Genomic DNA, 144179 nt, shown 5'->3' on the forward strand with positions numbered 1-144179 from the left:
GCTTCAATATAAAAAACAATAGTGCAAATTATGCAATCAACATGTGTTATTAAAGGAGCTTGTGCTCTCTCAAAAACACAGAAACAAAAGCTATGTAATATTTGGCAGTCATCCACCAATACATAAAAAAAATACAGCTGTCAGCAGTGGCATTTAAACTACCGATCTACTTTCATGTAAATTCCTAAAATGCATTTTCAACAGCTCTAAATCATCAATGCACGGATTCTGCAGGTCATCTACAGCACATATACAGTATATCACAAAAGTGACTATGCTGCCCAAATTACTGTAATTTTTTTATTATATCTTTTCATTGGACAACACAGAAGATTAAAAGGTAAAGAAGTCAATGTATAGCTTGTATAACAGTGTAAATTTGATGTTCCCTCTAAATAACCCAACACACAGGCATTAATGTCTAAACCGCTGGAAACAAAATTGAGTACACTCATAAGTTAAATTGGCCAAATTCTGCCCATTGTGTCAATATTTTGTGTGGCCACCAATATTATCAAGCCCTGACTTTACTTTTTTGGGCATCGCATTAACTAGAGCTTCACAGGAAGCACTGGAGTCTTCTTCCACTCCTCCATGATGACATCAAGGAGACGGTGGATGTTAGAGACTTCTATTTGAGGATGTACCACAGATGCCTATGTGGCGCCCCTGTGGTTAGGCGCTACAGGGGAATACAGCACCTTAACATCAAGGTGCAGTGCCCTTTGGTCACAGGTGAAAGAGAGAGGAAATGTAGAGTCTTATATTAGATTGAGTAACATTAACTCAGCAGCCCCTACCTTCATATTCCTGGGACTGTTTATATAGTAGGTCCATAGGGAGTGGGGAGTGGAGCCTAGCTGAGCGAGAGATGCGATGTGATTGACAGGACAACTGGGTGACAGTTAGTCAGTTAGCAGTTAGTCAGTAAGGAGCGACAAGAAGAGACGAGAGTAAATTGATGAAAGAAAGAAGGGCTAGAAATAACATAGGCCCGATGTCCTGAGCGAGGGTAACAGAAAAGAAAGACACAGGAAAAGGGGTAACCCAGATGGAAAGGGGACGCTTCAGGTCTGGCAAGAGCTGGCTGAAGAGTTCAGGTCGACACCGGTATAACGGAACTGATGAGGTTTGTCAGGTTTATCCCTAAACCATTGACCGTTAACCTGGGATCCTAAATAAGAGGAGTCCCGGTACCGATCAAGAGTCTGACTACTAACCCCAAGCCCAGTGGGTTAAAGAGGGAGTCACAGAGCCCTCAGAGCAGGCACCGAGAAAGAGACAAAGAAAGGTTACCTCAGAGAGAGACTCTGTCATTAAATCTGCTCCAAAACTTGTGACCATTGGCCTTCTGGTAACTGAATTGTTTCTGCTGTGTACTGTGTGAAACAAATCAGATACTAGTAAAAAGGACTTGTTTGAGCTGATGTGGACTTGGTGTGTCGTCTCTCCACCGTTTGACAGGACCCTGCAACATCAGAGAAGAAGGCAGCCATCACCGCTTGGTCGCTTCCCTCCTGGTCAGTGACCCGCCGCCCTGAGGTGAAATAGCTCAACCTGTGGAAAGCTGAGAGGTTTTAGGCTGCCGTCACCATCACCTCAGAGGCCAGCCGCGGGCAGCGCTGGTATATCCCGCTTACCAGACACCATAGGTGGCGTCACGTATATCCCCAAAATCCTCCCTATACCCCATTCCCCAGCTGCAAAGTGAGCGCCCAAGGCATGAAGCCGGGACTGACCACCTGTGATAACGCCATTGAGAGTAAAGTAGCCATAGTCCCAGCGCCAGAGTACCCCTGACCGAAAACCCTGATGGTTGACTCACTTAATAGGGTTTTTGTCTAGGGACATGCTTGGCCAGTCCCTCTCCTTAACCTTCAGGCTCTTTTGCAAGGTAGTGGTCATCTTTGAGGTGAGTTTGAGGTTGTTATCATGTTGGAATACTGCCCTGCTGCCCAGTTTGCGAAGGGTGGGGACACGCTCTGCTTCAGCATGTTCAGTATATGTTAGTATTAATGGTTCCCCTTTGAACTGTAGCCCTCCACAGCTGGCAGCACTCATGAAGCCCAAGACCATGAAACTCCCACCACAATACTTGATTTTAGGTAAGACACACTTGTTTTGACACTCTTAACTTGGTTGCACGCTTGACACCATCTGAATAAAATAGGCTTATTTTGGTCTCATCAGACCACAGGACATGCTTCCAGTCATCCCTGTTCCTTCTTTGCTTGTCTTCAGCAATCTGGCCTTCTTTTGTTTCATCTTTAGAAGATGCTTCCATTTGGCATGATAGTAATCCAGACCAATTTATGCACTATGCGAAGTATGATCTGAGCACTGACACGCTAACCCCAACTCCTTTAACTTCTGCAGCAATGTTGGCCGCACTCATACATTTTGAAAAGACCACTCTACATATGATACTGAGCCCATGCACTCAACTTCTTGGAGAGTCATTTTCTAAGTGGAACTTGTCTTGTTAAACCTTCTCTTCGCCACCATGATGCAGAGCAGTTTCAAGGTGTTAGCAATCTCCTCAAATGTTACACAAATTTGCATTCTAAAGCCTGCTTTACATGTTGCAATTTCGCATACGATATCGTATGCGATTTGCAACGCCCCCATCGTATGTGCAGCATGTTCAATTTGTTCAACATGCCACACATACGATTAACTCCCGTCACACATACTTACCTACCATACGACCTCAATGTGGGCGGCGAACGTCCACTTCCTGGAGTGGGAGGGACGTTTGGCGTCACATTGACGTCACGCGGCAGCTGGCCAATAGAAGCGGAGGGGCGGACCTGAGCGGGACGTAAACATCCCACCCACGTCCTTCCTTCCGCATTGTGGGCCGGGAGCCGCAGGAGGCAGGTGAGATCTGTTCATCGTTCCCGGGGTGTCAGACACTGCGATCTGCGCTACCCCGGGTACGATGAACAACCTGATGTTCAATTCGTCAGGAATGAACGACGTGCATGCGATGAACGGTTTTTCGTTTAATCGCAATTTCACGTCGCTGTCACATGCTACAACATACCTTACGATGCCGGATATGCGTCACTTACGATGTGAACCCGCCGACACATCGTAAGATATCTTGTAGTTTGTAAAGCGGGCTTTAATAACACAGATTGTTTTCAATGTCCTCAATGTGAATTTAGGAAAATAGTGTTCACATAGATGTCATTTTGCTGCACTAGAGAGACCAGGCAAAAGGTTTTGTTTTTAAATATTACTAAGCTCCCAGCTCACCTGTCCTGCAGCCGCTGCAGCCTGCCATCTGGTTCTCTATGCCATTTTTTTCAGTCTGCTTCACTCACATGGCAAACAAGGATGTAAGAGGCCTATTTGGATTGAAGCTGTGACCCTGAGTGAAGCAGGCCAAAGAGGATGTAAATGATAGAGCAAGGCCAAAAGAACAGGGGCAGAGTACATTGACTTGTGCAGGCAGTGGCACAAGTGAGTGGGTAGGTGAATATTCTGAAGAAACTTCGGAATTATAAGAACAATTAAATTTGCATTGCATAACTTTTGTGTGAATAATATTTCCCTGAGAAATTTGTGTAATTTCCAAAAATAGAATCTGTGTTGATTCTATTGCCATCATTTAGTCAAGTAAGCATGGAACACACGCAGAGGAATCGACTTAATAGAAAACATTGTTCTTCAGATCAAGGTACCTATGTCTGTTGCTGGATGTTCCAATTGTGAGGCTTAACTTCACATTGTTCTTTTAATGCTGACTTTGGATAGTACTAAAACCCTGCATCTAAACAGCTGCAGTTACTATACACAGCTACGTATGCAAGTATACATAAATCCACACTTTCTTACTAGATATTCTTTGACTGTAAGGCTGAAATAAGCACTTCAAATATATTTACCCCTTCACCCTCGGCCGATTTTCTGTTTTTCATTTTTTTTTCCTCCCCTTCTTCTGAGAGCCATAACTTTTTATTTTTCTATCAATCCTCCATATGAGGGCTTATTTTTTGAAGGACAAGTTGTACTTTTAAAATAAACCATAATTTTTACCCTATAGTGTATTGTAAAAGAGCAAAAATATTCCAAGTGAGGACAAATTGCAAAAAAAAAGTGTGATTGCATGACTGTTTTTTTGAATATTTTACTCACTATGTTCACTATATGGTAAACCGATGTGTTACTGTGATGCCTTAGGTTGGGATGAGTTCGTAGACACCAAATATGTATAGGTTTACTTTTATCTAAGGGGTTAAAAAAAATTCACAATTTTCTCCAAAGAAAGTGGAGCACTTTTTGCGCCATTTCCCATAACCCATAGCATTCTCATTTTTTGGGATCTATGACTTAGTAATGGCTTATTTTTTGCATCTCAAGCCGTTTTTAATGGTGCCATTTTGGCACAGATGCAATGTTTTTGCCTGCTATTGCATTTTGCGCAAAATTTGTGTTGACCAAAAAATGCATTTTTGGGGTTTGGAATTTTTGTGCCGCTATGCCGTTTACCGAGCAGATTAATTGATTTTATATTTTGATAGATCGAACATTTCTGAACGCGGCAATACCAAATGTGTGTATATATATATTTTTTTTAACTCTTTAATTTTCAATGGGGCGAAAGGGGGGGTGACTTGAACTATTAGGTTTTCTATTTTAAACTGTTTTACATTTTTTTTATTTTGCTAGTGCCCCTAGGGGTCTATAAGAATTAGTAGTCTGATCACTCATTTATTTCTGTTGATCACACAAGTGAGATACCAAAAATGCTCATGTCTTGTAACAGGCAGCACTCAGCCGGCTGTTACAGAAAATGAGTCATGTGAGCTATAGGAGTCATCACTTGATCCTGTGCTACCATGGCAACCATCGGCTCCCAGTGATCACGTCAAGGCACCACCGATGGAGCTGGGTAAGTGCACTTTTACCGCAGTGGGCATTTAAATCACACTGCCACATTTTGACAGCACAATTTAAGGGGTTAACAGGAACAGGTAGATTGCAGATCCACCTGTGCTTGTGAGGCACACATGTCTGCTGTTTAAACATGTACGGACATCACCACTGGCTGCCCGCAGAAGCTGTAGGTGATTACACCTTGATGGCTTAGGACGTACCAGTATGGCCCGCAGTTGTTAAGGGGTTAATCGAGCTGTAGTGGGTAAGTTTTTTCATGTATAACTTATTTTTTAATACATGAAATAATATTTAAAAATCATAGTTTAGGTGAGAAAAATAACTTACTGTTCTATTTTAAGTTTCTTGATACACAGGCTGACAAAGACAGACACACAGAAAGATAGATAGATAGATAGATAGATAGATAGATAGATTAATAGTAAATAGATAGATATACATATAGATAGATATTAGATAGACAGAAAATAAATAGATAAATAGATGGATGGATAAACAAATAGACAAACATATAGCTAGATATTAGCTAGATTAGATAGATAGATATTGCATATAGATATATATTAGATTAGATAGACAATGAATAGATAGATGACAGATAGATAGACAAAAAAATAGACATAGATAGATATTAGATAAGTAGATAATAGAAATATATTAGATAGATTAAATAGATAAATAGTAAATAGATAGATGATAGATAAACATATAGCTAGATATTAAATGTATAAATAGTAGATAGATAGACAGACAGATAGATAAATAGATAGATAGATAATTCAGTATCTGTCAAACCAGAGTCAAAGTTCAGCTCTAAAAGAGACATCTATGCAATATTTCATGTTCTTTTTTTAATCAGTTTCCTTATGAACATTTTGTCACTTTCAAATCCCTGTTGGTCATCTTTCTTAAGGTAGGAAAATTAGCATTTAATGTGCACAGAACTTACAAGATAATGTGGATAGTGCTTTTAAACATTACACTGTACCCTTATATTTCAGCATAATTCTTAGTTAAAAATACCATATATCCTCAAAGTATAATCAAATGTATCTTGCTGTCTATTCATTCATTTATAATTATGAGACCTTGAAATGAAACAGTGGAAGATATTCTTCCAGCTGTGGCAACTGACAGACCCACAGGCAAATTCTTAAATGAGCTCTGTGGGCAGTTGTACTGACATATCTCAAATAGCCTCTGGGTTTGTCACATGGCTGGGTTGCTGACTAGTTGTCTTATCTGTTCTAGCACAATGTTCTTATGATTGCATAAACTCTTATTTTTACATATTCTCTATTTTAAAAAAGAATGAAAAGATATGTAATTCCAGATGTTTGGTCATTTTTCCTTTTAAATAGAAGATATAATATATAAAAGTTTTGTGTAAAATACAGAAGTCTCGTATTTAAATTTTTACTATGAATTATAATTAGTGCTTTGACTAGTTCAGAATTGTATCTTAAAAATAAAGTTCTAAAATGCCACTTATGCCAACCATGAACTTAATTGTTTATTTAAAACACTGTTAACTCCCATAAAAATAAAAAAAATTCTAAAAATGAATGGACAAAAAAAGGTTGTTTTATTTTTGTTTTTCAGGATATCCAGCAGAGTATTGTCTAAAATGTTCACAATTATCATTTTATATTTTTAAATACAACAATAACAGCTATATAAATATTTTTATCAGAACTCTTTGGTCGAAACTATGGAATTTTGAAATATTGCAAAAACATACTAACTCTGTAAGGAGGAGCAAGGTTTTTGAGGGTTTCCTGTTGTGTGAAAAAAAGTTTAAAACTGCAGCACTGCAGTAATTAAAAATAAAAAGCCTGGGTTCCACCCTATTTTTGTTAACCAGGGAAAGTAAAGTGGACAGCTGGGGGACGATATTATCAGCCTGGGAAGGACCATGTTATTTGGCCCCTTTTACACTAATAAAAACAGCCTACAGCTGCCTCAGAATTGGCACATTCCTTAGATGCACCAATCTGGAACTTTGCCCAGCAATTCCTGATTGCACTGATGCAGTGGCAATCAGGTTAAAACGTTTGGGTTCATGTAAGCTGGGGTTAGTAATGGATAGGTGTCTATCTTATACCCCCTTTATGAACTTGTTCAGTGTAAAGTTTAAAATAACAGAGAAAAATAGTTTATTTGAATAAACACTTCTCAACACTCCCTCATTCACTAAATTATTAATTCAAAAGAAATCCTGGAAGTTCCAAGTATTCCAATGGAATAAAGTCCCACAAAACCCAAGGATTACCACGGAGCTGCACTCTCAGAACTAGCCTGCATAGGTCACTTGTGGTTAGGTACAGCCTGGAATTTTTTCACTCTCATGAGAAATTCCATTCCTACCACTGACCGGGAGTGACCTATGCAGCCCCATTCTGATTAACTTCTCAGAGCAAGACTCCATAGGTTACTAATGGTGAGCGGCAGCCCGGAATTGTTAATGGCGTGGGATGCCGTCTATTTTTGATAACCAGGCTAGGAAAAGCTGAATACTGAGGATTGTAGACAACAGTTGTTTGCTTTACCTGTGTAGGTTATCCAAAATAGGCAAGAGCCCACGTTTTTTTAAAAAAAAAAAAATATCTATACAAATTTGTTTGCACTGCAATTGCCCTCATTTTGCTTCCTTTTGCAGCCCTCTAGCACTTACCCCAACCCATAACTCCTCACCTCACTCTGATTACCACGGGCTCTGGCGGCGAGCCTACTTTAATTCCCGCACATGTCTGCTGATCTGATCAGGAGATATGGGTGACTAACAGGCGCAGGTGGATCAGAGATCCATCCGTGCCTGTTAACCCCTTAGATTGCGCTGTCAAACACTAAGAGCGTAAATAAAATGGCCGCGGCGAGGATCGGGCCATTTCCCGCCACCATCAGCGGCCTCGTGATGTGATCACGGGACACCAATGTGTTGTTATGATAGCGCAAGGTCAGCTAATGACCCCTGATACTGCTATGATTCACTTCCTGTGAGAGCCGACAGCGTGACGGCACTCACGGGAGAACAGCATTCCTGCTGATCAGAGGATGTTGCTCTGAGCAGCATAAATGCATAGGACATCAGAATATGCAGATAAAAAGTCCCTTAGGGAACTAGTAAAATAAATAAAAAAATGTAAAAAAAGTTTCAAATTTATGAAAAACTAAAGGGCACTTTACGCGCTGCGATCTCGCTAGTGAGATCACTAGCGAGCGTACCCACCCCCGTCGGTTGTGCGACACGGGCAAATCGCTGCCCGTGGTGCACAACATCGCTTACACCCGTCACACGGACTTACCTTCCTGGCGACGTCGCTCTGGCTGGCGAATCGCCTCCTTCGCCACACTGCTTCTCCTGCACCTGTGACTGTTCCACATTAGTGGGGGTTTAGCTGTATCCTGGTAGAGCATTAGCTTTTGGCCTGGGCGATGTACACACTGCAGCCCAACTTGCTGTGAGTAATACTTAATTTTTGAAGGACATTGTCCTCTTTTTATTGCTTTTCTATATTTAGTGTAGGGACCTACAAACATGAGGTCCCGTGACGAGGGTGTAGGCTTACATTTTATGGCCATAAATACCAACAAAAACCTCATATTTTTTTGTTTGTACAGGATACAGCCAGGCCCCTTTCTGTTGGGCCTTGCATTGTAGAGTGTCTGTCCGTGCATGATACACAGTGGGGTACGGCTTGGCAGCCCGCCTGATCTAATAGAAGGGCATCACCTAATAGGCTGCGGGTTTGTGACTGTGCCATCTGCATGTGAACAGTGCTCTATGCAAGTCACTAGTGTGCAGTTTTATCATCTAGCAATCGCCCTCCTCCATTCCATGGAGGTGTGTGTGTGATCTGCTTCTCCTGCACCTGTGACGCTTCCACATTAGTGGGGGTTTAGCTGTATCCTGGTAAAGCATTAGCTTTTGGCCTGGGCGATGTACACACTGCAGCCCAACTTGCTGTGAGCATCACTTAGATAAGAGCAAAAGTATACATATTTGGCATTTATAAGCATTTATAAACGCGTGATGCTGGACCATCAATTTTACCATATAGTGAAAATGGTGAACACCCCCGAGCCTGTTTTCACCATCCTGACCAAGCCAAGATTTACAATTTGGACCAGTGTTAATTTCTAAGGTAATGACTTTGTAATGCTTCAATATTTTCCCTGTGACTCTGAAAATCATTTTTTCAAGACACATTCTATTTCATATTATTGGTATATTTTAATCAATTTGATTTACATTTATTTATAAAACATTGAAAATTTGACAAAAATGAGAAAATTAAGCAATTTTAAGCTTCAATTTTTATGTCCTTAAACCTGATACTTATATCACACAAAATCATTAATAAATAACATTTGCAACATGTCTAATTTACATAAGCACCATTTTTGAACCATCATTTTTTGTTAGGAAGGATTAAAAGATTATCAGCAATTTCTCGTTATTCCAAACAAATTTTTTTAGGGTCCACATAACATTTGAAGTGACATTGTGTGGCCTATTTGACACAAAATACCCCAAAGTAACCCCATTTTAAAAACTGCACCCATAAAAGGGTTCATTACTACAATCATAAAGTTTATTAACCCTTTAAGTGTGTCACAGGAACTAAAAGCAATGCAGAAGTAAAAAATGAAACTTTTACCTTTTCCCACAAAAATATTGCTTTAGCACTAAATGTTTCACCATTCACCATGTAATTTTTTGTGCAATTTCGACTGAGTACAGGGATACTCCAAATGTGGTGGAAAATTATTGTTTGGGCACATGGGAGGTCTTGGAAGGAAAGGAGAGATATTTCAATTTTCAAGGGCAAAATTCACCTGGAATAGATGGTGGATGCCATGTCATGTTAGCAAAGCCCTTGATGTAGCTAAACAGTAGAAACACCGCATTTTGGAAAATAGACTCATCAAGGAATTTAACTGAAAACTCTGTTTAAAAAGGTGCTTCACAGAATATTATAGTATTGAAGTGTGAAAAAAAAAAATATCCACAAAAATTTAGCTTTATTCCCACATTTTTTTAATTTTTCATGGGTATCTTAGAAAATGTATCATACAATTTATTGTGCAATTTCTCTTGAGTAGTGGTGAGTGAACCCATATATGTTTTAGTTTGCTAAACCTGCATGGACAAAAAAAAAATCAGGTTCAGCAGCTGAACTTGACCCCAAACAATGAGACCTATACAAGTCAATAGAGATGAGAAGTTCTTGGCTGTAAAATGGCCATAGTAAGGACTATGAGGCTTCAAATGGAAGATAAATTGTAATAAGAGCCAGACAGTTATAAATACCATGTTTCCCAGAGGATCCAACTGCAGTCAGACTCTCTTCCGGGCCCGCTAATTAAAGTTTATAAATATTTCCTGCTTCATCCTCTGTGCCATTGTTTGTGATTAGCTGCAGACTGCTATACATGCCCCCCATGACGTGTCTACATCTGTGATTGGTTGCAGTCAATAAGCTGTGTGGTAGAGTAAAAATAAATAAATAATTTTAAAAAATGGCATAGACTCCCATCAAATTTTGATAGGCTGCAAAAGTAAAACAACAACTACAGACTTCGGCGCCCACCTTTGAGCTTTACCATTTCTAGGTAGCAGAATAGAGGGTAAAAAGGTGTAGGGCCCTCCCATGTTTGATATACAGCCAGAGTAAAGCAGACAGGTGGTGGCTGGCATTACTGCAGATCCGACATAATCCATACGAAGCCCCATGACGATCCTCCGCTCTGCTACATCTGGAGCCTGCAGAGAAGAAAAACATGTCTATTCTTTAAAGGTTCCAGGAATCACTGACAGCCAATGGGGGGCCCGGCTATGAGCAGGTGACATTACTCAGTGTGGGTCACATCTTGGCCTTGCCCCTCAGTAAAAGCTGGATTGTCAGATTGCTGTCGAAATTGTTTGGGGTTGCCATGTCACATTGGCAGAGACCCTGATGTTCAAAAAAAAATAAAACCCCTATAAGTGACCCCATTTTACAAATTACACCCCTCAGTTAATTTATCTAAGGATGCAGTAAGCATATTGAAAGCCTAGGATGTGCCAGAGAATTTTATACCATACATTTGGGTGGTGAAGAAATAATAATTATATTTTTTACTCAGAAATGTTGTTTTAGCCCCATGTTTTTAATTTTTATGAAGGCTAATAAAAAAAATGTCCACAACATTTGTTGTGTAATTTTTCCTGAGTTCGCCAATACCCTTCATATAATCGGGAACTGCTTTTAAAGTACAGTGTAAAGCTCAGAAGGGAAAGAGCACCAAATTGGATTTAAGTATTGGCTTGAATGGTTTGTGAGTGCCTTGTCACATTGGAAGAATCCCTGAAGTGCTATAACAGCAGAAACCCCCAAAATGTGACCCCATTTGTCAAACTGCATGACTCAATAAATTGAGTGCAGTGAGTTTATTGGCACCACCAACTTTTACACTATTTTTTGGTGAAGAACTAATAATTGCATTTTTATCACTAAAATACTGTTTTAGCCCCATATTTGTTATTTTCATAAAGAGAAATAGCTTAAAAAGACCATATCATTTATTGTACAAATTTTGACAAATGTGGCACTAACCTGTATAAGGTTGAACATTACTGGCCAGATTTTTCCAGAATAGTTTACGTACTCCATTTTCAGAGCCCGTTATGTGCCTAAACAGTAAAAAGCCCCCTCATTTGACGCCTTATTAGAATTTACACCCCCCTGGGAATTCGCTTTTGAGTGTCGTCACTATTTTTATGCTGTAGGCATTATACAGAAACAAAGACGCAGTGGAAGTTGCAGAGCAAAAATGGCAACTATCCAATTGTAGTACTCAGTACATTGAAGCACCCAATAAAATGTGCCCAGCTCATGCTTTTGAAGCCACATACCTGAAAAATTAGTGAGCTCTGCTCACTAAGTTAATTTCAAACATGTAGATGCTAGCTACAGTTTAGACACATTGTGGTGATCAGAAAGGAGGGTGCATTTGGATTTAGGAGCACAGATATTGCTACACTTAATTTGGTGGGTGCCATGTCCCTTTTGAGAGCCTTTTTTCTACCAGTAACTTGAACAACCATATATTTCTGTTAAAAGCTGAAAGACCTGAGTGGGGACTTGTTTTTTGTGGGTTGAAATAAAGCTTTTGTTTGATGGCATTTTGAGTTAGAGAACATTTTGGATCAGTTCAAATGTATACAGTGCTCTACGCTGAGCACTTACATTGGGGTCTCCATCAAAGTAACTGAAAAACATGATTCAGGTGAAACCCCCGATGGATTCATTTACTAAAGAGGCAGCAGAGTTTCGCAGGACTACACTTGGTCTCTGTTTAGTGCTGTCCGGTTTCTTAGAGGTGCACAAAACTCTTGACCTCAGTTTTTTGCACGCCTTGAAAGACGCGTTTAAGATAGACAGCACTGTATAACAAACAGGAGGTTAAAGTGAATCCCTCTGCCTCATTACAGTGAATTTTCCTTTGGGAATTTTGTCTGAATCGTTTTGCAGAGATACACACTTAATTTCCATGGCTGATAGCTATTTTATGCATGCCTAAAAAGAGGAGCACCACTAAATCATAGGCCAGATAGCATTCACAGTGTATCCATCTGCCTCATTATAGGGATTCTTCCTTTGATGGCATTGTCTGAATCATGCATTACAGAGATTTACTCAAAACCCCAAAGTAAGCGCTCAGCACAGAGTGCAGGATAAATGTGAGCAGAGCCTTACTATGAGTGTTGGTAGGCATAATAAATAAATCAACAGCAAGTCAAGAATTGGTTTTATTTCTATTTTTTACACCATTTCTCATGCAGTAGAAGTGATTAGACAACTTTATTCTGTGGGTCTGTGCTATTACAGCAATACCAGATTTATATCATTTTTTTATGCTTGCCTACTATCACACACTAAGAAATGCTTTCTTTGTTACAAAAAAAGTTTTTTCATTGCCATATTTTGATAATTTTTTCTGTATTTTTCCTGCAAAAGTCATGTATGAGCTTATTTTTTGTCAGACAAGTTGAATTGCTTATTAACACCATTTTCGTGCACATAATGTTTTTTGATCACTTTCTATTCCAATTTACAGTAAACAGACTGAAGAAATTTTTTTTTGGGTGGGAGTTGGTAGGGGTTATGTTGCTCTTTGTGTGGATGAAAAAGTGATAATTTAGCTTCATTCTTTGGGTTAGTAGGATTACGACGATTCCACATTTATATAGCTTTTTATATTTTGCTAGTCTTACCTATTAAAACTATGACATAGAAAAAAATAGTTTTTGAATATCTATATTCTGACACTACAACTTTTTATTTTTCTGTTGATGGAGCTGCTTGGTGTCTTGTTTTTTTGCGGGACAAGATGAGATTTCCAGCTGCACCAAATGTGTACTTTTTTCGTTTATTTTTCTTTTCACATAAATATACTTATTTATTGGTATACTATTTTTTCAATTTTTTTTCATTTTGTTATTTTTTTAATATTAAAAAACAAAAACTTTTTTACTTTTTTTTATATAGTCCTTCTATTGAACTTTAGCTTTTTATTACTCTGCTGATATAATGCATTACAATTATTGCAATACATAATACCTGGCAGTGCTGCACTGACAGAAGCATCTTAGACCATGCTACTGGTATTGCCTAAAAGACTTGCTGTAGATGGCCAACCTGGAGGTCATCATGATAACCTAGTGGTGCCATGGCAATGATCAGTCCGTTGCGATAACGTCGCTTTGCACCGATCGGATGGTTGATGTACCCTTCCCCTTTCAAACAAATGTTTTGCCACCCTACCTGTTAGACACATGGCACAAAAGATAAATTATTTACTTCCTGCCTGAGTTGGCAATATTGTGAAGGCACTAAAAAGTACCAATAACTTGAAATGGGATTCACTGTGTAATTTGGAGCAAACGCGGAAAAGTGCCAAGACCTTTCTAGCTAGTTCACTAGCACATTTAGAGAAGGTAGTACTAACTACCAATACCTAAAAATGTGATTGACTGCGTAATTTTGAGCAGACATTGAAAACTGCCATTACCTTTTTACCTAGTTCACTAGGAAATTTACAGCAGGCAGTACTAACAATATCTAGAAATGTTATTGACCGCCTAATTTGAAGGAGGCCATAATACATAGCAATACCTAGAAATATGTTTCCCTGCCTAATTTAGAGCAGACGGTAATACGTAGCAATACCTAGAAATGTGTTTTACTGCCTAATTTGGAGCAGGCTGTAATAGGTAGCAATTACAGATGAGCGATCAGTAAAATGATCGGGTGCTCTATGCCGAGCATTTTGAAATGCTTGGGTGCTCGACCCGAGCACCAAGCCCAATGTTATCCTATGGGATGCCTGTCCCTTTTTCCTGCGGCACCCCTGGCCATCTGGAAAAAGCTCAAAAATGTCACAAGTGTAGAACAACAGTGCTCAAATGACATGGGAGCAGCATGGGGAAGACCCTTGTAGTCTCCTAGGTCACTGGTGTGAGCAATGCTGTCTTTGTATTAGAGGGAGGAAGAATCCTGTGTTCCTCCTCCCGTGTGACATGCACTTTCGCTTAGTAGCATATGTGCAGAAGGGGGGGCCAGAAAGGTTGGGACAACCTGCGCTAAGGATTCCAATTCCCAGCTGCCTAGTTGTACCTGGCTGGACACAAAAATTGGGCGAAGCTCACATTGGTTTTTTTTTAATTATTTCATTTAATTTATGAAATTCATGAAATAATTAAAAAAAAGGACTTCACTATATTTTTGGATCCCAGCTGGGTACAAATAGGCAGCTGGGGTCGGGGTTACATGTGGTACCTGGCTGGCATACAATAATATGGCAAAGCCATGTCGATTTTTTTTTTAAAACCATTAAAAAATAAAAGAAAAAACCCAAGCACTAAAAAAAAATGCATGGGCTACCGCTGCATTTTCTATTGCGAGCTAAGGGTAACCCAAGCAGCTACTGGCTGTTAACCCCCACTGCTTGGTGTTGTCTTCACTGGCAATGGAAAATCCATGGAAGCCCTTTTTTTAATTTTTTTCCAGAAAACTAAAAAAAAAAAGATGTGAGCTTTGCCATATTTTTGTATGCTAGATAGGTGCAGCAGGCAGGAACAGGCTACCCCCAACCCCCAGCTGCCTATTTTTACCCAGCTGGGAACCAAAAATATAGGGAAGCCCTTTATTAATGAATTAATGAATTTTGTGAAATAATTAAAGAAAAATGATGTGGGTTTAGCCCAATTTTTGTATCCAGCCAATGGACAATGGTCAAGTGCACCCTTATTCCCACCCAATATTTGCCATGGCTTAGAGTCATATCACCAAAACAGTGTCTCTATTGCAATTCCTGAGCCCCTTATTTACCTCGTTGATCTCAAATTGCCATAGTTACATTGGCATTGCATATGGTACAAGTAGTGTTTAAGAATAAAATAGCTTTGAGGTCTTTGCCTTAACACTAGAAGTCCCAGAAATTTCGAGCTCCTCCCTGAAGTCCCGAAAGAGGGTCAAATACCCTTAGTCCAAACTGAATAGAACTAACTAGAAACTACATGGCTAAACTCAATGGAAAACAACAACCTCCTGTGGTGCAACAGTAATGACCTTAATTACAGAACAAAAGACGGTGATTATAGAATGTTAGCTAAAATCCTTCAGGTCATTTGACCCGTCTCTAGGTTCCAAAGGTAGAAATGTTAAATGACCCCTCTCTGGGGCTTCTAGTGTTAAACTTATGCTCTACATCCATGAACTCATTCTTAAGGACTTTTCCCCTATGTTTAACTTTTTATTGGTGACAATATGCATCATAACTGCTGGATCCTCCTAAGCCCCTTTTGTAATCTGTTACCCCAATTGGTGATGGGTTGCATTCAAGTAAGCAGGAAGACAGCACAATACTCAACAATCCTAGTTACTGTGACAGATTACCTTCATTGTTCTCCCTAATAACTGAAATTACCACTGCAAGTACCTGAGTGGCCTGCCCTGCGTTCTAATTATTCCAGTGTTTATTGGAGCATTCCCTTATTTTCAGAGGACATGTCTTGCTACAGCAATACTATCCTTGTCCTAACATCCCCTCATCTAGGATTTTATCAAAACTTGTTGGGGACTCTCAGCTAAGGATTACCCTCCCTGACACTCACCTCTCTACCCACCTCATTATCTTGTTATTACATACTATGATCCTCCTACTTCACATCTACACTGAGCAGCAAATTCCTTTTCATATTATTAATAAATCTCAGTATTGCATGGTTCATTTAGATCCAGCATCTAAAATTCCAAATATTAAATGTGCACACATCTTGCACAGTGGTATGCTACCTCAAACAACAGTACAAGGACTAAAAAGATGTGACAAGATGCACAATCAATAGCATTGTAAAAAAAAAAATACAACACTGCCTTCTGAAGTGATTGATTTTAAAGTCCTAGAATCTCATCACAAGTCACACACCTAAGAAAAACTACACTTTAAAGGGCACTTTACAAACAGCGACATCGCTAGCGATGTCGCTGGTGAAAGCACCTGCCTCCGTCGGTTATGCGTCACAGGCAAATCGCTGCCCGTGGTCCACAACATCGCTAGGAATGGTCACACGTACTTACCTGCCTAGTGACGTCGCTGTGGCTGTTGAACTGCCTCCTTCCTAAGGGGCGGTTCGTGCGGCGTTACAGCGACGTCACTAATCGGCCGCCCAATAGAAGCGGAGGAGCGGAGACGAGCAGGCAGAACATCCCACCCACCTTCTTCCTTCCTCATTGCCGGCGGCTAAAGGTACAATGTTGTTCCTCGTTCCTGGGGTGTCACACATAGCGATGTGTGCTGCCGCAGGAATGAAGAACAACCTGCGTCCTGCAACAGCAACGATAACTGGAATTTGAACGACGTTTCAACGATCAACGATAAGGTAAGTAATTTTGATCGTTAACGGTCATTCATGCGTTTCACAATGACGTCGCTAATGAGGCCAGATGTGCGTCACGGATTCCGTGACCCCAACGACATCTCGTTAGCAATGTCGTTGCGTGTAATGTGGCCTTAACACTTTAAACTAACCATTTACAAGTCTGTTCACTTGCTTATGAGGCACTTTTAAGATACCTTTCCCTTAGCTGCAAAAAAGATTACAAGTCACTGTAATGTTTTGCCACATAAAATTGAGAAACCAGTGTTATAATTAGAGATGAGCGAACTGGCTGTGGTTCGGCTCGAGTTCGGTTCGTCAAACGGAGGTCTCGTTCGAGTTCAGTTCGGCGAACGTTCGACGAACCGAACTCGAACCGCATAGGAAACAATGGCAGGCAATCACAAACACATAAAAACACCTAGAAAACACCCTCAAAGGTGTCCAAAAGGTGAAAAACAACTCACAACACAACACAAACACATGGGAAAGTGACAAGGACATATACTTATGTGAAAACAAAAGAGCAGGACAAGGAAAAAGAGGAGGAGACACAGATATGAGTATATGCAAGGGAACGTCGATGCCATTACTGTGCAACTTGAGCCCTGCTCATTTTAGGCTTCCAATATGGATAAATTGCCTGAGCTCACCACGTACGCCTTGGGGATCTTGTTGTGTCCCGCAGCCAGCGTTTTCTCGGAACGTGTCCTCAGTGCTGCTGGGGTGTGCTGACAGCTAAGCACACGCATCTGTCCACTGACAATGTGGACAGACTAACGTTCACCAAGATGAACAAGTCATGCCTCTCAGAGGACTTTTGTTCCCCTGGCTCAGCCAGGGGAGGTGAAAGGCATGCGTATTTTTGAGAGTGCTTCATGCAAAGCGTCTTTTTCATCTTGAAAATGGGGTCAACTGATGTCAGTCAAGTGGGGTGTGTGTGGCCCAATTAGTGGAAACGAGGGAGACTGTGGTTGGAGTCCCCTCGCTTTTGAAAAAAGAACCAAGATGAACAAGTCATGGCTCTCAGAGGACTTTTCTTCCCCTGGCTCAGCCAGGGGAGGTGAAAGGCACGCGTATTTTTGAGAGTGCTTCATGCAAAGCATCTTTTTCATCTTGAAAATGGGGTCAACTGAGGCCAGTCAAGTGGGGTGTGTGTGGCCCAATTAGTGGAAATGAGGGAGACTGTGGTTGGAGTCCCCTCGCTTTTGAAAAAAGAACCAAGATGAACAAGTCATGGCTCTCAGAGGACTTTTCGTCTCCTCGCTCAGCCAGGGGAGTTGAAAGGCACGCGTATTTTTGAGAGTGCATCATGCAAAGCATCTGTTTCATTTTGAAAAGAGGCATCAACTGATGCCAGTCAAGTGGGGTGTGTGTGGCCCAATTAGTGGCAACGAGGGAGACTGTGGTTGGAGTCCCCTCGCTGTGTTTTACATGCTTTTCGAAGGGCATGACATGCCTAAGAGGTTGAGTTTCAGCATCTGCAACTTGTTGGCTACAGAAAGGCTGCCTTTACACCCTTTTGAGACCGAGGATTTTCGAGACCTTATGCCCATTGCAGTGCCCCAAGAGCCGATGGCCATTCGCCACTCCTTCTCCAAGAAAGGCGTGCCCGCTCTACCACAGCAGGTCGCACACAACATCACTGATTCCTCGAGAAACTCTGTGTGTGACAGGGTGCATTTCACCACAGATACTTGGACCAGTAAGCATGGACAGGGGAGTTACATGTTGCTGACTGGGCACTGGGTAACTATGGTGAGATATGGAGAAGGGTCTGCTGTACAAGTCTTTCCATCCCCACGAGTTGTGTGCTTTAATCCTTCCTCTGTATGTACAAGTTCCTCCCCTGCTTCTGCCTCATCAACCTCGTGTTGTTCCTGCACCTCAGCCCAAACCCTTTGTGGTCAGGCCACCCTTCTTTGTAACTGCACCCAAGGAACCCCACACACCTCCTTACTATGCTGGCAGCAGAGCTCAAGGCCATCAGGCGGTCAAATGTTTACTTTGAAATGTAGGGGAAATGTGAGTCACACCGCTGAGAAGTTGTGGACGGTTAGCTCTGGAGACCAAGTTTCATCAATGGTTGTCTCCACTCAACCAGCAGACAGGGAAGGCCGGGTGGGACAATGATGCAAACATGGGTGCGGCCCTTCGCCGTGACAATGTGACACACGTGCCTTGTGTGGCTCACGTGTTGAATCTAATTCTCCAGCAATTTCTAAAACACCATCCCGGCCTACATGGCCTTGTGCAGCGTCCACGCTCCCTACGTGCTCACTTCCATCGTTCGCACACAGCAGCTGAACAACTTTCGTCGCTCCAGAAGTCTTTAGGTCTGGTGGTTAAACGCCTGAAATGCGATGTGCCAACACGCAGGAATTTGAATCTCAACATGTTGCAGCATTTGTGGCAGCACCGCCGAACCCTGCTGCAATACATTATGACATATAGCCTGGCCTAACTTGATCCAGAGGTGGTGTAGATCACGCTGCTGGAGTGGTGTCAGATCAAGGACCTATGCACCCTTCTACACAGTTTACAAATGTCGACGAAGATGTTTAGCACTGGCAATGCCATTCTCAGCGTGACAATTCTGGTCATCTACATGATGGAGCACACTGTAAGCATTATTCGGAGTCAGGTCTTGGGACAAGAGGAAGGGGAGGAGTACAGGAGGAGTCATATGCGGAAGGGATAACAAGATCTACGAGGTCCAGATGGTCAGCGGCACCTAGGCGGCAGTCATGGTGGGGGAGAGGGATTAACAAGGGCGCATAGTATCAGCAAAAAGTGTTGAGGAAGGTGCAGGAGCCCATGAAGAAATGGAGGACGAACTGGCGATGGGCATGGAAGACTCAGCAGATGAGTTAGAGCTTGCTCACATTTGGGTTGTGCGAGGTTGGGGGGAGAGGGCAGAGGAAGGAGGCACGATTCTCACCTCTCTGCCACCAACACACCAAGGACTTGGTCCTCCTGGATGCACAAGACACATGAGCACCTTCTTGCTGCACTACCTACAACATGACCCTCGGATTGTACGAATTCGAAGTAATGCTAACTACTGGGTTGCCACACTGTTAGATCCCCGGTACAAGACAAAATTTGGCGAAATAATTCCTGCCATAAAAAGGGACGCACGTATACAGGAGTATCTGCAGGAGGTGGTACGCAATCTTAGATCTGCTTTTCCACTAAACACCAGTGCTGCACAGAGTGAATCTCAACACTTTGTCATGGATAGGAGGAAATGGTCTTTTACTTGTCCACATCTGAGGGACCGAGGGCTGGCTTCTGTGCTGAGATGTCATTGAGTACGGTGTCCCTGCAGAGTTGCACTTTTGGTCATATACAAAATGAGTTGAAAAAGGACATACAGTTAGGTCCAGAAATATTTGGACAGTGACACAATTTTCGCGAGTTGGGCTCTGCATGCCACCACATTGGATTTGAAATGAAATCTCTACAACAGAATTCAAGTGCAGATTGTAACGTTTAATTTGAAGGTTTGAACAAAAATATCTGATAGAAATTGTAGGAATTGTACACATTTCTTTACAAACACTCCACATTTTAGGAGGTCAAAAGTAATTGGACAAATAAACCAAACCCAAACAAAATATTTTTATTTTCAATATTTTGTTACGAATCCTTTGGAGGCAATCACTGCCTTAAGTCTGGAACCCATGGACATCACCAAACGCTGGGTTTCCTCCTTCTTAATGCTTTGCCAGGCCTTTACAGCTGCAGCCTTCAGGTCTTGCTTGTTGTGGGTCTTTCCGTCTTAAGTCTGGATTTGAGCAAGTGAAATGCATACTCAATTGGGTTAAGATCTGGTGATTGACTTGGCCATTGCAGAATGTTCCACTTTTTTGCACTCATGAACTCCTGGGTAGCTTTGGCTGTATGCTTGGGGTCATTGTCCATCTGTATTATGAAGCGCCGTCCGATCAACTTTGCGGCATTTGGCTGAATCTGGGCTGAAAGTATATCCCGGTACACTTCAGAATTCATCCGGCTACTCTTGTCTGCTGTTATGTCATCAATAAACACAAGTGACCCAGTGCCATTGAAAGCCATGCATGCCCATGCCATCACGTTGCCTCCACCATGTTTTACAGAGGATGTGGTGTGCCTTGGATCATGTGCCGTTCCCTTTCTTCTCCAAACTTTTTTCTTCCCATCATTCTGGTACAGGTTGATCTTTGTCTCATCTGTCCATAGAATACTTTTCCAGAACTGAGCTGGCTTCATGAGGTGTTTTTCAGCAAATTTAACTCTGGCCTGTCTATTTTTGGAATTGATGAATGGTTTTCATCTAGATGTGAACCCTTTGTATTTACTTTCATGGAGTCTTCTCTTTACTGTTGACTTAGAGACAGATACACCTACTTCACTGAGAGTGTTCTGGACTTCAGTTGATGTTGTGAACGGGTTCTTCTTCACCAAAGAAAGTATGCGGTGATCATCCACCACTGTTGTCATCCGTGGACGCCCAGGCCTTTTTGAGTTCCCAAGCTCACCAGTCAATTCCTTTTTTCTCAGAATGTACCCGACTGTTGATTTTGCTACTCCAAGCATGTTTGTTATCTCTCTGATGGATTTTTTCTTTTTTTTCAGCCTCAGGATGTTCTGCTTCACCTCAATTGAGAGTTCCTTAGACCGCATGTTGTCTGGTCACAGCAACAGCTTCCAAATGCAAAACCAGACACCTGTAATCAACCCCAGACCTTTTAACTACTTCATTGATTACAGGTTAACGAGGGAGACGCCTTCAGAGTTAATTGCAGCCCTTAAAGTCCCTTGTCCAATTACTTTTGGTCCCTTGAAAAAGAGGAGGCTATGCATTACAGAGCTATGATTCCTAAACCCTTTCTCCGATTTGGATGTGAAAACTCTCATAATGCAGCTGGGAGTGTGCACTTTCAGCCCATATTATATATATAATTGTATTTCTGAACATGTTTTTGTAAACAGCTAAAATAACAAAACTTGTGTCACTGTCCAAATATTTCTGGCCCTGACTGTATGCTGGTGGAAAGGGGAACAGGTGTGTTGGAAAGGGGAAAAAAGTTTTTGTCCGTGGGTTTGGTGGTTAAGCAAAAGTAACATTTGCTGAAGAAACACCATCTGTTACGGTGGGACTGGCAGATCTGGATAAGGTGGTATATACTATGTTACCGCCATATAATGAAAATTAATAGGAAAAGAAAGAGAAAGGTATATATCCCCATCAGCAGTCAGTGTCCACCGTGCTCCCAGATGGAAAAGGAGAGGTTGGCAACTGGAAGGTTAGGAGGAGGATACAGAGCTGTGTGGCTATGAAACTAATAGTAGCCTGAACCGAGTTAGACGCCACTCGGATCTGGACACTGGGAGCCCTGTTACCGTCACAGGGTCCACACGCCCACCCAGCCCAGGAACTCCCTGTTAACATCACAGGGGCCATTGAGTACGCTGACCGTGTGCATTGGGGCCACACCTGTGGACAGCAGGCGCATCAGCAGCAGCAGGCCTGTTAATGCCACTGGGCTGCACAAGTAGGATTGGTAGGACAGGAGCTGGTCTTAACCGTTCTGCGTTACCAACTGTGGTGGCGGCTTGCATCGACGCCCTATCCCTGCCTACCTCTGGCCTAAAGCTGCAATGGGTTCAACACATGGAGGTGTGCTCTTTCGGAGCATAATAGAAGACTGCGCACCTCCTTGTTGGCTCCAACCCTTTTTATAACCTGGGTCCGCCCCAAACCAGGGTGGACCACAATGCACCTCCTGGAGACAAAAGCAGAGTGACACGTCATGAGTGGCATAATTAGCGTCCTATTTATAACCGCAACTTCAATAATGACCTCATGGCTGCCACGACACAAACACCTCACCAGTCATCGTCTGACCATCAATAATGAGGTGACAAGTCATAGGGGCGGGCCTCTGCAAGCCATTTGGGAGTGGCCTGACCACATCGTCAGGACACCTGATGCCCTGTGGTGTATATGGGCCCCCCACATCAGGGGCAGGGCCAAAGAGTTCATTACCGGGCCTAGTCTCTGATGCAGTAAGTGCCTGAGCATGCTCAGTAGCATGAAATACAGTCTCTGAAAAAAGACTATCAGCTTTAGCATGGTGTCTAGGCAAGGAGTCTTGCGAGGATAATTTGCATATTCCCAGTGCCTTCTGGGATAAGTGAAGAGTCACCGCGAGCTCAAGGAGAACCGGGTTTTGGCCGTTACAGCCGGAAGGAAGACTTCTGAATTTTAGCCTGTCTTCTTCATTGTGAGCGTGAGTGAGCAAAGTGTGAGCAAAAGTAAGTGTGAATAGAATTGTTTGTATTTAGTTGTTTAATTACTTAACATTTGTTTAGTGCTATCCCCATTAGAAAATGTGCTCCACTATTGCTAATGCGATCCAGTGTACATCTTGTCTCATGTATGCAGTCCTTGAAAAGCCGTTCGAGGGTGCATACTGTTGTTCGAGATGTGCGCAAGTTGCACGTTGGAAGCCCAGATACTGGATCTAAATGAGCAGCTGGCAACTCTGAGATGCATTAGCAATATGGAAAGGAGTGTGCTGCTCACTGAGCAGCAGCTTGCTGGGTCAGATGTGGGGGAGGATCGTAGTAGGGAGCGGCAGGACGGTGAGGTAGGTAGCTGGGTGACAGTTAGAAAGGGGGGTAAAGGGAAAAGTGCTAGGGAGGCTAGTCCTGAACTGACACACCCCAATAGGTTTGCAAACTTGGCAGATGAGGGGGATGTCATTACAGGGGTAGCATTGCTGCAGCAAGGCATGACCTCTGAACGCCAGAGGAGTGTCTGCTCCAGTAAGGGGGGGAATAGGAGTGCAGGGCAGGCAAGACAGGTACTGGTAGTGGGGGACTCAATTATTAGGGGGACAGATAGGGCAATCTGTCACAAAGACAGGGATCGCCGAACAGTGTGTTGTCTTCCTGGCGCTCGAGTTCGGCACATCGCTGATCGGGTTGACAGATTACTGGGAGGGGCTGGGGAGGACCCAGCGGTCATTGTACATATTGGCACAAATGACAAAGTTAGAGGTAGGTGGAAGGTCCTTAAAGATGATTTCAGGGAATTAGGTTGTAAGCTTAAAGCATGGACCTCAAAGGTGGTATTTTCGGAAATACTACCTGTGCCACGAGCCACACCAGAGAGGCAAAGAGAGATCAGGGAGGTTAACAGGTGGCTCAAGAATTGGTGTAGGAAAGAGGGTTTTGGGTTCCTGGAGAATTGGGCCGACTTTTCAGTTGGCTACAGATTCTATGCTAGGGATGGGCTGCATCTTAATGGGGAGGGTGCAGCTCTGCTGGGGCAGAAAATGGCTAGAAGGTTGGAGGAGTGTTTAAACTAGGAATGGGGGGCGAGGGTATTCACTTTATAGAAGGGGAATGTAGTGCAGATAGTGACCAGGGCACAAGTAATGAAATTGGGGGTGGTACGGGGGGAAGGGTTAGGACAGTCAATACAGTAAGCAGGAATATAGGTACAGAGTCATACGTAACGTGCATGTACACTAATGCCCGAAGCCTCACAAATAAGGTGGAGGAATTAGAATTAATATTGTTGGAAGAAAATTATGATATAGTGGGGATATCAGAGACATGGCTGGATGAGAGCTATGACTGGGCTGTTAATTTACAGGGTTATAGCCTATTCAGGAATGACCGTACAAATAAGCGAGGGGGAGGTGTGTGTCTATATGTAAAATCATCCTTAAAACCCATCCTGCGTGACAACATATGTGAGGGTACTGAGAATGTAGAGTCCCTATGGGTGGAGATAAGGGGGGGGAGAATGAATAATAAAATACTGATAGGGGTGTGTTATAAGACGCCGAATATTATGGAAGAGGTAGAGAATCTCCTCATAAAGCAAATTGATAAAGCAGCGAGTCTTGGAGAGGTAATTATTATGGGGGACTTTAACTATCCTGATATAAATTGGGGAACAGAAACTTGCAGTTCCAGCAAAGGAAATAGATTTTTGATAACAATGAAAGATAATTACCTTTCACAAATGGTACAGGACCCCACAAGAGGGGGAGCACTACTAGACCTTGTACTAACCAATAGGCCAGACCGCATATCAAATATACAAGTTGGGGGTTACTTGGGGAATAGTGATCACAAAATAATAAGTTTTCATGTATTCTTTAGTAAGATGTATAGTAGAGGGGCTACAAGGACACTAAACTTCAGGAAAGCAAATTTTAAACGGTTGAGAGATGATCTTAGTGCAATAAACTGGGATGATGTACTAAGTAATAAAAGTACACAAAGCAAATGGGAGACTTTTATGAGCATCCTGAATAGGGCTTGTGCAGAAAATATACCCTATGGGAACAAACATGCTAGAAATAGGAGGAAACCCCTATGGCTAAATAGAGCTGTAAGGGAAGCAATAAAAGAAAAACAGAAAGCCTTAAAAGAATTAAAGAGGGTAGGTAGTGATGAGGCATTATATAATTATAGAAAATTAAATAAAATATGTAAAAAGCAAATTAAGTTAGCTAAGTTTGAGACAGAGAGACTCATTGCGAGAGAAAGTAAAAATAATCCTAAAATATTCTTTAACTACATAAACAGTAAAAAACTGAAAAGCGATAGTGTTGGCCCCCTTAAAAATAGTCTTGGTGAAATGGTGGAAGGGGATGAGGGTAAAGCCAACCTGCTGAATGACTTTTTTTCTACGGTTTTTATACAAGAAAATGCCATGGCAGATGACATGACCAGTGATGCCATAAATTCACCCTTGAATATTACCTGCTTAACCCAGCAGGAAGTACGCCGCCGCCTCGAAATCACTAAGGTTGACAAATCTCCGGGCCCGGATGGCATACACCCCAGAGTACTACAGGAATTGAGTTCTGTGATAGATAGACCATTATTTTTAATCTTCTCAGATTCCTTAATAACAGGGTCGGTACCGCAGGACTGGCGCATAGCAAATGTGGTGCCAATATTCAAAAAGGGGACAAAAACTGAGCCGGGAAATTATAGGCCGGTAAGTTTAACCTCTACGGTTGGTAAAATCCTTGAGGGTTTCTTGAGAGATGCTATACTGGAGTATCTCAAGAAAAATAACCTTATGACAGAGTATCAACATGGGTTTATGAGGGATCGATCCTGTCAAACTAATTTGATCAGCTTCTATGAAGAGGTAAGTTCAAGCCTGGACCAGGGAAATGCAGTGGATGTTGTGTATATGGACTTTTCAAAAGCTTTTGATACGGTGCCACACAAAAGGTTGGTACATAAAATGAGAATAATGGGGATAGGGGAAAATATGTGTAACTGGGTTAAAAACTGGCTCAGTGATAGGAAACAAAGGGTGGTTATTAATGGTACGTACTCGGACTGGGTCTCAGTTCATAGTGGGGTACCACAGGGGTCAGTATTGGGCCCGCTTCTTTTCAACATATTTATAAATGACCTTGTTGGGGGCATGCGGAGTAGAATTTCAATATTTGCAGATGATACTAAACTCTGCAGGGTAATCAATACAGAGGAGGATAATTTTATATTACAGGGAGATTTATGTAAATTGGAGGATTGGGCTGAGAAGTGGCAATTGAAGTTTAATGTAGATAAATGTAAGGTCATGCACTTGGGTAGAGGAAATAACATTTATGATTATGTACTTAATTGTAGAACACTGGGTAAAACAGACACAGAAAAAGACTTGGGTGTATGGGTGGATGGTAAACTTCACTTTAGTGGACAGTGTCAGGCAGCTGCTGCCAGGGCTAATAAAATAATGGGATGTATTAAAAGAGGTATAAGTGTTCATGAAAAAAATATAGTTCTACCTCTGTACAAGTCACTAGTGCGACCGCACGTAGAATACTGTGTACAATTCTGGTCACCGATATATAAGAAGGACATAGCTGAACTGGAGAGGGTGCAAAGAAGAGCGACCAAGATTATTAGAGGAATGGGGGGGCTGCAATACGAAGACAGGTTATTAAACTTGGGGTTATTTAGTCTGGAAAAACGAAGGCTTAGGGGAGATCTAATCACAATGTATAAATATATGAGGGGACAGTACAGAGACCTTTCCAAAGATCTATTTACACCTAGGCCTGCGACTGGAACACGGGGGCATCCGCTACGTCTTGAGGAAAGAAGGTTTAATCATAATCACAGACGAGGATTCTTTACTGTACGAGCAGTGAGACTATGGAATTCTCTGCCGCATGATGTTGTAATGAGTGATTCACTACTAACATTTAAGCAGAGCCTGGATGCCTTTCTTGAAAAATTTAATATAACCAGTTATGTATATTAGATTTTATGACAGGGTATTGATCCAGGGAACTAGTCTGATTGCCGGATGTGGAGTCAGGAATGAAATTTTTTCCCCATTGGAACTTGTTTGCCACATTGGGGTTTTTTGCCTTCCTCTGGATCAACATGTTAGGCTACGGGTTGAACTAGATGGACTTAGAGTCTCCCTTCAACCTTAAAACTATGATACTATGATGATGAAAACAGGACTTAGACCCGGCACGGAATGCAAGTACCTGTGCAAAGAGGCTTTTTGCACTAAGTGTGGGAGCATGCGCTGTATCCCGAAATGAAGACTTAGCCTCAGCAATGGCACAGTCAGGCTGAGCATACTCACTAGGCGAAACACTGTAGTTAGGTTGCGGCTGGGGTAAATCGGCACACGCATGCACACTAGCTGCCTCTCCACACTTAGACGTGGAGGAGAAATTGCTCTTCGGGTGTGGACTTGGAGATGATGTCTATGAACAGAAGGAAAAGCTAAAGGTGTGTGTTACAGCAAGGAGCCACCGCAGAAACACTTCGTTCAATTGTGAGGTGAGTCATTTTGGAGTTTGGTGAGGAGTACCATAACGCCAGTGAGCAGCATCCTGTGCCACAGACCAACATTCTTATGGTGCTGTCTATACTGCTTACCGTGAGAGGAGCGTAAAGTCTGTATTTCTGGCAACTGGACATCACAGTACCCGGGTACGGTAGGCTGTGCCCAGACAATAATGTGGGCACGCAACACTTTGTTTTATTAGCAAAACACATATCTGTTCTGGGTAGGCCGACTATTTATAGACAATAAGACTTGCTGCCTCTAAACTGTCAATTTGTCATGTACAGTTTAAATCATAGAGGGTCAGCGACACATGTTTGCATTGACTGTTGATTTTCAAGATTTCCATGACTGTGTTGCAGAGCTGTGTGGTTTGCATTCACACTGTTATCATCTGCCTTATCTGTGAGGCTTCAGCTAACAAGGGTATTCAAGGGGGGTAATGTGTTTTGTCTATGTTTACTTAGATAACTGGGAAGCGCCACTGGTAAGTCGTGTTCGCACACACACACACACACACACACGCACAAACACACAATTACTGCTACGCAGAGGGATTAGCAGGTAGTAGGCAAACAAATAGATTGTTCAATTATTTAAATTGTATGCATGGTTCTTATTGTTTGTTTTGGTAAAGTTAAACAATCATTTATCAACCCAACTGACTAGAGTCCTTTTCCTGTTGCCTGGTTTTGCTGCATACTGGGGAGCCCACCCTGTACACGACTTAAAATGAAGCATAAGTCGCAATGTGAATTTCACTGTGCTACAATGCGGCCTAACGTGCCTGTGCAACCACCGCCTGCCCCATCAAGTGCATCTGCGTGATCTTCATCTTCTGTGACTGTGGGGACAGCAGTCTCACATGGTTTTTCACACTGAACTTCCACCCCTTTACACGCAACAGGAAGTGTGATTGGCAGGTCATCACTTGTTTTGGAAGTGGAAACAGATGGTATTGTTGAGCTGTCACACATCGAGAAAACCAACTTTGGATGCAGGCTACATTATATCCACACCTGCACCTTCATCACAGATTGGCTGGACTACCTGCATTTAATAATTGCATTCCAGAAATGGAAAGGAGTGTAGAATGCACATGTGTTGTACCTTGCTTGGCAGCAAAGGAACTCTAGCTTAGTATTACAGACAATTTTAGGAAGGCAGAAGAAGTGTCAGCTCTTTGGGCAAATTAAATAGCGTGGCAAAAGTGGACAGGTGGGTACAGTGGCCGTGTTCTGTGGGTACCAGGACAGTAAAGGAAGCCTCACTTTCTATCCCTCCTAATGATCAAATGCAGCAAGGAATTCCCTGAGTTTGCTATAAAATTAGCGTAGCAAAATGTGCATGAGGGTGTCATGCAGAGGTGCTGCACATAGATTTGCACCAGTGGGGCACTAATGGAGTACAACAGCCAGTTCTTGTATCATAGTTTCATAGTTTTTAAGGTTGAAGGGAGACTCTAAGGGGCACTTTGCACACTGCGACATCGCAGGTGCGATGTCGGTGGGGTCAAATTGAAAATGACGCACTTCCGGCATCGCATGCGACATCGCAGTGTGTAAAGGCTGGATGATACGATTAACGAGCGCAAAAGCGTCGTAATCGTATCATCGGTGCATCGTCGGCGTAATCCATGATTACGCTGACGCGACGGTCCGATGTTGTTCCTCGCTCCTGCGGCAGCACACATCGCTGTGTGTGAAGTCGCAGGAGCGAGGAACGTCTCCTACCGGCCTCACTGCGGCTTCCGTAGGATATGCGGAAGGAAGGAGGTGGGCAGGATGTTTACATACTGCTCATCTCCGCCCCTCCGCTCTGATTGGCCGTGTGACGTCGCAGTGACGCCGCACGACCCGCCCCCTTAACAAGGAGGCGGGTCGCCGGCCACAGGGACGTCGCACGGCAGGTGAGTGTGTGTGTGAAGCTGGCGTAGCGATAACTTTCGCTACGCCAGCTATCACCACATATCGCTGCTGCGACGGGGGCGGGCACTATCGCACTCGGCATCGCAGCATCGGGCTGCGATGTCGTAGTGTGCAAAGCCCGCCTAAGTCCATCTAGTTCAACCCGTAGCCTAACATGTTGATCCAGAGGAAGGCAAAAAAAAACCCCAATGTGTCAAATAAGCTCCAATGGGGAAAAAAATTCCTTCCTGACTCCACATCCGGCAATCAGACTAGTTTCCTGGATCAACACCCTGTCATAAAATCTAATATACATAACTGGTAATATTATATTTTTCAAGAAGAGCGTCCAGGCTCTGCTTAAATGTTAGTAGTGAATTACTCATTACAACATCATGTGGCAGAGAGCTCCATAGTCTCACTGCTCGTACAGTAAAGAATCCTCGTGTGTGATTATGATTAAACCTTCTTTCCTCAAGACGTAGCGGATGCTTCCGTGTTCCAGTCGTAGGCCTAGGTGTAGAGAGATTTTTGGAAAGGTCTCTGTACTGTCCCCTCATATGTTTATACATTGTGATTAGATCCCCCCTAAGCCTTTGTTTTTCCAAACTAAATAACCCCAAGTTTAATAACCAGTCTTGGTATTGCAGCCCACCCATTCCTCTAATAATCTTGGTCGCTCTTCTATCTACCTGTAAGATTATGCTATTTATAACCTTCTATACTTTTGCTATCAAGAAAAACATCCATTCCTCTCTTAAATTCATTCAGTGAGTTGGCCATCACCACTTCCTCAGGAAGAGAGTTCCAGAGCCTCACTGCTCTTACCGTGAAGAACCCTCTTCTATGCTGATGTAGGAATTTTCTTTCCTCCAATCGAAGAGAATGCCCCCTTGTTCTTGTCATAGTCCGTGGTACAAACAGATCATGGAAGAGATCTCTATATGGCCCTCTGATATATTTGTACATATTTATTAGGTCTCCCCTAAGTCTTCTCTTTTCTAGAGTAAATAGACCTAATTTTGATAACCTTTCTGTGTATTGTAATGCACCCACTCTTATTATTTTAGTAGCCCGCCTCTGAACCCTTTCAAGTTCAGTAATGTCTTTCTTGAGCACCGGCGCCCAAAACTGCACACAATACTCCAAGTGTGGTCTGACGAGTGATTTGTACAGAGGGAGAATGATGTTTTCATCTCGTGCGCCCAGACCTCTTCTAATGCATCCCATCACCCTATTTGCTTTGGTGGCTGCTGCCTGACACTGGGCACTCCAATTTAGATTCTTATTGACTAAGATGCCTAAGTCTTTTTCCATGTCTGGTTTCCCATTTAGTTAGTAATCGTAGCATCTGTTCCTCCTTCCCACGTGCATAACCTTACACTTATCTGTGTTAAACCTCATTTGGCATTTTTCAGCCCAATTCTCCAATTTACTCAAATCCATCTGTAGTTGCAAACTGTCCTCCTTTGTGTTAACTACCTTACATAGTTTTGTATCATCTGCAAATACTGATATTTTACTCTGTAAACCATCCACCAGATCATTAATAAATATATTAAATAGTAGGGGGCCAAATACAGACCCCTGTGGCACCACACTAGTAACCCTGGCCCAATCTGAGTATGCGCCATTAATAACCACTCTTTGTTTTCTACCACTAAGCCAGCTACCTACCCATCTACACACATTTTCCCCGAGCCCAAGCTTTCTCATTTTACTTAGCAGTCTTTTATGTGGGACAGTGTCAAATGCTTTACCGAAGTCGAGATAAATGACATCCAATGATTCTCCTCGGTCCATGTGAGAGCTTACATCTTCATAGAAGCTGATCAGGTTAGTTTGACAGGAGTGATCCTTCATAAATCCATGTTGATATGGAGCTAAACAATTATTAACATTGAGACATTCCATAATAGTATCCCTTAAAAACCCTTCAAACATTTTACCCACAACAGATGTTAAGCTTACCGGCCTATAGTTTCCAGGTTCCCTTTTACACCCCTTTTTAAATATTGGTACCACATTTGCTAGCCGCCAATCCAGTGGAACAGACTCAGTTTCTATAGAGTCTTTAAATATAAGGAACAGAGGCCTGTCTATCACACTACTTAACTCCCTTAATACCCGAGGGTGAATGCCATCAGGGCCTGGTGATTTGTCAACTTTAATGTTACTAAGTCGGTTCTGCACTTCTTCCTGGGTTAGGCAGGTCATACTTAATGAAGCGTTTACATGTTCACTCTGCATTTCCCGTGGCATATGCTTTTCCTGTGTGAACACAGATGAGAAAAAAGTATTTAAAACATTTGCTTTTCCCTCATCGCTTTCTATGATTTTACCCTCATTATTCTTTAAAGGGCCAACACCATCAATTTTAATCTTTTTTCTGTTGATATAATTAAAGAATAGTTTGGGATTTGTTTTGCTTTCCGTAGCAATGAGTCTCTCAGTTTCTACTTTCGCTAAATGTATTTGTTTTTTACACATTTTATTTTTTTCTCTATATATTTTTAATGCTTCTTCGCTGCCTTCTTGTTTTAGCTTTTTAAATGCCTTTTTCTTATTATTCATTGCCCCTTTTACATCCTTATTTTGCCACATTGGTTTTCTCCTGTTCCTAGCCCTTTTATTTCCATATGGTATGGCTCGCTCGCAGTGGGTGTTTAATACCGATTTAAAAATTTCCCACTTATTTTCTGTGCTCCCATTTTTGAGGACATTGGTCCCAATCAATTTGGCGAAGGTCTTCTCTAAGCTGATCAAACTTTGCTTTCCTGAAATTCAGCATTTTTGTAACCCCCCTCCAAGGCACCTTACTGAAAGACAAGTGGAATTGTTTTATATTGTGGTCACTATTCTCTAGGTGCCCATCCACTTGTATGTCTGTTATTCTATCTGGCCTGTTGCTTAAAATTAAGTCGAGAAGGGCTGCCCCTCTAGTTGGGCCCGGCACAAGTTGGGACAGATAATTATCCTTAGTTACTGACAGAAGCCGGTTTCCTTTCTGAGATACGCAGGTTTCAGTTTCCCAGTCTATATCGGGGTAGTTGAAGTCCCCCATGATAATCACCTCATTGTGATTTGCTGCTTTGTCTATTTGTTTCAATAATACATTTTCAGTAGTTTCTGTTATATTTGGTGGCTTATAACAAACCCCTATGAGGATTTTATTAGTTTTCCCTCCTTGTATCTCCACCCATAGAGACTCCACCTCTTCATTTCCCTCTTGAATATCTTCTCTTAGTCTGGGCTTTAAACTGGACTTTATATATAGACAGACTCCACCCCCTTTCCTTTTTTTATGATCCCTCCTAAACAATTCATATCCTTGCAGGTTAGCCGCCCAGTCATAACTGTCATCTAACCATGTCTCAGTTATTCCTACTATGTCATATTTTTCCTCATTCATTATCAGCTCCAGTTCTTCCATCTTATTGGTCAGGCTTCTTGCATTGGTCAGCATGCAGGAAAGAAGTTTTGCTCCCCTTTTCTTAGCTTCCTTCTTAGTACCATGTCTTGGGTCCTCTTTACGGCATCTAGTATCCTTGATTAGTTTGTCCTTCTGCTGCATGTTCTTGTCTGCTGTTTTTTCTCCCATCCCCTCTTCTTCTAGTTTAAAGCCCTACTGATGAGTGTGGCAAGCCTTCTGGCGAACGTGTGTTTCCCAGGTTTCGTGAGATGTATCCCGTCTCTTGCGAGAAGTCCATCGTAGAGGTAATTCACTCCATGGTCCAAGAATCCAAATCCTTGCTTCCTGCACCATCGTCGTAGCCAGTTGTTCAAATCTAATATCCTATTCCATCTTCTGACACCATGCCCATCGACTGGGAGGATTGATGAGAAAACAACCTGTACGTTCCGTTCCTTTATTTTCTTCCCCAGAATTTCAAAGTCTTCACAAATAGTTGGTAGATCATTTCTTGCCGTGTCGTTTGTTCCTACATGTATCAATAGGAATGGGTATTCGTCCTTGGATCCTAGGATAGTTGGTATCCTGTTGGCCACATCCTTGATCTTTGCTCCCGGGAGGCAGCATACTTCTCGTGCGGTTATGTCCGGCCTGCAGATAGTTGCCTCCGTGCCTCTTAGTAGTGAGTCGCCCATAACTACCACTCTTCTTTTCTTTCTGGACGCACTGCTTGTTGCTCCTGAGTGCTTTTGTGTGTCTTTTGTTTCTGCTTTTGTTGACAAAGTAACTTCTTTTGATGATACTGTGTCTTCTCATGTAGATATGGCATCATCCTGAGCTGTGCCATTTTCGTTCTCCAGCATAAGGGCTTCATATTGGTTGCCAAGCTGTGTGGGTGGTGACGACCACTTGATACGCTGGCTTCTTTTGGTTACATGTGTCCACTTTTCAGCCTCTGTATGTGTTCTGAAGCTTTTCTCACTTTCCATATCCTGAATGGTTGCTTCTACCTCGTCCAAGAAGTCCTCATGTTCTTTAATTAGCTTCAAAGTTGCTATTCTTTCTTCCAGTCCCTGCACCTTTTCCTCTAAAAGGGCAACAAGTTTGCACTTTTGACAGGTGAAGTTGGATTTATTGTGCGGCAGATCCGTAAACATGTAGCATGTGTTGCAGGTGACCATGTGGATTTTCTTCTCTTCCATATTGCTGATGTAGCATATGACAGGAGAAAGTCTTTGCGATGTCCTCAAACAGCGAGACCCGGCAAGTCCCAGCAATCGATCAGCTTATGGCGACTCTTCTCCTCTTCCCAGAATTCACTGGAAATATGCAAATGAGCTTCCTGCTTCTCCAATCCCTGGTATGCCACTAAATGGCAGCATTTTTTGCTATCATTATAGCTTATTAAAAACAAAGCAGGGGGGTGTCATGCAGAGGTGCTAGAAATAGCTTGGCACCAGTGGGACAATAATGGAATACAACAGCCAGTTCTTGTATGCCACTAAATGGCAGCATTTTTTGCTATCATTATAGCTTATTAAAAACAGAGCAGGAGAGTGTCATGCAGAGGTGCTGCACATAGATTTGCACCAGTGGGGCACTAATGGAGTACAACAGCCAGTTCTTGTATGCCACTAAATGGCAGCATTTTTTGCTATCATTATAGCTTATTAAAAACAGAGCAGGAGGGTGTCATGCAGAGGTGCTGCACATAGATTTGCACCAGTGGGGCACTAATGGAGTACAACAGTCACTTTTAGGATGCCACTAAGTTTACTCAGTGTTTGCTAGTATAATGGTTTAGTAACAATGAGTTTTAGTGTGCAATGCAGACAGACGTGCTGCAAATATCTTTGCACTAGTGGGACAATACAGAAGTCCAACAGCCACGTTTAGGATGCCACTAAGTTTACTCAGTGTTTGCTAGTAAAATGGCTTAGTAACAATGAGTTTGAGTGTGCAAAGGGCAGGAGGGTACAGTGCCAGGGTTGTGGGTCTGGGTACAGGAAAGGAAGCCTCCCTTTCTATCCCTCCTAATTGGGAAATGCAGCGAGGAAATCCCTGACCTTAGCTACACAGACGCTGTCATCTCGTGTAGCTGTTAAAATCTGTTTTCACTGCCCTGACTGTCACCTATGGCTCTGACCCTGCAGGTATTAGGCCTTAGAAGGGCTGAAAGAAACTTCTATCCCTATTCTGTATAGCGCTGTGTATAGCGCGTACACAGCAATATCGGAGACAGGAGCTACGCCGGCGGTGACTGATACCCAGACGCAGAAGAGATAATGGTGTCCGGACGGGCAGATACTCGTTTTTATAATGCAGGGACATGTGACATGGACATCCTATCACACATGCCGTTGCTTCTCTGGCTAAAAGTCCACTTAGCTGTGTGTGTGTCTGGGATTGGCTGACATGCTGGCCCGCCTCACTACACGCGCCCGCTTAGGGAAGGAAGACAAGGTAAAAAAAAAAATGGCGATCGCCATTATACAAACAGCAGTGATCTGAATGCTCTGTTCCCACACACTATACACTGAAATTTCATAATAGTGTGAGTCACAGAGTGACTTACACTATTACAGCTGAAAGCCAGCTAGTAATTAGCTTGTCTTTTTGCTGCTAGAACCGTTATCGAACGTATCTAGAACTGTCGAGCTTTAGCAAAAAGCTCGAGTTCTAGTTCGATCTAGAACAGCCCCCAAAATCACTCGAGCCGTGAACTGGAGAACCTCGAACCGCGCTCAACTCTAGTTATAATATGTATCAGTCTGAGGAAAAATAACCAAAAGTCAAAAATGCAGCATGTTATTATTTGCACGTCAACCTAACAATAAGCTGATTACCACAATTAATTTTTAGATACCCCAAGACATTAGTTCATTGATGGAAGCTGAAACCTGTCTGCACCATGGGAGGAATAGGAGAAAGTGTTAAGAAAGTCTGAAGACCACACTGACTGGAGTCACAAATTGATGTCTTTTCCTAAAATAGGAAAAATTCTAATGACATGATCGTTCAAGTGTCCTTTATGTTCAGGGAAGTCCTCCTCTTGGAGGGGACACAAAGAATGACATTGAATAATGCATTACGTAAAGTTATATTATACTTTTTCAAAGTGAATAAAGTAGATCAAATATGTATTAAGCTAAGTTAAAAGGTAACTATACAGTCAAGTAACTTCACATAAAGCGGTCTTAGTGTACTTGAGAAATAGCACATCATCTGGCAATTATAAAGTGGCATCCTGCATTTTCACAAATTGCACTCACTAATTCTTAATTGCCAATTGAGAATGGACTGGTGAGTGGAGACTAATTGCTCTGATCTCTCACATAGAAACATGGATTAGTGATGTTGCATTTTTTTAGACACACAGACACACGCAGTAGCAGCAAGAAAGTACGTACACAGCAATAGTGATCAGTGTAGATATGAATCCAGCACCAGGAAGAAATAAAGACTTGATAAAGAACTCAGTCCTATCTTTTAATGACTTCCTCCAGGTCCTTTCTCATTCTGCTTTTCTCTCCTCCTCCCCCTTCCCTTCTCTAAAGAATACCCAGGATGATTGTGTGTAAGGAATCAGTAGGTCACAGCATCATGACTTCACAATGTGCATCATAATCTTGTGTACGGATGTACAGAACCTTTCCGAGTCTCATAAAAGCTGGAACTCCAACCTGAGTGGACCAGAAGGGGCGTGAGAGAGTTGGGGAGAGGCCCATGTATTTCAGTGTGAGTGGCAGTGATCAGATAATGCAGTGAGGGCCAAAAGGTGACACTGAGTAGAGGAAGGGCCAAAGAGGTGAATAGTAAGGTGACTCTTTATGGCTTAAAAAAATACTTGCCAGCATCTATCATTTTGCTGAATACATGGGAAAGTGAATCACCAAAAAACCCTGCATTTTAGTGAATGCATATTTTTGAAAACTTTTTGTAAAATGCAGTGCCACACTAATTTATTCAATTATCTCTACTCATCACTATAAGTAAAAGTTCTCACCTTTTAAATATATGGTGGCCTCTTTAAGCATCTGCTCAATGGGAGTACTCATAAATGTAGCAATTTGATAATATATTGATGACCTCTAAATTTAAAGGAGCTAAATATTTTTTTATAGTTTGAAACTCAATTTTTAGGAGATGAATGGAAATATTTCAATGGTCAAATTAAAGGGCCTTACATTCAATACTTAAATTTAAGCATTCACATATCAGTTGCAATGATATAAAGAGGTTAAAGAAATCATATTTTGTTTGCCTATTTTATTGCAGAAATGTAAAAGCAATGATAATTATGATGTGCATTCATAATTTCATGCCAATGTCATAAAATGTCAAAGCAAAAAAAATCTAAATGTTTTTCTATAGCTATAATGTATCTAATAATCCCCTATAAGTGTGTATCTAATTAATCCTTGTAATTTAATTGTTACCTGTATTGATTGAATGTTTGGCACACAATACAGTTAGGTCCAGAAATATTTGGATAGTGACACAATTTTCGCGAGTTGGGCTCTGCATGCAACCACATTGGATTTGAAATGAAACCTCTACAACAGAATTCAAGTGCAGATTGTAACGTTTAATTTGAAGGTTTGAACAAAAATATCTGATAGAAATTGTAGGAATTGTACACATTTCTTTACAAACACTCCACATTTTAGGAGGTCAAAAGTAATTGGACAAATAAACCAAACCCCCAAAAAAATGTTTAGTTTCAATATTTTGTTGCGAATCCTTTGGAGGTAATCACTGCCTTAAGTCTGGAACCCATGGGCATCACCAAACGCTGGGTTTCCTCCTTCTTAATGCTTTGCCAGGCCTTTACAGCCGCAGCCTTCAGGTCTTGCTTGTTTGTGGGTCTTTCTGTCTTAAGTCTGGATTTGAGCAAGTGAAATGCATGCTCAATTGGGTTAAGATCTGGTGATTGACTTGGCCATTGCAGAATGTTCCACTTTTTTGCACTCATGATCTCCTGGGTAGCTTTGGCTGTATGCTTGGGGTCATTGTCCATCTGCACTATGAAGCGCCGTCTGATCAACTTTGCGGCATTTGGCTTTATCTGGGCTGAAAGTATATCCCGGTACACTTCAGAATTCATCCGGCTACTCTTGTCTGCTGTTATGTCATCAATAAACACAAGGGACCCAGTGCCATTGAAAGCCATGCATGCCCATGCCATCACGTTGCCTCCACCATGTTTTACAGAGGATGTGGTGTGCCTTGGATCATGTGCCGTTCCCTTTCTTCTCCAAACTTTTTTCTTCCCGTCATTCTGGTACAGGTTGATCTTGGTCTCATCTGTCCATAGAATACTTTTCCAGAACTGAGCTGGCTTCATGAGGTGTTTTTCAGCAAATTTAACTCTGGCCTGTCTATTTTTGTAATTGATGAATGGTTTGCATCTAGATGTGAACCCTTTGTATTTACTTTCATGGAGTCTTCTCTTTACTGTTGACTTAGAGACAGATACACCTACTTCACTGAGAGTGTTCTGGACTTCAGTTGATGTTGTGAACGGGTTCTTCTTCACCAAAGAAAGTATGCGGCGATCATCCACCACTGTTGTCATCCGTGGACGCCCAGGCCTTTTTGAGTTCCCAAGCTCACCAGTCAATTCCTTTTTTCTCAGAATGTACCCGACTGTTGATTTTGCTACTCCAAGCATGTCTGCTATCTCTCTGATGGATTTTTTCTTTTTTTTCAGCCTCAGGATGTTCTGCTTCACCTCATTTGAGAGTTCCTTAGACCGCATGTTGTCTGGTCACAGCAACAGCTTCCAAATGCAAAACCACACACCTGTAATCAACCCCAGACCTTTTAACTACTTCATTGATTACAGGTTAACGAGGGAGACGCCTTCAGAGTTAATTGCAGCCCTTAGAGTCCCTTGTCCAATTACTTTTGGTCCCTTGAAAAAGAGGAGGCTATGCATTACAGAGCTATGATTCCTAAACCCTTTCTCCGATTTGGATGTGAAAACTCTCATATTGCAGCAGGGAGTGTGCACTTTCAGCCCATATTATATATATAATTGTATTTCTGAACATGTTTTTGTAAACAGATAAAATAACAAAACTTGTGTCACTGTCCAAATATTTCTGGACCTAACTGTATATTATTAAGTGCATTTATTTCAATAGCTTGTGAATGGGTGGGGAGGTCTTTCCCTTTTTAGTTTTGAGACATTAAACTACTTAAGATTCTACAAAGCAATGCAATGAAAAATGCTAAGAAGAAGCTAGATTAGACTTCATGAGGCAAATATTAACAAAAAATACATAGCTTATTAATTTTTTAGCCGTTACCTTCACAAAATATGTCATTCTTTACAGTTTCTCCTCGTTCTGCATGTCCAGATGAGTGAGATTTTCAACTTCACAAGAAGAAATTGACAAGATAATTTATTCTAAGAAAAAATTAAAATTGAATAGCTGTAAAATTAGAAATATTCATAAATTCTTTAATTGCTTATTTAAGTAGTTCAGTGCTGAGTCATTTCAATCATACAGGAGAAGGCACATTTTTGCTATTTTCATATATGTATATTTAATGACTAAAACTTTTTTATTTGCATATTTAATTATTTTTGCATTTTTACTATACATCTGGCTTTATTTTTAAGTAATTTTTATATTGCTTTTTTCCTACTGATAGAGATTGAGAGAAAATATAAAGAAAAATAGGAAATCCTTGTCTATTTGTCTATTTTTTTCCTTTTTTTTGGCCACTTAGAACTAGAGATGAGCGAAACCACCGAAGTTTGGTTTGGCAGGTTCAGCCGGACTCTATAAAAGTTCAGTTCTGGACTCTGACTTGACCTGAACCCCAATGGAAGTCACTAATTGAGCAGTTCGGGTCTCCGCCCACATGCAGCCAGCCATAAAAATATCACTTCTGGGGGCGAGTGGGCAGGGATTTTTCTTTTTTTTGGTGTACACTACATCCAATCATGTTGTTAAGCAAATCAAACACTGTAAGCGGCTCATACTGAGCTGAGCAACAAGCATACCCAAGCACTATGATACTCGCATGAGTGATTTGCATACATAAAGCACTAAAGCACCCGAGCTCTGTTTTTATTGTAAAGTCTATGTTCGGTAAAAACACCGAATACTTCAAGTTTGCTCATCTATACTTAAGAGTACCAAAAGAAAAACATTCTAAATTGCATTTTCCATTCCATAGAATTATTTTTTTTTATCAGGGGTGGAGCAAGAATTAGCATTCGGACTGATAGTGTGCCATTTTTTGTTTTGTGTTTTTAAATATTTTTTCTTGATTTTATTTGGGCCACACATTGTACCCACAATAAGCTTATATAAGACTTTTGGGGGCCAATTATCATATTATTGTATTCTTTTCATTGCTGAATTCTGCCTCTTTGCTGTATTGGAGAGCTGACTGGGTTTTTTTTTAGAATGCAGCAACTCCTACTGATAAATTAGTAAAAAAAAATAAATACATGCTAATAATTTATTTATCAGACCTCTATGTATTAGGAGGATACTAACAGCCTATATTCAGCATGAACAACTGAAGGTTAGCACCATGCACACGTATACTTGATTACTCATACAGCATAAAACAGGTTTAAAAAAGACATAGTGCAGGGCTGTTCCCTCATTTGACTAATTTACTTCCAAAATTATTATTTTCTGCATCTTTTTGGTAGAGCTTTTTGCATTAGTGTACTTAATCTTTATGTATTTCTCTGTATCTCCTATCCCCCACTCTGCAGTAACTGGCCTCAACCCCATTCCATCGCTACTTTTCTTACTTAGACCCAGCTACTATCTACCGTGCCTTGCGATAGTATTCGGCCCCCTTAAATTTTTCAACATTTTCACACATTTCAGGCTTCAAACATAATGATACAATTTTAATGTTTTGGTGAAGAATCAACAACAAGTGGGATACAATTGGGAAGTTGAACGAAATTGAATTGCTTATTTTAAACTGATGTAAAAAAGAATAAACTGAAAATTGGGGCGTGCAATAATATTCGGCCTCTTTACTTTCAGTGCAGCAAACTCACTCCAGAAGTTCATTGAGGGTCTCTGAATGATCCAATGTTGTCCTAAATGACTGATGATGATAAATATAAGCCACCTGTGTGTAATCAAGTCTCCGTATAAATGCACCTGCTCTGTGATAGTCTCAGTGCTCTGTTTAAAGCACAGAGAGCATCATTAAGACCAAGGAACACAACAGGCAGGTTGTGATACTGTTGTGGAGAAGTTTAAAGCTGGATTTGATTACAAAAAGATTTCCACAACTTTAAACATCCAAAGAAGCACTGTGCAAGCGATTATATTGAAATGGATGGAGTATCATACCACTGCAAATCTACCAAGAACAGGCCGTCCATCCAAACTTTCATTTCAAACAAGGAGAAGACTTATCAGAGATGCAGCCAAGAGGCCCATGATCACTCTGGATGAACTGCAGAGATCTACAGCTGAGGTGGGAGAGTCTGTCCATAGGACAACAATCAGTTGTACACTGCACAAATCTGGTCTTTATAGAAGAGTGGCAAGAAGAAAGCCATTTCTCAAAGATATCTATAAAAAGTGTTTTTTAAAGTTTGCCACAAGCCACCTGGGAGACACACCAAACATATGGAAGAAGGTGCTCTGGTCAGATGAAACCAAAATCGAACTTTTTGGGCACAACGCCAAACGATATGTTTGGCGTAAAAGCAACACAGCTCATCACCTTAAACACACCATCCCCACTGTCAAACATGGTGGTGGCAGCATCATGTTTTGGGGCTGCTTTTCTTCAGCAGGGAGAGGGAAGATGGTTAAAATTGATGGGAAGATGGATGGAGCCAAATACAGGACCTTGTTGGAGTTTGCAAAAGACCTGAGACTGGGACTGAGATTTGTCTTTCAACAAGACAATAATCCAAATTATAAAGCAATATCTACAATAGAATGGTTCACAAATAAACGTATCCAGGTGTTAGAATGGCCAAGTCAAAGTCCAGACCTGAATCCAATCGAGAATCTGTGGAAAGAGCTGAAAACTGCTGTTCACAAACGCTCTCCATCCCACCTCACTCAGCTCGAGCTATTTGCAAAGGAAGAATTGGCAAGAATTTCAGTCTCTCGATGTGCAAAACTGATAGAAACATACCCCCAGCAACTTGCAGCTGTAATCGGAGCAAAAGGTGGCGCTACAAAGTATTAACCTAAAGGGGCCGAATAATATTGCACGCCCCAATTTTCAGTTTTTTATTTTTTTAAAAGTTTAAAATAAGCAAAAAATTTCGTTCAACTTTACAATTCTGTCCGAATTGTTGTTGATTCTTCACCATAACATTAACATTTTTATCTTTATGTTTTAAGCCTGAAATGTGGGAAAAGGTTGATAAATTCAAAGGGGCCGAAAACGTTCGCAAGGCACTGTATAATATCTTCCCTTCCTGTAAAATATTTGTTTTCAGCAATCCTAAGTTTATACACTTTTTAAACTTTTGAGCCATTTTCCCCTCCTAAACCAATGCATCCTACACAGTGATGTGTATCCCATGTCTAGCATATAACCTGTAGCAAACAGAAATCAGCCCAGTTCTTCAAGAAGCCCAAGTTCTCAATCCTACACAAATTAATTAGCCACTTCTTTACCTCCCTAATCTGCTGCCTTATTCATGTGGCAGGTACTACAGGTAGCATTTCAAAGAATGCCATCCTTGTTGTAAGCTTATATCATGCATCGGAAATAATTTCTATGGACCGTCTACCATCCTCTAATCTTGTCATTGGTACTAATATGCACCATAACTATTTGGTCCTTACCAGCATGTCCAATTAAATAATTAACTTGATACACAATGTGTTGAACTCAAACTCCAGAAAGACCACAAACTATTTGAGGATTTCGGTCTTTGTGACATATTGTTCTGTCTATTCCCCTAATAATGGCCTTGCACTCCTTTCCCCTTCCCTCCAAACTAAACAGTCTCAGTTCTTTAAGAAGACAAGTCTTGCTGCCCCACTGCTACTGACATTCCCTTATCTAGCAATTTAGCAAGCTTGTTGGCATTTTCCAGATCAGGACTAGCCTCCTTGATACTTTTTTCTACTTCCAACTTCCATCTTCCAACTGTCAATAGCTGCCTCACTGTCCTGCACCTTAATGCTATGATTTTCTTCACATTAATTACATTGAGTGTATTCTCTGTGAGCAACAGACTCCTTTCCACATTGTAAATAGATATAGTTTTGCAAGTTGTTAATTTAGATCCAATATCTGAGCTTACAAAGGTTCAACATGCACATATTTTGCACAACCCAATGCACCCTCAAACAATGTTCAAGGAGTGCCTACATGTTAAAAGATGTACACTGGATGGATTTGTAAGTATTGGAGCAAATATTAGAATGTAAATCATATAAACATAAATAAATATAGAAATACATGCAATAAGTGAATTAACATAGGTCCCTCTTTCTTGAAGCCCCTGAATCCAAAGTCACAAAATCTCAGGTCAAACACTTAAAGAGGTTGGTTACTAGTTATTTTTCCAAGGCAAATGAATATTATGTAAAGAAACAAGGTTTCTCTGGAATACCTTGTGTTGCCAATAGTGCCTGTTTGTGGCGCTATTGCATCCACTCATCCCCTTCTTGTGACCCCTGGGCTCTGTTATCTCTGATGTCCAGTGATGTCACGTCAATTTCCTGTTCTTGAGTGACTGGGCTGTGGGCAGTGTTTCACTGCTTGTGACAGCCCAGCATCCTACTTGCGGCTCTCTGCAGTGAAGGAGAGAGCAGGGAGATGCTACGCTGTGATCTGGGCTGGGATAAGCATTGAAACTCTGCCCACAGCCCAGTCACTCACGGAGACTGGAGCCGACAGCCGTGATGTCAGGTTAACTGGAAGTTGACGTAAAATCACCTGACATCAAAGGTCATGGAGCCCGGGGGTCACAAAAAGGGATGAGTGGACGGCAATAACGCCGATCACAAGCAGTATTGGCAACACAGGGTATTTGAGAGAAATCTTATTTCTCAACATAATATCGATGTGCCTTGGAAAAATAACTAGTGAACGACCCCTTTAAGAAAAATTACTACACTGAGAGCAAGCTACTAGCAAATTCATTAACTATCTTTTTCAAATTCTTTTAAAGATACTTTGCCCAGACATAATACAACCTGCATCTTGCCAGAATGTTTGCAAAAGTGTCTAACGTATTTGCATTCAAACATGATATTTTAATCATAACAAGACATCAAATAGCTAAATAAATATAAACATAAAAAATGTTGTGACTAATTAAAAATTAGAAAAAAAATATTTTTTGTGGTTGATTTGAATGTTGAATGAAAAAACTTGTCATTTCATTAATTATGTAGGGTTATTATATACTGTAATCACATTTCAATTAAATAAAGTGACACCTATACAAGCATATACAAATATACTTTGCTTTAAAACATTTAACACATTTATTGAGTCTTAATTTCATGATATGACATTTATAATTAAATCTTTTTACAAAATTTCAATTTGTAGTATCATTATGTTCGTATTTACTCTTACAGGTATAAAATAATCTGTTGCCATATAAAAAGTTTAAAGATTTAAATACCTGTTAGGAAAAGTTTAATAACATCCAATATTTTGCAGCAACTAAACTAATTAAACCAACTTGGCGCATTTTGTAAGTCTGCTTAGGTGTTTGAGTTTTCCATCTGTTCAGCTACAGCATAAATTCCCACCTAATCTATTTTACTTCTTTGATTTACTGTAACTTGAACATGCACACAGTGCAGCTGCTAACTCTTAACAATACAGAAAAGCCAGTAATAGAACTTTTAGAAAAAGTAAGATAAACTCCTACTTTCATAAAAAAAAAAAAAAAAAAAGAAGTGCTCATACCGGAAAGTGCAAGTGATATTTTCTTGTTTTCTGGATAATTGACAGACATCTGCTTGAACTATATTATACAGTTCAATATAAATGAAGCAACATCATTTTAATTTAAGTAAAAGGAAGAATGATAATTGATCTGTAGATTCTGTAGTTAGAGTCTTTAGTAATTGATGCTTTTGCTGGGAAAAAATAATTGGTCTAAATGCCTACGTTTCTGCTTCCTAGACACAATGTGAATGTGACAGACTAGAGAAGTTAAGGCTAGACTAGAGCAAATTGTAGTCTAATTTATCTACATATATAAAATAAACAGAAATAATAAAAAAAATACAGGCCAAGACATAAAAATAAATCACATTATTCCACCATAAAAAGTCAAATAACATGTAAGTATACAGTGCCTTGCAAAAGTATTCAGCCCCTTTGAATTTTTCAACCTTTTCCCACATTTCAGGTTTCAAACATAAAGATAAAAATTTTAATGTTATCATGAAGAATCAACAACAAGTGGGACACAATTGTGAAGTTGAACAAAATGTATTGCTTATTTTAAACTTTTAAGAAAAATAATAACCTGAAAAGTGGGGAGTGCAATACTATTTGGTCGCTTTAAGTTAATACTTTGTAGCGCCACCTTTTGCTGCGATTACAGCTGCAAGTTGCTTGGCGTATGTGTCTATCAGTTTTGCACATCGAGAGACTGAAATTCTTGCCCATTCTTCCTTTGCAAATAGCTCGAGCTGAGTGAGGTTGGATGGAGAGCTTTTGGGAACAACAGTTTTCAGCTCTTTCCACAGATTCTCGATTGGTTTCAGGTCTGGACTTTGATATGGCCATTCTAACACCTGGATATGTTTATTTGTGAACCATTCTATTGTAGATATTGCTTTATGTTTTGGATTATTGTCTTGTTGAAAGACAAATCTCGGTCCCAGTCTTTTGCAAACTCCAACAGGTTTTCTTCAAGAATGGTCCTGTATTTGGCTCCATCCATCTTCCCATCAATTTTAACCATCTTCCCTGTCCCTGCTAAAGAAAAGCAGGCCCAAACCATGATGCGACCACCATCATGTTTAACAGCGGGAATGGTGTGTTAAGGGTGATGAGCTGTGTTGCTTTTACACCAAATATACAGTTTGGCATTGTGCCCAAAAAGTTCGATTTTGATTTCATCTGACCAGAGCACCTTCTTCCACATGTTTGGTGTGTCTCCCAGGTGGCTTGTGGCAAACTTTAAACAACACTTTTTATGGATATCTTTGAGAAATGGCTTTCTTCTTGACACTCTTCCATAAAGGCCAGATTTGTGCAGTGTATGACAGATTGTTGTTCTATGGACAGACTCTTCTCAGCTGTAAATCCCTGCAGTTCATCTAGAGTGATCATGGGCCTCTTGGCTGAATCTCTGATCAGTCTTCTCCTTGTTTGAGATAAAAGTTTGGATGGCTGGCTGGATCTTGGTAGATTGGCAGTGGTATGATACTCTTTCAATTTTAATATGATCACTTGCACAGTGCTTCTAGGGATGGTTAAAGTTGTGGAAATCTTTTTGTAACCAAATCCAGCTTTAAACCTTTCCACAACAGTATCACGACCTACCTGTTGTGTTCCTTGGTCTTCATGATGCTCTCTGTGCTTTAAACAGAGCACTGAGACTTTCACAGAGCAGGTGCATATTTATATTAGACTTGATTACACACACGTGGATTATATTTATCATCATCAGTTATTTAATACAACATTGCAACATTCAGATATCCTCAATAAACTTCTGGAGTGAGTTTGCTGAAAGTAAAGGGGCAGAATAATATTGCACACCCCACTTTTCAGTTTATTCTTTTTTATAAAAGTTTACAATAAGCAATATATTTTGTTTAACTTCACAATTGTGTCCCACTTGTTGTTGATTCTTCACCATAACATTAAAATTTTTATCTTTATGTTTAAAGCCAGAAATGTGGGAAAAGGTTGAAAAATTCAAGGTGGCCGAATACTTTCACAAGGCACTGTAAATACTAAGACAACACAGAGGAGCCTAAAAGCGAGGACACCTGGAAAATGTGATGAAAAAATAATCTGACTCATAACATATGTAACTAGATTACCTGAATATCTAATGCATGTAGTCAAGTAGTTAAAAGCACAAAAAAAACCCTTTAACCCCTTAACGATCATGGGTGGTAATATTACGTACTAGCGGTCATAGTGTTAATCCCCGTGAGCTACTGTTAACAGCCTGCAGCAATCAACGCACGTCAGCTGATATGTACAGCTGACATAACAAGTGGAGTTGCATTCCACTCTTGCCTTTTAACCCTTTAAATGATGCTGTCAAATTGTAACAGCGCCATTATAATTCTGATCGCGCTTAAACTTTACTTACGGAACGATACTTAAAATCATGTGATGTGATAATGTGGTTCCGATGGTTGTCATGGTAGCATAGGGTCATGTGATGATTCCAGTAGCTCACATGACTCATGTCTTGTAATAAATGGTCGAGTACTGGCTGTTCTAACAGATGTTCATTTCTCCCGGTCTGAGCGGTGCTGCTCTGATCGGGAGAAATGAGTGAGCGATCAGACAGCTGATACTTATAGCCCCCTAGGGGTACTAGTAAAATGAAAAAAAGTTTAAAAAAAGTTTTTATAAATTTAAAAATAATAAAAAATACGAGAAGTTCCAATCCCCCCATTTCGCCCTATTGAAAATTAAGGGGGTTAAAAAATAAAAAATATACACACATTTGGTATCGCCACTTTCAAAAATGCCTGATCTATCAAAATATAAGATCAATTAATCTGATCAGTAAATGGCGTAGCGACAAAAAAATTCCAGACGCCAAAATTACATTTTTTTATTGCCACAAAATTTGTGCAATATGCAATAACAGGCGATCAAAACATAGCATCTGCGCAAAAATGGTAGCATTAAAAACATTCAGCTGGAGACACAAAAGATACATAATCACTGAGCCATAGATACCAAAAAATGAAAATGCTATGGGTCGTAGAATATGACGCAAAACGTACACCACTTTTTTCTGACAAACTTCTGATTTTTTTTTAACCCCTTAGATATAAGTAAACCTATTAATGTTTGGTTTCTACAAACTTGCACCGACCTCAGGCATCACATTGATTGACATTAGTTTTACAAAATAATGAACACAGTGAATAAAATATCTCAAAAACAATAGTGCAAATTTTTTGCAAATTTTTACACATTTGGATTTGTTTTCCATTTTTCAGTACACTATATGGTAAAACACATTGTTTCATTTAAAAGCTCAGGTCGTTTCACAAAAAACGAGCCCACACATGACCATATTGACTGAAAAATAAAACGGTTATGTCTCTCAGAAGAAGAATAACAAAAAAAAACGGAAAGCGCAAAAAAGGACAGTCATGAAGGGGTTAAACATACTCTGACAAGCAAAGGGGAAACAATGTTTGGAATGTATGACTTTCAGGCTCCATATCTCACCATCCACTACAGCTTCGAATATGAGACTACCTTCATTTTATAGACAATCATCTTGGCTATCTGATATATAAGATTGACTTGCAACTATTTAACATATGATTATTTTGCAGATTCTTGTCATGTCACTGCATTGTTATTGTTTGCTCCTAAAAACCTCCTTTTTTTAGTATTTTGTTAGTATTTTGTAAATTTACCTTTGAATTCAACACTGCCTAAATCCTTCTGGTATCATAAAATTTCTTACAGAAAAAACCCAAGCCTATGCACAGCAAAAAATTAAATAATAGCCATAAAATGCAAATCAATAATAGCCATGCATGTGGGGGTTTAAAAAGAACCAATAAGACTATTCAGGATTAAATATTAAACCAAAAAAGAGAAAGCTGAACAAAAAGGTCAAAATATATCTTTGTTGAATTTACAGTATATAAAGATTTGTAAACAACACAACCATGGAATGAAAAAGGGTGTCACAATTAGAAATAACCTGCATCATGCATACATAGTAGATGGGTACAATTTACAAGAATAAATCTAAATATAAATAAATAGCTAAATACAAAACAATTGCATAAAGTACCAATATTGATAAAAAGCTATGACAATAGTGCCACATGCCAAAATATAGTATCAAAGATTGTAAACAATATATGTACAAAATATAATTGCTGCCATAGTATGTGGCAAAACTGAAACCACAAGGTAGTGGTAAAAGGCCCTGGTACCCTATGCACCAACAATTACTGACCACATATAGCTGTAAGAAGTAGAATCATATGCCAGCTACATGTGGTTGCAGGTATATAGCATAATGAAAGTCGCCTCCACTAGTCAAAGGGCACAGATAATGGCCAAAAGCCATACAAAGCGGGTAGACAAAGATAAACAGCAGGTATTTACCAGGATGTAACAGGAGCACCAAGCCAAGGATGTGACGTCCACCCCGACGCACATATGTTTTGGTGCAGTCTTCTTCATGGGGAGAGTGATTGGAATTCATATAATCTTCCTGATTATATGAATCCCAATCACTCCTCCAGAGGGCGGTTCCTTTTGGTGTGAGGAAATTGGGGCGTTGTCCAACCATAAGGCATGGTGGTATAGTTGTTGCAAGGGAACTCTATGTGCCTCACATACTATATTGGTCCAATTGAGCTTGGTGGCAGCATTTGTGGTAGTTTTTTTTAAATTTCACGTTTTTACTCAGTGATCCTTCATCACTTATTAATGAGCACCTTTTAAAGGTTAAGTTATAGTTCTTGTCTAGTTAATAAGAATATTTATAAGTGAAACCCCCTTTTTTCCTAGTATTCTGGCTATGGAACAATTCCATAACATCAAGCTTCTTCCACGAAATTTGACAGTTTCGTCAATTTCTAGATCCGTTACACACTTTTTCCTTTGTTTCTTCCAGACCCATTTTCACACAAAACAGCCTAGACTATTGACTTTAGTCTCATCTCTCCAAGTCACCCACACATTGCATACTTTTTTTGCAAACTATAGCTGATGCTTCTTTTGATGATATTGAAGTTGAGGCTTCTTCACCTTTTTTCGGGTCACAATTCCAGAATTGTGTAATGGGCATTATACAGTGCTTGCATGGGCATTTATGTTCTCATTATTATGAAGCATATTAGCCACCTCCACTGTTATATTTTTGCTTCAGAACCAATAGACCTTGTGATGAGCCAACTTGTTGACCCTAAGATTTGGTCGGGATATCCAGCTCCTGGCTTTTGAATGTATTGATAAACTTACTTTTGTATTCCTCCAACTGTCATAGCACTCACATAATGAGGTTTAGCAATTTGCTTGGCCGAGACAATACTATCAATGTGCTGAATGATGTTGTTTCTCTTTTCTTGGAAAATCATCTTCATTGCTACTCCTTGAGTCGAACAAGTGATGTTTTGTTGGGTATCAACCTAATAAAATACTGAACAATTAGGGAATATGAGAACAGGTTGTAATTTTTAGAATATAAAAAGATTTTTTTTCAAAACACTAGGAGCAAAGCAGTAACAATGCAGTGACATGACAAGAATCTGCATAACTAATCATATGCTAAATAATTGAAGTCAAATGTATGTAAGATGTAGTCAAGATTATTGTCTATAAAATAAATTTAGCCTCATGCTCAAAGATGTAGTGAATGGTGAGATATTGAGCTTGAAGTTCAAAAATTCAAAACATTGTTACACTTTTTCTTGTCACAGTACAGTCATGACCAAAAGTGTTGGCACCCTTGAAATTGTTCCACAAATTGAAATTTTTCTCCCAGAAAATTATTTCAATCACACGTTTTGTCATACTCACATTTATTTACTTTGTGTGTATTGGAAAAACACAAAATAAACAAAGAAAAAAGGCAAATTGGACATAATTTCACATCCTACCCCAAAAATCGGCTGTACAAAATTGTTGCCAACCTCAACTTAACTGCCACAATTAATATTTGGTTACATACCTTTTGGAATAAATAACTGCAAAAAATCCCTTCCTATAACCAACAACATTCTTCTCACCACTCTCAACTGGAATTTTGGACCATTCTTAATTTGCAAACTGCTCCAAGTCTTTCATATTTGTAGGGTATGTTCCACAACAGCAATTTTTAGATCTCTCCACAAGTGTTCAATAGGATTTAGATCCAGACTCATTGCTGGCCTGTTCAGATCTCTCCATTGTTTTGTTTCCATCCGTTTCTGGATGCTTCTTAAAGTACGCTTGGGGACACTCTCTTGCTGGAAGAGCTATGACCTAGGATACAATCCCAGCTTTCTAACACAAGACTCTACATTGTAACTAGAGATGAGCGAATTTGAGGTTCAATGTTTGGTGTTCAAGTTCGGAAACTGACAACCGAAAAAAAAAAATCAGGGTCGAAGTTCAAGTGAGTTATGAATGCAAATCACTCAAGGAAGAAGTGCTGTACCGCTTACAGTGTTTGAACAGCTCGCACTTGGAGTAAAATTAGCCTAGTCTGATGTAGTGTGCACACACAAAAAAAATTGGGGTGAAAAACCCCATCCACCCTCCCTATAAAGTGTTCTGCTTATAGCTGGCAGCATGTGGGTGGAGCAACAAATTGTCCAATTACAGACTTCCATTGAGGTTTGGATCAAGTTGAGATCACAAACTAAACTATTTTAAGGTTTGACTGTACATGCCGGACTGAACTTCCATAGATTTAATCATCTCTAATTGTGACCCAAAACATCTGCTAATTTTAAGGTTTCATGATATTTTGCACACAATGAAGGCACTCAGTCTCAGAGGCAACCCCAAAACATCTTTGAACCTAAATGATATTTGACTATAGTTCCTGTGTTCTTTTCTTTGTGGGCTTCTTTCTGTTGTCAGGAAATATTAGAAGGATGTGCTCTATCAAAAATCTCAATCTTTGTGTTATCTGTCCATAAGATATTTTCTCAGAAGGATATCTGCTTCCTCATGAATATTTTGTCAAATTACAGTTTAGCTTTTTTATGTCTGTGTCAGCAGTGGGGTCTTCCTGGTCTCCTACTATAGCATTTAATTTAATTTAATTATGGAAGGATGTTGACACTGATTCTCTCTGAGTATGCTGGACAACTGGAATTTCTTTAGAACTTGATTTGGGCTACTTATTCACCATCCAGACTATCCAGTGTTGCAACGTTTCATCAATTTTTCTCTACCATTCACAACCAGGTAGATTACCTTCAATAGCCAGGGTTAATAATTTCACAGGTGTCGTATTCGGTTTGGTTGATCCTGTATTTATACATAATACACCAAACTTTCCATTTAACTTAATACTTATTTGTTATATGACTTTTTATTTCTGAATAAAGTGAAATCTTTTTATTTATTGGCTTGTATTTTTTTTTTACTTTGTTGTTTTTTTTAATGATACATATGAGTTTTATTACATGGTGTCACGCTCCCGGTGTCCCAGCAGTGCTCCTTACCCACTGATCTGGTCGCACCATCCCGACACCGCTCCGTACCCACTGATCCAGTCTCACCGTCGCTGCACCGCTCTGTACCCACTGGTGTCTGGTCTCGCCGTCACGGCACCGCTCCTTAACCACTGATCCAGCCCACATGTCCACTAGTCATGGCTGCCGCTTCCACTCGTGCTCTCCTGCGTCCTGCTCCTGGTCTCATGAGTCTGACTCTGAGTCTTAGACCCATGCCTCTGTATAGGACCGGGCCGCGCCCACTCTCCTGGTCTAGCGTTACAGGATCTGCAGTCCAATACTGGGTTAATTATTAGAGAAGCTGATAAGGGGGGGTTGTAATTTTGGATTCGTCACTTCAAAATAAATCATGCCATATTATCTGATAATAACACCTATTTACATCTCCAAGGGGATCCCACCAGTTTTTACAAAAAAAAGATTGATAAAATACTTCAGGATGGTTTTGAGGGGGGCATTTTTTCACAAAAAATATATGATCATCTTAAAGTGGACCATCCCATCATTCCTATTTACCATGCCCTCCCAAAACTACACAAAAATATTTTTCCACCGCATTTCAGGCACATTATATCGGGCATTGGCTCCCTAGGAGAAAAACTGGGTGCTTGGATAGACCATTTTTTGCAACTCCTTGTCAGGGATTTACCTGGTTTTCTGAGAGACACTAAATCTTTAATAAATAAACTTAATTCTATTTCGTGGCGCAATGGCTACATGTGGTTAACCTGTGACATCGTTAGCTTGTATCCGTCTATACCACATCATGTGGCCATTGATTGCCTACAAGTGTTCCTCAGAAAACATAGCTCTTATCCCTTACACATTCAAAATTTCATTATTACGGCCATACATTTTTTGTTGACTCACAATTATTTTTCTTTTGATGGAAACATTTTTTTACAAAAATGCGGCGTTAGCATGGGAGGGAAATTCTCTCCCTCCCTTGCTAACATTGTGGTTGCCATTTTTGAGGAGCTTTATATTTTTGATGATAATAATTTTTCTGAAAATATTATTTTTTATACACGTTCAATAGATGATTTATTGTTTATTTGGAAAGGAGATGTAAATACAGCACACTCCTTTATTAATCATCTCAATCAAAATTCCTTCAATCTTAAATTTACTTTTCACATACATCCGGTTTTCATTAATTATCTAGATGTAACGTTGATTGGCAACCATAATAAAATTGACATTCTCACTTATCACAAGGAAACTGATTCCAAGTCAATACTATTAGCCAGTTCTTGCCATCCTCCACATACAGTAATAAATATTCCTGTTGGGGAGTTGATAAGACTGAAGCGGAATTGCTTCAGATCTGATCTCCTCCCACATGAAACTAACAAAGCTTTAGCCAAGTTAAAAGATAGGGGATACCCTGACTGGAGTTTAAACAGAGCCCACAAAATAGTAAATCAAATTGACAGATCTTATCTTTTTATAAATCACCACAAAAATAAATACAAAACCAACCATCAGGTGACCTTCACTACTAGTTTCTCCCCACAATTTCGTGATATTGTAAAAATAATACAAAAACATCTTCCCATTCTTTCACAAGATGATTTACTAAATCATATCCTTGAAAAAAAATAAAATTAATTTTGTGGCCAAGAGAGCGCCCAGTTTAGCCAACATTTTGTCACCTAGTCTTGTAATTAGTAACAATGGTTCAGGTAATTCAAAAAATTGGTTATCTTGTACCGGGTTTTATAGATGTGGACACAATTTCTGCATTTCCTGCAAACATGTCAGGAGGTGCAGATCTTTCACTTCCACACACAGGGGTATATCTTGCAGCATTAGGGATTATATTAATTGTAATACCCCTAATGTTGTATATTTAGTTGAATGTACCCTGTGTTTAATTCAATATGTGGGTTGCACGAGTTGTCCTTTAAAACAACGGATACGCAGACATATGTCTGACACATTAAATCCTTCTGCAGGGAATGTTTCAGCAGTCTCCAGGCACTTTATTACGGCCCACAATATGTGCCTGGATTCTCTCACATTCGCTGGCATTGAACGGTCTATAAACCTGTCAGGAGAGGGGACCATCGCAGAAAGGTTCTCAACAGAGAGTCTTTTTGGATATATAAATTAGGTACTAGAATACCGCATGGTATGAACAAGAGGAGAGATTTGATCATGCAGTATTCATAGCGCTCTCTCTCCCCATTACCAATCTTGAGTTTTTCCTGTTTCCTATCAATGGAGGGTTTCTGAAGCTATCAACTCTTTAGTGGGAACCCTCCATTACTATGCACTGAGAAAGTCTGCATAATTTTTTTTTTTTATATATATATATATAAATCAGGCACTAGAATACTGCATAGTATGAACAAGAGGAGAGATTTGAACATGCAGTATTCACAGCGATCTCTCTCCCCATTACCATGCTAATCTTAATAGCTCCCCCTGACTCCAGGTGCTTGAAAAAAGAAAAAAAAATAATAATTTTTTTTTTATATATAAATTAGGCACTAGAATACCGCATGGTATGAACAAGAGGAGAGATTTGAACATGCAGCATTCATCTCTCTCCCCATTACCATGTTAATTTTAAGAGCTCCCCCTGACTCCAGGTGTTTGAAAAGGTATTTTTTTTCCCTGCGTTAATTTTATATCACAGATGCGATTTTCACTGTTTGTATACATTAATATGACAACATATAATATTTTTTCATGTCTTGCGCTAATATATTATTGCCTTCTTTAGCACCAAGAGTTTGTTTTTAACTGTATTGCATGTTTTTTCTTATTATTCTTATTATTTGTTTTGATCTGTTTGTACTTACACACAGGGGGAGAGAACTATTTCTCTTCTTGTGGTCTCTGTATTTTCAAAAAAAATCTTTTCCTTTTTTCCTTGTTTTTCTTGTATTGTTTTAAATCTAATGCTGCTCATACCAAATGTGGTGGGTGTGTTCTATGTAATTGAACCATCTGTTTTTCGATGTGCATTGCATTTAAATATTTGCTTAGAGACCTTTTTACTAGAGATGAGCGAACCGGTCCCGGTTCGGCTCGAGGTCGGTTCGCCGAACAGAGGTCCCGTTCGAGTTCGGCTCGTCGAACGTTCGACGAACCGAACTCGAACTGCATAGAAAACAATGGCAGGCAATCACAAACACATAAAAACACCTAGAAAACACCCTCAAAGGTGTCCAAAAGGTGACAAACAACTCACAACACAACACAAACACATGGGAAAGTGACAAGGACATATACTCATGCGAAAACAAAACAGCTGGACAAGGAAAAAGAGGAGGACACACAGATATAGGCATGGCACGCCCTTCTAAAATCATGTAAAACACCGCAAGGTGACTCCAAGCATAGTCTCCCTTTTTTTTCCAAAAATTGGGCCCCACACACACCCACCCATTCAGTGGCAGCACTTGTGCCCTAGGTGTACACTTCACAGCTAGATTTGCATCAAGCACATTCAAAAATACGCCATACTTAACCGTCCCCAGGATGACTCCGGGGTAGGTAGCAAAGTCTTTGCTGAACCATGACTTGTTCATCTTGGCTCCTTTTAAAAAACACAGCAAGCAAGGGTTACTCCAAGCGGAGTCTCCCTTTTTTTCCAAAAATTGTGCCCCACACACACCCACCCATTCAGTGGCAGCACTTGTGCCCTAGTTGTGCACTTCACAGCTAGATTTGCATCAAGCACATTCAAAAATACGGCCTAATTAACCGTCCCCAGGATGACACCAGGGTAGGTAGCAAAGTCTTTCCTGATCTCAGCTCTTTTCATCTTGGCTTCTTTTAAAAACACAGCAAGCAAGGGTTACTCCAAGCGGAGTCTCACTTTTTTCCAAAAATTGGGCCACACAGACACCCCATCAGTGGCAGCACTTGTGACCTAGTTGCAAACATGATGTTTTGATTTGCATCAAGCACATTCAAAAATACGGCCTAATTAACCGTCCCCAGGATGACACCAGGGTAGGTAGCAAAGTCTTTCCTGATCCCAGCTCTGTTCATCTTGGCTTCTTTTAAAAACACAGCAAGCAAGGGTTACTCCAAGCGGAGTCTCCCTTTTTTCCAAAAATTGGGCCACACAGACACCCCATCAGTGGCAGCAGTTGTGCCCTAGTTGCAAACATGATGTTTTGATTTGCATCAAGCACATTCAAAAATACGGCCTAATTAACCGTCCCCAGGATGACACCAGGGTAGGTAGCAAAGTCTTTCCTGATCCCAGCTCTGTTCATCTTGGCTTCTTTTAAAAACACAGCAAGCAAGGGTTACTCCAAGCGGAGTCTCCCTTTTTTCCAAAAATTGGGCCACACAGACACCCCATCAGTGGCAGCACTTGTGCCCTAGTTGCAAACATGATGTTTTGATTTGCATCAAGCACATTCAAAAATACGGCCTAATTAACCGTCCCAAGGATGACACCAGGTTAGGTAGCAAAGTCTTTCCTGATCCCAGCTCTGTTCATCTTGGCTTCTTTTAAAAACACAGCAAGCAAGGGTTACTCCAAGCGGAGTCTCCCTTTTTTCCAAAAATTGGGCCACACAGACACCCCATCAGTGGCAGCAGTTGTGCCCTAGTTGCAAACATGATGTTTTGATTTGCATCAAGCACATTCAAAAATACGGCCTAATTAACCGTCCCCAGGATGACACCAGGGTAGGTAGCAAAGTCTTTCCTGATCCCAGCTCTGTTCATCTTGGCTTCTTTTAAAAACACAGCAAGCAAGGGTTACTCCAAGCGGAGTCTCCCTTTTTTCCAAAAATTGGGCCACACAGACACCCCATCAGTGGCAGCACTTGTGACCTAGTTGCAAACATGATGTTTTGATTTGCATCAAGCACATTCAAAAATACGGCCTAATTAACCGTCCCCAGGATGACACCAGGGTAGGTAGCAAAGTCTTTCCTGATCCCAGCTCTGTTCATCTTGGCTTCTTTTAAAAACACAGCAAGCAAGGGTTACTCCAAGCGGAGTCTCCCTTTTTTCCAAAAATTGGGCCACACAGACACCCCATCAGTGGCAGCACTTGTGCCCTAGTTGCAAACATGATGTTTTGATTTGCATCAAGCACATTCAAAAATACGCCATTCTTATCCGTCCCCAGGATGACACCGGGGTAGGTAGCAAAGTCTTTCCTGACCCCAGCTCTGTTCATCTTGGATCATTTTTAAAAAACACAGCAAGCAAGGGTTACTCCAAGCGGAGTCTCCCTTTTTTCCAAAAATTGGGCCCCACACACACCCACCCCTTCAGTGGCAGCAGTTGTGCCCCAGTTGTACACTTCACAGCTAGATTTGCATCAAGCACATTCAAAAATACGCCATTCTTATCCGTCCCCAGGATGACACCGGGGTAGGTTGCAAAGTCTTTCCTGACCCCAGCTCTGTTCATCTTGGATCATTTTTAAAAAACAAAGCAAGCAAGGGTTACTCCAAGCGGAGTCTCCCTTTTTTCCAAAAAATGGGCCCCACACACACCCACCCCTTCAGTGGCAGCAGTTGTGCCCCAGTTGTACACTTCACAGCTAGATTTGCATCAAGCACATTCAAAAATACGCCATTCTTATCCGTCCCCAGGATGACACCGGGGTAGGTAGCAAAGTCTTTCCTGATCCCAGCTCTGTTCATCTTGGCTTCTTTTAAAAACAATGTAAGCAAGGGTTACTCCAAGCGGAGTCTCCCTTTTTTCCAAAAATTGGGCCACACAGACACCCCATCAGTGGCAGCACTACTGCCCTAGTTGCAAACATGATGTTTTGATTTGCATCAAGCACATTCAAAAATACGCCATTCTTATCCGTCCCCAGTTTGACACCGGGGTAGGTATCAAAGTCTTTCCTGACCCCAGCTCTGTTCATCTTGGATCATTTTTAAAAAACACAGCAAGCAAGGGTTACTCCAAGCGGAGTCTCCCTTTTTTCCAAAAATTGGGCCCCACACACACCCACCCCTTCAGTGGCAGCAGTTGTGCCCCAGTTGTACACTTCACAGCTAGATTTGCATCAAGCACATTAAAAAATACGCCATTCTTATCCGTCCCCAGGATGACACCGGGGTAGGTTGCAAAGTCTTTCCTGACCCCAGCTCTGTTCATCTTGGATCATTTTTAAAAACACAGCAAGCAAGGGTTACTCCAAGCGGAGTCTCCCTTTTTTCCAAAAAATGGGCCCCACACACACCAACCCCTTCAGTGGCAGCACTTGTGCCCCAGTTGTACACTTCACAGCTAGATTTGCATCAAGCACATTCAAAAATACACCATTCTTATCCGTCCCCAGGATGACACCGGGGTAGGTAGCAAAGTCTTTCCTGATCCCAGCTCTGTTCATCTTGGCTTCTTTTAAAAACAATGTAAGCAAGGGTTACTCCAAGCAGAGTCTCCCTTTTTTCCAAAAATTGGGCCACACAGACACCCCATCAGTGGCAGCACTTGTGCCCTAGTTGCAAACATGATGTTTTGATTTGCATCAAGCACATTCAAAAATACGGCCTAATTAACCGTCCCCAGGATGACACCAGGGTAGGTAGCAAAGTATTTCCTGATCCCAGCTCTGTTCATCTTGGCTTCTTTTAAAAACACAGCAAGCAAGGGTTACTCCAAGCGGAGTCTCCCTTTTTTCCAAAAATTGGGCCACACAGACACCCCATCAGTGGCAGCACTTGTGCCCTAGTTGCAAACATGATGTTTTGATTTGCATCAAGCACATTCAAAAATACGGCCTAATTAACCGTCCCCAGGATGACACCAGGGTAGGTAGCAAAGTATTTCCTGATCCCAGCTCTGTTCATCTTGGCTTCTTTTAAAAACACAGCAAGCAAGGGTTACTCCAAGCGGAGTCTCCCTTTTTTCCAAAAATTGGGCCACACAGACACCCCATCAGTGGCAGCACTTGTGCCCTAGTTGCAAACATGATGTTTTGATTTGCATCAAGCACATTCAAAAATACGCCATTCTTATCCATCCCCAGGATGACACCGGGGTAGGTAGCAAAGTCTTTCCTGACCCCAGCTCTGTTCATCTTGGATCATTTTTAAAAAACACAGCAAGCAAGGGTTACTCCAAGCGGAGTCTCCCTTTTTTCCAAAAATTGGGCCCCACACACACCCACCCCTTAAGTGGCAGCAGTTGTGCCCCAGTTGTACACTTCACAGCTAGATTTGCATCAAGCACATTCAAAAATACGCCATTCTTATCCGTCCCCAGGATGACACCGGGGTAGGTAGCAAAGTCTTTCCTGATCCCAGCTCTGTTCATCTTGGCTTCTTTTAAAAACACAGCAAGCAAGGGTTACTCCAAGCGGAGTCTCCCTTTTTTTTTCAAAAATTGGGCCCCACACACACCCACCCCTTCAGTGGTAGCAGTTGTGCCCCAGTTGTACAATTCACAGCTAGATTTGCATCAAGTACATTCAAAAATACGCCATAATTAACCGTCCCCAGGATGACACCAGGGTAGGTAGCAAAGTCTTTCCTGATCCCAGCTCTGTTCATCTTGGCTTCTTTTAAAAACAATGTAAGCAAGGGTTACTCCAAGCGGAGTCTCCCTTTTTTCCAAAAATTGGGCCACACAGACACCCCATCAGTGGCAGCACTTGTGCCCTAGTTGCAAACATGATGTTTTGATTTGCATCAAGCACATTCAAAAATACGGCCTAATTAACCGTCCCCAGGATGACACCAGGGTAGGTAGCAAAGTCTTTCCTGATCCCAGCTCTGTTCATCTTGGCTTCTTTTAAAAACACAGCAAGCAAGGGTTACTCCAAGCGGAGTCTCCCTTTTTTTCCAAAAATTGGGCCACACAGACACCCCATCAGTGGCAGCACTTGTGCCCTAGTTGCAAACATGATGTTTTGATTTGCATCAAGCACATTCAAAAATACGCCATTCTTATCCGTCCCCAGGATGACACCAGGGTAGGTAGCAAAGTCTTTCCTGACCCCAGCTCTGTTCATCTTGGATCATTTTTAAAAAACACAGCAAGCAAGGGTTACTCCAAGCGGAGTCTCCCTTTTTTCCAAAAATTGGGCCCCACACACACCCACCCCTTCAGTGGCAGCAGTTGTGCCCCAGTTGTACACTTCACAGCTAGATTTGCATCAACCACATTCAAAAATACGCCATTCTTATCCGTCCCCAGGATGACACCGGGGTAGGTAGCAAAGTCTTTCCTGACCCCAGCTCTGTTCATCTTGGATCATTTTTAAAAAACACAGCAAGCAAGGGTTACTCCAAGCGGAGTCTCCCTTTTTTCCAAAAATTGTGCCCCACACACACCCACCCATTCAGTGGCAGCACTTGTGCCCTAGTTGTACACTTCACAGCTAGATTTGCATCAAGCACATTCCAAATCCACAAGCATTTACTCTCCCCAGGATGACACAGGGGTAGTAAATTCCTTCTTGATCCATGACTTGTTCATTTTGATGAACGTCAGTCTGTCCACATTGTCACTGGACAGACGCGTGCGCTTATCTGTCAGCACACACCCAGCAGCACTGAAGACACGTTCAGAGACAACGCTGGCAGCTGGACACGACAAAATCTCCAAGGCGTAACTGGATAGCTCTGGCCATTTTTCTAGATTTGAAGCCCAAAAGGAACAAAGCTCCATTTGCAAAGTCATGGCATCAATGTTCATTTGGAGATACTCCTGTATCATCCTCTCCAGCCGTTTACTATGTGTCAGACTTGATGTCTCTGGTGGCCTTGCAAAGGAGGGTCTAAAAAAATTATGAAAAGATTCCATAAAATTGCTGTTACCAGCACCAGATACGGTCCTACTGGTACGGGTAGACTGTTGAAGATGACAAGACCGTCCCATGTTTGTCAAGTTACAACTGGAAGATTCACTCCCTGCACCTGCACGGTTGTTTGGTGGAAAAGCCGATCTAAGATCGAGTAACAGCTTCTGCTGATACTCCTGCATACGTGCGTCCCTTTCTATGGCTGGAATTATGTCACAAAATTTGGACTTGTACCGGGGATCTAATAGTGTGGCAAGCCAGTAGTCATCATCACTTCTAATTTTGACAATACGAGGGTCATGTTGGAGGTAGTGCAACAAGAAGGCACTCATGTGTCCTGCGCAGCCATGCGGACCAAGTCCACGCTGTGTTTGTGGCATAGAGGTGCTAACCGTTCTTTCTTCCTCTGACATCTCCCCCCAACCTCTTTCAACTGAAATTTGACCAAGGTCTTCCTCATCTGCTGAGTCTTCCATGTCCATGGACAGTTCGTCTTCCATTTCTTCATGTTCTCCTGCACCTTCCTCAACATCTCGCCTGCTACCATGCGCCCTTGTTGATCCCTGTCCCCCATGGCCCCATGCCTGGCGCCTTGGTGATGATGAACGTCTGGACCTTGGTGATGTTGTTGTCCCTTGCGCATATGAATCCTCCTGTAGTTCCTCCCCTTCATGTTGTCCCACCCCCTGACTCCGAATAGTGTTTAGCGTGTGCTCCAGCATGTAAATGACTGGAATCGTCATGCTGATAATGGCATTGTCAGCGCTAAACATATTCGTCGCCATGTCGAAACTGTGCAGAAGGGTGCATAGGTCCTTGATCTGAGACCACTCCATCATGGTGATCTGCCCCACCTCTGCATCTCGTTGGCCCAGGCTATACGTCATGACGTATTGCACCAGGGCTCGGCGGTGCTGCCACAGCCTCTGTAACATGTGGAGAGTTGAATTTCAGCGTGTCGCCACATCGCATTTTAGGCAATGAACCGGCAGGCCGAAAGACTTCTGGAGCGATGCAAGTCGCTCAGCTGCGGCGCTTGAACGGCGGAAGTGAGCAGACAGTTTTCGTGCCCTGTTCAGAAGGCCATCTAGGCCGGGTTAGTGTGTTAAAAATTGCTGGACGACAAGGTTCAACACGTGAGCCATACAAGGTACGTGTGTCACCTTGCCCAGGCGAAGGGCCGCACCCAGGTTTGCAGCATTGTCACACACGGCCTTACCAGGCTGCAGGTTGAGTGGAGACAACCATTTATTAAACTCGGACCGCAGAGCTGACCACAACTCCTCAGCTGTGTGACTCTTATTCCCAAGACATGTCAAGCTAAAGACCGCCTGATGCCGTTGTGCTCTGCTGCCAGCATAGTAATGAGGGGTGCGTGATTCCTTCTGCGCAGTGAGAACGCTGGTGGCCTGACCAGGCAGGCTTGGGGCGGAGGTGGAGGAGCCAGATGAGGTGGAGGATGCAGAAGCAGTGGCGGAACTTGGACAGACAGAGGATTGACACACAAGTCGTGGGGACGGCAAGACTTGTGCAGCAGACCCTTCACCATCTATCACCATAGTTACCCAGTGCCCAGTCAGCGACATGTAACGTCCCTGTCCATGCTTACTGGTCCAATTATCGGTGGTGAAATGCACCCGTTCACACACAGAGTTTCTCAAGGAAGCGGTGATGTTGTGTGCGACATGCTGGTGTAGCGTGGGCACACCTTTCTTAGAGAAGTAGTGGCGACTAGGCATCTGGTACTGGGGCACAGCGACAGACATAAGGTCTCTAAAATCCTGTGTGTCCACTAGGCGGAAAGGCAGCATTTTGGTAGCCAACAGCTTACAGAGGGATAGAGTCAACCTCTTAGCTTTGTCATGGGTCGCAGGAAGTGGCCTTTTATTTGACCACATCTGAGGGACAGAGATCTGGCTGCTGTGTGTAGACGGTAGATAGATAGCAAAGTCCAATAGCCACGTTTAGGATGCCACTAGGTACACTGAGTGTTTGCTAGTATAATGGCTTAGTTATAATGAGTTGGAGTGTGCAATGCAGGTAGAGGTGCTGCAAATGTCTTTGCACTAGTGTGACTAGACAAAAGTCCAATAGCCACGTTTAGGATGCCACTAGGTACACTGAGTGTTTGCTAGTATAATGGCTTAGTTATAATGAGTTGGAGTGTGCAATGCAGGCAGAGGTGCTTCAAACGTCTTTGCACTAGTGGGACTATAGCAAAGTCCAATAGCCACGTTTAGGATGCCACTAGGTACACTGAGTGTTTGCTAGTATAATGGCTTAGTTATAATGAGTTGGAGTGTGCAATGCAGGTAGAGGTGCTGCAAATGTCTTTGCACTAGTGGGACTATAGCAAAGTCCAATAGCCACGTTTAGGATGCCACTAGGTACACTGAGTGTTTGCTAGTATAATGGCTTAGTTATAATGAGTTGGAGTGTGCAATGCAGGTAGAGGTGCTGCAAATGTCTTTGCACTAGTGTGACTAGACAAAAGTCTAATAGCCACGTTTAGGATGCCACTAGGTACACTGAGTGTTTGCTAGTATAATGGCTTAGTTATAATGAGTTCGAGTGTGCAATGCAGGCAGAGGTTCTGCAAATGTCTTTGCACTAGTGGGACTATAGCAAAGTCCAATAGCCACGTTTAGGATGCCACTAGGTACACTGAGTGTTTGCTAGTATAATAGCTTAGTTATAATGAGTTGGAGTGTGCAATGCAGGTAGAGGTGCTGCAAATGTCTTTGCACTAGTGTGCTTAGACAAAAGTCCAATAGCCACGTTTAGGATGCCACTAGGTACACTGAGTGTTTGCTAGTATAATGGCTTAGTTATAATGAGTTGGAATGTGCAATGCAGGTAGAGGTGCTGGAAATGTCTTTGCACTAGTGGGACTATAGCAAAGTCCAATAGCCACGTTTAGGATGCCACTAGGTACACTGAGTGTTTGCTAGTATAATGGCTTAGTTATAATGAGTTGGAGTGTGCAATGCAGGTAGAGGTGCTGCAAATGTCTTTGCACTAGTGGGACTATAGCAAAGTCCAATAGCCACGTTTAGGATGCCACTAGGTACACTGAGTGTTTGCTAGTATAATGGCTTAGTTATAATGAGTTGGAGTGTGCAATGCAGGCAGACGTGCTGCAAATATCTTTCCACTAGTGTGACTACACAAAAGTCCAATAGCCACGTTTAGGATGCCACTAGGTACACTGACTGTTTGCTAGTATAATGGCTTAGTTATAATGAGTTGGAGTGTGCAATGCAGGCAGAGGTGCTGCAAATGTCTTTGCACTAGTGGGACTATAGCAAAGTCCAATAGCCACGTTTAGGATGCCACTAGGTACACTGACTGTTTGCTAGTATAATGGCTTAGTTTAAAAGAGTTTGAGTGTGCAATGCAGGCAGACGTGCTGCAAATATCTTTGCACTAGTGTGACTAGACAAAAGTCCAATAGCCACAGATAGGATGCCACTAGGTACACTGAGTGTTTGCTAGTATAATGGATTAGTTATAATGAGTTGGAGTGTGCAGAGGACAGGAGGGTACAGTGCCAGGATTGTGGGGCTCTGTGTAGAGGAAAGGAAGCCTGCCTTTCTATTCCCTCCTAATGGGGAAATGCAGCGACGAAATCCCTGACCTTAGCTACACAGACGTTGTCGCTGTTTTCAGGACCTGTCACCTATGGCTCTGACCCTGCCGGTACGAGCCCTTAAAAGGACTGATGGAAAGTGCTATCCCTATGCTGTCCAGCGCTGTGTATGGAGCGCATACAGCTGTATCAGCGATAGGACTCAGGACGGAGCTGCGCCAGTGATGTCTGACACCAAGGACGCAGAAGAGATAATGGCGTCCTGGAGGAAAATGTCCGGTTTTATAATGTAGGGACATGTGACATGGACATCCTATCACACATGCCGTTGTTTCTCTGGCTAAAAGTCCACTTAGCTGTGTGTGTGTCTGGGATTGGCTGACATGCTGGCCCGCCCCACAAGACGCGCGCGCTTAGGGAAGGAAGACAAGGAAAAAAAAAAAAATGGCGATCGCCATTATACAAACAGCAGTGATCTGAAGGCGCTGTTCACGCCCACTATACACTGAAATGTCATAATAGTGTGAGTCACAGAGTGACTTACACTATTACAGCGGAAAGCCAGCTAGGAATTAGCTGTTTTTTTGCTGCTAGAACCGTTCTCGAACGTTTCTAGAACTATCGAGCTTTTGCAAAAAGCTCGAGTTCTAGTTCGATCTAGAACAGGCCCCAAAATCACTTGAGCCTAGAACTGGAGAACCTCGAACCGCGAACCGCGCTCAACTCTACTTTTTACGCATTCCATGATTAAGCCCTCTACAGGGTGAAACGTGTAGGAAAGAGCTCCTCTGTCCTCATGTCTCCATGTACTATTTTATTTGATGGTAAGAAGATTTTTATATGAATAAAGAATTGTCATTTTATCTTCTGGAAGACGCTGGAATTTTTTTCTATTTGCCTTTGTGATTACACACCCAGGCCAGGGTGTTTCCGTGCGTCGGGGGTGAGATCTGGGAGTGAAGAAGGGTGAGCTGAAAATCCTTGTTTTCTGCATGCCTCTGTATAGGACCGGGCCGCGCCCACTCTCCTGGTCTTATGGGCCCAGCACACCTGAAGCAGGATATGACATATGGCTGTGCTGGGTAAATAAGACCGGCCTTTCCATGTGGGCGGGGCCTGATCAACGTGTCTTGAAGCTTAGTCTTGTGAGCTAGGTGCTCAGGTCCCTTTGTGCCGTGTTCCGTTACCAGTACCATTGCCTGACATTCCTACCCGACACGTGTACCGGAATCCTGTACTGTCTCCGTTTTCAGGAACTCTGAGGCCCCAGTGAATTTGTCCTACCCATTCCCGGTGGGACGCTGTCACTGCCCTGTTAGTGCTTCGGCTACCGTGCATCCAGGCCTCCGGTGGGGTGCACGGTCGAGTGGATCCACCTCCTTGACCTAACACATGGATTGTGGCTGTAGGAGTATATACAGTAAATAGCACATACATTGAAACTATGTTTATTATACTTTGGACAGGTTTTTAAGAATTAGATGTCCAATTGAAAAATATATATTTATAACCATATGATAAATATAATTTTGAAATATCATAGGATCCTTTTTGTTCTGGCTTATGATCGACACAGAAGAAAGTTTCCTGTGTCAGCATACTATCAGTGTGGGAAAGGGGACTGACTGGCTGCTTAATTTTCATAGCTAAGCTTGTATATTCTCTGTTACGACCAATGCGTAGGGAAATACCTAATAAGATAGAATCACCCAGTCTTCTCCATACACAGCGCCGATTAAATGGTGACACAGGAATTTTTTTCTGTATACAACTAAATACAAAAGAAAAATGAAAGAATCACGAATTTATTGCATTGGGACACCTCTTCACCACACAATTGGCCGTCATAGCCCATATGGCACACCAATGGTATGGACAAAAAATGAACACTAAGCCTAAAATTAAGAAATATTTAAAATTTGAGCAGGAGTTTAGAACAGATTACATATTATGGTAAGTCTTCCTCTCCAAATATTATAATATACAATATAACAGTACAATACATATATATATATATATATATATATATATATATATGCAAAAGATGAGGATGTCCAACTCTTCAGGCAAAAAAATCACGTCTTTATTTTATCATGCAGACACAAAGAATGACATGACCAGCACAACGCGTTTCAGGTGAAAGCACTCACCCTTAACCCCTTCACGACCGCGGGCCGTAAAATTACGTCCTATTTTAACGTGACTTAACGACCAGGGACGTAATTTTACGGCCTAAACTTCATTTGATTGCCGTGGCCATAGCAACGGCTTTCAAATGATGTCCCCTGCTGTTTCTTACAGCAGGGGACTTTTGCTTGACCCCAGGGGGGTGGCATCGCCACCCCCTATCGACGATCGATGTGATTGGCTGTTCAAATCTGAACCGCCAACCACATCGATCGCACTAATTTCGGCAAAAATAATGCCCGAATTAGTGCGATCCTGTGAGATCCAGCTATGAGATGCCGCAGCTGCTGCAGCATATCATAGGTGGACCTCAAACATGCCGCCCCCAGACCCTGCAGCACTGATTGGAGCGATCGTGCTATGACGCGCAATCGCTCCAATCAGTGTGCAGTGGGGCGGTCTGATCTGCCGGTGGCCGCCCTCCCCAGGCCTGTGCTGGCCTGCGAGCCCTCCCCCAACATGGCTGCAGCGTGGAGTGGCTGGTACTTTTGGTACCACGCCACCGCTGCTGCTGCCGCCGCCGCCTCTGATGTCTCCGCCGCTGCAGCTCTAATGGTAAGTATTCCGCTCCCTGCGCGCTCCCGTGAAGGCCCCTGCGCGCTCCCGTGAAGGCCCCTGCGCGCTCCCGTGAAGGCCCCTGCCCGTGCCCCCCCCCGATCTGCCCCCCTACGCCCCGATCTGCCCCCCTACGCCCCGATCTGCCCCCCCGGCATCCCGATCTGCTACCACCGCTGCTGCTGCAAAGTGAGCACTGTGCTCACTTTGCAGCCCGTGCGCGCTCCCGTGGTGCCCCTGCGCGCTGCCGTGATAGCCCCTGCCGTGCCCCCCCCGCGATCTGCTCCCCCCAACCACCCCCCCCCCGACATCCCGATCCGCTCCCCCTGCGATCTGACTGCCTCCCCCATTATTTCTATTCTGCTTCTGCAGCTCCCTCTCCGGTCTCCCCCTCTGCTCTCCCCCCCCTCTCCCTCTGCTCTCCCCCCCCTCCCCCTCTGCTCTCCCCCTCTGCTCTCCCCCCTCCCCCTCTGCTCTCACCCCCCCCTCTCCCCCTCTGCTCTCCCCCGACGTCCTCTTACCTGTCTTCACCGGCCTGATCACATCTGCGTCCATCGCTGGGTCCTTCCTGGGCATTCTGCTGATCTGCCTGCTGCTCCTGTAAAGCTGTCCATCTCTCTGCCATCTGTTCCTCTGCAGCTCTTCTGGTCAGTGATCCTCCTGCTAGTCCTCTGGGTACTGTGAGTATAACTTTTTTTTTTTTTTCCGTATCCCCTGTCCATTTTTACACCTCATCCGTCCGTGCGTCCCGCCAAGCGCTGATCAGGGATGCAGATAACGGATCGGCATCCCTGCTCAATTTTTGGCGTGACTTTTTTTTCCGTATCCCCGACGCTTTTTGTATCGCATCCGTCCGTGCGTCCCGCCAAGCGCTGATCAGGGATGCAGATAACGGATCGGCATCCATGGTCAATTTTTGGCGTGACTTTTTTTTCCGTATTCACGACGCTTTTTGTATCGCATCCGTCCGTGCGTCCCGCCGAGCGCTGATCAGGGATGCAGATAACGGATCGGCATCCCTGCTCAATTTTTGGCGTGACTTTTTTCCGTATTCGCGACGCTTTTTGTATCGCATCCGTCCGTGCGTCCCGCCGAGCGCTGATTAGGGATGCAGATAACGGATCGGCATCCCTGCTCAATTTTTGGCGTGACTTTTTTCCGTATTCGCGACGCTTTTTGTATCGCATCCGTCCGTGCGTCCCGCCGAGCGCAGATCAGGGATGCAGATAACGGATCGGCATCCCTGCTCAATTTTTGGCGTGACTTTTTTTTCCGTATCCCCGACGCTTTTTGTATCGCATCCGTCCGTGCGTCCCGCCGAGCGCTGATTAGGGATGCAGATAACGGATCGGCATCCCTGCTCAATTTTTGGCGTGACTTTTTTCCGTATTTGCGACGCTTTTTGTATCGCATCCGTCCGTGCGTCCCGCCAAGCGCTGATCAGGGATGCACATAACGTATCTGCATCCATGGTCAATTTTTGGCGTGACTTTTTTTTTTTACGTATCCCCGACGCTTTTTTTTATCGCATCCGACCGTGCGTCCTGCAGCGGCCGATCAGTGCACTGCGTTTGAAAAGTCAAATGGCGCTCCTTCTCTTCTGAGCCCTGCCATGCGCTCAAACAATTACTTTCCACCACATATGAGGTATCTGCGTACTCAGGAGAAAATGCACAATACATTTTATGGTGCATTTTTTCCTGTTACCCTTGTGAAAAAAAAAGCTACCTAGTTGAAGCAACCATTTTGTGGTAAAAAAAAAAAAAAATTCTTTTCACGGCTCAACGCTATAAACTTCTGTGAAGCCCCCAGGTGTTCAAAGTGCTCACCAAACATCTAGAAAAAATATTTGAGGGCTCTAGTTTCCAAAATGGTGTCACTTGTGGGGGAGCTCCACTGTTTAGGCACCATAGGGGGTCTCCAAACGTGACATGGCGTCCGCTAATGATTCCAACCAATTTTGCTGTCAAATGGCGCTCCTTCTCTTCTTAGCCCCGCCATGCGCCCAAACAATTACTTTCCACCACATATGAGGTATCTGCGTACTCAGGAGAAAATGCACAATACATTTTATGGTGCATTTTTTCCTGATAGCCTTGTGAAAAAAAAAGCTACCTAGTTGAAGCAACCGTTTTGTGGTAAAAAATTTTTTTTTTCTTTTCACGGCTCAACGCTATAAACTTCTGTGAAGCCCCCAGGTGTTCAAAGTGCTCACCAAACATCTAGAAAAATTATTTGAGGGCTCTAGTTTCCAAAATGGTGTCACTTGTGGGGGAGCTCCACTGTTTAGGCACCATAGGGGGTCTCCAAACGTGACATGGTGTCCGCTAATGATTCCAACCAATTTTGCTGTCAAATGGCGCTCCTTCTCTTCTGAGCCCCGCCATGCGCCCAAACAATTACTTTCCACCACATATGAGGTATCTGCGTACTCAGGAGAAAATGCACAATACATTTTATGGTGCATTTTTTCCTGTTACCCTTGTGAAAAAAAAAGCTACCTAGTTGAAGCAACCGTTTTGTGGTAAAAAAAATTTTTTTTCTTTTCACAGCTCAACGCTATAAACTTTTGTGAAGCCCCCAGGGGTTCAAAGTGCTCACCAAACATCTAGAAAAATTATTTGAGGCCTCTAGTTTCCAAAATGGGGTCACTTGTGGGGGAGCTCCATTGTTTAGGCACCTCAGGGGGTCTTCAAACCCGACATGGCGTCCGCTAACAGGTGCAGCTAATTTTGCACTCGAAAATTCAAATGGCGCTCCTTGCCTTCCGAGCACTGCTGTGTGTCCAAACATTTGATTTCCACCACATATGAGGTATCTGCGTACTCAGGAGAAAATGCACAATACATTTTATGGTGCATTTTTTCCTGTTACCCTTGTGAAAAAAAAAGCTACCTAGTTGAAGCAACCGTTTTGTGGTAAAAAAATTTTTTTTTCTTTTCACGGCTCAACGCTATAAACTTTTGTGAAGCCCCCAGGGGTTCAAAGTGCTCACCAAACATCTAGAAAAATTATTTGAGGCCTCTAGTTTCCAAAATGGGGTCACTTGTGGGGGAGCTCCATTGTTTAGGCACCTCAGGGGGTCTTCAAACCCGACATGGCGTCCGCTAACAGGTGCAGCTAATTTTGCACTCAAAAATTCAAATGGCGCTCCTTGCCTTCCGAGCACTGCTGTGTGTCCAAACATTTGATTTCCACCACATATGAGGTATCTGCGTACTCAGGAGAAAATGCACAATACATTTTATGGTGCATTTTTTCCTGTTACCCTTGTGAAAAAAAAAGCTACCTAGTTGAAGCAACCGTTTTGTGGTAAAAAATTTTTTTTTTCTTTTCACGGCTCAACGCTATAAACTTTTGTGAAGCCCCCAGGGGTTCAAAGTGCTCACCAAACATCTAGAAAAATTATTTGAGGCCTCTAGTTTCCAAAATGGGGTCACTTATGGGGGAGCTCCATTGTTTAGGCACCTCAGGGGGTCTTCAAACCCGACATGGCGTCCGCTAATGAGTGCAGCTAATTTTGCGTTCAAAAATTCAAATGGCGCTCCTTCCCTTCCGAGCTCTGCCGTGCGCCCAAACAATTGATTTTTACCACATATGGGGTATCAGCGTACTCAGGAGAACATGCACAATAAATTGTATTGTGTACTTTCTCTTTTCTCCCTTGTAAAAATGAAAATTTTATGGCTAAAGTAACATTTTTGTGTTAAAAAGTAAAATTTTCATTTTTTCCTTCCACATTGCTTTGGTTCCTGTGAAGCACCTAAAGGGTTAATAATCTTATTGGATGTGGTTTTGAGCAGTGTGAGGGGTGTAGTTTTTAGAATGGGGTCACTTTTGGGTATTTTCTGTCACCTCGGCCTCTCAAAGTCACTTCAAATGTGATGTGGTCCCTAAAAAAATTATTTTGTAAATTTTGTTGGAAAAATGAGAATTTGCTGATGACCTTTGACCCCTTCTAACTTCCTAACGGAAAAAAAATTTGTTTCGAAAATTGCGCTGATGTAAAGTAGACATGTGGGAAATGTTATTTAGTAACTATTTTGTGTGACATATCTCTCAGATTTATGGGCATAAATTTTCAAAGTTTGAAATTTGCGAAATTTTCAAAATTTTCGCCAAATTTCCTAAATTTTCACAAATAAACGCAAAAAATATCGGCCTAAATTTACCACTGACATGAAGTACAATATGTCACGAAAAAACAATGTCAGAATCGCCAGGATCCGTTGAAGCGTTCCAGAGTTATAACCTGTCAAAGTGACACTGGTCAGAATTGCAAAAAATGGCCCGGTCATTAGGGTGTTTTAGTGGCCGGGGGTGAAGGGGTTAATCATGATACTGGATAGATGGTGCTGCAAAGCTTATATGCAAATGCTAATCAATGTAACAGATGTTTAAATTACTTCAGCACCTTACATGCACGAAATAGGTTTTACCATGAAAAACATTACATACATATACAATTAAAAAAAAAAACAATGATACAATACAATACAGTACACATTTTTCAATGGTTTTCTGGATTTGAAGATATATACGTTTATAACCAAACCAGTTGCAGTGCGCCATTCAGTGTGTGCAGATATAACACCTTCAAGTTTAATGCACATACATATGTGCCAATATATCATATTTAAATACATAAATCTGCACTCAACAAATGGCGCACACCGGAATTTTTTTTTTTTTTTACAAACATATTTACTCATGTATATCCCCATGTATATGCACACATATTGCCCTTCTATATATGTGCTCAGTTGTCATACTATGTAAAAGCTTTTAAGTTCCGACATGGACGTTTAATAACTATATTATGTGGATTTTCCTGCACTTCGGAGTACCTCTATGCTTATATATAAACTCAAATAGATTTATATACTTTGAAGGAAGCCTCATTTTTTATTGTCAAAAGTTTGTTTTAATTACAAAAAAAAAAAAAAAATTTAATTTTTTTTTTTTTTTTTTTATTAAATCATTGTTTAAACTATGCTTCAATGCAAAAAACACATGGTTGTTCTATATTATGGTAGAACACAAAGCGCCATGTTGAATGTAACGCAATATAACCGCACAAGTCGCAGATGGTATAAATTTGGTGTGAATTAAAAACGCAAGTAGGAGTTTTGGCTATGTATGCATGCACACTGCTTCTATATTTGTGCTCGATTTATATTGTGTAGGGGCTGTTAAGTTTGAACTGGAAGATTTAATATCTGTGTTATATAAGTGTCATCCTACTCAGGAAAAAAATTCCTTTTTTTTTTTTTTTTTTTTTTCTCCTTCTTTCCCCTTTTTTTCTTTCTTTTTTCTCCTTTTTTATCAATTGATGTCTAAGAAACATACTTTAATAAATTTATATGCTTGAAAAGAAAAATACCACAGCCAAATATATAATGAGCTGACCTTCAGCTTTAACATTAGGGGTTAAACTGCAACAATTGTTCCAAGGGGCTAGAGCACACCCTGTAATTAGCATTTGTGAAAAAAAGAAAATTTTTTTTGAAAAAACTTTTTTTGTTTTTTTTTGTTAAATTGTTATTTAAACTATGCTTCGATGAAAGAAACACATTGTTATTCTATATTATGGTAGAACACAAAGCGCCATATTGAGTGCAACACAATATAACCGCACAAGTCGCAGATGGTATAAATTTGGTGTGAATTAAAAGCACAAGTAAGAGTTTTGGCTATGTATATATGCACACTGCCCTTCTATATTAGTGCTCGATTTATATTGTGTGGGGGCTGTTAGGTTTAAACTAGAAGGTTTGATATCTGTTATATAAGTTTCATTCTACTCAGGAAAAATTTATGAATTGATGTATGTGAAACATACTTTAGTAAATTTGTATGCTTGCAAAGAAATACCACAGCCAAAAATGTAATGAGCTGACTCTCAGCTTTAACATTAGGGGTTAAACTACAACAATTATTCCAAAGAGGCTAAAACACACCCTGCAGTTAGCATTTGTTGCAACCACACAGAGGGAGCCAAGTATCTCCAACAATGAGGGAAAAAAAAAAAATCTTCTATCACCTAATAGAAAATCATGAGATCCCTGCGGAGATTCAAACCACAGGGAAAGGTGGTTTTTAATTTGAATATCCACCAGGCCTCTCTCTTACGCAAAAGTTTTTCCATGTTACCCCCTCTATGCGACTTTTGTATTTTTTCTATTCCATACACCCGCAAAGTATCCAATGTGCCTTGATGTTTGTTGATAAAATGTTTTGATAACTGAGATGTGCCCCCAGAGGTTTTTTTATGTATTACATCATATATATGTTCTTTTATGCCTGTGTGCAGTTCTCGTTTTGTACTTCCAATATATTTTAGTTTGCAAGTTATGCATTCTGCCAAATACACTATATATGAACTTCTACAATTTATAAAAGTTTTTATCGCATAGCTACTGCTAGCATCACTGTTTTCAAAAGATGTGATTTTTTTAGGAGTCAATGGGCACATTTTACACTGTTTTCTCGCACAATGGTAAAAACCCTTTAAAGACAGCCAGTTGGTGCCTAGAATATTCGATTGTTTATTTTTATTTTTGATGTCACTTGGAGATAACTTATCCCCCAGTGACATTGCTTTTTTGGCAACTACTCTACAATTATTATTGAGAATTTTTTTCAAGGTTGTTTCTGTTTTTAATATAGTTAGATTGCGGAAAAAAATCTTTCGTATGTCCGCAAACTGATTACTATATCGTAAGGCTAAAGTGATGGCTGAATTAGCAATTGGTTGTTTTTTAGTCGTGGTCTGAGTGGTGGTTTTCGTAGAATTAATTTTTGATTTTACAACCTTTTGTGCTCTATTTAACATCCATTCTTTGTAACCTCTTTTTTTGAGTCTTATACTAATGGTATCTACTTCAGTTTGGAGGTTTTTCTGAGAGTTGCAATTTCTATGCGCTCGTTGCATTTCTCCTACTGGTATGACCTTGATGGTATGTGAGGGATGGTGACTTGCTGCATGCAAAATTGTATTTCCTGATACTTGTTTTCTATGGGTGCATGTTTCTATTAACCCAGTGTTAAGACCTGTCATTCGTAAGTCCAAAAAATTCACAGTGTGTTGTTGAAAATCCACCTTAAATTTTAGATTGAAAGGATTATTATTTATGTACATAGTGAGGTCAGATACGAGAGACCCACCGCCCGCCCATACCATGATGACATCATCGATGAATCTCCCGTACCAGACCACACATCCCACAAATGGATTGCTGTCACAATAGATATATACCTCTTCCCACCAGCTCATAACTAAATTAGCGACTGACGGGGAATACTTAGCACCCATAGAAACTCCAGTTTTTTGAATAAAAAATTGGGAATCAAACAAAAAGTAATTGTTCGCCATAAGAAACCTGATAGCTTCTACTATGAAGGAAATTTTTTCGTTATCAAAATTTGAATATTTTGCCAAGTGATGTTGGACTGCCATTATTGCTATTTGTTGGGGTATTGAAGTATAAAGAGAAATGACATCTGCTGTTATCCAGCCATAGGTATTTTGCCACTTTATATCATTAACTTCATTTAAAACACTAATAGTGTCCCTGAGGTAACCTGGAACACGGCGGGCCAGGGGCTGCAAAACAGAGTCAATCCACTGCCCCAGCCTCTCGCCCGCCGAGCCAATGCCCGATACTATGGGCCGCATGGGGGGTGGATTCTCCCCTTTATGTGTTTTAGGTAACCCATAGAGGATGGGTGTTCTGGGATTATTAATTTTAAGCCGCTCAGCGTATTTTTTGTCATAACAACCAAGGGAAGCCCCCTCATTGATTAGCTTGTGAATTTTCTTATTGATGGTGATGGTGGGGTCAGTGGCGACAGGGACATAAGTGTTGGTATCAGACACCAAAAGGCGCATCCAATCAATATAATCAGCTTTGTCCATTATTACCACCGATCCCCCTTTGTCAGATTTTTTCATTATAATATCTGAATTTCTCTCAAGTTGACAAAGTGCCTCTCTCTGTTGGACATTTAAGTTACTGAGATTGTTGTTTTTGCCAGATTCAAGTAGCAGTCTCAGATCCCTCTCCATATTTTTTTGGAAGTTTACTATGGCTTCACATCTTTCATTTAACGGATAAAAATCCGGATTGGAAATACTAGGGGCAGAATCTCTACCATTGGGGGACTCTAGTTTGTATTGATCTCCCAACTCTTCCAATGTTAGCAATGCCATTTGTTCTTTAAATTTAAAATTTGTATACATATTTTCATGTTCAACTATATTGGCATCGGATTGCACAGTATCATCCCCAACAAAATGTTTTTTTACCACAACATTACGAACAAATTTGTTAATATCACACAATGTACCAAACAAATCAAAATTATTAGTTGGTGCAAAATTTAAACCCAGAGCAAGAAGTGCTCTTTGTGTTGCCGTAATGTCACAGGAAGATAAATTAATGACATCAAAATTTACATTAGAGTCTATGTCTTTTTGGGACGCAGGGTATAGCCTTTTGGATTTGTGTTTCCTACCTCTTCTTCTGCATTTCCTCTGAAATGCTTTTGTTTTACTCTGGGAGTCTTTAGTATGGAACGCGGACTTTTCCATCTGTTGGTGTTTTCCCATCTGCCCCATTCATACACCTGGTTAGCTGAATAGTCATGTAAGTCTCTATTTAACTTGCGTTTTTTCATATCCATGATGCTTACTTCAATTTTATCAACTGCTGCTTATATGCTAAAGACTCCCAGAGTAAAATCCAAAGTTTCATTTGGCTCCTCTGATCTAGATACTTCCGTGGGTTACACCACAGATGAATCATCTGCTGAATCAACACTTTCAGAGTAAATGCAGAAGAAGAGGTAGGAAACAAAAATCCAAAAGGCTATACCCTGCGTCCCAAAAAGACATAGACTCTAATGTAAATTTTGATGTCATTAATTTATCTTCCTGTGACATTACGGCAACACAAAGAGCACTTCTTGCTCTGGGTTTAAATTTTGCACCAACTAATAATTTTGATTTGTTTGGTACATTGTGTGATATTAACAAATTTGTTCGTAATGTTGTGGTAAAAAAACATTTTGTTGGGGATGATACTGTGCAATCCGATGCCAATATAGTTGAACATGAAAATATGTATACAAATTTTAAATTTAAAGAACAAATGGCATTGCTAACATTGGAAGAGTTGGGAGATCAATACAAACTAGAGTCCCCCAATGGTAGAGATTCTGCCCCTAGTATTTCCAATCCGGATTTTTATCCGTTAAATGAAAGATGTGAAGCCATAGTAAACTTCCAAAAAAATATGGAGAGGGATCTGAGACTGCTACATGAATCTGGCAAAAACAACAATCTCAGTAACTTAAATGTCCAACAGAGAGAGGCACTTTGTCAACTTGAGAAAAATTCAGATATTATAATCAAAAAATCTGACAAAGGGGGATCGGTGGTAATAATGGACAAAGCTGATTATATTGATTGGATGCGCCTTTTGGTGTCTGATACCAACACTTATGTCCCTGTCGCCACTGACCCCACCATCACCATCAATAAGAAAATTCACAAGCTAATCAATGAGGGGGCTTCCCTTGGTTGTTATGACAAAAAATACGCTGAGCGGCTTAAAATTAATAATCCCAGAACACCCATCCTCTATGGGTTACCTAAAACACATAAAGGGGAGAATCCACCCCCCATGCGGCCCATAGTATCGGGCATTGGCTCGGCGGGCGAGAGGCTGGGGCAGTGGATTGACTCTGTTTTGCAGCCCCTGGCCCGCCGTGTTCCAGGTTACCTCAGGGACACTATTAGTGTTTTAAATGAAGTTAATGATATAAAGTGGCAAAATACCTATGGCTGGATAACAGCAGATGTCATTTCTCTTTATACTTCAATACCCCAACAAATAGCAATAATGGCAGTCCAACATCACTTGGCAAAATATTCAAATTTTGATAACGAAAAAATTCCTTCATAGTAGAAGCTATCAGGTTTCTTATGGCGAACAATTACTTTTTGTTTGATTCCCAATTTTTTATTCAAAAAACTGGAGTTTCTATGGGTGCTAAGTATTCCCCGTCAGTCGCTAATTTAGTTATGAGCTGGTGGGAAGAGGTATATATCTATTGTGACAGCAATCCATTTGTGGGATGTGTGGTCTGGTACGGGAGATTCATCGATGATGTCATCATGGTATGGGCGGGCGGTGGGTCTCTCGTATCTGACCTCACTATGTACATAAATAATAATCCTTTCAATCTAAAATTTAAGGTGGATTTTCAACAACACACTGTGAATTTTTTGGACTTACGAATGACAGGTCTTAACAATGGGTTAATAGAAACATGCACCCATAGAAAACAAGTATCAGGAAATACAATTTTGCATGCAGCAAGTCACCATCCCTCACATACCATCAAGGTCATACCAGTAGGAGAAATGCAACGAGCGCATAGAAATTGCAACTCTCAGAAAAACCTCCAAACTGAAGTAGATACCATTAGTATAAGACTCAAAAAAAGAGGTTACAAAGAATGGATGTTAAATAGAGCACAAAAGGTTGTAAAATCAAAAATTAATTCTACGAAAACCACCACTCAGACCACGACTAAAAAACAACCAATTGCTAATTCAGCCATCACTTTAGCCTTACGATATAGTAATCAGTTTGCGGACATACGAAAGATTTTTTTCCGCAATCTAACTATATTAAAAACAGAAACAACCTTGAAAAAAATTCTCAATAATAATTGTAGAGTAGTTGCCAAAAAAGCAATGTCACTGGGGGATAAGTTATCTCCAAGTGACATCAAAAATAAAAATAAACAATCGAATCTTCTAGGCACCAACTGGCTGTCTTTAAAGGGTTTTTACCATTGTGCGAGAAAACAGTGTAAAATGTGCCCATTGACTCCTAAAAAAATCACATCTTTTGAAAACAGTGATGCTAGCAGTAGCTATGCGATAAAAACTTTTATAAATTGTAGAAGTTCATATATAGTGTATTTGGCAGAATGCATAACTTGCAAACTAAAATATATTGGAAGTACAAAACGAGAACTGCACACACGCATAAAAGAACATATATATGATGTAATACATAAAAAAACCTCTGGGGGCACATCTCAGTTATCAAAACATTTTATCAACAAACATCAAGGCACATTGGATACTTTGCGGGTGTATGGAATAGAAAAAATACAAAAGTCGCATAGAGGGGGTAACATGGAAAAACTTTTGCGTAAGAGAGAGGCCTGGTGGATATTCAAATTAAAAACCACCTTTCCCTGTGGTTTGAATCTCCGCAGGGATCTCATGATTTTCTATTAGGTGATAGAAGATTTTTTTTTTTTCCCTCATTGTTGGAGATACTTGGCTCCCTCTGTGTGGTTGCAACAAATGCTAACTGCAGGGTGTGTTTTAGCCTCTTTGGAATAATTGTTGTAGTTTAACCCCTAATGTTAAAGCTGAGAGTCAGCTCATTACATTTTTGGCTGTGGTATTTCTTTGCAAGCATACAAATTTACTAAAGTATGTTTCACATACATCAATTCATAAATTGTTCCTGAGTAGAATGAAACTTATATAACAGATATCAAACCTTCTAGTTTAAACCTAACAGCCCCCACACAATATAAATCGAGCACTAATATAGAAGGGCAGTGTGCATATATACATAGCCAAAACTCTTACTTGTGCTTTTAATTCACACCAAATTTATACCATCTGCGACTTGTGCGGTTATATTGTGTTGCACTCAATATGGCGCTTTGTGTTCTACCATAATATAGAATAACAATGTGTTTCTTTCATCGAAGCATAGTTTAAATAACAATTTAACCAAAAAAAACAAAAAAAGTTTTTTCAAAAAAAATTTTCTTTTTTTCACAAATGCTAATTACAGGGTGTGCTCTAGCCCCTTGGAACAATTGTTGCAGTTTAACCCCTAATGTTAAAGCTGAAGGTCAGCTCATTATATATTTGGCTGTGGTATTTTTATTTTCAAGCACATAAATTTATTAAAGTATGTTTCTTAGACATCAATTGATAAAAAAGGAGAAAAAAGAAAGAAAAAAAAGGGGAAAGAAGGAGAAAAAAAAAAAAAAAAAAGGAATTTTTTTCCTGAGTAGGATGAAACTTATATAACACAGATATTAAATCTTCCAGTTCAAACTTAACAGCCCCTACACAATATAAATCGAGCACAAATATAGAAGCAGTGTGCATGCATACATAGCCAAAACTCCTACTTGCGTTTTTAATTCACACCAAATTTATACCATCTGCGACTTGTGCGGTTATATTGCGTTACATTCAACATGGCGCTTTGTGTTCTACCATAATATAGAACAACCATGTGTTTTTTGCATTGAAGCATAGTTTAAACAATGATTTAATAAAAAAAAAAATAAAAAAAAAAAATTTTTTTTTTTTTTTTTTGTAATTAAAACAAACTTTTGACAATAAAAAATGAGGCTTCCTTCAAAGTATATAAATCTATTTGAGTTTATATATAAGCATTGAGGTACTCCGAAGTGCAGGAAAATCCACATAATATAGTTATTAAACGTCCATGTCGGAACTTAAAAGCTTTTACATAGTATGACAACTGAGCACATATATAGAAGGGCAATATGTGTGCATATACATGGGGATATACATGAGTAAATATGTTTGTAAAAAAAAAAATTCCGGTGTGCGCCATTTGTTGAGTGCAGATTTATGTATTTAAATATGATATATTGGCACATATGTATGTGCATTAAACTTGAAGGTGTTATATCTGCACACACTGAATGGCGCACTGCAACTGGTTTGGTTATAAACGTATATATCTTCAAATCCAGAAAACCATTGAAAAATGTGTACTGTATTGTATTGTATCATTGTTTTTTTTTAATTGTATATGTATGTAATGTTTTTCATGGTAAAACCTATTTCGTGCATGTAAGGTGCTGAAGTAATTTAAACATCTGTTACATTGATTAGCATTTGCATATAAGCTTTGCAGCACCATCTATCCAGTATCATGATTAAGGGTGAGTGCTTTCACCTGAAACGCGTTGTGCTGGTCATGTCATTCTTTGTGTCTGCATGATAAAATAAAGACGTGATTTTTTTGCCTGAAGAGCTGGACATCCTCATCTTTTGCATTATTTTGGGCTGTGGCAGTGCCTGTCCGTGCTCCAGGACGAAATCAAGACTGAGCTTTTTCCACGGTGAGCTGATTCATACTATTGAATATATATATATATATATATATATATATATATATATATATATATGTATAGTTTTTTTCATAAACAGTATATATGCATATTTATTATGTCCACAATACACTCTTTACAACCTTTTTGTACATCTTTTTAATTACCTCCCACTGTCTACCTCTAGGAGAGACTAATGTACATCCTGCAAAGATAGATTTTTGCGTCTATCATTAGAATAATGTCCGACCTGTCCACATCTCTTTCATTTTTGCTACCTACCACTGCTCTCACTTCTCCAGCTAATGAGATCTTGTAAGCAAAAATAATGAGCCATCCTGTTACACTAACTTTAGCACAGTAATGTAAATGTTACATGACAGGAGACTGACAGGATATATTTGGTAAGAACGTGCTTAAGGTTTTTACATTATTTTCTCTTGTTCAGGAATAATACTAGTGAAGCATTCTAGATTGTCACACATGGTACTTTTTTTGCTGTGGTTTGCTTTTTCTCCCATTTTGTGTCAAGGAAAATGTCATTATTAGCATTTTATGTCTCGTATCTTTTTTATAGCTCTCTTACATTGTAAATGTGACTGTAATAGGAAAAGTTTAAATAGCTATGTAACAGTATTGTATCCATTGTTGCATCTAATGCACTATTTATTTTAAAACTGTATGTTAAACTAATTGCTGTAGGTCAATGTAATTTATTGTAATATACAATATATTATGAAAATAGTAAGTAGTGAGGGTAAAACACAAGCCCAAATTGTTAGAATTCTACTGGATTATTAAAGTTGTGAGAAATTTTCTGATATCTGAAATCAAGTGTAGAGATGAACCCCCCTAGAGTTCGAGTTCAGTTCGGTTTGCCGAACAGTGCCAGGTTCGATGAGCCGATCGACGAACCTCTCTAACCTCATTGACAACAATGGGAGGCAATCACAAACACCTAAAAACACCTTGAAAACACCCTCAAAGTTGTCCAAAAGGTGACAAACAACTTCTAAGACTACACAAACACATGGGAAAGTGAAAAGGACAAATACCCATGCGAAAACTAAACAGCTGGACGAGGAAAAAAAGGAGGAGACACAAATATAGGCATGGCATGCTCTTCTAAAATCATGTAAAACACAGCAAAGGGACTCCAAGCGGAGTCTCCCTTTTTTCCAAAAATTGGGCCCCACAGACACCACTTCAGTGGCAGCACTTGTGCCCTAGATGCAAACAGGATGTTTTGATTTGCATCAAGCACATTCAAAAATACGCCAGCCTTAGCTGTCACCCGGATGACACCGGGGAAGGTCTAGCAAAGTCTTTGCTGATCCCAGATCTGTTCATCTTGGATTATTTTTAAAAAACACAGCAAGGGTTACTCCAAGCGGAGTCTCCCTTTTTTCCAAAAATTGGGCCACACAGACACCCCTTCAGTGGCAGCACTTGTGCCCCAGTTGCAAACTGGATGTGTTGATTTGCATCAAGCACATTCAAAAATACGCCAGCCTTAACTGTCCCCAGGATGACACCGGGGTGGGTAGCAAAGTCTTTGCTGAACCATGACTTGTCCATCTTGGCTCATTTTTAAAAACACAGCAAGGGTTACTCGAAGCGGAGTCTCCCTTTTTTCCAAAAATTGGGCCCCACAGAAACCACTTCAGTGGCAGCACTTGTGCCCCAGTTGCAAACTTGACAGGTACATTTGCATCAAGCACATTCCAAATCCACAAGCATTTACTCTTTACCCCAGGATGACACAGGGGTAGTAAAGTCCTTGCGGATCCATGTCTTGTTCATTTTGATGAACATTAGTCTGTCCACATTGTCACTGGACAGACGCGTGCGCTTATCTGTCAGCACACACCCAGCAGCACTGAAGACACATTCAGAGACAACGCTGGCAGCTGGACACGACAATATCTCCAAGGCGTAAGTGAAGAGCTCAGGCCATTTTTCAAGATTTGAAGACCAAAATGAGCAAGGCTCCAGTTGCAAAGTCATGGCATCGATGATAATTTGGAGATACTCCTGCATCATCCTCTGCAGCCGTTGACTATGTGTCAGACTTCTTGTCTCTGTTGGCCTTGCAAAGGATGGTCTAAAAAAATTATGGAATTATTCAATAAAATTGCTGTTACCAGCAGCAGATACGGTGCTGGTGGTACGGTTAGACTGTTGATGACGAGACCGTCCCATGTTTGTCAAGTTACAACTGGAAGATTCACTCCGTGCACCACTGGAGTTTGGTGGAAAACTAAGATTGAGTAACAGCTTCTGCTGATACTACTGCATACGTGCGTCCCTTTCTATGGCTGGAATTATTTCACAAAATTTGAACTTATACCGGGGATCTAATAGTGTGGCAACCCAGTAGTAATTGTGTCGCCCTGGGCAAGCCAGGGAACACAGGTCACACACCACCACACCCTACATCCCAGTTAGGAACACCAAAGCTAACCAAAAATCCTTGTTGCCTTCCTCCAGAAGCTGATGATTCACACCAGGGGGTGGGCCAGGCGGTTGGCTCCACCCACCGAGGAGTTCACAGCTCTGGAGGTGGGAGAAACCAGGCAGTTGAGTCCAGAGAGGGACATGAAGGAGTAACAAGAGAGTAGCCCAGGCAGGGCTTGAGTAAACAGCTAAGAGGAGTTAAGGAAGTGAAAGTAGAAGTAAGTAAAGTGGTAAAGGAGGAAAGCAAGAGTGGTGACAGAGAGAAAGCCTGAAGTAGTCCAGCTGTGTGCAGGACAAGTCAGCAAGGTCAGCAACGGCGGTGACTGTCTGGAGGGGGACCGTTTGGAAGTTCCTGGAAGGACCGCGGACGGGTAGTAACCCGGCGGTCTGGAGCAGTGTTCCGAAGGACAGTCAGCACCAGGGCAGGGGCCTCTCGGACCCCGGCAAGGCTAGGAGTCGCCATAATTTGCCGAATCCATCAGTGAAGGGGACGTAGATCCCCCAACAACCAAGTCCCGATTGAAGGCAACAGCCCAAAAAGAGTAGGAGAGACACCGCCACCGCCAAGGCACCAGTTTCTCAGGGCCAGCGCCTGTGGGCAAAGAGTAGAGCTCCTCCGGTCCAGCTTGAAGCCGGGGAGCGGGTTACCGGTGGGAACCCATCGCTACCAACACAGAAACAAAGGTGCAAGGAAAAGGGACATCACCGTCACCTACTGGGAGAGCAAGTGCAGCTGTCCGTGGGCACCGTCTTTCCAGCCGTGTGGTTTACCGTAAAACTGTGTCAACGTCTCAGGCTGAGTGAGTACCACAGTGCTGCAAGGCACAGCACTGCCCCCGCGTCCCTGCGCCCACCAGGCCCTGCATCTCCCATCTCATCACCGGGCCCCGGGATCACCAACCCCTTCCCACGGAGGGGCAACACAACACCTGGAGACTCCGCATCACCATCCCCGGGATCCCCATATTGAGCAGCGGTGGTGAAATCACCACAACCGTGGGTGGCGTCACGGACAATAAACTATCCCCACACCCAACAACCCCCTTTCACTCACGGGCGAGGAGTGCCGCTCGAGAAACCCCCGGGATCCGGCCCACAGCTCGAGCCACCACTGAGCAGCAGCCGCCGAATCCGAGCAGAAGGGGTGAGCGTAGTGTGCTGACACCCTCCTCCCCGCCCGCGACATAATCATCACTTCTAATTTTGACAATCCGAGGGTCATGTTGTAGGTAGTGCAGCAAGAAGGCGCCTATAAGTCTTGCGCATCCATGCGGACCAAGTCCTTGCTGTGTTTGTGGCATAGAGGTGCTAACTGTTCTTTCTTCCTCTGACATCTCCCCCTAACCTCTTTCAACTGAAATTTGACCAAGGTCTCCCTCATCTGCTGAGTCTTCCATGTCCATGGAGTTTGTCCTCCATGTCTTCATGTTCTCCTGCACCTTCCTCAACATTTTGCCTGCTACCATGCACCCTTGTGATTCCCTCTCCCCCACCGTCTTATGCCTTCCGCCTTCGTGATGATGAACGTCTGGACCTTGGTGACGTTGTTATCCCTTGCGCATATGAATCCTCATGTACCTCCTCCCCCTCCTGTTGAACCACCCCCTGACTCCGAATAGTGTTTATCGTGTGCTCCAGCATGAAAATGACTGGAATTGTCATGCTGATAATGGCATTATCAGCGCTAAACATATTCGTCGCCATGTCGAAACTGTGCAGAAGGGTGCATAGGTCCTTGATCTGAGACCACTCCATGAGGGTGATCTGCCCCACCTCTGCATCTCGTTGGCCCAGGCTATACGTCATGGCATATTGCACCAGTGCTCAGAGGTGCTGCCACAGTCTCTGTAACATGTGGAGAGTCGAATTCCAGCGTATCGGCACATCGCATTTAAGACGATGAACCGGCAGGCCGAAAGACTTTTGGAGCGATGCAAGTCGCTCAGCTGCGGCGGTTGAACGGCGGAAGTGAGCAGACAGTTTTCGTGCCCTGGTCAGAAGGCCATCTAGGCCGGGATAGTATGTTAAAAATTGCTGGACAACAAGGTTCCACACGTGAGCCATACAAGGTACGTGTGTCACCTTGCCCAGGCAAAGGGCCGCACCCAGGTTTGCAGCATTGTCGCACACGGGATTACCAGGCTGCAGGTTGAGTGGAGACAACCATTTATGAAACTCGGACAGCAGAGCTGACCACAACTCAGCCGCTGTGTGACTCTTATTTCCAAGAGATTTCAAGCTAAAGACTGCCTGATGCCGTTGCGCTCTGCTGCCAGCATAGTAATGAGGTGTGCGTGATTCCTTGTGCACAGTTACAATGCTGGTGGCCTAACCAGGCAGGCTTGGGGCGGTGGTGGAGGACACAGACAAGGTTGAGGAGGCAGAAGCGTTGGAAGAACTAAGACAGAAAGAGGATTGACGCACAAGTCGTGGGGACGGCAAGACTTGTTCAGTAGACCCTTCTCCATCTATCAGCATAGTTACCCAGTGCCCAGTCAGCGACATGTAACGCCCCTGTCCATACTTACCGGTCCAAGTATCGGTGGTTAAATGCACCCGTTCACACACAGAGTTTCTCAAGGAAGCGGTGATGTTGTGTGCGACATGCTGGTGTAGCGCAGGCACACCTTTCTTAGAGAAGTAGTGGTGACTGGGCATCTGGTACTGGGGCACAGCAACAGACATAAGGTCTCGAAAATCCTCTGTGTCCACAAGGCGGAAAGGCAGCATTTCGGTAGCCAAGAGCTTACAGAGGGATAAAGTCAACCTCTTAGCTTTGTCATGGGTCGGAGGAAATGGTCTTTTATTTGTCCACATCTGAGGGACAGAGATCTGGCTGCTGTGTGTAGATAGTGGTGAGTAGGGTGTCCCTGGAAAAATGCAGGTTTGTGAGGAAAGTGCAGGCGTAGACATGATGCTGCCTTCATCCAACATTGGTGCTATCGATGTCTGAGAGTGCTGTACACCCGCACTTGTTTCCCCTTCCAAACCAACTGACGACCTACCAATCAAACTGCCTGTTGCTGTTACAGTGGTGGAAGATGTGCGTGGAAAACCAGGTGTGACAGCTATCCCCACAGTCCTAGAAAATGAAGAGCGCGCAGATGCACTGGAAGCAGCAGTCGGTGGTTGGCCCACTACGCTAGGCCACTTTGCAGCACAGTGAGCTTCCCACTGGCAATTATGCTTGGTATTTATGTGACGATTCATGGAAGAAGTTGTCAAACTGGTGAGCTTTTTTCCTCTACTTATAGATTCCCGACAAATTTTACAGATCACATGATTTGGGAGATCCTTTGCAAGGTCAAAAAAGGACCAGGCTAGGCAAGACTTAGAGGACATGCGACCTGCAGAGCCACCCCGACTTGTGATCAGAGGCAGAGTGGTGGCTGAGGATGCAGTTGTAGACGTGCTACCAATACTCCGACTCTGTCCAGGAAGGCGCAAGGTAACTTCGTTGTCAGTTGCATCCTCCTACCCCGCCTCTGTTGACCTCCTCAAGTGCCTGACTGTAGTTTGACAGTAAGTGGGATCTAGAACTTCATCATCAAGCGTTGTTTTTGCACTTGCCTCGCCCTCAGACCTAGCCTCTTCCTGCCCTGACCGAATATTTAAGTTGTCATCCCAATCTGGCATCTGTGTCTCATCGTCATCAGTATGTTCCTCATTGTCTCCACCAACAGGTGTTACAGTTTTGGAATGAGGGTCTACATTATGCTCATAAACTTGGTCATCAGGGCCTGAATCTAACTCACAAAGCTTCTGGGCATCACTAAAGACCATTTCATGGTCTGTACTCACTGTAGCTTGGGAGCAGACCTCTGATTCACAGGCTATAGTGTGACTGAACAGCTCTGCAGACTCAGCCATCTCTGGTACACCATACTGTGCAGGGCGGGTGGAGACTTGATAGCTGGGAGAAAGCAAGTGTGATTGGGATGACAACTCAGAGGACTCGGTTTTTTTATGTGGTAGTTGAGGTGGAGGAGAGGGCACTTGTTGGAGCACTTGAGATCCATTCAAGCATGTTCTTTTTTTGTGCATCATATACCTTTGTTCCAATTGTTTTGTTCCGTAAAAAAGGGAGCACAACGGATTGTCCACAGAAAGTAGTAGACATCTAACTTTTGCTGGAAGATGGCTTATCTTCAGCAGATGTTTATGTAGCTTTGCCACCTTCCCCACAGACACAAACTTTTTTTCCTTTTCCAACACGCCTGTTCCCCTTTCCACCAGCATCTGTCCTTTTGACACTCATTTTGTTAGCGACAAGATTAGCCACTTAAAATGTGGTAGCAAAAATTGAGAGTTGATGTAGATTGCAGAGGTGGTCTAGCTTTATTGACAGCTGAAGAACCAACACTAACTATTCCTGACAAAGCAACTATGGTACTAAAACTGTCAGCACTGTTTGCTATAAATATAGCGTAGCAAAATGTGCTTGAGGGTTGAATGCAGAGGTGCTGGAAAATGCTTGGCACCAGTGGGACAGCAATGGAGTATAGCAGCCACTTTTTGGATGCCACTTATGTTCAGCACTGTTTGGTATAAAAATAGCGTAGCAAAAGTGGGCAGGTGGGTACAGTGGCCGGGTTCTCTGGGTCAGTGGACAGGAAAGGAAGCCTCACTTTCTATCCCTCCTAATGGTGAAGTGCAGCAAGGAATTCCCTGAGCTTAGGTACACAGACGCTGTTATCTGAAGCTTTATACAACATTTCCACGGACCTGACTGTCACCTATGGCTCTGAGCCCGAGGAAATGAGCCCTGAAAAGGGCTGAAATAAACTTTTGTCCTTAATCTGTAGAGCGCTGTGTGTATAGCGTACACAGCCGGAGCGGCGCCAGGATCTGCGTGAGCGGTGATTGTCACCTACACGCACAAAGCAGATAATGGCGCAGTGAGGGAAAATGACCGTATTTATAATGCAAGGACATGTGACATGGACAGCCTATGACACATGCCCTGCCCTTCTGGCAAAAAACCACTTAGCTGTGTGTGTCTGGGATTGGCTGACATGCTGGTCCGCCCCACTGCACGCGCGCTTGGATGAAAAAAAAAAAATGGTGATCGCCATTATCCCAGCAGCACTGATCTAAACGCGCCGCCCCTGCACACTATACGCTGAAATAAGATAATAGTGTGAATCACAGAGTGACTCACACTATTACAGTGAAAAGCCAGCTAGTAACTAGCCAGGCTTTTTGCTGATCGAACCGTTCTCGAACGTAGCTCGAGCTATCGATCTTTTAGCATAAAGCTCGCGTTCGCATTCGATCTCGAGCACCCTCAAAATCACTCGAACATGAAATTGGCGAACCTCGAAACTTGAACATCGCTCAACTCTAATCAAGTGCCACATAACATACCTGATTAGCAGTCAAGAGTGTATAGTTAAGCAATAGATTGAAAGCAAATTTGTGCTGAATTTCAAAAAATTCACATATGAAGTTGAGTAAACCGGCTGAGGTTCGATACGGTTGGGATTTGACGAGCAGGCCCAAAGAAAAGGCAAAGACAAGTCTTTTAGGGAGGCCCAAAAGCTACCAAAAGAGCTCAAACCATTTTACAGTGGAGCTACACTGTTGTGGAACAACCATTAACTTCCTAAACTAATAACATAAGAAATATTGGATGAGTGACAGGAATAGGCCTGTTGATCTGAGAACCCATCTTGGAGTCTACATATTTCCAGAAATTAAAGGCAGACACCCAGACAGTTTCATCACTTGCCCTAGAATACCCATAGTGTTTTTTCACAGCAGTCTGGCATGGGCCATGCACCACACAAGGTGTGGTCCAGCATCCACATTTTTCAAATCAAAAGGTAGGTGAATGAGTGACAGGTGTAGACCTGTGAGGTAGGTGTAGGCAGAGGTATTATGGTGAATTGAGAAACATGGTGTACTAGGTGTTCTAAGATGGGTCAAAACATCTAGCACATCCACTACTGTAACAGCTGTCAGGCTCTCACTCACCCTTACTGCAGAGGGTAAACAAATGAAGGTTCTTCAGCCAGAGACCCTTCGAAAACATGTTGATGGAGGAGAAAGAAGCAGCAGACGCGGTTGATGGGGCGGCCGGTCGTTGGGCATGTCCGCTAGGCTGTGTTTTAGCACAGTAAGATTCAGTAATGTATGTTGGTAAAGCATGTGGCTGTTCATGCATGTAGTAGTTAAATTATTGTAATTTTTGCCTCAACTGAGTTGTGGTTTACATACTTGGGAGAAAATTAAAGTTGAGTCATCATTTTCAGTCTCAAAAAGGCCTAGTGTAGGCAACCCATCCTGAGAATTGCAAGCCCACATTTCAAGACCACTGCTGGCCACATGGTTGTTTATGCAGGAATCAACAACATAATATCCATGTCTTCCTCCTCCTCCACCTCCTCTACTGAGCTACTCAGCTGCGTGGCTCAAAGTTGGGACCAAGTGGGATCTTCAACCTCATCATCATCCTCTCTCTTTCCACTCATCATCCTGACAGACACCCTCGTCTTCCTTCCCTGACACCACACTACAGTACGCATGTGCCTCAGGTATCTGAGTCTCATCATCATCACCTCTACCCCTGGGGTTTAATATTTGGTGACGAGTGTCTGGATTCTGTCAAGACCCTGATTCATCTGACCCAGGATCCAACTGGCAAAGATTTTGAGCATCCCTGCAGATGATTTCTTCCTCTTGGGTCTGGGAACTTTGGAGCAGACCTCTGATGCCCATGAAATACAATGTGTGAAAAGCTCTTCAGACTCGCTCATCTGTTGTTTCCCGCAGTTAGTGGGGCAGTTGGAGAGTTGTGATGCAAAGGAAAACAAGGGTAATTGTGGTTCCACCTCTGTGGACTGTAGTGTGTGTTTAGTTGAGGTAGATGAAGAGGAAAACGCTTGCCTTCCACTGCACCACATGTTCTTTGTGGCCCTCAGCTATAAGTCATACACCTCTGCACCTGCAAAAGAAAGGCAGTGGAGTAGCCCTTCGAGTAACAGATGTTGTCAGTTGATTTTGACTAGGACAAGCCGGTTATTGTTCAGTAGAGCTTTCAGAAACTTTAGCTAATTCCCCACGTACACCTCAAACACCACAATGATTATCCCTTCCACCATGACCTTGAGATTCCCCACTCATGTTTGATACATCCTATCTTTCTTTTAAGTAGCTCTTTCACAACCCTATCCACACCTATGACAATTTTGACCTAGAGCACAAATGTGGCCCTATTTAGATGCAGAACTAGAAATTTGGAGCTGGAATAAAGATGCGGCCCAATTTAGATACAGAACTAGCAATTTGGAGCTGGAACACAGATGGAGCCCTATTTAGATGCAGAAATAGCAAGTTGGAGCTGAAAAGCAGATGTGGTGCTAATTATATGGACAAATAGCAAGTTTGAGCTGGAGCACACAATTATCAAACATTAGTCACAACTCAAAACTAAGCAAGAGAGATTGGAAGAAAAAGGCCTATAAAACTTTGACAAATAATCTTGACAGTTAGTGTTCTGTTATATTACTGTAGTGGTGAAAAAGAGTGTTATAATTTGTAAAAAATACAGATCCAAGGTATTAGATAGGGGAGGTACTTGCAGCAGCAATGCCAGATAGCAAGAATGGCCAGTGATACAGTGTAGCTTGCATTTGTCCTGCTGCATTTAAAGTACAATTACACATTTTTACTTTTGTCAACCATGACAAAAGCAGAAGCAAGCTTAACATTTCTATAGAAAAAAAAATGAAATTACTGTCAGTCAGACATGTTTTACTTGTCACAAGCAACTGTACTGAGGTTTTGCATTTGCTTAGTTTTTTCATTTCTTATGCAATCATTTTTTATGAAGGAGTAATTGTTTTTTTAACAAAAGAATACACTGTGTGCAGAATTATTAGGCAAGTTGTATTTTAGAGGATTGCTTTTATTATTGATCAACAACTCCGGTCACCTCCACGCAGCTAATGAGATGAGTAGCGCGATCAGCTGCTGTCACTGAGGTTGATCCAGCGGTGGCCGCGAGTTACCTGACTGACAGCAGCTGATCGCGCTACTCATCTCATTAGCTGTGTGGAGGTGACCGGAGCGGCGGTGTCTTCTGCTGCTCCTGTCACCTCCATGCAGCAGAGCTGGAAGCGACGCTGGACCATCCTGGAGTACGCCGGACATGAAGGGCTTTGTCGGGGTTAATAAATTGGTAATGAGGGAATTTGTTAGTGTTTTTTATTTCTAATAAAGGATTTTTCGGGTGTGTGTTTTTTAACTGTCACTTACAGATTAATCATGGAAGGTATCTCGGGGAGACGCCTGACATGATTAATCTAGGAATTATTGGCAGCTATGGGCTGCCAATAACTCCTTATTACCCCGATTTGCCAACGCACCAGGGCAAATCAGGAAGAGCCGGGTACAGTCCCAGAACTGTCGCATCTAATGTATGCGGCAATTCTGGGCGGCTGCTGACTGATATTGTTAGGGTGGGGGGCTCCCCATAACGTGGAGCATCATATCCTGAGAATACCAGCCTTCAGCCGTATGGCTTTATCTGGCTGGTATTAAAATGGGGGGGACCGCACACCATTTTTTTTAATTATTTATTTATTTATTTCACTGCACAGTATAGACACGCCCACCGGCTGCTGTGATTGGGTGCAGTGAGACAGCTGTCACTCAGCGTGGTGGGCGTGTGTGACTGCAACCAATCACAGGCGCCGGTGGGCGGGTAAAGCAGGGAATACGAGATTGATTAATGGGCGGCCGGCTTTTTCAAAATAGTAAAAGCCGCCGAAGTTTTTATAACAGCCGTGCAGTGCCGCGCCGGAGATCGGGGAACGGTAAGTATGAGAGAGGGGGGGAAACTGACCGACAGACAGCGAGAGGGACAGATAAGACAGAGAGACCGACCGACAGACATAGAGACCGACCGACGGACTGAGGGAGAGAACGAAACAGAAAAAGAAAAAAGACCGACATCACATGAAAAAAGCACAAAACGTACAGGGAGCAAACAGAGATGCGTCCATGTCACTCGGACGTGCGCACAGACCCATTGACTTTCATTGGGTCCGTGCTGCATGTTGCGTGCAGAAAACGGACATGCTGCCGTGCAAAATGCACACAGGTATGGATCACGGACACGGACAAACGGACATGCATCAAAAACGCACGTGGAGCTTTTATCACACAATAACATTGGTGCACGTTTGGCCGTGTCTCCAGTATACACGGAAACGGACCAAACACGCACGTGTTTCACGGATGTGTGTTTCAGGCCTTAGGAGGATATCTGTTTGTGCAGGTAACTATTACTGTGCAGAATTATTGAGCAACTTAATAAAAACCAAATATATTCCCATCTCACATGTTTATTTTCAACAAAATTTAGAAATAAACATTTCTGACATGCAAAAACAAAATCCCAAAAAGTAGTCACCAAAATAGCGACCTTTCTTTATGACACTCAACAGCCTACCATCATAGATTCTGTGAGTTGCTTGATCTGTTTACGATCAAAATTGCGTGCAGCAGCCACCACAGCCTCCCAGACACTGTTCCGAGCGGTGTACTGTTTTCCCTCCCTGTAGACCTTACATTTCATGAGGGAACACAGGTTCTCTATGGGGTTCAGATCAGTTGAACAAGGGGGCCATGTCATTATTTTTTTTTAGACCTTTTTTAGACCTGGCCAGCCACGCTGTGGAGTAGTTGGATGCATATGATGGAACATTGTCCTGCATGAAAATCATGTTTTTCCTGAATGATACTGACTTCTTCCTGTATCACTCCTTGAAAAAGTTGTCTTCCAGAAACTATTAGTAGGTCTGGGAGTTGAGATTCACTCCATCCTCAACCCAAAAAGGTCCCACAAGTTCATCTTTGATGATACCAGCCCATACCAGTACCCCACCTCCACCTTGCTGGCGTCTGAGTCGGAGTGGAGCTCTCTGCCCTTTACTGATCCAGCCTCTGGCCCATCCATCTGTCCCATCAAGAGTCACTCTCATTTCTTCAGTCCATAAAACCTTTGAAAAATCAGTCTTAAGATATTTCTTGGCCCAGTCTTGACATTTTATCTTATGTTTCTTGTTCAAAGGTGGTCATTTTTCAGCCTTTCTTCCTTTCTTACCTTGGTCATGTCCCTGAGTATGGCACACCTTGTGCTTTTTGATACTCCAGTAACGTTGCAGCTCTGAAATATGGCCAAATTGGTGGCAAATGGCATCTTGGCAGCTTCACGCTTGATTTTCCTCAATTCATGGGCAGTTATTTTGCGCCTTTTTTGCACAACACGCTTCTTGCGACTCTGTTGGCTATTTGCCATGAAACGCTTGATTGTTCAGTGATCATGCTTTAAAAGTTTGGCAATTTCAAGACTGCTGCATCCCTCTGCAAGACATATCACGATTTTGGACTTTTCAAAGCCCTTCAAATTTCTCTTCTGACCCATTTTGCCAAAGGAAAGGAAGTTGCCTAATAAGTATGCACCCCTTATATAGGGTGTTGATGTCATTACACCACACCCTTCCTCATTACAGAGATGCACATCACCTGATTTACTTAATTGGTAGTTGGCTCTCAAGCCTATACAGCTTGGAGTAGGACAACATGTATAAAAATTATCATGTGATCAAAATACTCATTTGCCTAATAATTCTGCACACAGTGTATATTTCCCAAAATCCAGGCATTTTTCTGTGTCTATATAGATGAAAAACTGTGTATTATCAACAATGGTTTTTACACATTTGTTTTACTAGGCATTTTTTTTCAGAACTACATACCCCAATAGATCAAAGCCCTGTTGCCAGTACACTGACAACCGAAAGGGTAACAATATTTTGAACTTTGACTTTCAGGCTCCAGATCTCACCATTCACTACAGCTTCAAATGGACAACTACAATATTTATAGAAAACCATCTCTGCTATCTTATACATAAGTCTGACTCACAATTAATTAGGGGAAAATTAGTTATTCAGATTCTTGTCATGTCACTGCACTGTTACTGTTTTGCTCCTAACAAGTCTCAGTTTTAATTTTTATTACTTTGTTAGTATTTTGTAAATCCACCTTTGGCTTTTAACTAGAGATGAGCCACCCCCCTAGAGTTTGAGTTCGGTTTGGTTCGTGGAACGGTACCCCGTTCGACGAGCCGTTCAATGAGCCATTCGACGAACCTCTCGAACCCCATTGAAAACAATGGGAAGCAATCACAAACACCTAAAAACACCTGGAAAACACCTTCAAAGGTGTCCAAAAGGTGAAAAACAACTCACAAGACAACACAAACACATGGGAAAGTGACAAGGACATAAACTAATGTGAAAACAAAACAGCTGGACGAGGAAAAAGAGGACGAGGCACAGATATAGGCATGTCATGCCCTTCTAAAATCATGTAAAACACAGCAAGCAGACTCCAAGTAGAGTCTCCCTTTTTATTTAAAAAATTGGGCCACATAGACACCCCTTCAGTGGCAGCACTTGTGCTCCTGTTGTACACTTCACAGGTAGATTTGCATCAAGCACATTCAAAAATATGCCAGCCTTAGCTGTCCCCAGGATGACACAGGGATAGGTAGCAAAGTCTTTGCTGAACCATGACTTTTTTATCTTGGCTCGTTTTTAAAAACACAGCAGTAGGACTCTAAGCCGAGTCGCCCTTTTTTCCAAAAATTGGGCCACACAGACAACCCTTCAGTGGCAGCACTTGTGCCCCATTTTCAAACTTCACAGGTAGATTTGCATCAAGCACATTCCAAAATACGCCAGCCTTAACTGTCGCCCGGATGACACCGTGGTAGTTAGCAAAGTCTTTCCTGATCCCAGCTCTGTTCATCTTGGATCATTTTTAAAAACACAGCAAGGGTTACTCCAAGCAGAGTCTCCCTTTATTCCAAAAATTGGGCCACACAGACACCCCATCAGTGGCATCACTTGTACCCCATTTGCAAACTTGACAGGTAGATTTGCATCAAGCACATTCCAAAATACGCGAGCCTTAGCTGTCCCCAGGATGATACAGGGATAGGTAGCAAAGTCTTTGCTGAACCATGACTTGTTTATCTTGGCTCGTTTTTAAAAACACAGCAAGGGTTACTCCAAGCAGAGTCTCCCTTTTATCCAAAAATTGGGCCACTCAGATACCCCTTCAGTGGCATCACTTGTGCCCCATTTGCAAACTTGACAGGTAGATATGCATCAAGCACATTCCAAATCCACAAGCCTTTACTCTCCCCAGGATGACACAGGGGTAGTAAAGTCCTTTATCCATGACTTGTTCATCTTGATGAACGTTAGTCTGTCCACATTGTCACTGGACAGATGCGTGCGCTTATCAGTCAGCACACACCCAGCAGCACTGAAGACACGTTCTGAGACAACGCTGGCAGCTGGACACGACAAGATCTCCAAGGCATAAGTGGCGAGCTCAGGCCATTTTTCAAGATTTGAAGCCCAAAATGAGCAAGGCTCCAGTTGCAAAGTCATGGTATCGATGTTCATTTGGAGATACTCCTGCATCATCCTCTGCAGCCGTTGACTATGTGTCAGACTTCTTGTCTCTGTTGGCCTTGCAAAGGGTGGTCTAAAAAATTTATGAAATTATTCAATAAAATTGCTGTTACCAGCACCAAATACGGTGCTGCTGGTATGGTTAGACTGTTGATGATGAGACAGTCCCATGTTTGTCAAGTTACAACTGGGAGATTCAGTCCGTGCACCACTGGGGTTTGGTGGAAAAGCCGAACTAAGATTGAGTAACTGCTTCTGCTGATACTCCTGCATACGTGCGTCCCTTTCTATGGCTGGAATTATTTCACAAAATTTGGACTTGTACCGGGGATCTAATAGTGTGGCAACCCAGTAGTCATCATCACTTTTAATTTTGACAATCCGAGGGTCATGTTGTAGGTAGTGCAGCAAGAAGGCGCTCAAATGTCTTGCGCATCCATGCGGACCAAGTCCTTGCTGTGTTTGTGGCATAGAGGTGCTAACCGTTCTTTCTTCCTCTGACATCTCCCCCCAACCTCTTTCAACTGAAATTTGACTAAATCTCCCTCATCTGATGAGTCTTCCATGTCCATGGACAGTTTGTCCTCTATTTCTTCATGTTCTCCTGCACCTTCCTCAACATTTTGCCTGAAGTGAGCAGACAGTTTTCGTGCCCTGTGCAGAAGTCCATCTAGACCGGGATAGTGTGTTAAAAATTGCTGGACAACAAGGTTCAACACGTGAGCTATACAAGGCACGTGTTTCACCTTGCCCAGGCGAAGGACCGCACCCAGGTTTGCAGCATTGTCGCACACAGTCTTACCTGCCTGAAGGTTGAGTGGAGACAACCATTTATGAAAATCGGACCGCAGAGCTGCCCACAACTCAGCCGCTGTGTGACTCTTATTTCCAAGACATTTCAAGCTAAGGACCACCTGATGCCGTTGCACTCTGCTGTGAGCATAATAAGGAGGAACTTCTACATACAAAGGATTGACGCACAATTCGTGGGGACAGCAAGACTTATTCAGCAGAGCCTTCTCCATCTATCACCATAGTTACCCAGTGCCCAGTCAGTGACATGTAATGCCCCTGTCCATGCTTACTGGTCCAAGTATCGGTGGTGAAATGCACCCGTTCACACACAGAGTTTGTCAAGGAAGCGGTGATGTTGTGTATGACATGCTGGTGTAGCGCAGGCACACCTTTCTTAGAGAAGTAGTGGCGACTGGGCATCTGGCACTGGGAAATAGCGACAGACATAAGGTCTCGAAAATCCTGTGTGTCCACAAGGCGGAAAGGCAGGATTTCAATAGCCAAGAGCTTACAGAGGGATAAAGTCAACCTCTTAGCTTTGTCATGGGTCGGAGGAAATGGCCTTTTATTTGTCCACATCTGAGGGACAGAGATCTGGCTGCTGTGTGGAGACGGTGGTGAATAGTGTGTCCCTGGAAAAATGCAGGTTTGTGAGGAAAGTGGAGACGGAGACATGATGTTGCCTTCATCCAAAGTTGGTGCTATCGATGTCTCAGAGAGCTGTACACCCACACTTGTTTCCCCTTCCAAACCAACTGACGACCTACTAAGCTAACTGCCTGTTGCTGTTACAGTGGTGGAAGGTGTGCGTGGAAAACCAGGTGTGACAGCTGTCCCCACAGTCATAGAAGATGAAGATGCACTGGAAGGGGCAGGTGGTGGTTGCCCCGCTACGCTAGGCCGCATTGCAGCACAGTGAGCTTCCTACTGGGTAATATGCTTGGTATTCATGTGACGATTCATGGAAGAAGTTGTCAAACTGGTGAGCTTTTTGCCTCTACTTATAGATTCCCGACAAATTTTACAGATCTATAAAAATAGCGTAGCAAAATGTGCTGGAGGGTAGAAAGCAGAGGTGGTGGAACTTGCTTGGCACTAGTGGGACACAAAATTAGTATAGCAGACACTTTTTGGATGCCACTTATGTTCAGCACTGTTTGCTATAAATATAGCGTAGCAAAATGTGCATGAGGGTAGAATGCAGAGGTGGTGGGACTTGCTTGGCACAAGTGGGACACTAAATTAGTATAGCAGACACTTTGTGGATGCCACTAAGTTTCAGCACTTTTTGCTATAAAAATAGCGTAGCAAAATGTGCATGAGGGTAGAATGCAGAGGTGGTGGGACTTGCTTGGCACCAGTGGTACACTAATGGAATATAGCAGCCACTTTTTGGATGCCACTAACTTTCAGCACTGTTTGCTATTAAAATGGCATATCAAACATGGGCAGGAGGGTAGAATGCAGACGTGCTGGAACTTGCTTGGCACCATTGGTACACTAATGGAGTATAGGAGACACTTTGTGAATGCCACTAACTTTCAGCAATCTTTGCTATTAAAATAGCGTAGCAAACATAGGCAGGAGGATAGAATGCAGAGATGCTGGAACTTGCTTGGCACCAGTGGTACACTATTGGAGTATAGCAGCCACTTTTTGGATGCCACTAACTTTCAGCACTGTTTGCTATTAAAATAGCGTAGCAAACATGGGCAGGAGGGTGGAATGCAGAGGTGCTGGAAATTGTTTTGCACCATTGGGACAACAATGGAGTATAGCAGCCACTTTTTGGATGCCACTAAGTTTCAGCACTGTTTGCTATAAAAATAGCGTGGCAAAAGTGGGCAGGTGGGTACAGTGGCCGAGTTCTCTGGGTCAGTGGACAGGAAAGGAAGCCTCACTTTCTATCCCTCCTAATGGTGAAATGCAGGAAGGAATTCCCTGAGTTTAGGTACAAAGACGCTTTCTAAAGCTGTATACAGCATTTCCACGGACCTGCCTGTCAGCTATGGCTCTGAGCCCCAGGAAATCAGCCCTGAAAAGGTCTGAAATAAACTTCTGTCCCTAATCTGTCCAGCGCTGTGTGTGTAGCGTACACAGCAGGAGCGGCGACAGGAGCTGCGTGAGCGATGACTGTCACCTACACACAGAAGGCAGATAATGGCGCCGTGAGGAAAAATGGCCGTATTTATAATGCAAGGACATGTGACATTCACAGCCTATGACACATGCCCTTGCTCGTCTGGCAAAAAGTCCACTTAGCTGTGTGTGTGTCTGGGATTGGCTGACATGCTGGCCTGCCCCACTGCACGTGCGCTTAGGGGAAAAAAAAAAAAATGTCGATCGCCATTATCCCAGCAGCACTGATCTAAACGCGCCCCCCCACACACTATACGCTGAAGTTTGATAATAGTGTGAATCACAGAGTGACTCACACTATTACAGTGAAAAGCCAGCTAGTAACTAGCTAGGATTTTTGCTGATCGAACCATTCTCGAACGTAACTCGAGCTGTCAAACTTTTAGCAAAAAGCTCGCATTCGAGTTCGATCTCGAGCACCCCCCAAAATTACTCGAACATGAAATTGGCGAACTTCGAACCTCGAACATCGCTCAACTCTACTTTAACACTACCTGAATCCTTCTGCTCATGCTCTTGAGCAGATTCAAGCATTGTCTCTACCAAAATCTGATCCCAGGTCTCTTCTACATATTTCCAATGTTGATGCATACTGGTTGACTTGACTGAGTATGTAAGCAGCTTTTTCTTTATATCTACCTACAAATGTATGATTGGGCTTAGATTTGGGAACTGTGGAGGCTATCCAGCACCTCTCATTTATTGTAATTTAACCATTTCTTCAATAATCTCAATATGTGCTTAAGGTTGTTGTTCTGCTGGAACATGATGTCGTCCTTTTTAAACACATAGTACTCGAGTGTACAAAGTAACTCATCTTGCAGTATGCTCATACTGTGTATAACTCAGCATTAGAACACCATTGATCTTTGTTAAGTATTAGAAGCATATGAGTCAGCAAATCACCTTATCACCAGACGTGATATGGAATGACAAACACGTCAATGGAGGTGGCTTGTATCCTATAATAGTGAAATCACACATGTCCATGTAAGCAGCGTGCTAGATTTTTCGATGCTGGGGGTGCTATACCCTTTTTACTTACTGCCATTTTAAAACGGCAGTAAGAAAGAAATACCCTTAACTGCAGCCATTTTAAAACATGTTGTGGTCATTAAGGGGTTAAAATATAAAAGATGAAACAATGTTTGTTTTGTCTAGAATACAAAGGAAATGTTTCATTTTTAACTTTAAGCCTTTTAGAGATCATTTAATCTTCAACTTGCTTATACAGTGCCTACAAGTAGTATTCAACCCCCTGCAGATTTAGCAGGTTTACACATTCAGAATTAACTTGGCATTGTGACATTTGGACTGTAGATCAGCCTGGAAGTGTCAGAGCATAGAACATTAAGCAAAGGAAGAAAAAAGGAACGGCACTCACCGGTAATTGCTGTGAAGTGTTCAGGTTTATTTCATGGTCAGAGGATACATGCTTCGGCGTTACAGGGAGGGAATGAGGATGGTTAGCACAAAAAGACTACGGCCGTTTCGCCCCTGTAGGTGGGGCTTCAACAGGTCTTACAGATAAGACCTGTTGAAGCCCCACCTACAGGGGCGAAACGGCCGTAGTCTTTTTGTGCTAACCATCCTCATTCCCTCCCTGTAACGCCGAAGCATGTATCCTCTGACCATGAAATAAACCTGAACACTTCACAGCAATTACCGGTGAGTGCCGTTCCTTTTTTCTTCCTTTGCTTAATGTTCTATGCTCTGATGCTTTTGGAACAAGCACCCCGCAGCTGTATTCAGTATAGTCCGACCTGGAAGTCTCCTCTGGTCGCAGCAGAGATCAATAGCACCGCGTGTGCTTTCTATAACTAGCTGCTGATTGTTTGATGTGGACAGTCCTCAGTGAAAGTAGTGCCCCGCAAATCCTTCTTGTTACTACTGCAGCCTGGAAGTGTGAAATGCACTGCAGCAAAAAAGAATGTTATTTCTTTTTTATTTTTTTTTTTTTAAATTGTGAAAAGTTTATTCAGAGGGTCATTTATTATTCAACCCCTCAAACCACAAGAATTCTGTTTGGTTCCCCTAAAGTATTAAGAAGTATTTCAGGCACAAAGAACAATGAGCTTCACATGTTTGGATTAATTATCTCTTTTTCCAGCCTTTTCTGACTAATTAAGACCCTCCCCAAACTTGTGATGTGAACAGCACTCATACTTGGTCAACATGGGAAAGACAAAGGAGCATTCCAAGGCCATCAGAGACAAGATCGTGGAAGGTCACAAGGCTGGCAAGGGGTACAAAACCCTTTCCAAGGAGTTGGGCCTACCTGTCTCCACTGTTGGGAGCATCATCCGGAAGTGGAAGGCTTATGGAACTACTGTTAGCCTTCCACGGCCTGGACAGCCTTTGAAAGATTCCACCTGTGCCGAGGCCAGGCTTGTCCGAAGAGTCAAGGCTAACCCAAGGACAACAAGGAAGGAGCTCCAAGAATATCTCATGGCAGTGGGGACATTGGTTTCAGTCAATACCATAAGTAACGTACTCCACCGCAATGGTCTCCATTCCAGACGAGCCAGTAAGGTACCTTTACTTTCAAAGCGTCATGTCAAGGCTCGTCTACAGTTTGCTCATGATCACTTGAAGGACTCTGAGACAGACTGGTTCAAGGTTCTCTGGTCTGATGAGACCAAGATCGAGATCTTTGGTGCCAACCACACACGTGACGTTTGGAGACTGGATGGCACTGCATACGACCCCAAGAATACCATCCCTACAGTCAAGCATGGTGGTGGCAGCATCATGCTGTGGGGCTGTTTCTCAGCCAAGGGGCCTGGCCATCTGGTCCGCATCCATGGGAAGATGGATAGCACGGCCTACCTGGAGATTTTGGCCAAGAACCTCCGCTCCTCCATCAAGGATCTTAAGATGGGTCGTCATTTCATCTTCCAACAAGACAACGACCCAAAGCACACAGCCAAGAAAACCAAGGCCTGGTTCAAGAGGGAAAAAATCAAGGTGTTGCAGTGGCCTAGTCAGTCTCCTGACCTTAACCCAATTGAAAACTTGTGGAAGGAGCTCAAGATTAAAGTCCACATGAGACACCCAAAGAACCTAGATAACTTGGAGAAGATCTGCATGGAGGAGTGGGCCAAGATAACTCCAGAGACCTGTGCCGGCCTGATCAGGTCTTATAAAAGATGATTATTAGCTGTAATTGCAAACAAGGATTATTCCACAAAACATTAAACCTAGGGGTTGAATAATAATTGACCCACACTTTTATGTTGAAAATTTATTAAAATTTAACTGAGCAACATAACTTGTTGGTTTGTAAGATTTATGCATCTGTGAATAAATCCTGCTCTTGTTTGAAGTTTGCAGGCTCTAACTTATTTGCATCTTATCAAACCTGCTAAATATGCAGGGGGTTGAATACTACTTGTAGGCACTGTATGTTCACAGTAGCATTAATTTTGACCAGGAGTGTCAAAACCTTTGAATGTCAAATAATAAGGGTTCTTTTTTGTAAGATAATTTTTGATTATCCTTTTTATGATATACAGTACTTTTAGAGCACTTTTCTACCACTGAATGCCTATATACAGAAACATGTTTTCTAATTTTTGAGGGTTGTTGTTATTATACGGATTGAACACAGATGTGTAGTTTTATCTAATATTTAATATAGAAATCTGAGTGTGTGTATATGTGTGTATGTCCGCTAAAGGAACCCGCACCGTTGCATTAACAATCGCAAAATTTTGTACAGACGCCTCATGAGACTCAAGAAACATCATAGACTATGTTTGACAGGAAAATTTTACCCCGCACTTTACAGTTACTCTCCATTTAAGTCAATGCTGCTGGGAGCTACAGGTCAATAATAGAAGCTGTGATTGGTTGCTATAGGAACAAAGGACATTCATAGTATAAGATGCTTATGTGTGAGGTAATATGATATCAGTGGAGAGACGGATAGAGAGAGAGAGACAGAGAGAGACAGACAGGAAAAGAAACAGAGATAGAGACAGACAGAGAAAGAGACAGAGGCAGACAGACACAGACAGACAGGCACAGACAGACATAGGCACAGACAGACCAACAGACACAGGCAGACAGGGAAAGAGACAGTCAGAGAGGGAAAGAGACAGACAAGGAAAGGCACAGACAGACACAGACAGACAGGGAAAGATACAGAAAGAAAAATATACAGAGACAGATGGACAGAGGCAGACAGAGAAAGAGACAGACAGATGGAAAGAAACAGAAAGGGAAAAAGACAGCTAGGGAAAGAGACAGAAAGACAAAGGCAGACAGGGAAAAAGGCATACAGACAGGGAAAGAGACAGACAGAGGAAGACAGGAAAAAAGACAGACAAAGAGACAGACAAAAGAAGACAGACAGAGGCAAACAGGGAAAGAGACAGACAGGGAAAGAGACAAAGAGATAGAGAGACAAAGAGACAGACAGGGAAAGAGACAGTCAGGGAAAGAGACAGACAGGGAAAGAGACAGACAGTAATAGAAACAGAGAGACAGATAGAGACAGACAGAGAGACAGATAGAGAGACAAACTGCGACAGATAGAGAGATAGAGAAATAGACAGACAGGTAGGGAAAGAAACAGACAGAAACACAGAGGGACAGGGAAAAATACAGACAGACACACAGAGACAAACACACAGAGACAGACACACAGGGACAGAGACAGACAGACACATAGACAGACAAAGAGATAGAGAGACAGATACAGAGACAGACAGAGAGATAGACAGACAGACAAAGACAGACACGGATAGAGACAGAGGCAGACAGTCAGAGACAGACAGACAGAGACAGATACAGACAAACACACAGATAGACAGACAGACAGCGAGAGACAGGGAAAGAAACAGAGAGAGAGACAGACAGATAGAGAGACAGACAGACAAAGAGATACAGAGACAGACAGGGAAACAGACAACCACACAGATAGACAGACAGAGATAGACAGAGAGACAGACACACAGAGACAGACAGAAATAGACAAACAGACAGTAAGAGAGAGACAGAGACAGAGAGAGGGACAGAGAGACAATTTTCCATTCCGAGCAATGCTGGGTACTACAGCTAGTTGGAAAGAAATATTAATGTTCTTATTAAAATTAAGAGTGCTGGATTCTCTATGAAGAGATATAATATAAGATTAAAATAAGAAAATTTTGTTTATTTACACTATTCTGCTCCAGTACTATTTCTCTGACACCGTTCCCCATCTTTGTTGACACGGCTGCTGTAATGGCATTATGACTATCACATGTGAACTCTGCAGCCAATCACAGTTGACTGTGTCTTCCACATTGGCATGAATTCTGAGCCCAGTCATTGGCCGCAGCAATCCCATGATGTAATTGTCACCAGTGCAATCATGTTAAGGAAGACCAAGGACAATGTCGGTCAGCCAGCACTTTAGTAGCAGAGGTTAAAAAACGCTAATTTACTTATTTTTTATAGTAAAAATCAATGGAGTAAAACAAATTTAATTTGAAAAAATAAAAAACACTCTTTAGTAAGTTTTCTTGGCATAAACTTGAGTGGTTGCCTCCTTGGTATTCTGCACTTGTGTTTCCCCCACCTTTATTATTAGGGGCCTGCTTCATCCTTCTAGTGCATTTACTGTTTGACCATTTGTTGGCTAATAGCTGTTTCTGGTGAGATTGTTTTACTTTTTTTAATGTAAGCCATATTCTGTGAATCATTTTTGTAAATAGTTAAACAATTTTTTTTTATTTTACTATTTAGTTTCCTGTTTTATACAATTCAACCACAAATCAAACTGCATTTATTCAATGATAGCATTTATTCTTCATGCTGTATACTTTGAAATCTTTTTTAATTTTCAGCTTAATTTCAAATATGTTGCTGTATATCTGTAACATAAAATATAAAGTGGTTAAATAAGGTTTATGGACAGAAGGGGGAACATTGTAATTTCAAATTTAACCTAGGGGCAAGAATATCTTGTTTTTCTTGCTGCTACTTAATTTTGCCACCCCCATGCTTGTTTACTATAACTATAGGATGTGGCATTTCTTCCAGCTGTCTCAAGCAGACTTCTTGGTTATACATGGTTCTTTAATAAGCAAGGACTGTCCAAATTGGACATGGATAACAGTTTGTGAATTTTAATTAATTGAATTGGCATGCTTTTCCATCAGCTAGTCACACTACAGAAATACCTTCACAAGATCACAATGATACTTCTTTACAGATAATTTTAAATCAGAAGATTTATGGCACCTGACAACTAAATGTGCATAGTATCTTAAAACTAAAATATAGACAATAAGCTATATGTATGCTATTCCTAATTTATATATATATATATATATATATATATATATATATATATATATATATATATATATATATATATATACATTTATATACACACACACATTTTTTAATAAGCCATGTGTTTTATCTTGGCACCTACAATTTGTTCCCACATAGGAACAATAAATAATACATCTGTGATATTTTGGCATCCTAAGTGTTTTGAACAATCACTAATTCCCAGATTTGTAAGGCACGATTAGTTTATGTTGCACTTGACACATATGGTGAATAACATTTGCCTATTAATAACCCTCCAAAAGGTAAGAAACAGCCACTGTAACTCAGTACATAAAAGCTCATTTTACATGTAGTTCAGTCATATTGTAAAAGCAGAAATTCCACTTACACATTAAAGTATTTCATTGAATAAAACAGAATAATGTTTGTATGTAGGGCCCGATTACGTTTTGTAGAGATTCCTGGCAAAATCTCTGGTGGTGGTGGCCCCTGTCCAGTTGCCGTTGTATGTCAAAAGTATCAAATTACAATCCATTGTGTTTAACGACAATCAATTGCATATAATTATAACCTACTGTGTATACAGTGGACCGAAAAAGGCACCACTGATCAAAATTTCTGTTATTGTGAACAGTTAAGTAAGCTGAAGTTGAAATAAACTGTAAAAGGCAAAACGTTAATGAGGACACATTTCCTTTGTATTTTAGGCCAACAAACTATATATTTTCATCTTTTATATTTTATAAGCAACAAAAAGGGAAAATGGGCAGGTCCAAAGGTTGCTATTTTGAGGTCTAGTTACAATGATGCTCATATCAAGGGACTGTAATAGCCATTTTATAACCTTCTGCTTAAACCTTTTGAGGTTGTCTATTGTGAACTTTGTAGTGTGGTTAGGACCATTATCAATTTGAAGAGGTCATCTTCTTTTCAACTTCAGGTTTTTTACAGGTGTTGTTATGTTTGCATCAAGAATTTGTAGAAATTTTGTTGAATTAATTAATTCCTCTACCATGAAATATTTATCGTGCCTTTGGTTGCAACATAACCCAAAAACATGATTGATCCACCCCCATGCATAAAGGTTGGAGAGAAGTTCTTTTCTCAAAACAACAGAACAATCTACCACAACTCCAGAGTCTGTTAAATCTTCCTGAAGGTCTTTTGCAATTCTCATGTGCCTCTCTAGCAATTTTGCAAGCAGCAAGTTTGCTTGGTCTTCTAGATGTTCCTGTTAACTGCAATTTCTTAATTACATTTCAAACTGGGGAAAGGACAACTTGCAAATGCTTTGATATCTTCATATAGCCTTCTCTTGCTTTATGGGACTCCACCATTTTCATTTTTAGAGTACTGGTCAGCTGATTAAAAGAACCCATGGCTGCTGTTTTTTTGCCCAAGGTTAGAGGTGGCTAGGTTATTACAAAACTGTGAAATTTGCATCATCTGGCCTTTACTAACGATAATAGTGAACAAACCCTGAAACCATGGTCAAAGTTATGAGCAATCAAATCAGCAAGGGTGCCCAAACTTTGCATCAGCCCACTTTCCTTTGTATAATTTTTAAAATGTAAAAGTTGAAAATATTTTTATTTTTTTGCTTAAAATACAATGAAATGTTTGATCTTTAAATTTATGCATTTTAGAGATGATTTAATCTTCAACTTGCTTAACTGTTCACAGTACCAGTATGTCTTAAAGGCAAACTAGGACTACAATGTTGGATGTTAAAATGCATGATTATACTGAGAAATACACAAAGCCAGAGTTGTATGGCTGGTATTTATGTCCATCTTTCTTTGGTAATAAAAATGCTATCCAATAGATTGACAGTAAGATGATTTTAAATGCATCCCAGCACTATTTTTATTGTCTTCAGGACCCCAGAAGCTTCTCAAAAATAGCATTTAGTTATCACCACTAGTCCCATAAACAATCAGTGCCTACATCCATAGCACCATTTTTGAAAGGCATTTCAGATGAGTGGGGATTTTGCTGGCTTAATCCTTAGTAATCATAAATGTATCCTGTTGATAGGTGATAGCTTGGCCAGTCCAGTTGGGGATAACTTGAAAATTTTTATATATGGGAAAAACCCCCCAATTTTTCAGACAATAATCGTTTGCTAATAGGAACATAGATGAAGTTTTGGAAGAGAGTGTATGGTGAAGGCCCCAGATTACCAAGTTAGAACGTGCCACAGAACTTGTACTCTTGTTTGCTCTTTATGGTTCAGTTTTTTGTATGTGTAAAATAATTTATACTATAATTAGTGATAAGCAAATATACTCTGCATTATTTGTTACCCTCATGAATAGTACAGTAATTGCGATATCTGTAATTTGACGACAATTTGGCTCTTTTCCTTGTGAGATTCGAGTCTCTTCCGCGTATGATTGGCTCTTGATTTTCAGCTACTAAACATGTCATAGCCATCTTTGCTATTAGAATTACTGTGATTGGCATCATCGGCTCTATATAAGACTTGCTGATGCCATCTTAGGTGCATTTCATGAAGAGCTAGAAAAGGAAGAGCCACAGCTGCATAAGGGACAGTATTAGTGCATGGCAGGACCTAGTTGATGATTCAACCAACAGCCCTTCTCAGAGCTAAATCACAAGAAACCTGCAAGCTGAGTGTTGTGCAGGACCAGTTAGTGTAAAAAGGCATTTAGGCATTTGGGTTAATGTTAAAATGAATTGTTTTAAATGACCTACTGTGCCTACAAACAAAATGCCATTTTAAAGAGAAAATTGTCTATCTGCTGCTCTAACAGCTTGTTAGTATATGGAGAGATTTTAGAGTAGGATACAGTGTATTTTAGAAGATACTTAGGCAGAGTTGACTATTTTAAATTACTTTTTGCTGCTACAAATAATACACCATTTTAAAGGGATTATTTCATAACTGCTGCTATAACAGCTTGTTAGGGCAGAGCAATATATCTCACAAGAGTCCAGTGTGTTTAAAAATGCATTTAGGCAGTGTTGATTGTGTAAAATTACCTGGTGCTGACCCCACCTAAACACCATTTTAAAGGGAGACTTGTGAAACCGCTAATATCGTTCCTTGATACTGCTTATAGAATTTAATCCAGTAAGGTCTTCAGTGTGTTAAAAAAAATCCATTTAGGAAGGCTTAATAGCGTTACATTACTTGGTGATGTCACAAACAAATTCACAAACAAAATGCTATTTAAATAGATACTTCTAAAATTGCTGCTATCTGCTGCAAGATCAAACAGTCCCTGAAAAGGATAATTCCAATACATTCTATTTTGTAATCAGATTTTGCTTACCTGTAACGCTTTGGACCCCAGGGGTCACAGGTAATTACACCAGCCACATACACACACACCCCTGCCCTCTGTGAGGTCAAACACATGTCACCCGAAAGGGAGACCTGATGCCTCCCCCAGGGCAAGTAGAGCACACCAGGTGGGCGGAGTCAGGCAGAAAGACACGCCCACCGAGGAGACTACTGTCCTGGGGCAGTTGACAGTGAGTGGTAGAGGAGCAACTGTCAGGGACCCGGGTAGGAGGCCCCTTAGAGAACATCAGGCAGGCAGGCGGTGGTGGCCATCTGCAGGAGTACCGGTACAGCAACTGGCGGAACCGTACAGACCGGGCCTGGGTTGTGGCCCGCCAGTCCCGAACCGGGGAGTCAAACGTGTACCGGAGCACCAACAGGAGGGTACTCAGACCCCGACCTAGCTTGGAAACCACTGAGTATAGGCGGATTGACTGATTGCTGGCCGGACCTCACAGGTTCATCCACAACCAAAGTCCCAAAAGAAGGCAAAAGCCCACCGAGACCGGGTGAGCGCCACCGCCAAGGGCCAAACACCAGACGGGCCAGCGCCTGCAGGCAACCGAGGGCTCCTCCGGCAGCTCAACGCCAGGGAGCGGGCTACCACTGCTTAGGCAGGGGGGGCCGAAACACAAACATCCTGAGGTGCACGGGAAAAGGGGCCATCATCAACCCCACAGGGGACATCAGCAGCTGGCCGCGGGGAATGACCACTACCGAACTTTGGTTTACCAGTGACTCAGTGTGAATTAATCGTGAGTACACCAGTGCCATCCGGGCACGACACACTAAACCGCGGCACTGCGCCCTGCACCCCGACAACAACAACCACCAACCCTTACAGTCACTTCAGTCCCCCACCGGGCCCCGGGACACACCGCCCCTATCCACGGAGGGGCAAACATCTTGGCTGCGGCCGCAACACCGATCCCGGACGAGCCCGTCATTATTTTAGCCGCAGCGGTGGTGCTTTTCCCGTCACCACGACCCGTGGGTGGCGTCACAACCCGTTACACAACCACCATCCTACCACCGCCTACTCCCCTTAACAAGAGCGACTTGGCCCCCGGTCCGGAGGTGCTCGTGCCACCAACAACCCGAGCCCGGACCTCGAGCGGCTTGGCCCGAGCAAGCGGAGGAAGCGGCCGGGCACCTCTCAGGGCGGTACATACCCACTTGCTTAATTAAAAATATGCAAGTTCTGCATAATGGGATGGAGAAGTTAACATGTTGCTTATGTTGATGGACACCGTGGTTGTGGCCGTGGCCATGTGATAGGTTCTACTGTTCTTGCCTCTGCAGGAGCACCCCAAAACTCATCTCGGTCTAAGTTCCTGTCCTAAATTGCTGGGGTGCACAGTACCCCTCTGTTAAAGCTAGAAAAGTGCAAGCAGATTGTGGGTTGGATGGCAGATAATGCTTCCAGTCTGTTTACCGGCACCATATTGTCTTCTATGCAGTCCAATCTCTTTAGCCGGGACTGGGTTATCTCCTCACCTACCTCTGACTGGCAGTTTGTGTGCCCTCATCCATACACCATGGGTAAGTGTTTGACACAAAATACTATGCAATTGATATTTAAGTGATTGAATCTATGGTGTTTCTCCATGGATTTAATATTAGTACTGACATTTAATCTATGGTGATGTTCTGAGACACATGGAGTGGATGTGGGACATTACCTGCTTGTTCCTTGGTGGGTGAGGATGATAGAATCTGACTTGCTACCTAATACTTTTTCAACTTATATGGCAATTGACTATTTCAATTTTTAATTGTATGAACGTCCAAAATAAAATGTATTGTCTATTTATGAATGAGCCTCCTGTACATGTTTCTTTGCACAATGTATTTATTTTAGTCTTTATGCAACCTGTTGGTACTCAGTCACAAGCTGCCAGTATTTCCCCTTGTAGAAAAACATCACCCTTACTCTGACCAACAGAGTTACTGGAAAGGTCCACTTAACCACAGACACATGGACAAGTGCTTGTGGACAGGGATGGTACATTTCCCTGAAGGCACACTGGGTGAACTTGGTGGAAGTCAGGATGCAGTTGAATCCTCAGACTCCACATTTTTTACCGAGGCATTAAATAGAGGGCCCAACTTCCATCAGGGTTTCCCTCTCTTTGCATGCCAGTTCCTCTACACCCTCCTACTCCTCCTTCTTCTCCTCCTGCTACTCATCCTCAGCTAAATTACCCTTCCCATTAGTCCTAAGCTGGAAGCACTGCAGCACTGTCTCAGCAAAGTGGCAATAGGCTCTTCTGAAACTCATCTCTTTAGGTGACAAACAAAAAAAAAATGTAAAAGACCAGACTGATCTGTGGCCATCGTCACTGAACGTAGAACCAGACCTGGTCGTGTGTGACAATGGGCGTAACCTTGTGGCTGCAATGAAGCTTGGCAAGCTGGACCATGTTACATGCCTGGCTAATGTGCTTAACTTAGATGTACAGTGGTTTCTGAAATCATACCCAGACTTGCTGGAGCTGCTTGTGAAGATACACCATGTCTGTGCCCATTTCATAAAGTCAGCTATGGTTGCTGCTGGTCTGGCAGTGCTCTAGCAGTGCTTGCAATTGCCACCTCACCAAATGCTTTGCGACCTGCCCACGTGCTGGAACTCAACTTTACACATATTGGCAAGACTAAAGGCTGCTTTACACGGTATGACCGATTGTGCAATTTCACAATCGATCGTACCCGCCCCCGTCCTTTTTGCGTCACAGGCAAATCACTGCCCGTGTCGCACAAAGTCAGTAACCCCCGTCACACATACTTACCTCTCGTGCGACCTCGCTGTGGGCGGCGAACGTCCACTTCCTGGAGTGGGAGGGACGTTCGGCGTCACAGCGACGTCACACGGCCGCCGGCCAATGGAAGTGGAGGGGCGGAGATGAGCGGGACGTAAATATCCCGTCCACCTCCTTCCTTCACATAGCCGGCTGCGGCCGCGTGACGCAGGTGAGCTGCTGTTCATCGTTCCCGGGGTGTCACACGGAGCGGCATGTGCTACCCCGGAAACGATGAACTACTAAATTTAACGATATTATGGAACCTAGCGAGCAGTACACGACTCATGATTTGTGAGCGATACTGCGTCGCTAGGAGGTGTCACACAGGCCGGCATCGCCAGCGATGTCGGATGTGCGTCACAAAAACCGTGACCCCGGCGATCTATCGCACGATAGATTGTCTGGTGTAAAGCAGCCTTTAGTGAGCAGCACAGGGCAGTAGATGATTACAAATTCCAAAATTCCCATTGGACTTCCGATCAGTCTCTGCACAAAGCAACTGCAGAGTAGGCAGGGAGGTCTGACAACTGTGAGGTTCTCTAAAACTTTGAGGACTCTACTAAGATGATGAGCAGTAATTACGCCTTAATCAGCCTAACCATCCCGCTGCTGTGTCCAATGAAATGCTCGCTGATCACTCTGAAAGAAGAAGCTTTGCATGCAGAGCAGGTGGCTTTGGAGCAAGAACTTTCACAGTGTGATACTACCCAGCTTGGAACTGATGGGGAGGGTATTTCAGACCAAGACAACAAGGACAAGGAGAAGGGCCCCCTCAAATGTTTGAGTGAGGGCCACCTGAAGAACCTCCAAAAATATATATACAAATATATATATATACATGCAAAAAGGAGGGGAGCACTGCTTATGAGTGGCATGCAACAATGAGAAGGTAAAAACTGTAATATTCACAAATTCATTCCTACTGTGACAATTCAATGAGATTTTTGGCACATAATTGATCAATGATTTGAGCCCCCCTGCCCCGTCACGGCAAACCTCTATAAGGGGGGTCCCTACACTATATTTATAATTTATATACATACCATAAGGTTTCGTGTAATGCGCAGGACCGTATAAGAACATCACCTACCTGAGAAGTGTCAGAACTGCTCCCATGCTGCAAGGGCTGACAACTGCGAGTAAAAGGGCAGTCCAGGTGCCAGTGTGTGTGGCAGTATAGGATAACTGAAGTGAGCACTAATATATATATTATGAGTGCAAGCCAAAAATTACATACTATATACGGATAAGGCTGCACATCAAACTTAGATAATAGTATAATGCCTCAAGCATATGGACAAATATTGAAAAATACAATGAAAAATGCTACTTGCTGACTTGAACATGTGAATAATGAATTGCATACCTGCCATGAATATTAGGAAAAGGAGATATTTAGCAATCGCATTGATCAATGTAACTGAGCCCCAAAACCTCGTCAAGGTATATCTCTATATTGGGGTCCCTAGCTCTGTGACCCTAACTGTGTGTCATCTCATTGCAATTAAAAACTGCTATGGGTGGAGAGGAGTAACTAAGGACTTTCTTATATAGGAGATGGAAAAAACATGTCCGAAAGGGGCGGAGCTGTGTTCACATTCAGAAAAAAACTACATATAACTGAATAGGATAACTGAAGTGAGCACTAATATATATATTATGAGTGCAAGCCAAAAATTACATACTATATACGGATAAGGCTGCACATCAAACTTAGATAATAGTATAATGCCTCAAGCATATGGACAAATATTGAAAAATACAATGAAAAATGCTACTTGCTGACTTGAACATGTGAATAATGAATTGCATACCTGCCATGAATATTAGGAAAAGGAGATATTTAGCAATCGCATTGATCAATGTAACTGAGCCCCAAAACCTCGTCAAGGTATATCTCTATATTGGGGTCCCTAGCTCTGTGACCCTAACTGTGTGTCATCTCATTGCAATTAAAAACTGCTATGGGTGGAGAGGGGTAACTAAGGACTTTCTTATATAGGAGATGGAAAAAACATGGCCGAAAGGGGCGGAGCTGTGTTCACATTCAGAAAAAAAACTACATATAACTGAATAGGATAACTGAAGTGAGCACTAATATATATATTATGAGTGCAAGCCAAAAATTACATACTATATACGGATAAGGCTGCACATCAAACTTAGATAATAGTATAATGCCTCAAGCATATGGACAAATATTGAAAAATACAATGAAAAATGCTACTTGCTGACTTGAACATGTGAATAATGAATTGCATACCTGCCATGAATATTAGGAAAAGGAGATATTTAGCAATCGCATTGATCAGTGTAACTGAGCCCCAAAACCTCGTCAAGGTATATCTCTATATTGGGGTCCCTAGCTCTGTGACCCTAACTGTGTGTCACCTCATTGCAATTAAAAACTGCTATGGGTGGAGAGGGGTAACTAAGGACTTTCTTATATAGGAGATGGAAAAAACATGGCCGAAAGGGGCGGAGCTGTGTTCACATTCAGAAAAAAAAATACATATAACTGAATAGGATAACTAAAGTGAGCACTAATATATATATTATGAGTGCAAGCCAAAAATTACATACTATATACAGATAAGGCTGCACATCAAACTTAGATAATAGTATAATGCCTCAAGCATATGGACAAATATTAAAAAATACAATGAAAAATGCTACTTGCTGACTTGAACATGTGAATAATGAATTGCATACCTGCCATGAATATTAGGAAAAGGAGATATTTAGCAATCGCATTGATCAATGTAACTGAGCCCCAAAACCTCGTCAAGGTATATCTCTATACTGGGGTCCCTAGCTCTGTGACCCTAACTGTGTGTCATCTCATTGCAATTAAAAACTGCTATGGGTGGAGAGGGGTAACTAAGGACTTTCTTATATAGGAGATGGAAAAAACATGGCCGAAAGGGGCGGAGCTGTGTTCACATTCAGAAAAAAAACTACATATAACTGAATAGGATAACTGAAGTGAGCACTAATATATATATTATGAGTGCAAGCCAAAAATTACATACTATATTTTTGGCTTGCACTCATAATATATATATATTAGTGCTCACTTCAGTTATCCTATTCAGTTATATGTAGTTTTTTTTTCTGAATGTGAACACAGCTCCGCCCCTTTCGGCCATGTTTTTTCCATCTCCTATATAAGAAAGTCCTTAGTTTCCCCTCTCCACCCATAGCAGTTTTTAATTGCAATGATATGACACACAGTTAGGGTCACAGAGCTAGGGACCCCAATATAGAGATATACCTTGATGAGGTTTGGGGCTCAGTTACATTGATCAATGCGATTGTTAAATATCTCCTTTTCCTAATGTTCATGGCAGGTATGCAATTCATTATTCACATGTTCAAGTCAGCAAGTAGCATTTTTCATTGTATTTTTCAATATTTGTCCATATGCTTGAGGCATTATACTATTATCTAAGTTTGATGTGCAGCCTTATCCGTATATAGTATGTAATTTTTGGCTTGCACTCATAATATATATATTAGTGCTCACTTCAGTTATCCTATTCAGTTATATGTAGTTTTTTTTCTGAATGTGAACACAGCTCCGCCCCTTTCGGCCATGTTTTTTCCATCTCCTATATAAGAAAGTCCTTAGTTGCCCCTCTCCACCCATAGCAGTTTTTAATTGCAATGAGATGACACACAGTTAGGGTCACAGAGCTAGGGACCCCAATATAGAGATATACCTTGACGAGGTTTTGGGGCTCAGTTACATTGATCAATGTGATTGCTAAATATCTCCTTTTCCTAATATTCATGGCAGGTATGCAATTCATTATTCACATGTTCAAGTCAGCAAGTAGCATTTTTCATTGTATTTTTCAATATTTGTCCATATGCTTGAGGCATTATACTATTATCTAAGTTTGATGTGCAGCCTTATCCGTATATAGTATGTAATTTTTGGCTTGCACTCATAATATATATATTAGTGCTCACTTCAGTTATCCTATTCAGTTATATGTAGTTTTTTTTCTGAATGTGAACACAGCTCCGCCCCTTTCGGCCATGTTTTTTCCATCTCCTATATAAGAAAGTCCTTAGTTACCCCTCTCCACCCATAGCAGTTTTTAATTGCAATGAGATGACACACAGTTAGGGTCACAGAGCTAGGGACCCCAATATAGAGATATACCTTGACGAGGTTTTGGGGCTCAGTTACATTGATCAATGCGATTGCTAAATATCTCCTTTTCCTAATATTCATGGCAGGTATGCAATTCATTATTCACATGTTCAAGTCAGCAAGTAGCATTTTTCATTGTATTTTTCAATATTTGTCCATATGCTTGAGGCATTATACTATTATCTAAGTTTGATGTGCAGCCTTATCCGTATATAGTATGTAATTTTTGGCTTGCACTCATAATATATATATTAGTGCTCACTTCAGTTATCCTATTCAGTTATATGTAGTTTTTTTTCTGAATGTGAACACAGCTCCGCCCCTTTCGGCCATTTTTTTCCATCTCCTATATAAGAAAGTCCTTAGTTACCCCTCTCCACCCATAGCAGTTTTTAATTGCAATGAGATGACACACAGTTAGGGTCACAGAGCTAGGGACCCCAATATAGAGATATACCTTGACGAGGTTTTGGGGCTCAGTTACATTGATCAATGCGATTGCTAAATATCTCCTTTTCCTAATATTCATGGCAGGTATGCAATTCATTATTCACATGTTCAAGTCAGCAAGTAGCATTTTTCATTGTATTTTTCAATATTTGTCCATATGCTTGAGGCATTATACTATTATCTAAGTTTGATGTGCAGCCTTATCCGTATATAGTATGTAATTTTTGGCTTGCACTCATAATATATATATTAGTGCTCACTTCAGTTATCCTATTCAGTTATATGTAGTTTTTTTTCTGAATGTGAACACAGCTCCGCCCCTTTCGGCCATGTTTTTTCCATCTCCTATATAAGAAAGTCCTTAGTTACCCCTCTCCACCCATAGCAGTTTTTAATTGCAATGAGATGACACACAGTTAGGGTCACAGAGCTAGGGACCCCAATATAGAGATATACCTTGACGAGGTTTTGGGGCTCAGTTACATTGATCAATGCGATTGCTAAATATCTCCTTTTCCTAATATTCATGGCAGGTATGCAATTCATTATTCACATGTTCAAGTCAGCAAGTAGCATTTTTCATTGTATTTTTCAATATTTGTCCATATGCTTGAGGCATTATACTATTATCTAAGTTTGATGTGCAGCCTTATCCGTATATAGTATGTAATTTTTGGCTTGCACTCATAATATATATATTAGTGCTCACTTCAGTTATCCTATTCAGTTATATGTAGTTTTTTTTCTGAATGTGAACACAGCTCCGCCCCTTTCGGCCATGTTTTTTCCATCTCCTATATAAGAAAGTCCTTAGTTACCCCTCTCCACCCATAGCAGTTTTTAATTGCAATGAGATGACACACAGTTAGGGTCACAGAGCTAGGGACCCCAATATAGAGATATACCTTGACGAGGTTTTGGGGCTCAGTTACATTGATCAATGCGATTGCTAAATATCTCCTTTTCCTAATATTCATGGCAGGTATGCAATTCATTATTCACATGTTCAAGTCAGCAAGTAGCATTTTTCATTGTATTTTTCAATATTTGTCCATATGCTTGAGGCATTATACTATTATCTACGTTTGATGTGCAGCCTTATCCGTATATAGTATGTAATTTTTGGCTTGCACTCATAATATATATATTAGTGCTCACTTCAGTTATCCTATTCAGTTATATGTAGTTTTTTTTCTGAATGTGAACACAGCTCCGCCCCTTTCGGCCATGTTTTTTCCATCTCCTATATAAGAAAGTCCTTAGTTACCCCTCTCCACCCATAGCAGTTTTTAATTGCAATGAGATGACACACAGTTAGGGTCACAGAGCTAGGGACCCCAATATAGAGATATACCTTGACGAGGTTTTGGGGCTCAGTTACATTGATCAATGCGATTGCTAAATATCTCCTTTTCCTAATATTCATGGCAGGTATGCAATTCATTATTCACATGTTCAAGTCAGCAAGTAGCATTTTTCATTGTATTTTTCAATATTTGTCCATATGCTTGAGGCATTATACTATTATCTAAGTTTGATGTGCAGCCTTATCCGTATATAGTATGTAATTTTTGGCTTGCACTCATAATATATATATTAGTGCTCACTTCAGTTATCCTATTCAGTTATATGTAGTTTTTTTTCTGAATGTGAACACAGCTCCGCCCCTTTCGGCCATGTTTTTTCCATCTCCTATATAAGAAAGTCCTTAGTTACCCCTCTCCACACACAGCAGTTTTTAATTGCAATGATATGACACACAGTTAGGGTCACAGAGCTAGTGACCCCAATATAGAGATATACCTTGACGAGGTTTTCGGGCTCAGTTACATTGATCAATGCGATTGCTAAATATCTCCTTTTCCTAATATTCATGGCAGGTATGCAATTCATTATTCACATGTTCAAGTCAGCAAGTAGCATTTTTCATTGTATTTTTCAATATTTGTCCATATGCTTGAGGCATTATACTATTATCTAAGTTTGATGTGCAGCCTTATCCGTATATAGTGTGTGTGGCAGAACCACACACACCAGCATAATGTCAGAACTGGCCCCCACAGTGCCAGACCAGCAAACATGGATGAAGGGCGGAACAGCCCCAGGCAGGTGGTGCTTAAGTAATAATGCCTATGGAACAGGAGGCGGTGGCTGTATGTGAACAGGCACCAACATAAATTTTGATGGCAACAGAAGGAATTTGCAAACCACACTGGGCGTGCACGGCAAGGTGGCGGTCAACCACCGACCAGCTAAATGCAAAAAGGAGGGGAGCCAGCACTGCTTATGAGTGGAATGCAACAATGAGAAGGTAAAAAGAAAAGTGTAATATATATACACACACACACATATATATATATATATATATATATATATATATACACAGCTCTGGCAAAAATTAAGAGGCCACTGCAACATATTCAGTTTTTCTGATTTTTCTCTTTATATTTTTAAGTGAAATGTAAATCATTTAACTCTATAAACTACTGACAACGTGTCTCCGAATTTCCAAGCAACAGATTTTGTATTTATTTTCTGAAAATACTTGTTTATACAATTTATACAATAAAAGAACAATGTACATTTTACTCAAAAATATAAAGAGAAAAATCTGAAAAACTGACCATGTTGCAGTGTGTATATATATATATATATATATATATATATATATATATAAAATGTACACAATTTATAGTTGTATGAAAATAAATAATTTTTAAAAATGATGTAGCTCTCCGCAGTATGCAGTATTTTTGATCCTCAGTGCAGATAAAGCGGACGGCTACGGGCTGTCACCCCATCTGTCTTGCTATACCTACCTGGCAATCAAAATACAGGGAAGCCCATTATTTTTTTTTTATTTAAAAAAAAAAAAAAAAAAAATGAGTGTGATCCCGCCGTATTTTGATCGCCAGTCAGGTAAAGTCAGGCAGCTGTGGGCTGGGATTCTCGGCAGCCCACAGGCGCCCCTGGAAATAGCGCATTGTTTCTTTGAGCCACTTCCAGGTGCTTAACCTGGCTCACCCAGTGGACCTGGTGGCGCAGGCACCCTGGGAAATAAAGGGGTTAATACCAGCTTCGTATTCTAATATGGTACTAAGCCCGAAATTCATGATGTCACACCAAACTAAACATGGCCACCAGGAATTTCTAATAAACAGTAAAAAAAACACAACACAGAGAAATTGATTTTTTATTAAAAATAAAACCATTTAAAGACTCCATCTTTATTATAAAAACAATCCCTAGTCCGACGTAAGCCACAGGGAGAGCATTGTCAGCTTCATCACTCTGTACAGATACAGTCTATACACAGTGAGAAGCACAGAGAGCCAGGTCAGCTCTGCTACATCGCTCTGTAGAGAGTGAGAAGCAGGCTGACAGTGAGGGGAAGAACAGGAGCGCATCAGCTGCATGGAAATGCAGCCGACCGCTCCTGTGGGGAGATTGTGTTCCGTTGTGCGACGCTCACACAGTGACAATGAAAGTTCAGTTACGAGGACCTTCGATGACATCACAGTCATGTGACTAGTCTGTAAGCCAATCAACATTCACACCAGACGGTCACATGCTATGACATCATTGAAGGTCCTGTAAGTCACTGCTGGTTACTGGCGGCACAGCAATGATCGGACTCAGAAGCAGGAGCTGCCGGGAGTCTGTAGGATGCATCGCAGGACCTGTAAGTAATGACAATGTTTTTTAATAATGTGCTTTTTTTTTTTTACAGCCCCTGGACCCGATCTGGATCCGATCTGTAACATGAGCTTACCAGGAAAGCTTGTGGTCGGGATTATTTACATGATCACTATGTGATCAGTACGATCCCCGATCTTTACAGATCGGGATCGCCCATCCCTAATATACAAGTCATTATAGAGCAAAAAATTTTATTGGACATTTTTTCCTAGAAAATGAAATTCAGATTGGGTTTTGGAGCATTTAGTGTCACTCTTTAACTGTAGCGTAATTCTCTGACAACATTATTCCCAGAAACCAAATGTGAGTCAGAAATGCATCCAGGCATCTTCCTCATGCTGTACCCATTCAGTTTCAACACTTTTCTATCCATTCTAGCATTTTTGCAGCCCTCCAAGACCTATTTCCTTTTCCTCCAGAATACAACCCCTGGCAAAAATTATGGACTCACCTGGTTCTGAGGATGTTTGTTCATTTGCTTACTTTTGTCTAAAAAAAGCAGATCACAGACATGGCACAAAACTAAAGTCATTTCAAATATCAACTTTCTGGCTTTAAGAAGCACTAAACAAAAATCATGAAAACAAAATGTGCTAGAAAGTAACGCTTACTTTTCCAAACCAAACAGGGGAAAAAATTATGGAATCACTCAATTCTGAGGTAAAAATTATGGAATCATGAAAAACAAACAAAAAAGACTCCAATACATCACTAGTATTTTGTTGCACCACCTCTAGCTTTTATACCAGCTTGCAGTCTCTGAGGCATGGACTTAATGAGTGACAAACAATACTCTTCATCAATCTGGCTCCAACTTTCTTTGAATGCTGTTGCCAGATCAGCTTTGCTGATTGGAGCCTTGTCATGGACCATTTTCTTCAACTTCCACCAAAGATTTTCAATTGGATTGAGATCCAGACTATTTGCAGGCCATTACATTGACCTTATGTGTCTTCTTTCAAGGAATGTTTTCACAGTTTTTGCTCTATGGCAGGATTTATTATCATCTTGATAAACCATTTCATCATTCCCAAACATTCTTTTAATTTATGGGATTAGAAAAGTGTCCAAAAATTCAATGTAAACATGAAAGAAAGTTTGTTTAAAAGAACTGAGAGTCCTCAGTAGTTGATACCTTTTAACGGATAACTGAAAAGATGGTAATAATAGCAAGCTTTCGAGACTACTCTGGTCTCTTCATCAGGCATGGTATAACACAAAATCTGAAGAGTCACATATTGATACACAACAGGACATAGAATAGTGCAGTGAAAAAAAAACAAACAAAAAAAAAACACGTCCTGTGAAGCAGAACTATCACTATGGCAAGGGGAAAAACTGTTGTGGCCATAAATATTGTTGTGGTTCATAGATCAGCGGTGTGAAAATTTTATTGTCCTCTGATTGGGGTCTGGTCCGGGCTGTGATGTCCCCGGATGCTTTGAAGAGCACATTTTTTAATTAATGTAAAAAGACATAAATCCATGAGACACATTCATTCCTGCTCTGAATATGTCAAAGTAGTCTCGAAAGCTTGCTATTATTACCATCTTTTCAGTTAGCCATTAAAAGGTATCAACTACTGAGGACTCTCAGTTCTTTTAAACAAACTTTTTTTTATCTCTACTGGCTAACACGGTACAAAGATATATTTTACCTGTAATGTAAACATGGGCATTTATTGAAGATGTAATGATAGCCCCAGTGCTTTTACCTGACATGCAGCCCCATATGATCAACGGCTGTGGAAATTTACATGTTCTCTTCAGGCTGTCATCTTTATAAATCTCATTGGAATGACACCAAACAAAAATTCCAGCATCATCCCCTTGCCCAATGCAGATTCGCGATTCATGACTGAATATGACTTTCATCCAGTCATACACAGTCCACAATTGCTTTTCCTTAGCCCATTGTAACCTTGTTTTTTTCTTCTTAGGTGTTAATGATGGCTTTTGTTTAGATTTTCTGTATGTAAATCCCATTTTTTTTAGGCAGTTTCTTACAGTTTGGTCACAGACATGACTCCAGTTTCCACCAGTCGTTCCTCATTTGTTTTGTTGTGCATTTCCTGTTTTGGAGACATATTGCTTTAAGTTTCTTGTCTTGACGCTTTGATGTCTTCCTTGGTCTACCAGTATATTTGCCTTTAACAACTTTCCCATGGTCTAGATTTTAGACACAGCTGACTGTGAACAACCAACATCTTTTAAAACATTGCGTGATGATTTACCCTCTTTTAAGAGTTTGATAATCCTCTCCTTTGTTTCAATTGACATCTCTCGTGTTGGAGCCATGATTCATGTCAGTCCACTTGGTGCAACAGCTGTCCAAGGTGTGATCACTCCTTTTTAGATGCAGACTAATGAGCACATCTTATTTGATGCAGGTGTTAGTTTTGGGAATGAAAATTTACAGAGTGATTCCATTATTTTTACCTTAGAATTGAGTGATTCCATAATTGTTCCCCCTGTTTGGTTTTGAAAAGTAATCGCTACTGGCTAGCACATAATGTTTTCATGATTTTTTTTAGTGTTTCTTAAAGCCAGAAAGTTGACATTTGAAATGACTTTAGCTTTGTGCCATGTCTGTGATCTGCTTTTTTTAACCAAACATAAACAACTGAATGAACATCCTCAGAGCCAGGTGAGTCCATAGTTTTTGCCAGGGGATGTATTATTCAAGTTTCCCATTGACTTGAATTGGGTTTGGTATTTGGTATGAATACACGAATATTGCAAATTATTTGACTCAAATAATCCAAACCCGAATATTTCACTATTTGCTCATCTCCAATTATAATATCTAATCATCAGATATACGACACTCATCAAATCCAAATTAAACTTTGTGGTGTACATATGCGTTAATAGTTACATTTCTAATATTACTAAAAAATACAGCAATTTGGAAGGTTTCTTCTACTATGTGTGGAATTCGTATTACATATTTATTTTGTCTTATAATTGATCAGTGAGGAACAAAATTAAATTTATATAAATTGTGTATAAAATATATATTAAAAGAAAAGAAATTAACAAGAATATGAGAGGTTTCCAAACATATCTAAGTCTATTGAATCTATACATTCATGCTTATCAATTATTTACACAGTAATTAGCTAAAAACTTAAGCCAGATGGATACCCCAATCTAATAATAATCACAATGATGTTATCAAACTTGTATTATTTTCTTCCATGAAAACAGATCTTAATTCTACATAAATCTATGCAGTAAATGTCATCACATTTCATCAAATGCTTAAATGCTATGTGAAATGCTTTTGTTTTCTTAGCTCAACAATAATAATGAATTTTATTAAATCGAAAATATCCTGTATTAATAAATGAGCATTTTCTGAAAGAAAGCTATAACCATTTTTAGTTTTCAGCTTTTAATATACTATTCAGTGCATAATAGCTAATTGAGGCTACATAAAGGTTTTCGGTAAATGTAAACTGTGTACACTCAAAGATCAGTTTGGTTATTGTTCCTATTACTATCTTCACTTTTCCATATCTATAATGACATATCCATTATTAAACAGATGCAAGTGATACATGTACAATGAAAAGAATAGGTTATAATAACATTAAAACAAAGCATAATAGTGGGTGACATAAGTGGTAAAAGGACCACAGTAATATAAAGCTTCAATTAAAGGCATTAACCATCACTTTGTTTTATCTTTTTATTAACAGATACATAGATTTATATTAACTACATAATGCTGATCTTGACATTCCGTTCAAAGCATGGATGGCAAGAGGACACAACCCATCTACTGATTGGCTTCAGCATGGCATGAGGACGCGCCCCCAGCTACTGACTGGCTTCATTAGTGAACAATAGATTTGTCTTCAGCAAGTGGAGCCAGAGATCACTGTATGCTCTCTCGATGACTCTGGAGTCTGGACCCATTTTAGTGAAGGAAGAAGAAGAAGAAGCGCTACAAGTGCGAAACATTCGTCGGAGAGGATGTGGGACACTTACTTGCACTTTTGTGATACCCCGTAGGTATATGTTTTGTTAGCTGCTTTTTGTCATCAGCTGGTTGGAATGACTGCTTTTTTATAAACATACTCGTGTTACTATATATATTTACTTAGCATATTGTTCCATTATTATATACACCATGTATACGAGGTGACACTAATTATGTAAAATTGTTTTGTGTTCCCAACATAATAACAAGTTGTGATATAATTTTTAACCCCTTCTAGGGGGTCTGCCTTCCTGAAACATCCTGTTTCTTTTTTAAAAATTCTTACTTAATAAAAGTTAATTTTTACCGACTAGATTTTCTTGCTGGTGATCTATTATTAATTTTGTGGAACACACTGTGCTTTCTTCTTGCACCATTTTTGAGACGGTGCATTTTTTTAAAAATCTGAAATTGATTATTTTAATTTATTTTTAAAGGATCTACCATGCATGGTAAAAATTGTGATCATTTTGTCATGGAACCATTTCAAAAGTAGAAATACCATATGTGGGGTAAAGATGCGTGTATCAAACCAATGCAGAACAACTTCAAACCGAATTTGCTCAAATTTTAAGGTCCGTAAGTATATGAACAGGTTGCAGTTCAAATAGCAGAAAAAATATTGCCTGAACTATTTCACACATTGCTGAAGCTTTCAGCACCCAAACAGTGAGCCAATGATGTCAGATGTGTGACTATGCAGTGATTAATATGCACATAAATAAAAGCATTTTTTTAATCGTCACACACTGTCAAAAAGAAGGGTTTAGTATCTCTCTCTCCTAATTTGTTAAAGAAAAGTCCTGAAACCAAGGCTTTTCATGTTAGAGAAAATGGGATTCCTGATTTGTGAGATTAGCAAGCCATTTGTTTTTAAGACAAAGGACAAATCTTTACAACCTAAAATTTTTAACAGAACTGCCTACCTCACAAATTGTGTGTTATAAAAAAACAAACATTTTTTTGCACACTAGCTTGTGGTGTTAGTGATGTCCTTCCTTTTGCCCTCGGGTAGGACTCTCAGATAACAGGGACTGACCGGGTTAAAAAAAAACCCATGTTCTGGCCCGGGATTGGTCCGAGATATCTGGCCAGATGGTGGTCCCCATATGAGTCTATGGGGATCAGAATATGGCGAATAAAAATGGTGGTAGAAGGGATAGGGGGATGGCTGTAACTGCTCCTAGGCCACTCATTCACTTCAAAGGCCGCTCATTACTTTCATTGCATATGCACTGCTTTCCCCGCCCACTAGCATCTGTGATCGGTTGCAGTCAGACGTGCCCCCACGCTGTTTCCAATCACAGACACTATGTGCATCTATCATGGTATAAAATAAATCAAATATTAGGCATAGGGAGCTCCTTTATTATTATACCCAGCACAGATAAAGCCTACGGCTACAGACTGCAGCCCCCAGCCATGCACTTAACTTAGTGATGTATCAAAATAAGATGAACAACGTGAGGCTTTTTTAAATAATAAATAAATAGTTTTAAAACATTGTGCGCTGTCCCTCCAATTTTGATACCCAGCCATGATAAAGCCCGACAGCTGGGGGCTATTCTCAGGCAAGAGATATCTAAGGTTATTGGGCCCATCCTCCAGCCTAACATTAGCAGCCTGAAGCCACCCAGAATTGTCGCAACAGTAGATGCGACAATCCCAGCACATTACCCGGCTTTTGTCGATTACCCTGGTGTGGTGGCAGTCAGGGTAATAAGGGGTTAATTGCAGCTCACAGCTGCCAGTAAGAGAAATATTAGTGATGGGGATGGTCTATGAGACTCCATTACTAATGTGTAAATGACAGTACATAAACGCAAACACCAAAAAAATCCATTATTTGAAATAAAAGACAAAAAAGCCCTCTTTCCCAGCTTTATTAACCCCAAAACACCCTTGCAGGTGCAACATAATCCACATGAAGTCCCATGATGATTCCAGCTCTGCTATATTGCTGAAGGCACAGTGCGCAATCATGGTACATGACCGCCTGCTGGCGACTTCAGGTGAAGAAGCTGTGGAAAAAAGCGCAATAGGGTCTTACCCCAATATATACGGGGTGAGATCAATGAGCAGTACTACTCACCAGATGGAGTTGTGAAAGTCACAACTACTGTAAAAGCATGAAAATCCTGATCAAGGCAGCAGCAACCCAAGCAGCAGATTGCAGAGAGAGGTAGAGATGGGTTTTCATATGCCGTGCCAATGATCACCGATCAGAATGGTAGGATTAATGTATGTTTACATTAATCCTACCATTCTGATTGGTGATCATTTGCGCGGCATATGAAAACCCATGTCTACCTCTCTCTGCTATCTGCTGGCAACTTCAGGCAGAGACTGAGCAGTGATCAGCAATGACATCACTCAGGTAATTTCTGTTCATAGCTGGAGGCTCCCACGGCCCTCAACCTGTGACCACAGGTAATCTGATCTTAGCGTACCTCAATGAACTTAGTGACCCCACCTCAGGTGGAGTGTAATGAAGTCACCTGAGGTCAGGTTACCTGTGGTCACAGGTGGAGGTCATGGGAACCTCCAGCAGTGCCAGCAACTTACCTGAGTGACGTCACCGCTGATCACTGCTCAGTCTTTGCTTGATATCCGCAGTGGATGGCCATGTACGATGATCGTGTGCTGTGCCTTCAGTAATGTAGCAGAGCTGGAATTGTTGTCAGGCCTCATGTGAATTACATCAGACCTAAAAGAGTTTTGGGGGGTTAATAAAGTGGTGAGAGTGTTTTTTGTTTTTTATTTCAAATAAAGGACTTTTTCAGTTTTTGTGTTTATTTCTTTTCACTTACAGATTAGTAATGGGGTCTCATAGATGCCTCCCTTTACTAATCTAGGGCTTTGTAGCAGCTGGGAGCTGTGATTAAACCCTTATAACCCCAAATGTCACAGCACCAGGGCAGTCGTGAAAAGCCGAGTAAAGTCCTGGTATTGTTGCATCTAATAAATGCAACAATTCTATGTAACTGCAGGCTGCTATTTTTAGGCTGGGGGGCCCAGTAACCATGGGTTTCCCCAGCCTGAGAATACCAGTCCTCAGCTGTCTGGCCTTATAATGGCTGGGTATCAACATTGGAGGGGACTGTATGCCAATTTAGTTAAATTATTTATTTAAATAATAATAATAAAAATAATAAAAAAAGCCGCTTGCGGTTCCTCTTATTTTGATACACAGCCAAGATACGTGCATGGCTGGAGGCTGCAGCTTGTAGCCGTAGTCTTTATCTGTGCTGGATATTATGATGTGGGGGGGATTCTACACCAAAATATTTTATTTACTTATTTTTATACCATGATAGATACACATAGCATCTGTGATTGGAAGCAGTCAGCTGCCACACTGCCACTCAGAGTGGGGTAATGTCCCACTGCAGTCAATCACAGATGCTGGTGGGTTTGGAAAGCAGTGCATATGCAATGAACATAATGCGCAGCACCGGAAGTGAATGCGTGGCCTGAAAGCAATGTACAGCTGACCCAGAGCCTTGTTAAGTACAGTGCGCTTGCTCCAATCCCCTATCTCTTCTACCAACATTTTAATCACCACATTTTGGTCCCCATAGACTTATATGGTGATCAGTATTTGGCCCAGAACCAGATTTTAAAAACGGGATCACCGGGATCCACTGGTCCCAGATATCTGCGAGTCTGCTCAATACTACCCACAATCTTTTACAAACAAAAAGAACCCCTGAAAGACATAAAAAGAGATAATAATAAAGCCTACAATGTATTCAAATGCAATCTGCATTCTAAATGCCAAGTAGCACTCCTTCCCATCCAATCCCTGCTGTATGCTCAAATAGTAGTGTACAACTACATAGGGGGTAATACCACGTTTGGTAAAAATTGCAAATTGTCTTGTACATTTTCTCCTATTACCATTTGTGTGAATTAAAGCTTTGATGCTAAAAGAAATTTTAGCAGAAAAAAAACTTTCTTATTTTCACAGCCCAATCTTATAAATAGTAAAAGGGTTAAAAATGCTCAACACACCCATAGTAGAATTCCTTCTGGGGAATTTGCCAAATGAGGTCACTTGTGGGAAATTCTGCTTTTTTGGCACCGCAGGGGCTCTGCAAATTATTATTATTATTTATTATTATAGCGCCATTTATTCCATGGCGCTTTACAAGTGAAACAGGGTATACGTACAGCAATCATTAACAGTACAAAACAGACTGGTATAGGAAGAGAGAGGACCCTGCCAACGAGGGCTCACAGTCTACAGGAAATGGGTGATGGTACAATAGGTGAGCATAGAGCTGGTTGCGCAGTGGTGTACTGGTCTGAGGGCTATTGTAGGTTGTAGGCTTGTTGGAAGAGGTGGGTCTTGAGGTTCCTCTTGAAGCTTTCCACGGTAGGGCAGAGTCTGATATGCTGAGGTAGAGCGTTCCAGAGTATGGGGGAGGCACGGGAGAAATCATGTACATGATTGTGGGAAGAGGGGATAAGAGAGGAGTAGAGAAGGAGATCTTGTGAGGATCTGTGGTTGCGTGCAGGTAGGTACCGGGAGGCTAGGTCACAGATGTAGGGAGGAGACAGCTTGTGGATGGCTTTGTATGTCATGGTTAATGTTTTGAACTGGAGTCGTTGGGCGATGGGAAGCCAGTGGAGGGATTGGCAAAGTGGCAAGGCTGGGGAAGAGCGAGGGGAGAGGTGGATTAAGCGGGCCGCAGAGTTTAGGATAGATTGGAGGGGTGCAAGAGTGTTGGAAGGGAGGCCAGAGAGCAGGAGGTTGCAGTAGTTGAGGCGGGAGATGATGAGGACATGCACTAATGTTTTTGCTGATTCTTGGTTAAGGAAAGAACGGATCCGGGAGATATTTTTTAGTTGTAGTCTGCATGAGGTGAAGAGGGTTTGGATGTGTGGCTTGAAGGATAGAGCAGAGTCAAGGGTTACTCCAAGGCAATGAGCTTGTGAGACTGGGGAGAGTAAGCAATCATCAAATTTGATGGAAAGGCTTGTTGGAGGAGATGAGTGAGTGTTAAGTTTTAGGAATCGCGCAGAGAAGAAGGATGAATAGCAGACATACATTGTGGAATTTTGGTTAGTAGAGAGGTAATGTCAGGTCCAGAGAGGTAGATCTGTGTGTCATCGGCATAGAGATGATACTGGAAGCCGTGGGACTCTATGAGCTGTCCCAGGCCGAAGGTGTAGATGGAGAACAGCAGGGGTCCAAGAACTGAGTCTTGGGGGACACCGACAGATAGGGGGCGAGATGAGGAAGTGGTGTGAGAATGGGAGACGCTGAAAGTTCGGTCGGTTAGGTATGAGGAGATCCAAGATAGGACCAAGTCTGTGATGCCCAGAGATGAGAGAATCTGTAGTAGGAGGTAATGGTCTACTGTGTCGAAGGCAGAGGACAGGTCCAGGAGGAGGAGGATAGAGTAGTGTCACTTGGCTTTGGCAATTAGTAGATCATTGATGACTTTGGTTAGGGCAGTTTCAGTAGAGTGATGTGGTCGGAAGCCAGATTGTAGCTGGTCAAAGAGGGAGCAGGATGAGAGGTATGAGGACAGTTCAAGATGGACATGCTGTTCCAGTAGTTTTGGGGCATAAGGGAGAAGGGATATGGGGCGATAGTTTGACACAGAGGATGGGTCAAGGGAGGGCTTTTTGCGGATAGGTGTAATGGAGGCATGTTTAAAGCATGAGATGAATACACCACTTGTTAGTGATAGGTTTAAGAGATGGGTTAGGGCTGGGATGAGGACTGCGGTGATGTTGGGGATGAGGTGCGATGGGAGCGGGTCCAGTGCACAGGTGGTTAGATGTGATCTTTAGAGTAGAGTGGAAAGAATGCTTCTGTCATGGTGGAGAAGCTGGATTTGGAGGAAGAGGGCTGAGTAGCTATGATGAGGGGCCGTGGTGATTGTGGGCCAAAGCTTGCTCTGATGTTGTCAATCTTCTGCTTGGCTTGAAGAAAGAGCCAAAGTCTTCAGCTGAGATGAGAGGAGAGGCAGGTGGTGCTGGAGGACGGAGGAGAGAATTGAAAGTGTTGAATAGCTGTTTAGGGATGTGAGAGAGAGAGTATATGAGGGATGAGAAGTAGGATTGTTTTGCAGTAGTGAGTGTGGACCTGAAGGTGGTGCGGGACTCTTTATATGGAATGAAGTGCTCAGTGGAATGAGACTTCTCCATCTGCGTTCAGCAATTCTGGAAGCCCGTCTCAGTTCTTTAGTCTGACTCATGTGCCAAGGTTGCCTGTTGATTGTGCTGGTTTTGGTGTGTGTGAGGGGGCAGCTGATTTGAGACCTGCAGAGATTGTAGTGTTTTATAAAGTTGCAGCAGCATCAGCATCGTGTAAAAATGTAATGTCTGTGAGAGGGAGAAGGGACTGAGAAAGTGCGTGTAAACCAAGGTGTTTGATATTTCTGCAAGGGTGTGAAAGTTTTTGGAGGGGGGTTGCATACTTGGAGAAGAGAGGGAAGAGAATGTGAGTAGGTTGTGGTCATACAGGGGGAGAGGTGATTTAGAGAGGTTAGATAGGGAACAGAGGCGAGTGAAGATGAGGTCCAGCGTGTGGCCATCTTTGTGAGTAGCTGCAGAAAACCATTGGGTGATACCGAAGGAGAAAGTGAGTGTTAGAAGTTTGGAGACAGATGAGTGGGAAGTGTCAATGGGGATATTGAAATCACCCATGATGATGGTGGGGATGTCGGTGGAAAGGAAGTGTAGTAGCCAGGTGGTGAAATGGTCAAAAAAGGCAGTGGCTGGCCCTGGAGGGTGGTAAATGACAGCCAATTGAAGGTTGGAGGGGGCGTAGATGCGTACGGAGTTCACCTCAAAAGATGGGAGAGTAACAGAGGGTGGTAGTGGAATTGGTGTAAAGGAGCATTGGTCGGACAGGAGCAAACCAACTTCTCCACCATGCTTGTTGCTGGGGCGAGGGGTGTGAGAGAGTTGGAGACCGCCATAAGAAAGTGCATCAGGAGAGGCTGTGTCAGAGGGGGTGAGCCAGGTTTCTGTGATAACGAGGAAGGAAAGTTTATTTGTGATGAAAAGATCATGGGTGTAGGATAGTTTGTTGCAGACAGAGCGAGCGTTCCATAGAGCTCCTGTTAGTGGGACTGGGGGAGCGGGGGCTGGATGGATGGGTATGAGGTTAGAGAGGTTGCGGAAATTTGTGATAGGTTGTGGATGACGGTTTGAAGTGACAATAGGGATGTGGTGAGGAGGACCGGGATTAGGAGAGATATCCCCAGCAGTGAGGAGAAGCAGTGAGAGTGATAGTAGCTGAGAGCAGGAGAGGCCATGAGGTGGTCGTGTGTGTCTGGAGACACTGGGTGAAATGTGGAGGAAAATATCTGAGGGGAAGCTGAGATGGGTGGGGAGGATGGAGGGAGAGATGAATAGTTCATTACTGGGTTTAGAGATCAGAGGGTGCAGTAGAAAGTTTAGTATTATAGGGGTGAAAGTGAAGGTAAACACAAAGATTGTTTACTGTGACTATGTATCCACTTACCTTCTGGTCACTTCCGGCCCAATTCTGGCCTAATTCAATGCATCATACTTATATGGTGCATTCTTGTATTGGTGCAGACGAAAAGTCTATGTGCAACGTACGTTGGTGTAGTGTTGGGGCTCTATTGCATTGATCAATTCAGTAGCTAAGTTTCTCTTTATCCATATATTCATGGCAGTAATGCAGGTTCCATTTTTCCCATTTCATTCTTACATATAGCTATTGAATTTTTCATGTCAGTATTCACACAGCAGTTTCTGCTATTACATGTATTCCCCTTGCATAGTCACTGGTGTGCATACCTTATCTCCATATGGTGATGGGAAATAGACCTGAGTCCATCAATATTATAGGGTTTGTTGATGGTTGTACTGTGTATCTATTTGTGTTGAAGATTTTACAACTTTGTTCTAAGTTTAGTTAGCCCAGGCCAACACATCTATGCCCAAACAGGATGCAGACAAACCTCTCAACATGATGGACACTTCACAGGTGCAAGGTAAATTGCACACTAGTGGCGCGCAGAGGGCGGGGGAGGCTTTATCTCCTCTTTTTGTTGCTATTTTTGATATTTATCAGTGTAGGGACCTGCAAGCATGAGGATCCGTGATGAGGATTGTGGGCTTATGTACATTGGCCAATTTACTAACTAATACCTCATATATATTTGATATATTTTTTGCATTTTTTATATGGGGTGCAGCCAGGCCTCTTAATACCGGCCGTAGTGGAGTCTCTGTTCATTGTGTGTTGCAGTGAGTAGTGTCCGGGTAACCCGCCTAATGTAATAGTAAGGGCGTGGTAATTGGTTGCTGGCTGGACACCATGCGCATACAAATGTGAACAGTGCCCTATGCGCGCCACTAGTGTGCAATTTATCTTGCACCTGTGAAGTGTCCATCATATTGAGAGGTTTGTCTGCATCCTGTTTGTGCATAGATGTGTTGGCCTGGGCTAACTGGACTGGTTGCCCTCTTTTCTGCTGTGAGTATATTAAATTTTTGGGGCAGTTTTTATCTCCTCTTTTTGTTGCTATTTTTGATGTGTTCCAAGTTTGGGGCGTTTTGGAATAAATAGCCTTTTCTATCCCTGGATAGCTTTTTTGCTTTCTGTATGATCAACAGACTAATAAAAAAAAGAAACTCCATAGCCCAAGCAGCTATATGAGATCTGATTAGTATCCAGGAGGAATTATCTGGATTCTCAATGGCACCAGAATACCAAGTACCAAGGGTTGAATCGGGCACTCACAGACAGACTTAGTAAATTTGAAAGGGACATAACCGGAGGATCACGATATCATGTGAATCCCCCACCATTCAGACTAATGAACTCGCAGTGGAGGAGACACTGCTCCATTTCCACATGTGGCTTCCTTACTGAATCTGTCATCCCGCTGGATGGGAGACATCGTTAAAACACAGGTGAGAGGACCTCCCGGGACCAACAGCCTGTAGAATTATGGACCCCATGCTGGAGCCAGAGATTATGTTGGATCAGTATTGTGCCTGCTAGCACAACCACCGTAGGTGAGTGGATCTCACTCATTGTTCAAATCGAATTGTCAAATTCACTGGAATATGTAAAAGCATTCCAGAGTTAGTCCCTGACCTGGTCAGGAACCACAGAGTACTGCACCCATGCTGGGGCAGTGCTCCCAGGTAAATTCCAAAGGCCAGAATGGGGTGTGTACACACAGACACACAGCAACCAGGTCTCCTACACCACTAGATGGGACTATTGGGCCGTCCCCAATCAGGGGGCGGGCTTACAATTCTTTGTCAGGGGGTGGAGTGGAGAGGCTGGAGGTTAGTTGTTGCAGGAGAGTCTGAAGGTAGAAAGCAAGAGAGAGGCACTGCAAGTGTGGTAGCAGCTGGCAGGTGAGAATGGGTACCTGTGAGTCAGCCTGAAAGACACCTGCAGAGAGGTGGCTGAGTACGGGGACTGCTGGTATTCCGGCACGCACAGGGATATAGGTCCCCAGAGCAGGAGTCTATTTACTGGAGCTGCTCAACCTGCCGGTGAGGGTACTTGAGGTACCTCACCAGAAACACAGAGTCTGAGCCCAAGCAGCAACAGGGGGACCCACAAGGAGACAGTGCCAGAAGCCATCTCACCAAGATCTCCGCTGCTAGCAGACGGGCCAGGGAGGGGAGTGAAGTCAGAAGCATCTTCCCTAGAGGAATCCCAGGATTCTACAAGTAAGGGGCCCTCTCAAACAAAAGGAGTGATAGGAAGGCGAGCTAGCAGCTACCCTCAATCTGGCCTGACGAAGTTCCTGGTTCCTCCTGGCACAATCTCAGCATCGCCTGGGTATCTCACTTACCAGCAAAAAGTGAGTAAAGCAGTTAAAAGACATTCTGGACTCTGCCTGTATTATTTTTGCAACCCGTGGCTCGACACCCATACACCCGAGCATCTGGGGCCGGCCTCACTCTCAGGAGGCCATACCACCTTGCTGCCAATACCACCACCCCAGACGTTCGTTAAACGGCAGTGGCGGTCACCTACCCCTGACCGCAAATACCGACAGTGGCGTCGCGACTAGAATAATAAAACCAACCTACCTGTTGTCCCGCTGACCAAGCACTGTGGCATCCCCGAACAGGATCATCGCTCCTGGTTCGTCTCAAGTACCATACTGGTTAGATTTCAAAAATTGAGCTTAGTCATTAAAGTCAAATTTGGCTGTATCGATAAAGGGTTAAAAATTACCTACAATGTATGTTACAAAATTTCTTAAACCCGCAGCTTTAAATGTACAATATGTAACTTCCCCCTATGGCATTGTTTTCTTGGTATGTAGGTGTTTGGAATGCCCTTTATCTTAATTATATCCTATTAAAGGAACATCCAGAATTTTCAGATTTCCATATGTTACACATTTCCTTTTTGACCTGACATTGTTATAAAGTTTGTTAGAACCTACTATATGACAAACACAATTAGCTTCACATTAGAAAGTGATAATAAGAATGGCCTCTCCCTTCTTACGCATTCTAAATGTGATCATTATCACTTTACAAAGAAAAGACTGTTGATTGTTGGCAAATTCACAGCTTTTTCCTTGCAATATTTCTCACCTATTCAACTTTGCTACAGATTACTAGTTGAAATGTGACAATTCTAAAAAATTCATTTTTAAAAGTTTAATTATGATTTTGTATTTTATATTAAATATCAAGCAGCCTAGGATCAGTAAAATGAATCAGAATAATTTAAGGTAACATGGCACTGCATAACAGAAATGCGAAATTAATATCATGATATCATTGGCTGTAATAAATAAGAAACTGCCTTTGTTCATGACTGATGAAATGCTAGACTGAGTTTTAGGACATGGGGGGGCAATAGAAATATTTCTATTTGATTCGCCCTTTCTGACACGTTCCAATGAAATCTGATCTGATTTCTCCGTGAATAAAGGATTTATCCACATATCAGAATAGAGTTCCAGCAGAACATAGAATAGTATAAGGACATTAGTTGGATTTACACAGCAGTATTTCCATCACAGCTGTCAAATTCAGAGAGGTCTAGGACTGTATTGAACCCTTATTTCAGCAATATCTAAGATAGGGACCCCAATAGTGATAATGACTCCCAAGTTTAGAAATGTGATATCCAACAATGTCCACCACAATAGAGATTGCCCAGGACACAACAAAGACTTCTACTGTTGTAATTTTTTGTTGGTAATACCTGATAGGGCATACCAGTGCTGTATCCCTAAAAGTGCCTGTTCAAGTAAATGCATAAAGAAATATGACATGCCATTGTTAATAAAAGTTAGATAAATTAGCTAAATGTGTTAAAGCCTACTGTTGGCTATAACATAGCCAGAACTTGCTGTGTATGGAGCTGGCTACATGTATGTCACAAGTCGGAAAGGGGTTGAGAATCTAAATACGCCAGTTCTAAAATGGTTAGATAGACTTTATCGCTACCTCTTAGGCCTCCGACACACTCACGTGAAAATCACGTACGTGCCGCGAGACACGTATTTACCCTGCGTGTTGCACGTAGGTAAGTACGTGTCTCTGGTACGTGCAGGCCACGTGTGTTCTCCGTGTGCTCTCCGCGATAACACACGGAGAACTGGTAATTTGCATACTCATGTGGTCCTTCCTGCTGTCCGTGGTGCTGATCTTCGGCTCCAGCCCTGCTTTCTCCCCGCTGCTGCTGCTGCCGACCGCAGTGAAGTGAATATTAAATGAGTATAATGAGCGGAGGTCAGCAGCAAGTGACAGCAGCGGCAGAGACAGGAGTGCTGGAGAAGGTGAGTAACAATTTTTATTTTTACTCTGACATGTGTGTTTTCTCCGGCGCGTGTCACATGGGACCTCATCCACACTACATCCGTGTGGTCCGGATGAGGGCCGTGTGACACCCGTGCTGCCGGAGCAACACGGACATGTCAGCATTTTTAACACACGGAGACACGTAAATATGGAACGGACACACGTTCCGTTCCAAAATACTTACGTGTCTCCTAACCATAGGGATTATCTAGGTCCCCGTGTGCACGTGTCTCCAGTCCATGTAAAAAATGACACACACGGACCGGCGGCACGTGAGTGTGTCGGAGGCCTTAAAGAGTTTCTATTACCAAACTTAAGTAGCCTTTTATATTTCAAAAAAGATTAAGTATCCATAGTTTGGTGAATTTTCTGAATATAATATAGTAGCAAAATCCCTCAAAAGAGTCCCTTTTGTCCACTGAACGTCTTGGTTGTGGAATCTCGACATGTAGATCGGAATTCCACAACTCTCTTTAGTGAAATAGTCAAATCTCCCTTTTTGCACTGGCCAAGTGCTGCCACATACTTATCTAAGGTGTGATCAAACAACACCATTATGAAAACGATTAGTATTCTGTAACATCTTAGTAAAAGTATGCGGTAGTGCTTGTGAGTTGCCAAGAGTGAGACCTGGTCCTTTCACTGTGAGAGCAGTCACTGAGGGTGATTGGGTCCTCCAAAGGATATACAGTATATGTATGGTACACCTATGAAAAGTGCTAATGAAGCACATAAAAGCACATATAGCATAACAGTTTGATCATATACTGTAAATATACACTGAATTTGTTGAAACACATAGACAAGTTCCCGTATATAAAATTATTTAATTAGTTAATGTGAACCTTAAAATCTTACATTTTGACTTGATAAGTTTTACTGAAAAATGCTGTGGTATTTTAGTGAAAATATTTTAAAACCAGAAAGGAATCATGACACTCGGGTGACTAATGCAAGAAGCTGGTCCCTGGCAACTTCTCCCTGCTCTTTTATCGCCTTCCCAAACTCGGTGTTACATTTATAGCCTAGTGGGAATTGTGTTCCTGCAAATCATTATACATACAGTCATGGCCAAAAGTGTTAGTACTCCTGGATAGAGTTGAGCGCGGTTCTAGGTTCGAGGTTCTCCAGTTCTATGCTCGAGTGATTTTGGGGGCTGTTCGAGATCGAACTAGAACTCGAGCTTTTTGCAAAAGCTCGATAGTTCTAGATACGTTCGAGAACAGTTCTAGCAGCAAAAAGCAGGGCTTTTTACAGCTACAGTGTGCAGGAGCCATCGCTGGCAGCCTGCCAGAAGCTGGTAACCAAGATAAACATTGGGTATCCAACCAAAGCGCTTTGGTTAGTAACCCGATGTTTATCCTAGTTACGTGCAGGAAGCCCACACTTCCACGCTCAGCTCGCTCCGCCCCCTCCTGCACGTGGCATGTACACATACATACACACACACACACACACACACACACACACACACACATGGTCCCGCTCGGCTTACCTGCGGTGATGAAGTCCCGCCATCCCGACCTCAGCGCTGTCACTGTCCTCCATGGCCGCCGCTTGTTACATCACCTTCTCTCGCTTCCGACCCGAGACTGACTAGCGGTGACGTCACGGGCCTCTCGCGATACTTGGTATTAAGGCGCCGGTCATTGAACTCAGTGACAGGGGCTGTTAGTGTGCTGGAGATCAGCGCAGGTAATGTACCTCGCTGACAGCAGCACTTGTCATCCCCTGCAGTGACCTGGGCTGACCCATTGATGTCAGCTCAGGTTACTGCACTGCTCTCCCAGCCAATGGGGAACATCCCCTTGGATTACACCAGACCTGGATTTGTTTTTTTTTCTAATTAATTGGTTAAAGAGGGAATGTTTTGGGGAGTGTTTTTTCAAATAAAAATGTGTTTGTCGTCTATTTTTTTTTATTACTGACTGGGTTGGTGATGTCGGGTATCTGATAGACGCCTGACCTCACCAACCCCAGGGCTTGATGCCAGGTGACATTACACATCTGGTATTAACCCCATATATTACCCCGTTTGCCACCGCACCAAGGCGCGGGATGAGCTGGGGCGAAGCACCAGGATTGGCGCATCTAATGGATGCGCCACTTCTGGGGCGGCTGCGGCCTGCTATTTTTAGGCTGGGGAGAGTCCAATAACCATGGACCTCCCTAGTCTGAGAATATCAGGCCCCAGCTGTCTGCTTTACCTTGGCTGGTGATCCAATTTTGGGGGACCCCTACGTGTTTTTTTTTTTAAATTATTTATTTATTTAAAATAACAGCGTGGGGTGCCCTCAGTTTTGGATTACCAGCCAAGGTGAGGTTGCCAGCTGTGGTCTGCAGGCTGCAGCCGTCTGCTTTACCCTAGCTGGCTACAAAACTGGAGGGAACCCTACGTCATTTTTTTTTTCATTTTTTTGGCTAAATACAAAGCTAAGCACCCCTTAGTGCCACATGAAAGGCACCAAAGGGTGCCCACTTTTTCTCCACTTTTTCTCCATTTTTTCTCCACTTTTTCTACATTTTTTTTCCACTTTTTCTACATTTTTTTCTCCATTTTTTCTCCACTTTTTCTCCACTTTTTCTCCACTTTTTCTCCACTTTTTCTCCACTTTTTCTCCACTTTTTCTCCACTTTTTCTTTATTTTTTTCTCCACTTTTTCTCCATTTTTTTATCCACTTTTTCTCCACTTTTTCTCCATTTTTTTCTCCACTTTTTCTCCACTTTTTCTTCACTTTTTCTCCACTTTTTCTCCTTTTTTTTCTCCACTTTTTCTCCACTTTTTCTCCATTTTTTTCTCCACTTTTTCTCCACTTTTTCTCCACTTTTTCTCCACTTTTTCTCCACTTTTTCTCCACTTTTTCTCCATTTTTTTCTCCACTTTTTCTCCATTTTTTTCTCCACTTTTTCTCCACTTTTTCTCCACTTTTTCTCCACTTACATTTTTTCTCCACTTTTTCTACATTTTTTTTCCACTTTTTCTACATTTTTTTCTCCATTTTTTCTCCACTTTTTCTCCATTTTTTCTCCACTTTTTCTCCACTTTTTCTCCACTTTTTCTCCACTTTTTCTCCACTTTTTCTCCACTTTTTCTCCACTTTTTCTTTATTTTTTTCTCCACTTTTTCTCCACTTTTTCTCCATTTTTTTATCCACTTTGTCTCCACTTTTTCTCCATTTTTTTCTCCACTTTTTCTCCACTTTTTCTTCACTTTTTCTCCACTTTTTCTCCTTTTTTTTCTCCACTTTTTCTCCACTTTTTCTCCATTTTTTTCTCCACTTTTTCTCCACTTTTTCTCCACTTTTTCTCCACTTTTTCTCCATTTTTTTCTCCACTTTTTCTCCATTTTTTTCTCCACTTTTTCTCCACTTTTTCTCCACTTTTTCTCCACTTACATTTTTTCTCCACTTTTTCTACATTTTTTTCTCCATTTTTTCTCCACTTTTTCTCCATTTTTTTCTCCACTTTTTCTCCACTTTTTCTCCATTTTTTTCTCCACTTTTTCTCCACTTTTTCTCCACTTTTTCTGTACTTATTCTCCACTTTTTCTACATTTTTTCTCCACTTTTTCTACATTTTTTTCTCCACTTTTTCTCCACTTTTTCTCCATTTTTTCTCCACTTATTCTCCACTTTTTCTCCAGTTTTTTTTCCACTTTTTCTCCACTTTTTCTCCAGTTTTTTTCCACTTTTTCTCCACTTTTTCTCCATTTTTTTCTCAACTTTTTCTCCACTTTTTCTCCACTTTTTCTCTATTTTTTTCTCCACTTTTTCTCCACTTATTCTCCACTTATTCTCCACTTTTCCTCCAGTTTTCTCCACTTTTTTTCCACTTTTTCTCCATTTTTTTCTCCACTTTTTCTCCACTTTTTCTCCACTTTTTCTCCATTTTTTCTCCACTTATTCTCCACTTATTCTCCACTTTTCCTCCAGTTTTCTCCACTTTTTTTCCACTTTTTCTCCATTTTTTTCTCCACTTTTTCTCCACTTTTTCTCCACTTTTTCTCCATTTTTTCTCTACTTATTCTACACTTATTCTCCACTTTTTCTTCACTTTTTTCTCCACTTTTTCTCCACTTATTCTCCACTTATTCTCCACTTTTTCTCCACTTTTTCTCCACTTTTTCTCAATTTTTTTCTCCACTTTTTCTCCACTTTTTCTCCACTTTTTCTCCACTTTTTCTCCACTTTTTCTCCACTTTTTCTCCACTTTTTCTACTTTTTTCTCCACTTTTTCTACATTTTTTTCTCCATTTTTTGTCCACTTTTTCTCCACTTTTTCACCACTTTTTCTCCATTTTTTTCTCCACTTTTTCTCCACTTTTTCTCCACTTTTTCTCCATTTTTTTTCTCCACTTTTTCTCCACTTTTTCTCCACGTTTTCTCCACTTTTTCTCCATTTTTTCTCCACTTTTTCTCCACTTTTTCTCCACTTTTTCTCCACTTTTTCTCCATTTTTTTCTCCACTTTTTCTCCACTTTTTCTCCACTTTTTCTCCACTTTTTCTCCACTTTTTCTCCACTTATTCTCCACTTTTCTCCATTTTTTTCTCCACTTTTTCTCCACTTTTTCTCCACTTTTTCTACATTTTTTCTCCACTTTTTCTACATTTTTTTCTCCACTTTTTCTCCACTTTTTCTCCACTTTTTCTCCACTTTTTCTCCATTTTTTTCTCCACTTTTTCTCCATTTTTTTCTCCACTTTTTCTCCACTTATTCTCCACTTATTCTCCACTTTTTCTCCAGTTTTTTTCCACTTTTTCTCCATTTTTTTCTCCACTTTTTCTCCACTTTTTCTTCACTTTTTCTCCATTTTTTCTCTACTTATTCTCCACTTTTTCTCCACTTTTTCTCCACTTTTTCTCCACTTTTTCTCCACTTTTTCTCCACTTTTTCTCCACTTTTTCTCCACTTATTCTCCACTTTTCTCCATTTTTTTCTCCACTTTTTCTCCACTTTTTCTCCACTTTTTCTACATTTTTTCTCCACTTTTTCTACATTTTTTTCTCCACTTTTTCTCCATTTTTTTCTCCACTTTTTCTCCACTTTTTCTCCACTTATTCTCCACTTATTCTCCACTTTTTCTCCAGTTTTTTTCCACTTTTTCTCCATTTTTTTCTCCACTTTTTCTCCACTTTTTCTTCACTTTTTCTCCATTTTTTCTCTACTTATTCTCCACTTTTTCTCCACTTTTTCTCCACTTTTTCTCCACTTTTTCTCCACTTTTTCTCCATTTTTTTCTCCACTTTTTCTCCATTTTTTTCTCCACTTTTTCTCCGTTTATTCTCCACTTTTTCTCCACTTTTTCTCCACTTTTTCTCCACTTTTTCTCAATTTTTCTCTCCACTTTTTCTCCACTTTTTCTCCACTTTTTCTCCATTTTTTTTCTCCACTTTTTCTCCACTTTTTCTCCACTTTTTCTCCACTTTTTCTCCACTTTTTCTACATTTTTTCTCCACTTTTTCTACATTTTTTTCTCCACTTTTTCTCCATTTTTTTCTTCACTTTTTCTCCACTTATTCTCCACTTATTCTCCACTTTTTCTCCAGTTTTTCTCCACTTTTTCTCCACTTTTTCTCCATTTTTTTCTCCACTTTTTCTCCACTTTTTCTCCACTTTTTCTCCACTTTTTCTCTACTTATTCTACACTTATTCTCCACTTTTTCTCCACTTTTTCTCCATTTTTTTCTCCACTTTTTCTCCACTTATTCTCCACTTTTTCTCCACTTTTTCTCCACTTTTTCTCCACTTTTTCTCAATTTTTTTCTCCACTTTTTCTCCACTTTTTCTCCACTTTTTCTCCACTTTTTCTCCACTTTTTCTCCATTTTTTCTCCACTTTTTCTCCACTTTTTCTCCACTTTTTCTCCACTTTTTCTCCATTTTTTTCTCCACTTTTTCTCCATTTTTTTCTCCACTTTTTCTCCACTTTTTCTCCACGTTTTCTCCACTTTTTCTCCATTTTTTCTCCACTTTTTCTCCACTTGTTCTCCATTTTTTTCTCCACTTTTTCTCCACTTTTTCTCCATTTTTTCTCCATTTTTTCTCCATTTTTTCTCCACTTCTCCACTTTTTCTCCATTTTTTTCTCCACTTTTTCTCCACTTTTTCTCCACTTTTTCTCCATTCTTTTTCTATGGTCGGTCTACCCATTAGCTCTGCCATGCATAGTGTAGCTCTACACCTACTGCACATGTTACTTTATGATTGACTACTCTGACCCCATATTTGTCATTACTATATTGTCCTTGTACTGTATTATGACATTTGTATCATGTGTTTCATTTCTTGCTGTGTTGCAATTTTTTTGCTGCATCCCAATTGTACCTCTACATTGTTCGAGTTTATGTTATTGTTCTCTCACTCTTATGTGATACTGATTATTGTCATTTTTCAGGATTACATGCAGATAAGTCCAATCTGACGAAGGCTCAGGCCGAAACGTCATTTGTAACTTGTTTTGGACAAAAACATATTTGCTTATGAAAAAATTTTTTTTCTTAATACGGACCAATAAAGAGTGATTTTGCATTACTATCCGTTGTGACTTACTGACTTAGTCTGGGAGATTTAGAGTGCCGAGGTTACTCACTAATTTTATCTATTATTACCTCTGAGCACCTATATACCAGTGAGCAGAGCTTCTTCTACAGTAGTTCTCCTGATTAGGCATGCCCTTACCTCATGAGCAGGGCATTGCAGCTTTGGTAGCAACCATTACGACATGGACTCTGCTGCTGTGGACCCGAGAAGAGTGAGTGCAGATTCATTGCACCCACACTCCTCACATGAAGGGTCCGTACTCCTAGAAAATGGGGGATACGTTCCCTGAGTGTCTCCCCCCCATATTCTAGATGATCCAGAGTCGTCGTGGGACCCCTTTATTTTTTTTCTTACAATAAATTGGTGAAAGAGGAAATGTTTTGGGGACTGTTTTTTCAAATAAATTTCTTTTGTCGATTTTTTTTTTGTTAGTACTGACAGTTTATGATGTTGGGTATCTAATAGACGCCATGACATCACAAACTGCTGGGCTTGATCTCAGGTTACTTTACAGCTAGTATCAACCCGATTTATTACCCCGTTTGCCACTGCACCAGGGCACGGGATGAGCTGGGGTGAAGCGCCAGGATTGCGCATCTAGTGGATGCACCACGTCTGGAGTGCCTGTGGCCTGCTATTTTTAGGCTGTGAAGGCCCAATAACTATGGACCTTCCCACCCTGAGAATACCAGACCACAGCTGTCCGCTTTACCTTGGCTGGTGATCCAATTTGGGGGGGACCCTACTTTTATTGTGTAATTATTAATATTTATAAAATAATTATAAAAAAGAGCCTGAGGGGACCTCCACATTGGATCCCCAACCACGGTAAAGCTGCCAGCTGTGGTTTTCAGGCTACAGCCGTCTGCATTACCCTAGCTGGCTATCAAAAATGGGGGGACCCAACGTCATTTTTTTTTAACTATCTTTTAAATAGAAAAAATTAATGGGCTTCCCTGTATTTTGATTGCCAACCAAGGTAACGGCAGGCAGATGGGGGTGGCAACCCATAGCTGTCTGCTTTATCTGCGCTGAGAATCAAAAATACCGCGGAGCGCTACGTCATTTTTTTAAAGATTTATTTTTACAGCACTGTGATGTCCAGCAATCAAAATACAGGGAAGCCCATTTTATTTTTAGTTATTTAAATAAATAATTAAAAAAAACATATATGGGCTCCCGCTGCATTTTTTGTATTGCTAGCTAAGGGTAATCCAAGCAGCTACTGGCTGCTAACCCCCACTGCTTGGTGTTACCTTCACTGGCAATGGAAAATCCAGGGAAGCATTTTTTATTTTTTTTGCCAAAAAACTACAAAAAAACGACGTGAGCTTCGCCATATTTTTGTATGCTAGCCAGGTATAGCAGGCAGGTGCTGGAAGAGTTGGATACAGCGCCAGAAGATGGCGCTTCTATGAAAATGCCATTTTCTGAAGCGGCTGCAGACTGCAATTCGCAGCAGTGGGGCCCAGAAAGCTCAGGCCAACCTGTGCTGCGGATTCCAATCCCCAGCTGCCTAGTTGTACCTGGCTGGACACAAAAATGGGGCGAAGCCTACGTCATTTGTTTTCTAATTATTTCATGAAATTCATGAAATAATAAAAAAAGGGCTTCCCTTTATTTTTGGTTCCCAGCCGGGTACAAATAGGCAACTGGGGGTTGGGGGCAGCCGTACCTGCCTGCTGTACCTGGCTAGCATACAAAAATATGGCGAAGCCCACATAATTTTTTCAGGGGGCAAAAAACTTCTGCATACAGTCCTGGATGGAGTATGCTGAGCCTTGTAGTTCTGCAGCTGCTGTCTGTCTGTATGGAGAAGAGCAGACAGCAGCTGCAGAACTACAAGGCTCAGCATACTCCATCCAGGACTGTATGCAGAATTTTTTTGCCCACCAAAAAAATGACGTGGGCTTCGCCATATTTTTGTATGCTAGCCAGGTACAGCAGGCAGCCACGGGCTGCCTCCAACCCCCAGTTGCCTATTTGTACCCGGCTGGGAACCAAAAATATAGGGAAGCCCCTTTTTTTTAAATTATTTCACTTATTTCATGAAATAATTAAAAAACAAATGACGTGGGCTTCGCCCCATTTTTGTGTCCAGCCGGGTACAACTAGGCAGCTGGGGATTGGAATCCGCAGCACAGGTTAGCCCGAGGTTTCTGGGCGCCTCTGCTGCGGATTTCAGTCCGCAGCCGTCCCAGAAAATGGCGCTCTCATAGAAGCGCCATCATCTGGCGCTGTATCCAACTCTTCCAACAGCCCTGGAGCCGGGTGGCTTGTTGGGTAATCATGAGTTAATACTGGCTTTGTTTTACTAGCCAGTATTAAGCCAGAGATTCTTAATGTCAGGCACGTTTGACCCGGCCATTAAGAATCTCCAATAAAGGGTTAAAAAAAAACACCACACAGAGAAAAAATACTTTAATAGAAATAAATACACAGACACATTAGAGACTCCATCTTTATTACCCCCTGTCAGCCCTCCACGATCCTGCTCTTCTGTCTTCTTTCTTTCTAGTGTAGTAGTAGTGACGATTGTAGTGAGGATGAGGTTCCCCAGCTCATCACTTGGGGCTGGGGAACCTCATCCTCACTACAATCCTCACTAGTGTAGTAGTAGTGACGATTGTAGTGAGGATGAGGTGCACCAGCCCATC

Source organism: Anomaloglossus baeobatrachus, chromosome 6, assembly GCF_048569485.1.
Source record: "Anomaloglossus baeobatrachus isolate aAnoBae1 chromosome 6, aAnoBae1.hap1, whole genome shotgun sequence".
Classification (NCBI taxonomy): Eukaryota; Metazoa; Chordata; class Amphibia; order Anura; family Aromobatidae; genus Anomaloglossus; species Anomaloglossus baeobatrachus.